This window comes from Prionailurus bengalensis, chromosome B4 (assembly GCF_016509475.1).
Source record: "Prionailurus bengalensis isolate Pbe53 chromosome B4, Fcat_Pben_1.1_paternal_pri, whole genome shotgun sequence".
NCBI classification, from domain to species: Eukaryota; Metazoa; Chordata; class Mammalia; order Carnivora; family Felidae; genus Prionailurus; species Prionailurus bengalensis.
Genome location: NC_057358.1, coordinates 42,974,212 through 43,096,104, shown reverse-complemented (window position 1 = coordinate 43,096,104; position 121,893 = coordinate 42,974,212). Strand labels below are relative to the sequence as shown.

Genomic DNA, 121,893 nt, shown 5'->3' with positions numbered 1-121,893 from the left:
AAAGGAGGGAGGGAGGGAAGGAAGGAAGGAAGGGAAGGGAAGGGAAGGGAAGGGAAGGGAAGGGAAAGGAAGAAAGAAAGAAAGAAAGAAAGAAAGAAAGAAAGAAAGAAAGAGAAAGAAAAGAAAAGAAAAGAAAGAAGTAAAAGAAATCTTTACACACTGTTAATCAGAATGTCAATTGGTAGAGCCACAGTGGAAAACAATATGGAAGTTCCTCAAAAAGTTAAAAATGGAAGTACCATATGATCCAATAATTCCACTACTGGGTATTTTACCCAAAGAAGACAAAACCACTAATTCAAGAAAATATACGCACCCCTATGTTTATTGCAGCACTACTTAACAATAGTTAACATACAGAAGCAATCTAAGAATCCATTGATAGACGAATGAATGGATAAGGAAGATGTGATGTATGTACACACACACACACACACACACAAACACACACACACATATACATACACTTGAACATTATACAGCCATAAAAAAGGATGAGATCTTGCCATTTGCAACAACATGGATGGACCTAGAGGGTATTATGTTAAGTAAGATAAGTCAGACTGAGAAAGAAAAATACCATATGATTTCACTCATATAGGAGTCTAAAAAACAAAACAAATGCATAGACAACACAAAGCAGAATCAGACCTGTAAATACAGAGAACAAACTGATGGTTGCCAGAGGAAAGGAGAGTAGGGGCATGGACAAAATGGGTAAAGGAGAGTGGGAGATACAGTCTTCCAGTTACGGAATGAATAAGTCATGGGAATAAAAGACACACCATGGGGGTGCTCCTGAGTGGCTCAGTGGGTTAAGCATTTGACTTTGGCTCAGGTCATGATCTCGCGGCTCGTGAGTTCGAACCCCGAGTCACGTTCTGTGCTGACAGCTCAGAGCCTGGAGCCTGCTTCGGATTCCGTGTCTCCCTCTCTCTGCCCCTCCCCTGCTCATGCTCTGTCTCTATCTCTGAAAAATGAATAAACGTTTAAATAAATAAATAAATAAATAAATAAATAAAAGACACACCATCGGGAATATATTCAATGATACTGTAACAGCACCTGAAACTAACATGACTCTGTATGTCAACTGTACTAAAAAACAAAAAACGAACCACAATGAGATATCACCTCACATCTGTTGGAATGGCTAGTATTTTTTCCTTTGCCCCCCCCCCCCATGTTAGAATGGCTATTATTAAAAAGAAAAAAGATGACAAAGATTAAACACAAAAAAGATAACAAAAAATAAACCAATTATATATTTTGAGGCGGATGTGGAGAAAAATGAGCTCTCGTGCACTACTGGTGGGAGGTCATTTGGCACAGCTGTCATAAAAAACAGTATAGAGTTCCTCAAAAATTAAAAATAGAACTACCATACATGATCCAGCAATTCCACTTCTGTATATATCCAAAGGAAATGAATTGAAGATATATCGAGGATATATAATTGAAGATATAACTGCCAAGACATGGAAGCAATCTAAGTGTTTGTCAATGAATAAAGAAAGAAAATGTGATATGTACACACACACACACACACACACACGCACACCGGAATACTATTCATCCGTAAAAAAGAAGAAAATCCTGCCATTTGCCACATTATGGATGAAAACTTGAGGGCATTATGCTAAGTGAAATCAGACAGACAGAGAGAGACAAATACTGTAGGATCTCACTTATATGCAGAATTTAAACAACTTGAACTCATAGAAACAGCGTTGAATGATGGTTGCCAGGGGCTGAGGGAGGAGGAAATGGGGAGATGCTGGCCAAAGTGTACAAACTTTCAGTTATAATAAGTTCAAGGATTCAAATGTATAGCATGGGGACTATAGTTCACAATATTGTATTGTATACTTGAAACTTGCAAAGACAGTAGAGCTTAAATGTTCTCACCACACACACACAAATTATAACTCTGTAGATGTGGTCACTAACCTTAATGTGGGAATGATTTCTCAACATATACATATATCAAATCATCATGTTGTACGCCTTAATATAATGCAATGTTATTTGTGGATTATATCTCAATAAAGCTGGAGGTAGAAAATGTTTCACTGGTTAAATATTACATTTATGCTAATTTAGTCCAAATACTTTCCTATCAATTATATTTACTGATCTAACTAATAGCTATATGAGTTAGAATCAGGAAACCTCTCCATGTCTGCTCTCAATGTGAATCAGACTGCTTTTGAAATAAATTCTAGAGCATGAACATCCTGAGGTCCCCAGGATGTGGTTTGCCCATCACACTGGCATGTGATCAGAACATGATATAAGCATGGTTTGGGTCAGTCTTGTCTCTCCTTTTGTTCCATTATCTGTTTCTGCTTCCTATATTAGAAGAATCACCCAATTGCCATAATACACACCCCTCTACGGGAGGCTAGCTGACCTTCGGTTGGGAGTTGTTTACTGCTCTTTACTATGCTTTCAGTCAAATATTTTTATCTCTTCTAATCCATTTCAAAATCTATTGAATATAGTTGTCAGCCTGATAATCGGCCTAGAATTTCTTAGGGGAAAATATCCTGGGTTTAATAATTTCCAAAATTTAGACTGCATAAAATCCTATTGCTGGCACATCACATAGCCTATACAGAGGGAACAGCCACGTTCATAGTTATTCTGTAAAGAGTTACCCTACTTAGTTTTGTTCTAGGTATCAGAATCCTGACATGAGGGTTTGAGCCTAAATAGATATCATAATATATTACCTGAAAGGGTTCTTGCATATGGCCCTTTACTGTAAATAATAAAAGTATTTCTGGAATAAGAATTATATAAATTATATATAAATTATATAAATTATAAACTATATAAATAATATATAATATTATATTATTGTTATTATTTTATCCTAATAGGTTATTATCTTATACTATTTATTATCTTAGGCATAACTAAGTTAACTATATTTATAGTTATATAATATATGTAATAGTTATTCAGGGGTACTCATAAATTTCCAATTCATCCACACCAAAAAATTAGTGGTGATAAGCACTCATCAGTACATCTAAGAAAAAAAAAAATTGCTCTGGTGTGCTTGGAATTCTTCTTTATTTATATTATTCCAACTTTCTTGATCCTTTCATTTTTTAAAAAAAAATTTTTTTAAAGCCTATTCTTTTATCTTGAGAGACAGAGACAGCACAAGCAGGGGAGAGGCAGAGAGAGAGGGAGAAAAAGAGAATCCCAATCTGTCAGCATGGAGCCTGATGTGGGTCTCAAATTCACAAAACCGTGAGATCATGACCTGAGCCCCAGCCAAGAGTTGGACGCTTAACCGGCTGAGCCACCCAGGCGCCCGTTAAAAATACTTTTTATATTTATATTTTATATAACTCAATGATGTTATTTTCTCAAGTCCAGTCTGCTTTTTCACAAACAGTCTTAGGTCTTCCACCTGCTAATGTTTTCTTCGAATATTTTGTTCTCCGAAAAGCTACTAGCTCACCATATTTGGTTATCTCTAAAAAAAAAAAAAAAAAAACCTTAATACTATCCTTGGTATTCTCAGCAGGCCAGCTTTCTGTTCTCCTCATACCAGAGGAGAGGGGCCTGTTTCCCACCCACTCAAGGACTGCTGACTTGAGACTCTACTACTAGAGAGCAAAAGTCAAACAAATCAAGCTATAGTTTGGGGATGGAAGGGATTAGATGGGCTGAAGTTAGGGCCACTCCTTGCTTGCCTCCGTGTCTCCTCCACTCTTCTCTACTAAATTATAGGCTTCACTATTTCTTCCTCAAATCCATTTGAGTGAACCATACAATGTGTCAAAGGTCAAATATGAATGCATCAGAGCAAAAGGTTGCCACTCAACCAGACCGAAACTCAGATAGCAACTGAACCATCATGTTGGATCCCTAGCCCACTTGGAACAGTGTCTGTCTGTGGTAGGCATTTAATAAGTATGAATGAATTTTTAAAATGAGAGCAAAAAAGGTCTAATTGGGGTGATTTCAGCAAAAATCCTGTAGTAAGGATCTCTAAAACTTTGTCCCTCCTTAAAAGCAACAACAACAACAAAATCCTGGCAAAATAGAACCGGCATTAAACCCTGGAAATCAACCAAAGGTTTGCAGCCATCCAGAGAACACTTCTTTAAGAAAAGCAGCTGAATCCCGGTAAAAGCAGCAAGCTTTGTGGCTTTTCCTTACCTTAGTCCCGTCTCCCACGCCCCAGTTCCGTAGTAACCCTAAAAAATAATAGCCTGCATTTCTAGTCATGGAAGAGGGAAGGGTGGAAAGAATCTCATTCCCAAAGCAATGTTATTATTTGACCTGTCTGCTAATGGTTCCCTTGAAGACTACTGGAAAGTCTTTTCTTTATGCAACCACATACAAACTTGCCCACTGCTACATACCTCAGGGATATGGAGGAAGTGCTTTCGTTGAATGTTTCATAGCCACCTAAGATGATGGCATAAATAATAGACTAACCAAAATGCTTAAAAAGAAAAGGTGAGGAATGAGATATCCACAGGGACTTTGAAAAACTCCACTGTTGAAAACTTGTATGGAATTAGTTCAGAAGTTACTGGACAAACAAAAACAACTATAAAAACAGCAACAATAATAAATCCTGAGGAGGCATTAGAATCTGATTTCTAGAGATGTCACATGATATTATTTGAAATGTTCAGTTTTCAACAGAAAATTATTAGGCAAGAAAGTCTGACCTATACACAGGGGGTGGAAATCAATAGAGATAGCCCCCAAAGTTCCTGGATTTACTAGATAAAGACTTCAAACCAATTATTTTAATTAGGTTCAAGTAACTAGAAGAAAAAAAATGTCTAAAGAAGTAAGAAAGTATGAGAATAATATTTCACTAAATAGAGACTATCAATAAAGAGATAGCAGTTTTCAAACGAATCTGGGGTTGAAAAATAAAACAACTGAAATGAAAAATTCACTAGAGGGACTCAACACCAAATTTGAGTAGGCAGTACAAAGAAATCAGTGAATTTAAAGCTAGGTCAATTGAGATTATCCAGTCTGAGGAACAGAAAAAATAGAGAATGAATGAAAATAAACAGAGGCTCAGAGACCCATGAGACCATCAAGCATGCCTACCTACTCATAATGGAAGTTGCAAAACTGGTGGTGAGAGGAAAAAGAACAGAAAACAATATTTGAAGAAACATTTGTCAAAAATTCCCCCATTCTGATAAAAATCATTAATCTACACTCCCAAGCTCAATGATTCCAATGTAACAAATTCAAAGAGATCTGCCTGTTTTGGATTCTGTGTCTCCCTCTCTCTCTGCCCCTCCCCCACTTGTGCTCTGTCTCTCTTGCTGTCAAAAATAATATATATATATATATATACATATATATATATATATTCAAAGAGATCCAACACTCAGATGCATTAGAATCAAACTATGAAAGGACAAAGAGAGAAACTTGAAAGTAGCAAGAGAGAACAATTCCTCATGAACAAGAGAGCTTCAGTAAGATTAACAGCTGATTTCTCAGAAACCATGGAGATCAGAGGCACCTGGCTAGTCAGTCCTTAGAGTTGCTTTGATCTCTGGGTTGTTGATTCAAGCTCCACATTAGGTATAGAAATTACTTAAGAAAATAAAATCTTAAAAAGAAAGAAAGAGAAAGAAAGAAAGAAAGAAAGAAAGAAAGAAAGAAAGAAAGATGGAGATCGAAAGGGATAATATATTTGAAGTACTGAAAGAAAAAAAAACTGTAACCCAAGACTTCTATACCCAGCAAAAATATCTTCCAAATAGAGAAATTAAGACACTCCCAGATAAACAAAAACTTCGAGGTTTCCTTAGTAACAAACCTGCCTTACAAGAAATACTATAGGGAATCCTTCAGGCTGAAATAAAAGGACTTTCAACAACAACCTGAACCTCATGTATTTTTTTTAAGTGAGTTCTATACCCAACAAGAGGCTTGAACACTCAACCCCAAGATCAAGAGCCTCATGCTCTATCTACTGAGCCTGTTGGGCACCGTTTGAATCCTCATAAATAAAATAAAGAGCACCAATAAAGGTAACTACATAGAGAATATAAAAATAGAGTATAAATGTACTACTTGTTTCTCATGCTTTTTTTTTTTTTCCTATCTGATTTAAAAGACAACTGCAGGGGGCACCTGGATGGCCCAGTCTGTTAAACTTCTGGCTCTTGATTTCAGCTCAGGTCATGATCTCACAGTTTTGTAAATTGAAGCCTTGTGTTGGGAACTGCTCTGATCTCGAGGAGCCTGCTTGGGACTGTCCCTTTATCTCTGCCCCTTCACTGCTTGTACTCTGTCTCTCTCAAAATAAATAAACTTAAACAAAATTTTTTTTTTTTTTTTTTAATTTGGGCACCTGGGTGGCTCAGCCGATTGAATGGTCGCCTCTTGGTTTCAGCTCGGTCATGACTTCACGGCTTGTAAATTCAAGCCCCACGTCCGGCTCTGCACTCACTTTTCGGAGCCTGCTTCAGATCCTCTGTCTCCCTCTTTCTGCTCCTCCCCAGCTCACTCCCAAAAATAAATAAACGTTAAAATTTTTTTTAATTAAAAAAAATAAAAGACAACTGCATGATGCAATAATTACAAATGCAAGTTGTTGGGCATATATGTATAAAGTTGCAATTTCTGACAACAGCAGCATGGTAAGGGACAAAGCTGCATAAGAACAAAAGTTTTATATACTCTTGAAATTAAGGTGGCATTAATGTAAACTAGATTATTATAAATTAAGTTATTAATGGTAATCCCTAGGGCAATCGCTAAGGAAAAAAAGATCTAATTATAAATTTATCATTAAGCTATTGTCACATATCAATTAGACATTTGCATGGAACTTATCTGGAATTTATTCTATTTCTCCAATAACTGAAAAGTTAACAGTAGAGACTGATCTTCAGAAATTTGTCTAACAACTAGCCATCATAGGATTCTATAAAAATTCCAAGAGCATCCTTCTAAAAGTGCCTTGCTATCCTGTCTGGCATTATTAAGGTCTTTGGACATATCGTGTGGGAATTTTAAGGAGTAAGATTAAAGATTAAGATTAAGATGTTTAAAATCCAAACAGTGTCACCAAGTTCCTATAGGAGATGCCGATTTCCATCAATAACAAATTCCATATTCACAGCCGTAAAGGAGGACTGATGGAAAAATCCATTGTTATTCCAGGCACCAACCAGTAGGTGGAATCAGAGTACAAGGGTCCCATCCAAGGGACGAAGGGCGTTAGAATAGATCAAAGCAATTGTTTTAAAAAGGCATGAGCAGAAATGGACAGTCACATGAGCAAAGACATTAGGAAGCATCCTTTCAGATAGATTGTTATCTTCGGGCTAGAAGGCTAAAGGGAGGTAAACAGAATCTTTGTGAAACAAGTTTTAAGAAACTAAGCTAAAATGTCATTTGCCCAGGTTGTTCAAACATGAACTTAACTGATAGAAGAAGAATGACCCTTGAGTGACTTATTCAGATTCTTTTCATTTCACTGACTTTTTAAAATTTTTATTTTATTTTTTACTTTTTTTAATGTTTATTTTTGAGAGAGAGAGAGAGAGAGAGAGAGAAAGAGGTGCAAGCAGGGGAGGGGCAGGGAGAGGGAGACAGAATCTGAAGCAGGCTCCAGGCTCTGAGTGTCAGCACAGAGCCCAACACGGGGCTCGAACTCACAAACCGCGAGATCATGATCTGAGCTGAAGTCATGATAAAGAGTGGCTCCCTTGACTGAACCAGCCAGGCACCCCTCACTGCACTGATTTTATTCAGTCTTTTCATATATCTCCTGCCTCTCTCATATCCTCAATGATGGGCCAGTCTTTCAAATGCATGGAGTCTCCTAAGGAGTAATTGAAGGAAACTTAAGAATTTTTAAATGTCTTTAGAGAAAACTTTCTAGGTAGAGACTTTGGTTAAGTATGCTAGCTTCCCTGGCAGCTGGGGAGACTTAAGATTGGGCCAAGTTAACAAATAAGGCAAGTACAAAGCACTAAGAACATCCTAGTGACATCAAAAAGATACTGAGGAGATATTATAAACAACTTTATGACAACACATTTGACAACTCAGCTAAATGGAGAAATGTTTTGACTACAAAAAACTACAAAGCTCTCTCAAGAAAAAAATCATTTCACTAGTCCTATATCCATTAAAGACATCACATTTACATTTAAAAATCCTCCCACAGGGGTGCCTGGGTGGCTCAGTTGGTAAAGCATCCGACTTCAGCCTAGGTCATGATTTTGCCGTTCCCAAGTTCCAGCCCTGTGCTGACAGCTCGGAGCCTGGAGTCTGTTTCAGATTCTGTGTCTCCCTCTCTCTCTCTGCCCCTCCCCTGCTTGTGCTCTGTCTCTCTCAAAAATAAATAAACATTACAAAAAATAAAAATAAATACAAAGAATGGGGGTTGGATTTTGTCAAATGCCGTTTCTGCTTCTGTCGATATCATATTTTGATATGATGGATGTGATGAATTACGCTAACTGGTTTTTCTTTTAAGTTTATTCATTTATTTTGAGAGAAAGTGAGAGAGTGAGAGAGAGCATGAGAGGAGGACGGGCAGATAGAGAGAGAGAATCCCAAGCAGGCTCTGTGATGACAGTTCCATAGGGGACCCAAACCCATGAACTGTGAGATCATGACCTGAGTCAAAATCAAGAGTCAGACCCTTAACGGACTGAGCCACCCAGGCGCCCCAATTGATTTTTTTTTTTAAAGTAGGCTGTATACCCAACGTGGGGCTTGAGCTCACAACTCTGGGAACAAGAGTCACATGCTCTACTGACTAAGCCAGCCAGGCATAACTATATTAATTGATTTTTTTAAATGTTTACTTATTTATTTTGAGAGAGAGAAAGAACACACAAATGGGAGCATGGGAGGGGCAGAGAGAGGGGGAGAGAATCCTGAACAGTCTCCTCCCACACAGGGCTCGATCTCACGACTGTGAGATTATGACCTGAGCAGAAATCAAGAGTCTGCACTTAACTGAGTCACCCAGGTGCCCCTACTACTCGATTTCTCAATGTTGAGTCAGCCTTTAGAGATGTCCTTTATCCAATCAAAGGCGTTTCCTTCTATTCCTAATTTATTTATCAGGTAAGGGTATAGAATTTTGTCAAATACTTTTTCTGCAACCACTGAGATACTCGTGTGGTTTTGCCCTTTATTCTACTGATGTGGTGCATTACATGACTGCGTTGGTTTCTGGATGTTAAACTAATTTTGCATTCCTCAGATAAATCTCACTTGGCCGTGGCATATGATCCTTTTTATATACAACTGTTCAGTTTGCTAGTATTTTTTGAGGACTTTTTCCTCTATATTCAGAAGAGATATTGATCTGTATTTTTCCTTGTGATGTTTCTGTCAAGTTTTGGTATCATCGTAATATGGGCTTCACAGACTGAGTGGAGTAGTGTTCCCTACTGTTCTTTTTTTTGGGGGGGGGAAGAGTTCATGAAGAATTGGTATTCATTCTTTAAACATTTGGTAGGGTTTATCCGCAAAGCCACCTCAACAGGGATTTCCTTTGTCAGAAATTTTTATTAGTAACTTGACGTCTTTATTTTTCATGTATCTATTTCAGTATATTATCTTGAGTCAGTTTTTGTAGCTTGTGGTTTTTCAGAAATTTGTCTGTTTCTTGCAGATTATCTAGTTTGTTGACATACAATTGTTCATTGTATTCTCTTATAATCTTTTTTTTAGCTCAGTAGAGTCCACAGTAAGGTCCCTTATTTCATTCATAGTTTCAGTAATTTGAGTCTTCCCACCACCACCACCCCAACCAGCCTTGCTCAGTTTAGCTAATGGTCTCTCCATTCTGTTGATCATTTCAAAGTACCAACATTGTTTCGTTTTGTTTTGAATTTTCTGGATTGTTTTTGTATTCCCAATTTCATTCATTTCTACTCTTAATATTTAGTCTTTCCTTCCTTCTGCTCGCTTTGGATTTACTTGGTTCTTCTTTTCTTCCTTCCTAAGGTAGAAATTCGGGTAAATGATTTGAGTTCTTTCTTCTTTTTTAATGTAGGTGGTTTACAGTATAACCCTTGCTTTAATTGTATCCCATAAGTTTCTGTATATTGTGTCTTTATTTTCATCCATCCCAAATTATTTTCTTATTTCCTTGTGATTTCTTCTTTGGCCCATTGAGTACTTAGATATTGTTTTATTTCCAAATACCTGTGAATTTCCCTAATGTCTTTCTGTTACTGGTTTCTAAGTTCTTCCATTGTGGTTAAAGAACATAAGTTGTATAATTTCAATTCTTTTTAAACTTATTGAGGCTTGTTTTATGGCATAGCATATGTTCTATTCTGGAAAATGTTTTGTACATGCTGGACAAAAATATGTCTTTTGCTGTTGTTGGGTATTGAAGTATTCCATAGACGTCTATTAGGTGTAATTGGTTTACACTGTTCTTCAAGTCTCCTATTTACTCGCTGGTCTTCTGCTTGGTTCTATCCATTATGAAAATGGTGTATTTTTTTCTCCCTTTAGTTTTGTTCTTTTTTGTTGTTGTTGTTTCTTCATGACTTTTGGGCTTTTGTTATTAGGTACATGTTTAATTGTTATTTCTTCTTGATAGACTAACTTTTGTCATTATGTCCTTTTGTGTCTCCCATAACAATTTTTGTCTTAAAACCATATTGTCTGATATCAGCATAGTACTCTAGTTTTCATTTGGTTAGTATTCCATGCCATATCTTTTACCATCCTTTTACGGTGAACCTATTTTTCCTTTGAATCTAAAATGACAACATATAATTGGATCATATTTTCCCCCCTTCTGCATAGCCATATGCCAATTTCTGCCATTTGAGAATTTAATCTACTTACATTTAATGTAATAAGGGTAAAGGAGGATTTATATCTGCCATTTTGCCACTTACTATGTCTTTTCATTCTTCAATTCTTCCATTATTGCATTCTCTTCTGTTAAATAGATTTTCCAAGGGTATCATTTTAATTTCCTTCTATTTATATATTTTAATTATTTTTTTAGTGGTTGCTCTGTGGTTTATTATTAACATCTTTTTTTAATTGGTAACATCTTAATTGATAGCAATCTAACTTGGATTAATGGAAATTTAAATTGTTTACAAAAACTGTACTCTCTCTCTCTCTCTCTCTCTCTCTCTGTCTCTCTCTCTATATATGGCTCCACACCTCCCCCCATTTTATGTTGTATAATTTCAATTGAACTATCTTCAAGTTTGCTGCTTCTTTATTATTCCTGCTTAAAATTCTTTAGTGCTTATTTCATTTCGGATATTGTATATTTCAACTTCAGAAATTTTATCTGGATCTTGTTAATATTTTTTATCTTTATTGATATTCTCTATTTGATGAGACATTTTTCTCAAACATTATTTTAGTTCCATAGATATAGTGTTCTCTTAGTTATTTTATTTTATTTTTTTAATTTTTTAATGTTTATTTTTGAGAGAGAGAGAGAGAGACAGAGCACGAGCAGGGGAGGGGCAGAGAGAGAAGGAGACACAGAATTCAAAGCACCTTCAGGCTCTGAGCTGTCAGCATGGAGCCAGATGCGGGACTCGAACCCACAGACTGGGAGATCATGACCTGAGCCAAAGTTGGACGCCCAACTGACTGAGCCACCCAGGTGCCCCTCTTTGAACATATTTTAAATAACTGATTTTAAAGTCTTTTTCTAGTAAATCATTTGCTCTTCCTCAGGTACACTTTCTATTGAATGCTTTCTTTCCCCCCTATGTATGGACCACACTTTCTTATTTCTTTGCATACATCCTAATTTTTTGTTGGGAATGGGGCATTTCAAATAATATAATTAAGCAACTCTGGAAGTCAGAGTCTCTCCCCTTCCCAGGGTTTGTTGTCGTTGCTATTTGTTGTAGTTGTTGTTTGTTCAGTGACGCTTCCAGACCGATTCTGCAAATTCTGTATTGTTTTTTGTGTAGAGACACTGAAGCCCCTCCATTAGCTCAGGGGTCAGCTAATAATTGGAGAGAAATTTCCTTTAAGGCCTAAAACTGGGAAATCTCTCAGTCTTTGCTGAGGGATTCTTTGTGCATATTGGATGGAGCACATCTTCTCTATTTCCCCAGGCAGTTTACAACTTTATCTCAGCCTTCATTTCCTGCTTGTGTATAGTCTCAACGCCAGTCAGAAGTCACAGCCTAGGACCTTCTCAGGTCTCTTCTGAGCAGGTGCACAGCCCTACTCCTGCATGTGGCCTCCTAGATCCCAGGAATAGGTTGGAGTTTTCAAAACCCATCTGGTCCTCACATTCCTCACCTTTTTCCCTTTTAAGACCTTGGCTAATCTATTGTTTGCCCCAGCGGCGATCGAGGCTTTCTTTTAAGCTTGTTAGGTATGATGGAGCAGCCTTCAGTCTAGGGCAATTTTTCCCCCACAAGTCCTGAAGCAACACCCTTCTGAGTTCTCTACTTTTTGTCCCATGATCTACTTAGTTTTTCCACTCTGGCTGTGGGGAATACAAACGATTCCAAACCTCTTGGGAGCCCCAGGGACGGTTCCCACTCATGATTTCAGATGGTTCTTTTCGCGTCCTTGGGGAGTTTCTTCCTATGCACGTGCTGCTCAGAACTCATCCAGACACTCAGGGTGACCCTCTGCAGCCTCTGTACTCTCTCTGTGTGCAGCTCTTTCCTCTCTGGCACTCTGCCCTGAGAATTCTAGCTGCGTTGGTTCTCTAATTCCCAGCTCCATTTCTTAAACCCGGTAGGAAGGCTCGGCCACTGTTAGATTGCCTTCCCCTGCACTGTGACGCAGAAACCCCCCCGGGTAGTATGCTGGGGGCAATCACAGGGCTCACCTTAGGTGTTTTCCCTCTCTAAGGAATCATTCTCTTCTCCCTGATGTCCACTACTTGTTTTATATATTATTTCCTGGTTTTTTAGTTATTTCAGATAGCTAGGTAGATTTAGTCACTCTTACTCCATCTTGCCCAAAAACAGAAGTCCTCTTGCCTGTATTATCGGTGTAGTTTCCCTGTTTCTACTCGTTTCTACTTAAAATATAAGTGAGATCATATTACTTTTCTTTTTTTCTTAATTTTTTTAATGTGTATTTATTTTTGAGAGAGAGAGACAGAGCACGAGCAGGTGAGGGGCAGAGAGAGAGAGAGAGAGGGAGACACAGAATCGGAAGCAGGCTCCAGGCTTCGAGCTGTCAGCACAGAGCCCGACGCCGGGCTGGAACTCACTAACCGTTGAGATCATGACCTGAGCTGAAGTCGGACGCTTAACCAACGGAGCCATCCAAGTGCCCCTTTTTTCTTTTCTTTAATTTTTTTAATGTTTATTTACTTTTGAAAGAGAGAGGGAGAGAGACAGAGCGTGAGCAGGGGAGGGGCAGAGAGAGAGGGAAGATCGTATTACTTTTCTAAAAAAGTGTGCAATGCCTTTTAATTTCTCTCAAATTAAAACCATGCCTCTACAGTTCTAAGGCCCTGTTTAACCTGGCCCTTCATTACCTCTCTGACCCACTACTGCCCTCTCTGTCCATCCATACTCATTGCAGTCCTTCAAGCATTCCAGGAACATTTCCAGCTAGCTTAATTACATTTATGATTTACTGTTTCCCGTACTGTACCAGAAAGACTTTTTTTGTTTTTCCCGATTTTAACCTAAGCAGCTAAAGTAGTGCACCGCACACAGTAGACCCTTTAAATATTTGCTAAATGAAAGTCTGAGCCCAATCATAGAGCATTTAGGATATTAGGAAGTTTATAAAAATAGGCCTTCAGCCATAGGAGACAAGACAGAAATCCAATTACCAAAAATGTCGCATAATAGCAGAGTGAGTCTTGCCTGTAACAAAGGTTATCTGATGCCAAGTGTTATTGTTGAACAAAAGATATTTAATGTGTTTTACCGATCACCAGAATTTAACCTAGAGATTTGGCTGAGATGAGAATAAAGCGACTCAAACTGTGGGGAAGGATCTGATATTAAGCTCAGCTTGAAAGGCCCCAACAACATAACTAAAAAGGGCAAAAATGTCTAATATTCCCACTAGAAGCCATTGAAGACTTGCTATATAATATCCTCATTCTTTTTAAAACACAATTTGCCAGGGTGCCTGGGTGGCTCAGTTGGTTAAGCGTCCGACTTCAGCCCGGGTCACGATCCCGCAGTCCGTGAGTTCGAGCCCCGCGTTGGGCTCTGGGCTGATGGCTCAGAGCCTAGAGCCTGCTTCCGATTCTGTGTCTCCCTCTCTCTCTGCCCCTCCCCCATTCATGCTCTGTCTCTCTCTGTCTCAAAAATAAACGTTAAAAAAAAAAAATAACACAATTTGCCATGATTTTTAATACTGATACACATGTGGTAAAATGAACACCTTACAAACTAATGGCAGAATTGTGTTGCAAACATTTGTTTAATTTTTAAAAATTGTGGCAATAGCCAAATTATGGAAAGAGCCTAAATGTCCATCAAGTGATGAATGGATAAAGAAATTGTGGTTTATATACACAATGGAGTACTACGTGGCAATGAGAAAAAATGAAATATGGCCTTTTGTAGCAACGTGGATGGAACTAGAGAGTGTGATGCTAAGTGAAATAAGCCATACAGAGAAAGACAGATACCATATGTGTTCACTCTTATGTGGATCCTGAGAAACTCAACAGAAACCCACGGAGGAGGGGAAGGAAAAAAAAAAAAAAAAGAGGTTAGAGTGGGAGAGAGCCAAAGCATAAGAGACTCTTAAAAACTGAGAACAAACTGAGGGTTGATGGGGGGTGGGAGGGAGGGGAGGGTGGGTGATGGGTATTGAGGAGGGCACCTTTTGGGATGAGCACTGGGTGTTGTATGGAAACCAATTTGTCAATAAATTTCATATAAAAATAAAAAAAATATATGTATGTAAAAAATAAATAAATAAAAAATAAATAATTAAAAAAAATAATAATAATAAAATAAAAATTGTGGCAAAAATATAGATAACATAAAATTTACCCTAAAAGGTACATTAAAAAAATTCTTTTTAATGTTTTTATTTATTTTTGAGACAGAGAGAGACAGAGCACGAGCAGGGGAGGGGGAAAGAGAGAGGGAGACACAGAATCTGAAGCAGGCTCCAGGCTCTGAGCCATCAGCACAGAGCCCGACACGGGGCTTGAACCCACGAAATAAGAGATCATAACCTGAGCCAAAGTCAGACACTTAACAGATCGAGCCACCCAGGTGTCTCCCAATACCATCATTCTTAAGTTAAAAAGTGAAGCCATCATTTTTTCTAAAACTATTTGTGTCTACCTAACTAATATAGTTGGGGAAGTAAAAAGAATTTTTTCCTTTGATATCCGGGAGAGATTAGTTACGCAGTATAGGAAAAAGTAGGAGAAAGCACAGATGAATTCCGGAGGCCCTTTTAATTCCTCGTGTGTACATTTGACTACATATTGTGCTGTTCCCTCGAATTGAAGAGACTTACAGCTGTCTTTAAGAAAAACATTATGTCTTTGACTCAACCCTCTTTGATGTTTGATCTCCTCTTTCAAATATACATCTTGCTGGAAAGACTACCTGGCCGTTCTTCCTCCATTCTTTTATTCTGTGATAGGTGTGCCAATACCGAGTCTCCTGGCACTGAAGGGTGGAATTCTATGCATCCAGCCATCTCATTTTGAACCTGGCAGCGGTTTGTGGCCTGAGGTCTCCATCTGCACAAGATAGAGCAGCATATACAGCACCCATAGAGGCTCTAAAACATATTCTTACTTACCATGTGCTTCGTTAGTAGTTACCCTGATGTTCTCATTTAGGCCACAAAATTATAAAGATACAGGATATTTCTTGCCTGTGAGCCTCTGAGTGGCCATGAATTGGCAAGTTCAATTTCTCACAATTCACATCCCAGGTGCATTTACAAACCCTCTTCTTCTGGACTTTCAGACTCTGCTCCTATAGCTTCTTTCTCATATAGATATATTTAAGTTTATTTTGAGGAAGAGTGCATGCACACGTGGGGGAGGGGCAGAGAGAGAGAGGGAGGAGAGAGAATCCCAAGCAGGTTCCGAACTGCCAGTGTGAGCCCGATGCAGGGCTAGAACTCACGAACCATGAGATTATGACCTGAACGGAAATCAAGAGTCCCATGAGATCATGACCCAAACCAAAATCAAGAGTCTGACACTTAACCAACTGAGCCACCCAGGCACCCCTAGTTCCTGAATATTCATATGTCACCACTTTGAAAAACTTATCCTCCCTTTTGTATATACCTATATATACAAAATATATGTATATACCCTAGGTATGACTGACACATTTAATGTAGAAGGTTAGAGCTAGAAGGGAATCAGAATTAACTCAGTCGAATTCCTTCCTGTTCCAGATGAGGGAACTGAAGCTCCTCCAAATTAAGTGATTTATGTGACTTACGCAGTCAGTGGCTGAGCCAGCACAGAATACTCCTTCCTGTCTCTCAATACTGTGCACTTTCCGTTTTATAATGTTATTGTCCTAAGTCATGGAATATACTAGACTCCTATGCCTGTGAACCTATAAACCTATACCAGACTCCTATGCCTGTGAACTAGGTTACTCCACCATCAGACAAGGCAGCACAAATATGCCAGTCTATATACTATATGTTTATAGTGTAAAATATATTATACAATATATAATACATATAAAATATTAAATATATTCGACATTTTATATAATTTTTACTATAAAGATACTCGCATTAGGTTTCCATTGCTGTATAAAAAATCACCACAAGTTTTTGTGGTTTGAAAGAGCATATTTTATTACCTTACAGTTTTCATTGGTCAGGTATCTGGACACAAGTCTACTCAGTTCTCCATCTCATCTGAGGCGCGGGTTCCTTTTTCCTAGTTCACTAGTTGTTTGCAGAATTCAATTCCTTGTGATTTAGGACTGAAAGCTTTGACTCTTAGAGGTCACTGACTGTTCCTTGCCATATATATGAACCTCTCCAAATGGCAGTTTGTTTCTTCAAGGCCAACAAAGAGTCTCTGCTGCTACAAATCTGGTTTCTCCTGTCCCACTGGGCTCGAACCCACAAACTAGGGGATCATGACCTGAGCCGAAGTCAGGAGTCAGATGCTCAACCCACTGAGCCACCCAGGCACCCCAAGTCTAGTGTTTCTATATCTTGAGTTTGCTACTAGGTGATCAATAGAAGGTTACTTAATTCCTCTAAATCTGTGCCTTAATTTCTCAAATATTACTTGTATCCATTAAGACAATATTGTCTTTATGATACAGGGTCATGGATCGAGCCCTGCATGGGCTCCACGCTCAGCCTGAAGCCTGCTGAAGATTCCTCTCTGTCCCTTTCCCACTCGCACTCTCTCTACAAAAAGGACAACATTGTATTTATATTTATTCCTCGGTCATTTTCATTTCCTTCATCATCTCTTCTGTATCTTTTGAGGAAGAAAACTGCCCTTTCCTTTTATTGTTGTGGGAAATTCATTCTGTGTGTATCAGGAGGGGCTGACCCATCTTGCCAACACTGGTTATTACTTATCCTAACAAATGCTATCTTGCAGTTTTGATTTGCGCTGCATTAATGATTAGTGATGTTGAGCATCTTTTCATGTGCTTATTGGCTGTTTGTAGATCTTCTTTGGAGAAACATCTATTTAAATCCTTTGCCTGTTTTTAAATTTGGCTATTTGCTTTTGCTATTGTTGCATGTTAGGAGTTCTCTATATATTCCAGATACTGACCTCTTATCAGATACAGGATTTACAAATATTCTTTTTATTTTTTATTTTTTTAACATTTATTTTAGAGAGACCGAGAGAGACAGACCATGAGTAGGGGAGGGACAGAGAGAGCAAGACACAGAATTCAAAGCAGGGTCCAGACTCTGAGCTGTCAGCACAGAGCCCGACACAGGGCTCGAACCCACGAACAGTGAGATCATGACCTAAGCCAAAAAGTCAGACACTTAACCGACTGAGCCATCCAGACACCTCAGGATTTACAAATATTCTTGCATTTTGTGGGTTGCTGTTTCACTGTTCATATTATGCAAATTTGTTCACAAGTACAAAGTACTTGAAAAATGTTCACAAGAAAAATCTCCGTATCCCAGCAGACTTTGGCTAGTGGAAGTCACAGATTACCACTTACGGTTCCGTTATGATTATTTGGTGCAAAGGGAAGAAACTCTAGGGAAGCCATTTATTTAATATCAATTATGTACCAAATGCTACTAGGATTACCCCCACATATTTTTTTAAATGTTTATTTTTGACAGAGAGAGAGAGGGCATGGCGAGGGGGGCGGGGGGGGAGGGACAAAGAAAGAGGGAGACAGAGGATCCCAAGTAAGCTCTGCACTGACAGTAGAAAACCCTATGCGGGGCTCAAACTCATGAACCAGGAGATCATGACCTGAGCTGAAATCGGGTGCTTAACCGACTGAGCCACCCAGGCACCCCAGATTACTCCTAAAAAAAAAAACCAAAAAACAAAAAAAAAAAACTTATCACTGATGACCTTTGCAGATAAAAAAATTGGTGCATAGAAAGTTTAACTTGCAGGGGCACCTGGGTGGCTCAGTTGGTTAAGCATCCAACTTCAGCTCAGGTCATGATCTCACGGTTCACGAATTCCAGCCCGGCTTCAGATTCTGTCTCCGTCTGTCTCTGCCCCTCCCTGGCTCATGCTCTTTCTCTCTCAAAAACAAATTTAAAAAACATTAAAATATTTTTAAAAAGAAAGTTTAACTTGCCTACAATTGCAGAACTAGTATATGGCACAGCTGAAATTTAGACTCTAACTTCTTTACTCAATATGCTTAATGATATTTGTCAAATGATTAGGCTATGGTTATTAGACACTATTGGACAAATAATAGACTTGATTGGCCTTATTAATTGACTTCACTGCAAACTCCCTGAACTGGGAAATCGGTATAGATCTGCCTTAGAGATAACGTATGTTATCAAAAGTCTAGTCTGTTCAACCCAGACTAAGCCCAGTATATAATACTTCAGGCTCTTTGGCACAAGTGCCTTGCATAAAGTGGTCTAGAATTATGTGAATTCCTCTGCTTATAAACTGAATTTATAAAATGTTTATTACCTGCACCAACAAGCATATATTAAATGTTTCTGCCTGTCCAATGGCATGTTTTTGCTCAAATGGATTTTCCTGTAGATTTAGAGATGGAGTGTCTACAGAAATAAAATTGAAGACTATAAAAACTGTTTTTGGAAATATTGAATTGGTTGGCAGTCTTTCTTTTCTTTTTGTTTTCATTATGTTTTCATATACCCCAATGAGGCCAAATATGGATTTTGAAAATATTCCGTTTGTTTAAATACTCAATTGATTTTATTGAACTGGTAGAAATGACGTTACTATTCCTGCTGGTACTTTAGTCCCTTGATGTTAATTAGACTCGGCAATTCTTTAATCCTGCCACATCCCTATTATGGTCCAGCTCTCCTCCATTAGATCTAGTGCCACTCAGGTCAATATAAACCTTCTGGATTATGGAAGTAAGCTTTTTTTTCTTTTTTTTTTAATCAACTCATCTCTTTCTCATCCTTTGATAATTAATCAAGGACAGAATCTTGGGATTCACTCTGGATATAATTGTGTAAAGTTTCTTCGTGGTTTCCCAAAGTAGTTATGAATTTTTTTAGTACGCGTATGCAGATTTTTCTCCCCAAGAGTTACCTCTCCAGCAAAGCTCAATTTCTGTTCAAGTAATTTTCAGTTGGTTATCCTAAAAAAATCTGTCAAATAAAGTTTATTTCCTTGTCCTCATTCTCTTTTCTTGTGTTAGAAATCTTTGGTTACGTATAACAGAAATAAATTTAAATACAAAGGAAAAATTTAAAGACTAGAATATTTCATGTAACCAAGCCACGGAAATAAATTATGACAGAAGTAAGTAGAATTTTATGTAGCTGTTTAAGAAACTGAGGTAGCAGTATACCTATTTGTACGGCAAGATATTCAAGACACATTGGGAAGTTATGGGACACTCTTTATAGCATGAGCCCATGGGGCTTGAGAAGAAAAAAGACATGCGTATAAATGGATTCCGAAATTCTGGAAGGAGGGGCACCTGGGTGGCTCAGTCAGTTAAGCGTCCTACTCTTGATTTCAGCTCAGGTCAAGATCTCATCGTTCACTAAATCAAGCCCCACGTTGGGCTCCGCGCAGCCAGTGAGGAGCCTGCTTGGGATTCTCTCTCTCCCTCTATCTATGCCCATCCCCGCTCTCTCTCTCTCTCAAAATAAATAAACTTAAAAGAAATTCTGGAAGGATATGAAAGAAAATGTTAACAGTGATTCTCTCTAGGGAGTAAGGTCAGGAGGTGGGGGAGGGGTACTGGTGGGTCTTTCTTTCCAGTTGTTCTCTCCTTGAGACCCATTTGTCTACCATGAGCACTGTGACAGCCACAGAGGTTTGCCAATCAGGCCTCTCCCAAAACTTGTGGCGAAATGTAGTTGGCTGGCTAGTCTCCAGCTGCTCCTCTGTTGGGTCCACCTCAGTATTTACACCAAGGCCACTGTCTTCCTGGCTTACTCTTAGCCGGTGACTACATACAACAGGGGTATTAGATCTCAGGTACATAATATATAGCCATTGATCTGGCAATTCAAAAATCTTTTTCCTGGAGTGCCTGGGTGGCTCAGTCAGTTAAACGTCTGACTACAGCTCAGGTCACAATCTCGTGGTTCGCAAGTTCAAGCCCCACATCAGGCTGTGGGCCGTGGAGCGTACTTCAGATTCTGTGTCTCCATCTCTCTCTCTGCCCCTCCCCCACTTGCTCTCTCTCTCAGAAAATGAATAACACTTTAAAAAATAAAAATGTTTTCTTTTCTATCTTGATCAGATGAGGACCAGAAATCGTTTGCATCCACACGGAATGGAAAATATTCACTTAGTTCTGCTCCAGGGATAGGTTAACCACTGTACCTTTGATGACATAATCTAAATTTTAGGTCATATGGACATTCCATAGAATAGCACATCAATGACAACATGCCGATTGGACAAGATAAGCAAAAGTTAGCTTACCATACAGAAGGCCTTGTGTAGATACGTTTTAGAGAGTGGGAGATAAACTCTATAAAGATTTGAGGGTCTGCCATTCTTACAGTTTTTAGGAGACCAGGGGTAAAGGGCATGATGAACAACCCCTACAAAGTAAAAGCCTGCTACATTTGCATCACTTGCTACAAGGAAGCAAGCACAGTACCCGGTGGATCTCTCCAGATTCTGGAGGCAATACATTCCACCTAGAAACACTATTCCAGTCCGTCTACTGGATGATATAAAAGGCTAACAAGTTTGAATAGGGCCTGTATCAGGAAGGGGATCTGTAGAAGATTCAGGCCGTGATACAAGTAACCCTGCAACTTGGACCATATGATATGCCAGATCTATGGTATTATAGGTGTATTGGTCGAAAAAGACACAACAGAGCTTTTATGTAACAAACTCATAAAACTGTACAGGAGCTGCTCCCGAAATGTATATAGAGAAAATTTGTACTGGCGTAACAGGTAGAATGAATGTGGTTGCCATAGCAGTGTGCCACTCAGATCTCTTCAAGAAAACCTGATGCAAAGCTGGATGGGGCACCTGGGTGGGGCACCTGGGTGGCTAAGTTGGTTCAGCATCCGACTTCAGCTCAGGTCATGATCTCTTGGTCTGTGAGTTCCAGCCCTGTGTCAGGCTCTGTGCTGACAGCTCAGAGCCAGGAGCCTGCTTCAGATTCTATCTCCCTCTCTCTGTCCCTCCCCCACTCAGGCTCTGTCTTTCTCTCTCTCTCAAAAATAAACATTAAAAAAAATTAAAAAAAAAAAAAAAGAACAAAGCTGGAGACATCACACTTCCTGATTGCAAACTACAGTATATTGCTGAGCTATGGTAATCACAACAGTATGATATTGGCATAAAATCAGACACATATATCAATGGAACAGAATACAGAGCCCAGAAAAACTCACACATATATGGTCAATATGGTAAATTAATTTAAAATGGAGCCAACAATATATAATGGGAAAAGGATATTCTAAAAAATGGTGGCAAACTGGACAACCACATGCAAAAAGAATGAAACTGAACCCTTACCTTAAACCATATACAAGAATTAACTCAAAATCAATGAAAGAAAAAAAAATGAGACACGTGAACATAGAGTTGAAACCATAAAACACCTAGGAGAAAACAGAGGGTAAGGCCCTTGACAATGGTCTTGGCAATAATTTTTTTTGATTTCACACCAAAAGCAAAGGCAACAAAACCAAAGAGACTACATCAAACTAAAAAGCTTCTATACAGTAAAGGAAACCAACAACAAAATGAAGAGGCAACCTATGGAGCGATAGAAAATATTTGTAAATTATATATCTGACAAGGAGTTAATATAAAAAATACATAAAGAACTCATATAACTCAATAGCAAAGACAAACAAAAACAACACAACCCAATTCAAAAATGGACAGAGGAACTGAATATAAATTTTTCCAAACACAAGACAACAAATGGCCAAGAGGCACATGAAAAAGTGCAACATCACTATTCATCAGAGAAATGCGAATTAAAACCACAAGGAGCTATCGCTTCACACCTATTAGAATGGCCAATATCAAAGAGACAGAAACACTGGCAAGGATGTGGAGAAAAGGAAAACCTTGTGCCCTGCTGGTGGGAAAGTAAATTGGTACAGCCACTATGAAAAACCTTATGGAGGGCCCTCAAAAAATTAAAAATAGAACTGCCATGTGATCCAGCATGTGCAACCCCATGTTCACTGCAGCTTTACAATAGTCATGGTATGGAAACAAAGTGTCCATCAGTGAATGAATGGGTAAAAATAATGTGGTATATAGATGCAATGGAATGTTATTCATCCATAAAAAAAGAAACCTTGCCATCTGTCTCAACACGGATGGATGTTGGGAGCATTATGCTAAGCGAAATAAAGTCTGAGAGAAAAAGATATATACTGTAATGATCTCACTTATATGTGTAATCTAAAAAACAAAAAAATTCAGGAAAAAAGATGAGATTTGATGTTGGTCAGAGGGAGGTTTGCAGTGGGGGAGGGGGAGGATGGGTGAAGATAGTCAAAAGGTACAAACCTCCAGTTATAAGATAAAGGAGTTTGGGGGATGTAATGCACAGCATGTTGACAGTTAACAATGCTGTAAATTTCCGAGAGTAGATCTTTAAAAACCTCATCATAGGGGCGCCTGGGTGGCTCAGTCCAACTTCAGCTCAGGTCATGAACTCATGGTTTGTGGATTTAAGCCCCTTGTTGGGCTGTGCGGACAGCTCAGAGCCTGGAGCCTGCTTCAGTTTGTGTTTCCTTCTCTCTCTGCCCCTCCCCCACTCACGCTTTGTCTCTCAAAAACGAGTAAACATTAAAAAATTAAAAAAGAAAACCTCATCATAAAAAAAAAATAACTGTGGTGACAGATGTTAATCAAACTTACTGTACTAATTCTACAGTATATGTACATAACAAATCATTGTTATACACCTTAAACTAATACAATGTTACTGGCCAATTATATCTCAGGAAAGCTGGAAAAAAACTTGTTACAAGCAGCCTCCAGCAGCAACTCCTTCTGATCCGCCCCAGCATTCATATGGAGGCCATGGTTTCTCCTCAGGCTGCTCCCGGCTCAATGCAGAACTACCCTAATGGCTAATCTGCTCTAACATTCCTCCATCAGGCTGGCAGAGATTTTCTCAGAGAAAATCTGTTGCTTTTATTGTCTTTTTTTAGAGGAATGTGTGGGTTTTTTTTTTAAGTTTATTCATTTTGAGAGAGAGAGAATCCCAAGCAGTCTCCATGCTGTCAGCGCAGAGCCCGACGTGGGGCTCAAACCCACAAACCGTGAGATCACAACCTAAGCCCAAATCAAGAGTTGGACACTTCACCCACTGAGCCATGTAGGCACCCCCTGATGCTCTTTCTACTCCACTTCCTTCTGTCACAGGCGTCAGGCTCACATCACAGTCTGAAGGCTTTTCCTGTCTACTGTTCCCTCTCTCTTGCACGCTTCACTAGCATCTTCTTCAAAACACCCTAGCACATCTAACTCCATCTTGGTGTCTGCCTGCTGGAGGATGCAAAGTTGACACTAGCATGGATGCTTTCACTTTTAAAATTACGATAATCAGGAAGTTAAAAAAAAAAAGTGGGGAAGATCATCCCAAACCATCTGCATCTCTTGACTCTACACAACTTTCAGGAACACAGATCTCAACGGCCTAATCCGTGTTGTCTCTCAAATTTATACTACACAAATTTTAGATGTCATGAAGTATCAATAGCTGAATACTCTTGTGGCCCCTTGTAAAACCTGCTTCATGAAGCCCTGACTTTTAAAGGTTGGTGTTTTTTTTTTTTTTCCTGAGTAATTAGCAGCTGAGTACAGGGGAACTAAAAACAAATTAAACAACCCATCAAGGTCATCCATTTTAACTTTATTTACTGAACCTTCAAGTATTAAGAAATTTGAAGGACTCCGTGCTAAAGCACATTTTGGTCACATAAATCCCATCTTTCTGTTCAGGTATTTCTACTTAAGCTAACTTTCATGGTGATATCAACTCTTCCTTGACTACCAAAGCATCATTTTTGGTTCACTACACAGAATTTCAATACACCAGTTTTCCTACCACAGCAAATAACTCTACCGTTAACAAAGCCTCCAGTTTAGAGAATTGTTATTTCGTTGATTACTTACTGCCTAAGGTACATTCAATCCACCCATTCCTCTAGAGTAGGTGTCAGCCTGTTTTGTATCACCTATGAGCTAACATGTTTTTAAAGAGTTAAGAAAATATTTTTTAAAAAGCAACAGAGACCATATGCAGGTGGTAAAGCCTAATATTTACTCTTTGTCCTTTCACAGAACAGAGAGTTTAGGTATGTTTCTGATCTGTTTTTTGTTTTTTTAATGTTTTATTTTTGAGAGAGGAAGAGAGAGAGAAAGAGAGAGAGAGACAATCTGAAGCAGGCTCTAGGCTCCAAGCCGTCGGCACAGAGCCCGACGCAGGGCTCGAACCAACGAACTGGGTGGGAGATCATGACCTGAGCTGAAGTCAGAGGCTTAACCAACTGAACCACCCAGGTGCCCCCTAAGCTGTTTTCTTAAAGGCACCAGTGCTGACAAGATTTAGGGCAGTGGTTCTCAAACATTGGTGCGAGTAAGTCACTTGAGTTTGTCAAAAAGCAGATTTTTGGTCTAGGGCCCTAGAATCTATATTCTATTGTTTTTTTTTTTTTTTAATTTTTTTTTTTCAACGTTTATTTATTCTTGGGACAGAGAGAGACAGAGCATGAACGGGGGTGGAGCAGAGAGAGAGGGAGACACAGAATCGGAAACAGGCTCCAGGCTCTGAGCCATCAGCCCAGAGCCCGACGCGGGGCTGGAACTCACGGACCGCGAGATCATGACCTGGCTGAAGTCGGACGCTTAACCGACTGCGCCACCCAGGCGCCCCAGAATCTATATTCTAAATAAGTAATTCAAGTGATTATGATGTAGGTGGTTGTAGGTCATTTTGAGGAAATTTAAATTTTTATCATTGAATCAGCTCCAACCATCAAGAGGACTTCTTACTGTGCTGGCTTTAATGGATTGCATTTTAGTGTCACGATACTGATCTGCATTGTGAGCTATCTCAAAGATCAGAACATAATCCCTCTCCAGTGCAATAAATTTGCTTCTATCTTAAGGCTACTATGAATCTTCTAATTACCGTATTCTGCTCTTCTGCCAATTTTGCTCCACTTCCAAGCAAATGTATAGGACCTCATAGTATGCATTTGCATGATTTTAATCCCTGTTTCACCCAATTTTTGCCCTTTATTTTGGCTTTATCTCAATCTTCTCATTTTGTCTTAATATGTCTGTTAAGTCACTTCAAACCATTTCTGGGAGGGCAAGTCATACCGCCCTAAGTGATTCCTTACAGTGCATCATATGCCTATTCCTCACTTGTTTCATTCTCCTGAGTTAGAAGAAAAAGTATTTTTGTTATGAGCTGATAGGGAAAAACTGGAGCAAATATGAGATAAAAGGTATCTTCTATAAATCAGTCACTGAAGTGTGGAGACAAGGAATAAGCAGTGCAGATTAGGAAAAATACTACATGTGTGCACAATGTTCCAACCACAAAATCTTGCGAAGGGAGCTTCAATAGGAAAACTGGAAAATGATCAACAAAGAAAACTTTATGGACTCTAATTCTGAGATGAAAAGATTCAGCAGTTCTTGAATAAGATATCCAAAACCAAAATTTATATAATTAAAGGACAATTAGTATTTATTATTCAGCTATGTGCTAAGCACTATACATGTATTGTAGCAAAGCTATACTTACACGTTAATCTAGTAAAGTACAATTGTTTCTGTTTTTTTACAAATACCCCCCTATGGCTTGAAGGGGCTGACTTGTCCAAAGTCCAGGTAAACAGTAAATAATGGGATTAGAATTTGTATCGACACCTGACAACAAAGAATATCCATATGTTTGGTCTGAGGTACTAGGGCTGCCTCCGTATGCACATGTATGTATCAGATCTTATATAGTTCAAATATATTAGGTCAGACATGATCTCTAGTCACAAGAAGATTAAAACGTAGTGAGTGATGCTGCGATGAGTGTGTGCCAGAGCCTTGTCAGAATGAAACAGAAAAAAGGCTGCATTTCTTCAGAGATTAAAAAACAAACACAGAAACAATTATTTAGCATAGACAGATAAAGAGGGATGAAAGGGGCAGAGGTAAATCCACGTAATACATATTTATAAGTAAAATGATACATATTTTAATGCCTACGTACCAAGGGGAGTAATCATTTCAAAACATATCATAGAAAGATCAGTATGTCAAAAACAAAGGAGTTTCATCTTGCATACTGAAGAAAAGGATAAAAAGAATGACACATGTGGAGCTAGACTTCAAATCTAGCCATATGGACTGAAGTGAATTCATACAAGATGGAGTGGGCAGAAATGACTGCCAAAAGAACAAATCACACCCCATACTATTTCATTCCCAGTCTGGTGTTTTTATTTTAGAAAACACATTGAATCAAACAGGTTAGAGCTACTGCTTCCTTGTTCTGTGTATTTCTATCCTCCATTTCAAAAACCATACAGTCAAATCTATCTTCGTCCATTCTGTGAATGAAGTGATAAGCAAAAAGGATCACTGGTTACTTCAAAAGAACCTAGAGGGGGAAAAACACATATAGCTCACTTAAACCACAGATTTAAACAGTTTTTATAATTAATATGAGAAAAAGAAAATACTGAAAATTAACTAATGTGACAAAATATTACAAACTGTCTAGATTACAAAAAACAAAAACAAAACCAAAAAACAAACGCACAACTAGCTTTTTTGTGATTACCACACTTTACCTTTGTGATCTCAGTTGAAAAAGATATATACTAAGGTATAGTCTGTTATTCTGACATATAAAGATGTATCAGCAATATTACCCCTTAACAATCCTATTATATAGACACTGGGGTTTAGTGTCGCCAGGAAAATTGTACCAAGAAGAAAACCTTGAGACAAGAATAATCCTTGCACAAGATCACACAAAATAAAACAAAATTATTATACCAAAATTCCTGAACAAAATTAAATTTAAATGTTATATTCTTACTCTATTACCCTAGGTTACTTTTTTTAAAAAATTTTTATTTTAAGTAGGCTCCACACCCAGCATAATGCTTGAACTCATGACCCTGAGATCAAGAGTCATAGGCTCTACTGACTGAGCCAGCCAAGAGCTCCTAGGTTACATTTTCAACAAATTAGACAATGAACAATAAATTTTGATTCTAATTAAAATTCAAGTTGGCCATCTCTATAGGAACCAGAATTCAAGATGAAGACAAAAACTGTTTGAAAAGACATACAAATTCTAGCCCTATTAATTGAGGTGGTATATTCTTGTGTTCCATATGAGTATACACAATGTCATTCAGCATTAGAATAAATGATCTTTTTTAACAGAAGGTGACTTCTTTTTACACTGTTTCTTTAAAAAAAAGGAACAAAAGGATGCCACATATTTGGGGCGCCTGGGTGGTTCAGACGGTTAAGCGTCTGACTGTGGCTCAGGTCATGATCTAGTAGTTCATGAGTTCGAACATTACATCAGGCTCTATGCTGACAGCTCAGAGCCTGGAGCCTGCTTCGGATTCTGTGTCTCCATCTCTCTCTGCCCCTCCCCCACTCACGTTCTGTCTCTTTCTCTCTCTCCCCAAAATAAATAAAACATTAAAAAAAATTTTTTTTTAAGTTGCCATGTATTTAGTCAATGGTATCAGTTATTCTAGCTTCATGTTACCATTCGTCCAAGCATACACAATCATCCCATTTAACCATCCACTTGCCCCATTGCTAGTCTAATAATCTGCTAGAAAATAAGGAATTTCAGAACAATATAAAGTTTTTGTTGTAGACTGATTCATTTTCCAGAACAGGAATGCAAGGCAGGCAAGAAGACAGGTAGAAGATTAATGTTATACTAGGCCTAAGGAATCCATTCTGTTCTCCCTTAACCAGAAATTGCAAAGAATCTGAAGACCTCTTTGTGTCTTATCTTAATAAGGGACATCATCACCAAACCCTGTAAATGATGTAATCGTTAATTTTACATATAAGCCATTTAAAATAGCCACCCACAGCTAGCCTTCATATCCTTCATTTGAAGGGACTCCCCACAAGATAACCACAAGCACAGTGATAACTTTCCATTGGTGTATCACAGCTCTCACTGCAGAACATTTCATTTCTTCAGCGACTACAACAGACTTTCAAAGATCATGATAAAATGAGCACTTTATTAGCAGGTAGGAGATTTGGGTCCTTATTCCGGTTCTATAATCTTGGGAAATTTAATAACTTCTCTGAACCTTAGTTTCCTTACTAGCATATTCAAGATTACAATATATAGCCTCCAAGCTTGCCAGCTTAGAAATTCTAAACTTCTATGGCAGGCCCTTGTATGCTGGTAGTTCAATCTGTTATTACATATATTAATAGGAAGCAGGACTCCACCTATCCATCTATTCATTCATTCATTTACTTAGGACTCCTTTTCTTTAAATAATAATTTCTCCTCTGGATATCCTGTTTTCACTGTCTATAAAATTTGAAAACAGGTATTTGTGCACTACTTTAAGAAAGTTAATTAACACTTCTAAAATCTTCACATGTATATCTTAGAAAAGATTTAGCTCAATTGCTATTAACTTTTATCTTAAAGGCTAAAATTTTATTTTCTCTCCAGTTATAAAGTACTAAAATTGCATATTTAAAAGTTGCTGAGAGTAGATCTTAAGAGTCCTCATCCCAAGAAAAAAAATTCTGTAATTATGTACAGTGATGCATGTTACCTAGACTTACTGTGATGATCATTTACCAATGTATATAAATATCGAGTCACTGTATTGTACCTGTAACACTAGTATAATGTTATATGCCAATTACATCAATAAATTTTTTATTTTCTCTGGTAAATGTCTACAAAATAATGACTGCTTTGCTCATTTTCTAATTTCATTAGAAACTTTAAAAAATCAGGGACAATTTGAAGTTAAAAGTCTAGATGAAATTAAGAACCATAGGACTTTTCTTCTGTCCAAGTGCTCATAAAACAGCTTGGTTTCCAGCAACAATAAAGACATTATAGTTAAAATAAACATGTAGCTGAGTAAAGAGACCTGCATCTCATTATAAATTTCAATTCTTAACTCTTGGGACTTAAAACCTCAATTTCTTCTATTCAGCCTCACCAACTTCTAAAATAATCACACTGTTGATACTCTGATTAACATGTCTTAAGGCAGTTATTGATGCAAAGAAAATAAAGCTGTTTACCCGAGCAGATACAGACGCAATACAGAGAATGCAAATGAAAAGGGGGAGACACACATACAGAAAAGCAGGCAGGCAGAGATGAAAAATGGCAACAATGGAAAAGTGAAATTCTGAGGGAATGAATGAAAGAAAGGGAGAGGCATACAGGGAGACAAAGGGGAGGAAGAGTTACAAAGACAGGGAGGCAGAAGCACGACTAAAGAAATGGAAGAAAGTAAGAGCAGAGACAGTAAGGCCAGAAAGAAAAGTGAACAGAATGGAACTGACAGGCAGACACAGTAACAAGGAAATGGGACTAGATAGGGGATAGCTAGTTGAAAAAAAGATCATTTTTACCCCCTAAGTTTTTCAAATTACATTTTTAAAAAATTTTTTTTAGTTTTTAGAGACAGAGTGTGAACAGGAGAGGGGAGGGGGGGAGGGGGGGGAATCTGAAGCAGGCTCTAGGCTCTGAGCTGTCAACACAGATCCCGACGTGGGGCTCGAACTCACGGACCTTGAGATCATGACCTGAGCTAAAGCTGGACGCCTAACCGACTGAGCCACCCAGGTGCCCCACCAAATTACATATTTTTATTGGTATCCCCCCAATGTGCCACTAAAAAGAGGACAGACTTTTTTTTCTATAAAATGGCTAGCAATGTGTATTTCACTTATCTTAAAGATTTTCTAAAAATCTGACTCACTGTGAGACGCGTACTTTTTACCATCTTTAAGGTTCACATAGTGGATGTGTTGATAATTTGATGAGAGAGAATTTGACAATGTATATACCTATCAAATTATCACATTGTATGCTTTAAAAACATAATTTTGTCAATTATACCTCAATAAAGCTGGGGAAAAGGTCATATATATCAATATACTGGGGAGAGACCCCTAATTTTACACACTGCTATTTTTTTAATGTTTATTTATTTATTTTTAAGAGAGAGAGAGAGAGAGAGAGAGCGAGAGAGCATGAGCGAGCATGTGAGCAGGGGAGGTCAGAGAGAGAGGAGAGAGGACCAATCTCAAGCAGGCTCTGGGCTATCAGTGAGGAGGCCAGCGTGGTGATCAATCTCACAAATGGTGAGATCGTGACCTGAGCTGAAGTCAAGAGTCAGACACTCAACCGACTGAACCACCCAGGTGCCCTAATTTTTTTTCTCCCCGAAGTAAAAAGTGATAGGACCCTAGTTAGGCCAAATTTATCCTAAGGCAAAGGCCTACAGGGCCATTTATGATTACATACTACAATGGCATATAACACCACTATCCCACTATCAGACTAAAAACACATTCTTAGTTGAAAATAACTTACCATTCAGAGTGAAAATCCAAAAATTTTTGTCCTGTTTCCATTATTTGCCCCCTTTGCTTCAATTGATATGTTATGCTCTATCTCTTGTCCTATGGAGATTCTTTCAGTAGCCATCAATCTGAAGAATTCCTTCTTCTGCTGCCACCTACCAGTTTATTTCTCTGCTGCAGCAGAAGGGTATATAGAAAAAGTTCTTGCTTACTATTCAGATTAAACTGAAAACTTCCTTTAACATTTCATATTTTCACATGTGCACAAGCTTCCTCACTGTTCCCCCAAGTCCTCCCCACCAAAGTCAAAACAACAAAAGTCCCAATCACAGAAAATCAAACAAGTATGATCAATATTCATGCTAAGCTGGGAATTCTTTTTAAGTGGAAAGATTTAGATGCTCGGCAGCTGCCATCTCAAGAGCCATTTCTTTTGTTACACTTAACTTCTTCACCTATCTCTACAATCTTATGAATAAGTGTGCAACTTAAAATTTTAACTAGGTAGTTTACAGCTCCTACAAATTTTAAGTTCAGAAACTTTCAAAAGAACTGTGGAAGATGCAGCAATAAAGGCGTTTTTTAAAGTAATTCTAGAAACTAAAGGTGTTAGGTGCTTTACCTGCATGAGTTTTCAATGTTCTGGACTGCTTATTGCCCAATGGCTCTGAATACATTAAAACACGAACACATACGCCACCTACATTTAAAATAGGGTAGCATTTGTATGCCCATATAAGCACTGGGTATATCTTTTGCAAAAGAGTAATAAATTCATTAAGTCCTTTTAAAAGGACTAATCACAAATGCACATTTCCTCAAACTCTATACATACACAAAAAAATTAGGCCCAAAAAGGGAGACAGAGTGACAAATGTAATAGCAGTTGTAGAACTGGAAACTAACACAACATAGATGTTTTCTGTTTGTTAAATTCCTGAATATCATTTCTATTCCCGTTCTTTTTGTCACTGAGGGTCTAGGTTAAAAGTTTATTCTGCATTAGCTACTAAAGAACAGTATCCAATAATGAACAGTAATAACAGTAATTAATGGCTTGTTTTTGTTCCACCCTCCCACTACCTTTACCCCAAAATACAGTTTTGCCAACATAAAAAATAAAACAAACAGACATAAGCACCAAAGGCTAGTCAACAGTGGCACTGCAGCAACATTGTTTCTACTTTCTCATTCCTTCCCCCGATCTCAAACCCCACCCTTTGACCTCTGTATATGGGATGAGCCTGAGCAGGAGAGTTGGTGATGTCAGGACTGCGCCGTTCCCACGGATGCTCCTAGAGGCCTGCTGTGCTTCTGGGAACTGGGGCACAGTGATGTCTGTCTGACTGAAACCTAAAACAACAACAATTCACCCCACCCCTCATGTTCCCAAACCCCACAACAGCAGCCAGGTATATACGCTATATAAGGCCCAGCTAGTAAGTTTGTATATAGTGAAATCTGAAAGCAAGATCATTCTTAACAACTCAGTGATCTTCATGGGGATAACAGAATGGAGACTGTTAAATTCTCCACGTCCCATGCAATCACATAGTCCACACATTCTAATGCTGGCCATTCTTCTATCAAGAGAACAAAGTTCTCTGGTACAAGCCTTTTTAAGAATATATCACAAATTCCTGCAGGAGGCAGCTGGGATTCCATTGTTAGTAAATTTCAGTTCAACAGATAAATACTTTCCTCTTAAGATGTTTAGGGGAGAGACTGGTCCTATCTGGTTATGGGTGAACTGAAGCACAAAACAGGTTAATGATTTATTTTATGCCTTCAGCTGTAGAATGCATTACAAGCCAGGATTTTCCTATTAGCTAACTAGTGAACTTAAAGCCTCGTCGGACATACGTCTAAAGCCACAGAATAAAATTACGCAGAAGTATATCTTGAAAAGTTCCTGACCGCTGTCTAGTAGAAAGAGGATTTTTCTCCCCAATGAAAATAACTCATATTAGAACTAAAACTTTAGGAAAGACAGGAGAAAGGAGGAAAGGGTAGGTGGACTGGGGTAGACAGAGAAGAGGCTACTACATTAGCTAATGGGAAGGCTATTAAAATGGATAACTCCTATTCCTGCCACTAAGTTTGTTTTATAGCCTTGGTTAATGTGCTTAATGATTTGTGCTTCAGAAATGCCCTCCGATCTTTGCAAATCTGTAATTTTTTACTGTTTAAACCTTTATGATAACCTCAAGCTGCTCACATCTATCTTCTTTGTTAGAACTAGCATCTTAGAAATGCTAAAATGATTAGTTCTGAGTCACACTGTTCCTTAAATAACTGAAATGCTTTCTATTATCTTTGTCTCATCATTCCTTTTCACTTTTATAATGATGTCACAGAAAGAGAAGCACTAAGACCAACTCAAGACTATGATGAGTTTTTACCATATATATAACCTAGAACCTAATTTTACCTTTTCAAAACTCTAGTTTTCCATACCTGGCAACTCCTAATTGATGTCTTTATACTGTGAGCTCACTGTATTCGGAACACCAACCCCTGAAAAAGCTTAAGCCAGAGTAGCACAATGGAAGAAACAAACAAACCCAAAACAAAAACAAAGCCAAAAAAGTCACACTCTGAAATACTTAATTATAGACATATATGCAAGGAATGGAGTTAGCTAAATGGCTAAAGTAAATCCCCAAAGTCCTGAGTTCATCCCAACCAACTCAAACTTTACCCCCAAAAGTTCTTCTTTAATCAAATTATCTGTTAGATATGCGTTTTGTTTCTTTTTTTTAAACAAGAGTTTTTACAAACCCACAGTTGCCGTTAAAGTACATAAAGAAAGAAAATTTTTTAAAAAGAAAGTAAGGTTAGCCTTGCGATGGAAAGAAAGGAGAGTCAAATTACCTGCAAGCAGGCTGGGGCTGTGCCTGAATCCAAACCGCTGCATTTACCATTCATTATACAGCTGCATTATTGGGGGAAGGGGAGTTTAGAAGGGCACTGACCCCGAAAGTTCTCAATACTTCTCACTCATCATCAGGAAGGGGGAAGAAGGAAAGTTTTTTCTCTGGGTATTTTTTTGTTTGTTTGTTTTTGTTTTTTTGGCTCCTGAAAAGGCTGGCAAAGAACAGTAACAGTGCAAGCAGTTAGAATATTTCTTTAAAAACAATTTTTAAAAATGCAAAACATTAAGGAATTTAAAACACCAAACTTTCGTTAATATAGAAAGAATTTTCACTAGAGTTAGGCAGCCACCCCAAAACAGCATGGCAAAAGGGCACTGATAAAGGAAATAAAATACCACACAAAAATCCAAAACAAAACTAAAAACATTTCAAATTAAACCTGGAAGACTAGAAGATTCCAACAGCAGATTTCTGTCCACTACTGAAACATTCCAAAATCCAAGCTTCAAAGGCGCCTAAATGTATCTTAAATGAAACTTTGTTTTGTTTTTTTTTTAAGAAAAAAAAAAGAAAGAAAGCAGTGAACCTGGTTATAAATCCTGCAATATATTACATTTTAAGATATCCTAATACAACAAAAACAAATTTTAAATGAAATTAAACAAACAAACAAACAAATAAAAACAGTAGCAGCAGAGGTTACCTGTCTGAGCACCTACATTTTCTTAGGAGGGGATCGTGTCTCACCAGCCATATAGCCCATAAACCTTCTCAAAAAGAGTGAGCCAGGAGAAAAATGTAACACAAGATTGGATTTCACAACGTCTCTAAGCTCCCCAGACCCCAAACTGGGGATTCACTGAATGAAGAGATTTTGTTTTTCCATCGTTTTCCTCTTGAGAAAAAGAAGAGATGATTTTGAAAGTCAATTACTTCTTTCAATGCCTTCGATACCTTCTCAAAAGTCTGATAAAGTGCTTGATGAAAGCAAGTCTCTTGATGGATTTTTCTAATGTTCCAGCATATTTTCTTATTGATAGCATATACAGAAAGATTTCAAAGTTCAGTGGAGTAAAAGCCAGCAGAAATGACCAATCAATTATTAGGCACCAAAAAAAAAAAAAAAACTATTAAAAATTTTAAATGGAATCGTTCATATTTGTGTATGTGTGTGTATGTGTGTGCACAGTCCAGTTTTCATCACAGGTAACATAAAAACAATATCAGAATTACTTTTAAAATACAATTAAGAATTACAATTTTAACAATACACAATTTTACAATAATTCAGATTTGGGCATAATAAGACTTATACATATTTGATAAATATACATTTTTACCTCTCATAATAGCAATGATAATACAAAAGTTGTTAAACAATAAGAAAATATATTTAACTTTCACTTCAATATCTGGGATGTTTCATTTGGGTTCTTCCAGAATGATCTGTTCATATTCTTTACCTTAATTTTTGAGTGAGTTCAAGAAGATACCCATGTTTTAAAGTCTAAGATGACCATTCCTACCCTTTTCCTTTTAATATGTGAGTGTATGATCCAGAAATAGGTTGGTAAAGCTATGTTTTAATATACTGGGAATGCACAAAAGATCAATCAGTAGTGAATAAAACTAAAGGTGAAATAATCTCAGATAATTCTTATGATACAGTTGGTTAGTTTGGTAAAAAAAATTTTAAAGTCTATCTACATTTTTCCTAGTGCCTTATCCAACCCAACACAAACCCTGAGTTTTTCATCAAATAGAGAGGGTGTTCTATTTATGTTATAAAATTCATAAATCTATATACATGTTATATGTAACTATTTAATGTGTCATAATTTATGTGACAACCAGATGGTCTCTACACAAACATATGAATAATGACTTAATTAAGCAGTTCTTTCTCCCTCATTTATCTCTCTATCCCAAATATTATGCATCCTCCTATGGTCATTCAGTGAAAGAAGTACCATGTATTTCTTTTTGTTAATGAGACAGAGGTACTTATATATGTATGTAAGGCCCACAATAACTCTATGCAAGTCAAATTCTTTCATAGGAGATTAGAATATCCTAAAATAAATTAGAAAATCCTCTTATTATCTTTTTCTGAGGTGAAATGAGACACTGCACAGATTAGAGGTACTATTCTATTTGTCAACAATCAACCTTTCACTCAATTTTAATATTATTTAATTCTAAGGAAAAAAACAACTTTTATTACATTCCTTTTTAAAACGGGGAAAAACTGTACAAGCATGATCAAACCTCTGTTAGAGCTGGTTAATACTGATCTTTTATTATTGCCTCGAAGTCTCTCTAGTAGTGTCCAAGATATTATGTTTAAGGTCCATCTGAAGGAAAAAAGCACTGGAGAGGCAAGAAAGGACTCGGGTAAAAGCTTCAGAGGATTGTAGTGAGATGGAACTTGCTGTTTAAAAAAATTACGTTGCGCTCTGGAGCATCTCCATTTCTTAACACACCTTCCAAACCCATTATTCAAATAGATTTACCCCTGTTTCAAAGGCTCGTGTTATATGCCATTTTGGGGATCTTATAAATTCAGAAATTAAACGAATATAAAGAATGGACAGTATTGAAGGCTTCAGAGTTGGGCTATAAGAGACTTAATACTGCTAAGTAAGTCCCCAAACAAAAATGTCCAGTCCACCCCACCCTCAAACCTACATGTAATAGGAGAAAATGCACAGCCAGAAGCATAGAAAAGCATGTAGCCTTGAATAAATCATACACCGAACAGTCTAGAACCAAAGAAAAAACCAAACAACATACATATACATAAAAAGGCCTAAGAAGCATCTATTCTCTTTATGTCTTTAGTGAGTACCTCTACCCCAGTGGAGTATAGTTATTAAAACAACTTATCTGTTTTTTAAAGTAAAAACTGTTTCCCCATCATGCTCCATTTTCTAGAATCTATCTTTTTTGATTGTTCGGTGAAACAAAAAGCAAAACACATACACATGCATGCGTGCACACACACACATATATACTCCCTCCTAAAATGTGAAAAATGCAAATATATAACGCTGGTATTATAAGTCACTTCAGCTTTATACTAAAGAACTCATAGACCCTTGATTTGCCCCCCAAAAATATTTTTCCTTGTCCTTATACTTTAAATGCCCAACCACCAAAAGAAAAAAAGGAAAAAATAAAAGGCTTTAAATGCACATGTTTCAAGTCAGTGTCTTGTTAACAAAAAAGGTAGCACTTTCTTCACTTTGGCCATTGTTAAAGATGCAGGCATAGATCAGGGAATGTTAGACTAGCATGTATTAAAAAAAACTGCAACATTAACAGAGCATATATCTTTCAAAAAAGATTAAAACACTAACAAATACAAGTCAATGCACATATTTTAAACTAGTGTAATTTTATCTACATTGGAGTAAATGTCATCTTGTGTACCAGACATTGCAATACTGTTCATTTCCCTTTTATCATGCAAAAATGCCAATTTTGTCATTAGAAAAAACCTTTATTGGGTTATATTAATACTGCCCTCCCACCCAAATGAAGGGAAAAACCGAAGCACAAAAATTATAAATCCCAGCAAAATAGCTCTTCAAGATTTCATAAACTACGGACATAAAGTTGCTAGTTAATATGGTAAAGGCAGAATTTTCAGACTTGTATAAAAAAATTCCTATAATTTAGGTAGATTATTTTCCTCGCTCATCACAAATCTTTGCAACACAATGTGAAGTTATCCTACTCTCAATTTTGTAGCAACTATACAAAAGCAAAAGCAAGGGACCATAAAAAAACTGTGTGTTCTTGATGGTCTGAGAGCATACACATTTTTGAGTGATTAAAAGGTTAACTATAACTGATGTGTTTCTGTATCTCACCTCTTCTGCCTATCTGCACTATCCGTAAACAAAAGTCAGTAACATCTTAATAGCAGAGGTCTATCTCTCTCCCCTGTCTTCTCTCCTAACTAATCCTACTCAATTTTCTCATCTTCCTGAGTACCTTCCATGAACAGCATTGCAAGTTGGTTTAAAAAAAAAAAAAAAAAGGAAAGAAAGAAAGGGGAAAAAAGAAGAAAAAGAAAGTGAGTTTTACAAGGGTTTTGTTGGTTAATTATTTACCGGTGGAGTCACTCCACCAGGAGTTTGATTTCATTGGCTAGCAGCTGGTTCATGTTGAATAGGCCCCCTGGGAGCTTGGTGAGTAGCTCTCGCTCCGTGCTTTCAGGGTCGCTGTCAACAGAGCTGGAACTTGCGCTCATGTTGTCGACAGCAGTGCTGGCTGGGGGACCCAGCTCCGGCTCACTAGTCTCACTGGCCGTGGACACCACGGAGAGCAGGGACATACGCCGGGTGAGCCGGCCAGAGGGCAGGAGGGAGGCGGCATAGTCCGCTATGATACCAGCTACATCTAGATTACAAGCCTTATCAAAGGCGATGAAACCTACATTTGCATTGGCCTCGCAGACACAGAAGGAGCCGTCATCTTTCATCAATAGGTCAATGCCACACACATCCATCCCCAGGATATTAGACACCTGGATAGCTAGCTGCTTCCCTTGTTCACTCAAGGAGCACATCATCCCCACACCACCTGGCAAAAAAAGAAACAAAATAAGTTGCCAAAATGATACATTTTTGGAGTAAAAACACCGTTTTTAGGTTTTTTTTCTAATTTATTTTTGAGAGAGAGACAGAGCATGCGTGGAGGAGAGGCAGAGAGGGAAACACAGAATCAGAAGCAAGCTCCAGGCTCTGAGCTCTCAGCACAGAGCCCAACATGGGGCTTGAGCTCATGAAACTCGAGATCACGACCTGAACTGAAGGTGGATGCTTAACCGACTGAGCCCTCCAGGCACCCCAGAGACAGAGAATCTTAAACAGGCTCCACACTCAGCGCTCAGGGCTCAATCTCACAACACACTCTTTTAAATCAGTAGTGAAAGCAAAGGTGCCATATGCAATTTTTTTCTGAAGACGGCATTCAGCTTCCACAGAAACCTATCTTACTTGCAATAATACGGATAGAGGTGAAGGTACACCACAGACTTTATATTTTTATGAAGGCAGAGAAGAATAGAAAACAAAGTAGACAAAACTGTTATCTTCCAAATAGCAGAAAATGTATGTCTGATTTGAACACAGGGACACAGAAGTTAACCGTTAATGGAATGTAAAACCATGGATGAGCATCCACATTGACTGAGTTTGGGAACAAGGGTGGAAATGGAATTAATGGTACCTTACAAAACCACAGAAGTTGGAAAAGAAAAAAGAGGAAGAAGCAATTTAAATAACAAACACAAAATCAAACTGAAGGAATTAAATAAACTGTATGAGCAATAACATTAAAAACGAACTGAAATTTCCCATGGAAAAAGTGGAAACTAGTCAGACCGGAATGAAAGACAAAATTTAATTATAGGCTGTATTAAATGAAAACATTTTTTGAAAACTAAAGGAATGGACAAAGAGATAAGGGACAAAGGCAAAAACAAACTTGACTTCATAGCTTTATATCTCTTGAATATAGTATATACCGATATACACATTTTTTCCTTTATCAAATACTGACAAATAATCATGTGCTTGTCCCAGGAAACAAACAAAAAAACCTTAACAAATTTAAAAACACTTTTTACAGGCAACATTCTCTGACAATAACCCAAGAAAAACAGAAATTATAAATTAATGATTTAAGTAACCAAAAGATTTATTAAGGACTTAGAAATTGCAACACTGATCCCCTAAATTACAGGGAAATGAAAACATGTATAAAATCACTTCATACCAAAACTTTTATTTTGAATTAGCAAGAATTACTTATAAAGTAAGAAACTAAGAAGAGAGATTCAGTAAAGACAGAAAGTTGAATGAATAGAATAGAAAAATAGAAAGGACAAAAAAATCCAAATGTTACTTTGACAAGATTATGAATGATACCAAAGACAAAATTGCAGACAAAGGAGAGATTCAAATAAGCACAAGCAATCATCTAAAGAACCTGGCAAAAAAATCTGAAACCTAAAACAAATGGAAAATTTCTAGGCAAATGATAAATTACCAACACTGCTTCAAGCAGCAGCAAACTTAAACAGGCCAATTATTTATTATGGAAGAGATCGGAAAGGTGACAAAAGCGCTACTACTACGAAAAGAACTAGGACCAGATAGGTTCAAAGTGGAGTTTTCTTTAGCTATCCTTTATTCTGATGTTACTTTACCTATAGAGTGCCAGAAGATAAGACTGAAAATTCCCCAATACATCAAACAAAACCAAAATGTTATATAACCTTGATCAAAAATGAGTAAGAAGTTTTGTTTTGTTTTAACTTTTTTCATTTATTTTGGGACAGAGAGTGACAGCAAGTGCATGCAAGCAGGAGAGGAGCATAGAGAAGGGGAGAGAGGGAATCCCAAGCAGGCTCCACACTGTTAGTGCAGTGTGCGACTAGGGGCTCCGTCCCATGAACCATGAGATCATAACCTGAGCTGAAATCAAGAGTTAGACGCTTGGGGCCCCAGGGTAGATCAGTCAGTTAAGAGTCCGACTTAGGCTCAGGTCATGATCTTATGCCTCGTGAGTCTGAGCCCTGTGTGGGGCTCTGTGCTGACACCATGGAGCCTGTACCCTGCCTCAGGTTCCGTCTCTCTCTCTTTGCCCCTCCCCCATTCGCACTCTTATCTCTCTCAAAAATAAATAAATTTCTTAAAAAGAGAGAGAGAGACACTTAACGAACTGAGCCACTAAGGTAACCAAAAAAATGATCAAGAGACTTTAAAAAACGGGGGGTGCTTGGCTGGCTCAGTTGGCAGACCATGTGACTCTTGTCCTTGGGGTTGTGAATTCAAGCCTGACATTGGGTGCAGAGATTACTTAAAAAAAAAAAAAAATAAATAAAATCTAAATGTTTATTTCCTTTTTGAGAGATAGAGTATGAGCAGGTGAGGGGCAGAGAAAGGGAGACACAGAATCCCAAGCAGGCTCCAGGCTTCATGCTGTCAGCACAGAGTCCAACTTAGAGCTCGAACTCTCAAACTGTGAGATTACGACCTGAACCAAAGGTGCACGCTTAACCGACTGAGCCACCCAGGCGCCTTCCAAAAAATAAAATCTTTAAAAAAATCAATCAATCAATAAAATGTTTTACAGTCAACAAAAACTATTCATTACGGAAAAACCAAAACAGTCTTTGAAAAAAATAGCTTGAAAGCTTATTTCCAGGAATAACCATAATTATCTAAGATGTATGTATGTAACTTCACTTAACTGAGATATTGTGTAATGGTTTTTTAATTACTTTTTTGAGACAGAGTGTATGAGTGAACGCGAGTGGGGGGCGGGCAGAGAGAGAATCCCAAGTAGGCTCTGCTCTGTCAGCAGAAAAGTCCAACGTGGGGCTCAACCTCATGAACCCTGAGATCATGACCTGGGCTGAAATCAAGTCAGACACTTAAACCAACTGAACCACTTAGGTGCCCCTGAGATCATATTACAGTTAAAAAAACATTAAGAATATGAAGGGACAGAGCTTAACAGTTTTAAAAAATGATTAAATTCATGTCATGTACTTGAAAATCTAGATATCTGCATAGCTTCCATGTAATTTTCCAATTTTGGAAATCAACATATTCAAGAGTGGTTAAGAGGACAACTCTGGAGCCAAACAGTATATTTGCATCCTGGCGGCACCATTATTAGATCTGTTATCTTGAGCAAGTTACTTACTGTTCTGGGCCCTCCTCATCTGTAAAATGGGAATACTAACAATACCTAGCAATATCTAAAGAAGTTAATAGTCATAAAGCACTGACTACTGTACCAGCACTGAAGAGATGGTAGTTGGAATTACTGTTAAAACTGAATATAAGAGAATGCTCATATAAAAAAGGCCTCTAAACAATCTGGTTACCAGAGGGGAGAGGACGAAGGGGGATAAAACAGGTGAAGGGGATGAAGTGGTACAACTTCCAGTTACAAAATAAACAAGTCATGAAGATGAAAAGTATAGCAAAAGGAATATAGTCATAACATTATAGTAACATATGGGGACAAAGCACTGGGCTGTACACCTAAATCCCTGGGTTGTACACCTAAAACTAGTATGTCCATCATACCTTAACAATAAATATTTGACCAGTTTGGGTCAAGATTAAAATGTCTGTTGGACAACTACATGGAGATACTACTGAGTAGGCAGTTATTTATATGTACCTGGAGTTCAGGAAGAAAGCCTAAATTACAGATATAAATGTGAAAATCACAACACATACATGGTATTTAAAACCATGAGCCAGATTGGATGACTAAGAAAGTGAAGTATAAGAAAGTGAAATAAACATTAAAGAAAAAGCTCAGACTAAACTCTGAGGCACTTCAGCAGGAAGATCTCAAAATTTATGACTCGGACAAATCCAATTTTACTACTAGAAAAACAACTCAAAAGTATATTTACTATATTCAAGGTACGGCTACTGATCATAGTTATATGTGAAAGGTGAAAGATAATATTTTTCAACTTACTAAGTAAAAAGATCTGTAATTATATATGAACACTCGCTGGACAAGCTGTAATAATATTATATATACTAGAAAGACACATGCATTGTTTTTACCTAGTGAGCAGTTACTTTGCATCCTTCCATCCGTTGAACAACGTAACATGGTGCCAACCACACGGCCTCCCACAACAATGACACGCACATCCCGTCCATGAGACTCTTTTACGTACTTCTGGAACAGGTATGGAGCTTCATGGCGAATAAGATGGCTCAGATCAGCCAAATGGTGCTTATCTCGAGCCAAGAAAACAGCTTTGCCTATGATTGAAAAAGAATAAAAAACACATGTAAGTCATTAAACTGCGAACAGTTGATATGTATTACCTGCATCTTCTTGGGTCCCAACCTGCTCTTTCAGAATCTATTAATTTTTAACCAAAGTAACAGTTATGGTAGTTATTGAAACAATGCAAAAATGTATTTAAGATAAAGTTAATAATCTCCTACCACTCCCTTAATTCCTACAGTAACCTAGAATTTATTTCAGTAGATGTTGTGAAGTAGAGGTCCAAGGTTTATATTCCTCCATGTGAGCCAATAATGCCAGCCTCGTTCATTAGCAAAACATTTCCTTCTGAGAAAAACCATGTTTTATAGGGATATCTGGGTGGCTCAGTTGGTTAAGTGTCAACTCTGGTTTCAGTTCATGTCATGATCTCACAGTTCATGGGTTTGAGCCCCACATCGGGCTCTGTGCTGACAGTGCAGAGCCCTGCTTGGGATTCTCTCTCTCCCTGCCCCTCCCCTGCTCTGTCTCTCTCTCTCTGAAAATAAATAAACAAAAAAAAAATTTTAAAGACCATGTCTTATATATTATTACACAATATATACAAAATATGCATAGGGTAAAAGGGCAGTATGTTACTATATACCTAGTTTTATTTCCAAGTTCACTAGTCCATTCCACTGCTCTATTTGTCAATTTTTATGTCAAAGGAAGTGGCTATTTATTTAATTTTTTTAATGTTTATTTTTGAGAGAGAGACAGAGTGAGAACAGGGAAGGGGCAGTGAGAGAGAGGGAGAGAGACAGAATCCAAAGCAGGCTCCGAGATGTCAGCACACAGCCCAATACGGGGCTCAAACTCACAAACTGTGAGATCATGAGCTGAGTCAAAGTTGATCACATAACTGAGCCAGCGAGGCGCCCCAAAGAGCTATACATTTCAACTGATAAGGCTATTGTCTAGTCAATAACCGTGAGGAAATACAAAGAAAATAATAAGAGCATTGATCAGATTAAGAAAAAATCTATTTTGTATCATCACCCTTATTAATTCTCAAGAGTAATTTCAAAATGATGTGCCATAGTGACAACTCATACGCACCTCTATGACCCCGCGTATTCTTCACTACCATTGGAAACTCCAGTACTTCTGCTTCATCGATCATTTTAGCAAAATTTTCATGACCACCTGGTTTGAGTAAAAAAGAAATTTAAAAAGAATAGTAACAGAGGTGTTTTGTGGTGTTATCTATGCTAAAGTCAGCAACACAGGAGATAGAAGGTAAGAACCTGATGGCTACATTTTGTTTTTCTTAGAGAAAGTAAAAAATAAAAGTTGAAAATACAGTTAAACATCATTTTAAAACAACACCTTTTAAAATGGATGAAAATTATCTTAAATTATAAATATTCTAATATCTAACTCAAGGAAATTATCTTTCAGTTAAAACAAAATTTCCTAGTTCTATACAATTTTTCATATTTTTATCCTTTAATCTTCCACTACACAAATAACAAAACCACCAAGACCTACTTTAGTGTATTTAAATTCCAGTTTTAATCTAAAGATTAAAGAATCTCAATCTAAAGATTAAGAAACAGAAGAATGAGTCTGTTTAGAAGACTCACTCAAGGATGAAAAGATGCTACGTGTGTTCTATCCCTCTCAAACACACAAATTAATGTTTCATATCTCCATTATGAATCAGAGTTCTTTGTATACTACGGCAGACAGTACCCATGAGTTAAGTTTTCTTCTGTTTTTACTGCCCAGGAACAAATGATACAGTAGCAAAATCAGAGCAAAAATGAATTGTGGTATCAGAATGGTGATGTAAAAAAAATTAAACCAGGAAAAAGTTCATTAAGCAACTGCAGTAGCATACATGTGCAGCCTAGAGAAATTAAGATGATTCAGTCCCCAATTTTAAACTGTCAACATTAGAACATAGATAGTATTTGGTAACTGGGCTAACACTTTTCTCCTTTCCATTCTCTTAAAATCAGAAGTGTAGACCCATGATATAAGCTATAATATAATATTCCAAAAGCATCTGACAGAATTCTCAAACTATTCATATTGTCTCTTCTTTTTTTTTTTTTTTTTAATTTTTTTTTTTCAACGTTTATTTATTTTTGGGACAGAGAGAGACAGAGCATGAATGGGGGAGGGGCAGAGAGAGAGGGAGACACAGAATCGGAAACAGGCTCCAGGCTCTGAACCATTAGCCCAGAGCCCGACGCGGGGCTCGAACTCACGGACCGCGAGATCGTGACCTGGCTGAAGCCGGACGCTTAGCCGACTGCGCCACCCAGGCGCCCCCATATTGTCTCTTCTTATGCAATTGCTAAAAACAGCAACTGTATCAACACATGTCATACAGACTTGGGGAGTTCCCTTCTTTAAAATACTAATGGTAGGAATAGGATAGGGATTTCTTTTTAAAGCTTCATTAACTCTCTAAGCATACTACTGGACATTTATTTGAAAAAATGTCTTTATGGAAAATTGCAATGATTTATAGCAAATTTGATCCTTTCTAATCTAAAAGAACTGGACAAGCAGGAAATACATTAACATAATATTGTTTACGGCAGTGTTACTCAAAAGTGTTGTCCAAAAACCTGTGCCTGTTTATGACTTCTCTGCTACTAATATGTAACCAGGTAAATACAAAAAGAGTAAACACTGGAAGCTTTTATAACAATCTGGCATTTCTCAGATGTTTTTTTATCATATTTTGTAAGAGTATTGATACACAACATACTGGTCTTTAAAGAAAAAAAAAGATCCTTTACTTTTACCATGGTTTTGGAAGCACTGGTTTTAAAGTATACCTATTACAGTGTCATTTCCTTAAAAAATAAGAGAAAAAACTTCAAAAAAAATTATCATGAAAGTGCTAATAAGGATAAACAGATATTAAACAGAGATGTATCGAATATTACAGCCTATGAGATCTGGCCCACTGCCTTTTTTAAATAATAAAGTTTTATTGGAGGACAACAACAGTAATTTATTTAAGCATTATTAATAAAGCTCTCTGACTACAACAGCATTACTGAGAGCACAAGAGTGAACTTACAGCCTAGAAAGCCCAAAATAGCTAAATCCACTCTACCAATATCACAGAACTAAATCTTGACACATGATTCACAATGCTCCTGCCCAGTTTGTTAACACTGAAAATTACTTCTGTAAGAAGTTCTTCCATGTTCACAAATTTCCTTGTATCACATAACCCTCTTAATTTAGTATGCCTTTCAAAACCATCAGTGTTGTAAAACTTAGACTATAAATTCTTATTAGCGAACTTACCATAAGAGAAAGTATCTGGCAGAGGAACACCATGGCCCGCCAACTCTTGAAATGTCCAGAACTTATTAACACAGTTCAGGATGGCTTGAGGTCGGTTCATCAACCGGCATCCCATCTTCTCTAGATGGCGCAAAACAGTGATGTCACTATCACTCTGCACCCAAGGGGTTGGTACTCTCACTACCACCACCTGGGGGTAGGCAGTAATCAGTTCTCCATTGATCCGTAGACCTGAAATACACCCCAATGAAGCCAAAACCATTAAAGGGAATATACCAAAATATATTAGACCTGGGCTCACAAAACCAAATATACCATTTTCACCAGAACAGACAGACATTCTTCCTTAAATTATATTCCTTTATAAGAAAAAAGAAAATTTAATGAGAAGAATTTCTGCAGTGGTTAAATAAATTATGGTATGTGCCAATACAATGAAATACTACATAGCCTTTAAAAAAGAAATTCACAGAAGCACCTGGCTGGCTCAGTCAGTAGAACATACAACTCTTAATCTCAGGGTGGTAACTTCAAGCCCCATATTGGGTGTAGAGCTTACTTATTAATAAAAGTTAAGAAGAATGTCATAATCTCTATGTTCAAATGTAGAAAAAAATGTCCAGATACATAATGCTGAGTTTAAAAAAATCAAATCTGATGTATGGAATTGTTGAATCAATACACTGCACACCTGAAATTAATATAAAACTGTAACTAGAATAAATTACTGGAATTAGAATAAAATAAAAATAATTCTGTACCAATTATGTTCATTATGTGTTCATTTCAGATAAAGCAGGAAATAAGAAAGTTGCCTTCTTTTATGATTTTGCTTATATGTTTTTATGCCCAGGTGACGCATTTTATTAAACACCTGTTTACATTTATTTTTAAGAAAAACAAAAAACAAATCTGAAAAGTTTTGTATTTACATATGCATAGAAAATGTATGACCTGATAAATGATATAGGTAGCTTTCTCTAAGTGTGAGTGGGTGGCAGTGCAGGAAGACAAAGGTAGAATGGGAAACTTCACATTTTGCTCCATGCAATTCTCCATCTTCTTTAATTTTTTTTTAAGGGAGGACATTTATAATTAAAAAAAGATTTTAAAGAAAGTTTTGGGGCACCTGGCTAGCTCAGTTGGTACAGCATGTGACTCTCGATCTTGGGGTTGTGAGTTTAAGCTCCACATTGGGTATGGAATTTGCTTACATATAAGATCTGTAAAAAATAAATAAAATAAATAAAAGTTTTTTGGATGTTACCCAATACCATTCTATTTAAAGAGGTCCCAAATAATAAAGGAACAAAGTATCTATATGAGTTGTTCCTTAAAACCTATTTTCTTTGGGGTGCCTGGCTGGCTCAATCAGAAAAGCGTGTGACTCTTTTATCTAGTGGTTGTGAGTTTGAGCCCCACATTGGGTGTAGAGATTACTTAAATATAAAAAAAAAAAATCTTCAGGAAAAAAAAACCTGTTTTCATTTAAAAACAGCATATGCTCTTCAGGGGTGCCTGGGTAGTTCAGTTGGTTAAGTGTCCAACTTTAGCTCAGGTCATGATCTCGCAGTTTGTGAGTTCAAGCCCTGGACTGGGCTCTGTGCTGACAGCTCAGAGGCTGAACCCTGCTTTGAATTCTAAGTCTCTGTCTCTCTCTGCCATGCCCCAGCACATACATACTTTCTTTTTCTTTCTTTTCTTTTTCTTTTTCTTTTTCTTTTTCTTTTTCTTTTTCTTTCTTTCTTTCTCTTTCTTTCTTTCTTTCTCTCTCTTTCTTTCTTTCTTTCTTTCTTTCTTTCTTTCTTTCTTTCTTTCTTCTCTCTCTCCCTCCCTCCCTCCCTCCCTCCCTCCCTCCCTCTCTCTCTCTCTCTCAAAAATAAACATTGAGGTGCCTGGATGACTCAGTCGGTTAGTGTCCGACTTCAGCTCAGGTTATGATCTCACAGTTTGTGAGTTTGAGCCCCGCGTCAGACTCTGTGCTGACAGCTCAGAGCCTGGAGCCTGCCTCGGATGCTGTGTCTCCCCCTCCCTCACAAATGTCTGTCTCTCGATAATAAACACTAAAAATTTTTTAAATAAAAAAATGAAATAAAAAACATTAAAAAATTAAAAATAAAAATAGTATATGCTTCTTTACGACAAAGACAAAAATATGTGATATATTCTGCTCCCATCCAACGTCCTAAGTACTCAGTGTTAATCGTATATATTTCCCCCCCTGCTAAGTACGGAAAAATATTTATATAATTTTTAGAAAAATTCGATTTTTAAAAAAAACTTAACAATTATATCTTATAGATACACCATATGAGCAATACCTTACTCAGACATTCATTCACTTAATAAATATTAAGCAATTAGTATGTGTCAGATTATTTTATAAAGAGCAGACTTGGATTGGCAAATAAGGCAAATAAGGTCCTCACTCTTCAGAAGATTCCATTCTAGTAGGAGAGACACTTTCAAACATGGCGGAAGTTCTAATATAGGAGAGATCAGTGGGTAAGAGCTGAGTTAGGGCCTAAGACTTAGGAACGTGTGTGTTTCAAGAAAAGAATAATGACACTTCACATATAAGGGAGTGGGAGAAGTCACAGAGCAAAAGAGCAGTACAAACAATATGTGCTTCAACTGCAATTTGTATTGACAGAATGTAAAAGATAAGGTTGGTCATTTAAGGTGTCAAGCATGCAAAGCCACAAGTTTTTATTGATATATAACTGGCATATAACACTATTAGTTTTAGGTGTACAACATAATGATTTAATATATGAAAAATACTGAGAGATGATCACTGCAATAAAGTTAGTTAACATCACCTCACACTTATAAATTCTTTCTTGTGATGAGAACAGTTAAGATCTACTCTCTTAGCAAATTTCAAATATACAATACAGTATTGTTAGCCATAGTCACCATGATGTACATTACATCCCCAGGATTTATTTTTATAACTTGGAAGTCGGTACTTTTTGACCACCATCTCCCATTTCCCCAACAACCATCCCCCCAGATCTCTGGCACCCACCAAACTGTTCTGATTTGTAGCCAGGAGTTCAGACTTTTTTGATTCTACATGTAAGTAAGATCATACAGTATCTGTCTTTCTGACTTATTTCTGTTAGCAGAACAGCCATAATATCCATCCATAATGTCACAAACAGCAGGATTTTCTTTTTTAATGGCTAAATAATATTCAAATGTATGTAAATATATCACATTTTCTTTATTCATTCATCCATCAATGGACAATTAGGTTATTTCTGTGTCCTATCATAAATAACGCTGCAACGAAGCACTGAGATATATCTTTGAGCTGGTGATTTTTTCTTCAGGCAAATACTCAAAACTGGAACTGCTGGATCCACAAATTCTGAGCTAAAGAGTTTACATCTGTTCTGATTAAGGAAACTGAGGGTATGTGCTGCCTGTTGATACTTCACACCATCCCTATCTTTTAATCCGTCCTGTATGGCAGGATCTAGAAGCATTTCCTATACTCCCTTACCAGCAGGATTCCATTTTAAGAATCTACCACCAAGAGACAGTTATATACAATTTTAAAGGTGAAAGAGATATAGAAGTCATTATTCTCCAGGGGCAGCTGCACATAGGTATGTGGTCACCAGCACATGTGAGGATTTGCCAGTTGCTTCAGGCACTCTCACAGCCATTCACCGTGCTGCTACATCTTGAGATCAGCACTCAATTTTCTGCAATCCCGCACTTTCTCATTTCTTAGGGTTTTGCAATGACTTGCCTCTACAGGCAAATCTAAACACCATTTTTTCTTCTTTTTAGTTGGAAGAAACCTACTGACCAGATTGGGGGTTAAAAGTTTTTAGACTAGGATATGGAGAATGAGGAAGTTGAAAAGCAAAGCCATTTTAGGGCAGAAGATGCTGAATTTGGATCTAGACAGAAAAGAATCTGGTGATAATATGAGGACATCAAAGCAGAACTATTCTGTAATGGCTGAACTATGGATTGAAACTATACATATACATTATATATACACATAATTCATATTTGGAATATGGAGTGTGTGTACACATGTGCGTACTACTTATTTGTCTGTTTACTGGAATCTGCCCAAGACATAATAGCTAAAGAAACAGGGATATACAGACTGAAAAAATAAAAGGAAGAAACGGAGAAACCTAAGACCAAGATTTGATGGGTCCCAATAAGAGACAGAAAAGGAACTAAAAACCTAAGGAAAAAAATCAGCCAAAAACTAGAAGAATCTAGTTTTAAGTAGTATTGCAAAAGAGAAGAACGGACAGTATTATCAGGAATGATCAAATTCATTAAATAAAACAGAAGTAACAAGAAGACTGAGTTTTGAGAAGTTTATTCAAGAAAGAGATACTGTCAATTGTCAAGAGAAAATTCAACCATTATTACCTTTTCTTTTCACTTCCCTAAACTGGAGACAGTTTTTGTACCTTTTAAGAAAGGTGATAAAGAAAGTAATGGAAATGTACCAATCTTAGTCCACATTACCAGTAGAAACTACCTATCCGTTGCCACTGGAAATGGGGAGTATGGGAGTACTTTCACCCAAAATGCAGTCAGATCTGCATACCATACAATATGGGTATTACTGAGGATGGGAAGAAATTCAATACCTCCTGAATGGAAACAAACACTTTGTTATTTTATACAAGCAGAGATGAACCAAGGCTAGAAAGAGGAGTAGGTACAGATGAATTTAAGCCCAAAAAAACAAAGCAACATCTCTCACAACTCTGCCTTAGTGATCTTTTGGGCACTCTTACCAAATGCTATTATCTTTGATGTAGAGTTTATAAAACTGAAATAAGAAATGACTGCGCCTTCGATCCCTGTTATTCAGTACACACATGCAAATGAACGTGTACAGAATTTTCCCAATTCCACTACACTTGTAAAAACAGGTAGTCCAGTTGGATGTGCTACTACCACTCAGCTTTGTTTTCAACTCTACTTTCTCATATATATATTGTCTTTTTTACTTACCTTAAATCTAAACTTGTGAAACTGTTGATCTAATTATACTTTGTACTGGGATGAAGATTTCAAAACCAATATTATAGATATCACATTTCAGATTAAGGATATATATGATCAAGCATTAACAACCAAAGGTAAATTAACCTCAGTATAGCAATGGGGTGTGGGAACAATTTTTGTTCCTATATTTTCAAGATAAATGCATTATGTAGAAACAAGTGCTGGTGAATATGGGGAGAAAAAGGAACCCTCCTGCACTGTTGGTGGGAACGCAGACTGGTGTAGTCACTGTGGAAACAGTATGGAGGTTCATCAAAGAATTAAAAAAGAACTACCATAGGATCCAGTAATTGCACTACTCAGTACTTAACCCAAAACACACTAACTCAAAGGGATACATACATCCCTACATTTACTGCAGCATTATTTACAACAGCCAAACTATGTGGAAACGGCCAGTGTCCATCAACTGATGAGTAAACAGAAAAGACATGGTATATACGCACAACAGATTATTCAGTCATAAAATAAAGAATGAAATCTTGCTATGGACGGAACTATAGAATATTACAGTAAGTGAAATAAATCAGAGAAAGATAATACCACATGATCCCACTCACATGTGAAATTTAAGAAACAAAACAAAGGAACAAAGGAAAAAAAGAAAGAGACAAACCAAGAAACAGACTCTTAACTATGGAGAACAAACTGATGGTTACCAGAAGGGGGACAGGAGGGGAGGGAATGGGGAAAACAGGGCATGAGGATTAAAAAGTACACTTAACGTGATGAAAACTAAAATGATTTTAAAAATGTATTACATATTAAGAGTCTGCTGCTGGTTTAAATCAGAGTGAGAAGGTGCTACAGGCTGATTATTATTCAAGTTGAGAGATTCTTTTGGGATATTAACACTCTCCTTGCCAATAATTAGTTGGAGAATCTCTCATGTAGCTCTAATGTAAATCTGTGATTTTGAAAGTAGAGTTTGGCTACACCCTTATTTGGATAAGTACTAGGTGAGGCACCTGGGTGGCTCAGTCAGTTAAGCATCCGACTCTTGATTTCGGCTCAGGTTATGATCTCACAGTTTGTGAGACAGAGTCCCACATCAGGCTCTGTGCGGCCAGCATGAGGCCTGCTTGGGATTCTCTCTCTCCTCCTCTCTCTCTCTCGGCCCCTCCCCCACTCGTGTTCTCTCAAATGAGTAAATAAGCATTAAAAAAAAAAAGGAGGGGTGCACGGGTGGCTCAGTCAATTGAGCATCCAACTTCAGTTCAGGTCCTGAATTCGCTCGTGAGTTCAAGCCCCACATCAGGCTCTGTGCTGACAGCTCAGAGCCTGGAGCCTGCTTCAAATTTTTTATCTCCCTTTCTCTCTGCCCCTACCCTGCTCACTCTCTCTCACTCTCACTCTCTCTCTCTCTCTCTCTCTCTCAAAATAAACATTAAAATAAAAAAAATTTTTTTAATAAAAAAAATAAGTACTAGTATTTTGGGGGCAAGAAAAAAGAGTAAGTACTAGTGTTTTTGTACTCAGGAAATAAGAAACAGGCAACTGATAGGTTCCTTGCTAACTAGCATTAACTTTTTTCCATCTTTTAGTGTTCTAGAAGGATTCTTCAGGATTTCTGGGATTTTGAGCTTTAACCGAAAGTTTCAAGTAAGGGTACTTTTGTGCACTACTAAAAACGCACACAATCTCTGTGCCAGAAATCAAGGAAGCACTCAAAGACTAAGGGAGGTATGTCACTAAAAACACAGGAGAGAGTCTAGGAGGGGTCCTGTTAGCCAAATTTCAGATGACTTGACCATTAAAAACAATAATTAATTGGTAACACTGTGAATACAAAACAAGTTCATGAATTCGTGACAATTATAAGAATGGGCAAAAAAAAAGTCTCATTTGCTATCACTGAAGGGACTACTACCGAATTCCTTATTCTAAAAACTAATAAATAATGAGAAAAATTACATTTATCCCAACTTTTCAATAGGAAGTATAGTTTATCACTAGTAGGAAAAGCTTTTCTTTGAAGATGAATGTCAATTAACATAGAAGGAGTACAAAATTTGAAAAATAAACACTTTGTAAATCCCAATGAAATAAGTGAATGAGGCAAGAATCATTAAGATGCTAAAAGTATTAAGAAAAGATTGAAGGGATATTTGGGGGGGGGGGGTTGCTGGGTTTTTTTTTTGGGGGGGGGAGATTTATACAGTACCAAAATATGGATTTTAGAAAATTTAGATTTTCTAAACTGAGAGTAAAAATAGGTTTTTGTAACAGACCATATAGACACTACTTACCTAATGATCAAATTTAGCATCACTAATAGTGGCAAAGACTGTCATTTTGTGCCTCCTGGTTGAATGCACTATGAAGTGTCTACCTTCGCCTAGGCAGTATTTTTTATTCAAAATGCATAACCTGTAACTAATCATGCCAAGTCACAGGAAGCTTCAGAAGGCAGATAACACAAGGAAACTCTTAGACAAGCCCAGAATATGAGACATTAAAGATAACTGTCCTGATTACTTCAAAAAGTTGATGTCACTGAAGAAATATGGAAACACTGTTAGAGTTAGAAAGACTAGGTAGACATTACATCCAATACCCTTCCATAAACCCTTACAGAACCCGATGTGAAAAGAGTAACTGACAGATCTCTCTCCCTCGCTCTCTGCCCCCCCAACTCTCTCATTCTCTCAAAATACATGAACTTAAAAGAGAATAACTAAAGGATACTTTAGAATCCACTGTGAAAATCTGATTCTAGAGTGTTTACTAGATGAATATTACAGGCTTATTCATTTCTAAGGTGTGCTAGTGGTATTAAATTATATAGGACAGTGTCATTATTTTTTGGCTACAGATACTGAAGTATTTAGGGGTAACAGTGACATGAAGACAGCTACTTGTTGTGAAAGTCTAATAACTCCCTCAAAAAGCTATACGTAATGTATATGATATTTATACATATTAGGAGAAAGCAAGTGAAAGAAAAGGTTACTAGTGAACACTCCATCTAGGCAGCAAGAATATAGCTGTTCATGATTCTATTGTGTACTTTCAACTTACTATACACTGAAAATTTTAAATACAAAGCTTGGAGACACAGGCAGAAACCAAGAAATCTTATCAAATTCATCTGAAGAAAATTGGTGTTAGTCATTCCTATTTCAAAATCTCTGGGACTTGCTGCTTAGCTTTTCACTCTTATTTTTTTAACGGTCTCTCATCCATTCATTTCATCAATACCGAAAGCCCATTTACTGTTCAACTACCGTCCCACTTCCCTTGCCATTTATGTTCCAAATGTTATTACTGCAGTAAAATAATTTGTTAGTTCATCTTCAAAGGGGAGAAAAGGAAAGACTAAATAAAAGCTAGAATAACTTACTAAAGGTATTCAGAGCCATATCTAGGACCAGAAATCGAGCACATTTTTTCTCTATGAGTTCTAGCTAAAAAAAAAAAAAAAAAAAAAAAGCAAGGTGGCAGTGTAAGAGATGAACTGAGCTCCACACTCCCAGATGAATTCAAGTAACAAAATTTAGTTGTTTTAGGTCAATAGTCCACAAAACCGATTCATTACCTAACCAATAGAACTATTCTTCACCAAAAAATGGTATTTCCCACAGTGCAAAATCTCCAGAGTCGTATCACCAAAAACAGACCACATAATTCTGAACATTTTAAGATACTCATGTTATTATACACCTATTTCCCAATTAATCTATTCTAGAGCAATAACTAATAAAAGTTTCAGTAAGAGGGATCAGGTTACACAGAATTAATGTCTACCATAATAGGCATAAAACTTGCATAAATGCAAATTGCAAATCTGTCTTCACATATATCTAAAACAGCAGAAATGTCTTTTTTTTTTTTTTTTAATTACTGGTTTCTATCCCCCTTACATCCCTACCAGGTTCCAAACTAATCAAAATGAAGTAGGAAAAGTAACTACCTATTTTGAAGAGAACCACTGGACAATGGATATGAATAGTGCCAAAGGTCAGATAATTCCCAAAAAAAGTAATACAAAACACTGAAAAGTCTTTATTAAGGGTGGGTAAGAATTCAAACAGCTATTAACCAAACACCAAAAACAAGTATACTATTAAGAATCCATTCTTGAGCTGCCTGGGTGGCTCAGTCAGTTAAGTGGCTCTTGATTTCAGCTCAGGTCATGATCTCACAGCTGTGAGATGGAGGTCTGCACTGGGCGTGGAGGCTCCTTAAGATTCTCTCTCCCCCTTTCCCTCTGCCCCTCACCGGGAGCTCGCTCTCTCCTTTTCTCCCTCTTTCAAAAAAAGGAAGAATCCATTCTTATGCCATCTATAAGATGCCTTTCCTATCTGGTTAGTTGCTTCTTAAAGAGATCTGTTGTTTCCTATCAAAACATCCTTTGTTAACCCCCTCGGCTGTCCTTTTTCCCTCCAATTTGTTTCCAAGTCTTATCTAGCTAGTAATCCCAGGTAGAGACAAAATGTTTTTCTTCAAAGAAGGTAAGCCCTTTTGTGAATGAGGCACCAATAAAACTCCTTTCCAGATCCCTCATCAGTGGCACAAAAAGAAGCAACAGGAAGACTACTTAACAGTGCACTTCAATATCACTGAGTACTGCCGCACTGCAGCATTACAGTCATCCATTTAAAAAAAAAAAAAAAGTTGGGTCAACTGTTTGTTTGGTGGGGTTTTTTTGGTTTAAATAAACTCAGGAAAAGTTTTTTTTTTTTTTTTTTTTTTTTTTTTTTTATTTTTGGGACAGAGAGAGACAGAGAATGAACGGGGGAGGGGCAGAGAGAGAGGGAGACACAGAACCGGAAACAGGCTCCAGGCTCCGAGCCATCAGCCCAGAGCCTGACGCGGGGCTCGAACTCCCGGACCGCGAGATCGTGACCTGGCTGAAGTCGGACGCTTAACCGACTGCGCCACCCAGGCGCCCCAGGAAAAGTTTTAAAAAGGAGAAAAGAAAAAGGGAAACTGAAAGGCAAACAAGCAATCAGACGATCACTGTCCATTTTATTTATTTTTAAAGTTTATTTATTTTGAGAGAGAGAGTGAGTGCAGGGGAGGGGCAGAGAGAGAGGGAGAGAGAATCCCAAGCAGGCTATGTGCTGTCAGCATGGAGCCCAACTTGGGGCTCAATCCTAAGAACCACAAGATCATTACCTAAGCCAATCAAGAGTCAGACCCTTAACCAACCGAGCCACCCAGGAGCCCCTTTCCATTTTAAAAGCATCTTTATTGAAGGTAGTGACTCGCTAGGATCTTTTTCAAGTACCTTTAACAAATAAGGAATCTGAGGTCAAGATGACCAACTGTATCCCAAAAACTGGCAGAAAGAGGCAAGACACATCAACATCAAGAGGCAAGAAATGTGATGTCACTATCTAAAACAATTCATCACTTAAGGTGCCTGGGTGGCTCAGTCAGTTAAGTGTCTGATTTTGGTTCAGGTGATGATCTGATCACTGTAAGTCTGACCCTGCATCCAGCTCTGGGCTGACAGCTCAGAGATCAGAGCCTGCTTCAGATTCTGTGCCTCCCTCTCTCTTTGCCCCTCCCCTACTCACGGTCTGCCTCTCGCTCTCAAAAGTAAACATTAAAAAAATTTTTTTTTAATTACTCATCTCCTTAAATTTTATAAATGCTAACATTCAAGAATGTTTCAGTACATTCTTTATAGTGCTTCCACAGATAGTTTTTAAAAAATTATCTTAGGAGAAATATTTCCTGAAATTGATAAACAAAAAGACAAAAAATACCTTTAAGGGATCCATTCCTTCTTTTATTCATTCAAAAACATTTGCTGAGCACCCACTTTAAGATATTCTGAGCCTTGGGATAAAATCCTAGCCCCACTTGAGAGGTTTTAAGAAGAATGACAGGGAAGAAAATGCACGTACTTAATAAATTATTGGCATATACTAAGTGCTTAATTATTGTTAGTGACTATCAATTACTCTGAGTTTACAATGGTGAGGAGGGTAGGTTGATAGCACAAATGGTAACTTTTAATAGCAATAAAACTTAGGAACCTGTTTCTTTATCCCCTTTTGTCCTCAACTGCAATCAAACTGATCTGATTTATTTAATATTTGATGCATAAGAACTCACTATTAAAAACAAGAAGATATACTTAAATTTTGCTAATTTAGCACGAAACCTTCCTTTTATGAAGTTTTTTTCCTTACTGTTATCCTAATATGACTGAAAAATTAAAAACTAGGGGCGCCTGGGTGGCGCAGTCGGTTAAGCGTCCGACTTCAGCCAGGTCACGATCTCGCGGTCCGTGAGTTCGAGCCCCGCGTCGGGCTCTGGGCTGATGCCTCAGAGCCTGGAGCCTGTTTCCGATTCTGTGTCTCCCTCTCTCTCTGCCCATCCCCCGTTCATGCTCTGTCTCTCTCTGTCCCAAAAATAAATAAACGTTGGAAAAAAAAAAATTAAAAAAAAAAAATTAAAAACTAAAATACTATATGTAACCTAATTATTATATTTTGCTCTTCCACAAAATAGCAATCTTTCCTGAAATGGTAAAGAAAACCTATACAAAAGATAAGTGGGGAAATATATAATTGAAGTCGCTATTAGTGAAGCCAGCCACAAAAAATTTACTGGGGTCTTCCAGCAACAGACTGCTGTAGAAGAGAGGGGGAGAGGCAACAAAGCTTGTGATATACACAAAGCTTCTTTAAGTATCAAGCCCCCTCTGTCCACTCTAAAAGGGGCAAAATTTTTTTAACAGTGGCTCCAGGTTAAAGACATATACTTGTATCAATCTGTGCTACCAAGTTTTTGTAATCAACAGTAGCTTACACAACTAATGATAACTAGAACTTTCTGAATACAGCTAAAGTAAAAATGAAACATAAAAATATACTCACATATTTATATCATTTTAAATACATATAAATTAAAGGCTATGGAATAATTAGTAACAAACGGAAGAGATGTTCCAGTTGGACTGTTTTCGTTGGGATGTGTTATGTTGTATGTATACCTATACAGCCCAGAGTCTCTGACGAACTTACACAGTTTCGAAAAAATGTCTGATAAACTGTGATTTTTGTTGATTTAACTCAATAAAAGCCTACTGGAACTCCAAAAACAAACAAACAAACAAGAAAAACAAAAAACACAAAGGGAGGGGAACTATATCAAAATCTTTGAATACTGAATGTTCCAATAAACTATAGGGAATGTAAGAGATTAAGGTTTTTCCCTCAAATGTTTCATTTGGACCCCAAACAGCAAAGGATAATGGTGAGAGGATAGCAAAGGCAAAAAGTGAAAGTGAGATCTACTACAAGGTCTTCTCTAGCATGCATGTAACAAAACCCCACATCTGATTCAAACCTAGTTTTGCCACTTACCCACTGTGTAACCTCAGGCAAATTACTTCTCTGTGCCTCAGGTTCTTTATCTGTAAAACGGGGATAGTAAGGATAGTTCCTTTACAGAGCTGTGGTGAGGACTAACTTGGTTAACATTACTGAAAAAGTATCCGGCACATAATAGGCACTTAAAAACTCGTAATCACCACTGTCATTCATCATCCCCTCTTGCAGCTGGGAAACAGAGCTAGAGAAAGTAGAAAATAAATTTCATGAGAGTGGGATTCTGAGCATCTTCTTTACAGCTATATCCCGTAGCACTCTCTAGCATATAGTAAATGCTCAATTACTATTTACTGAAATTCAAACATCTCACAGTTTTTAAGGAGAAGTGGGGTTTAAGCCCAGGTCTGAGTCTGACTATACTGCCTAAAACAAAATTGTCCCAATAAAACCAGCAAACTCAAACCAAAAACACCAAAGATAAATTAAATCATATTAATATCCACAAACCCAAAGTACAGGAAAAATGGGGCATGTGGGTGGCTCAGTCGGTTAAGGGCCTGACTTCGGTTAAGGTCATGATCTCACAGTCTGTAAGTTAGAGCCCCGCACTGGGCTCCTTGCTGACAGCTGAGCGCCTGGAACCTCCTACAGATTCTGTGTCTCCCTCTCTCTCTGCCTCTCTCCTGCTCATGCTTGCTCTCTCGGTCTCTCTTGCTCTCTCTCTCTCAAAAATAAACATTAAAAAAAATTCAAAGAAGGAACAACTTTTAAGAGAGAAATGAAAGACAAGCCAAGCTAAAAGTTTGTCCCTAAAAAACTAATAAATTTGTTAAAACCCTGATGAGAATGATCTAGAGGAAAAAAAGAAATACAAATAAACAAAGGTGAGAATGAAAAGGGAGTTTCACCATATGTTACAGACACTGAAAAGATAATGAAAAAATTTTGTGAACAACACATCTGAAAAGTCAGATAAAATGTACAAAAATTTCTGGAAAAATACAATTTACCAAAACTGCCATAAGAAGAAATATAGAATCACTAAAAACAATAAACCTTTAAAACATTTCCACAAAGAAATCTTTAGGCATAAATAGCTTTCAAAGGTGAATTCCATAATTTCAGGAAAAAATAAAATATTACTACGCTTTTGTCTTCCAGAAAACAGTGAGGAACAGTAACAACCAAAAAACACTCCTCAGCCCTTTTTATGAGGCCAAACACAAGTTAGCAGAAACTAACAATGACAAATTCACAACAGGAAAAGTTACAAGCCAATCTCATTCAAGAAGATAAATGTAAAAATCTGCAACAAAATATTAACAAATTAACCCACCAATTATAATAATAATAATCATAAGCAAGTTGGGTTTATTCTAAAATTTAAGTTGGTTAACTTGTAAAAACTAGGGGCGCCTGGGTGGCGCAGTCGGTTAAGCGTCCGACTTCAGCCAGGTCACGATCTCGCGGTCCGTGAGTTCGAGCCCCGCGTCGGGCTCTGGGCTGATGGCTCGGAGCCTGGAGCCTGTTTCCGATTCTGTGTCTCCCTCTCTCTCTGCCCCTCCCCCGTTCATGCTCTGTCTCTCTCTGTCCCAAAAATAAATAAACGTTGAAAAAAAAATTAAAAAAAAAAAAAAAAACTAATCATGTAATCTGCTATTGGGTAAAAATAAGTATAACCACTAAATAGATGTATAAACACTAATAAAATTCAACAAGCATTCAGGATTTTAAAATATCTTTAGCATACTCGAAGAAGAAAATGTCCTTAATCTGATAAAGGCTATCTTAAAAATCCTATAGCCAACATCATTCTTAATGGCTTAATGAAAGCTTGAGATCAGGAATGAGACTAGAATGTTCACTATAACTATTTAATCCAACAATTGTCCAAAGGTCTTGTCCTGTGTTGTCAAGAAAAGTGAGATATTAAGGATTGGAAATGAAATATGAAATTGTTATTATTTGTAGATGATACAATTTTAGAAATAGGCAATCCAAAATAATCTATCTTAAATTGCTGAAAAAGTAAGTTATTTGACTGTCAGTATATTAAACTCAACCAGCAATGAGTCAGAAATTTAAAAAATTTAATTGTTATCATTTGCAATAGCAGCATAAACATAAAATTCATAAGAATAAAATACTAATAAAAGATGTGCGAGGCCTTGGGGTATAAAATTGCACAATATTGGGGCGCCTGGGTGGCGCAGTCGGTTAAGCGTCCGACTTCAGCCAGGTCACGATCTCGCGGTCCGTGAGTTCGAGCCCCGCGTCGGGCTCTGGGCTGATGGCTCAGAGCCTGGAGCCTGTTTCCGATTCTGTGACTCCCTCTCTCTCTGCCCCTCCCCCGTTCATGCTCTGTCTCTCTCTGTCCCAAAAATAAATAAACGTTGAAAAAAAAAATAAATAAATAAAAAATAAAATTGCACAATATCATTAGAGAAATTAAAGACAGAGTGAGAGAGAATGAGCACATGCCAATATTCACATATCAGAAGGTTTAATGGTATGAATGTGTCATTTCTTCCCAAATTGATCTATAAATTCAATATAAATTCTAATCAAAATGCCAAGTGGTATTTCTGTGGAACTTGCCAAGCTGATTATAAAATTTATGAATAAATGCAAAAGAACATGAATAACTAGACATTCTTGAAGAAGAAGAGAAGACTTGCTCTACTGGATATCATGACACTGTAGTGATTAAGCCACTGTCATGCTGGTGAAAAGAATCACAATTAAGCAAAGGAGCAGAATAAACCCACTTATGTACAAATACTTGATTTATTATAAAGGCAACACTGGAAGGCAGTAAGGAAAGATCAATCTTAATAAAAGGTGCTGTGACATGGGGCGCCTGGGTGGCGCAGTTGGTTAAGCGTCCGACTTCAGCCAGGTCACGATCTCACGGTCCGTGAGTTCGAGCCCCGCATCGGGCTCTGGGCTGATGGCTCAGAGCCTGGAGCCTGTTTCCAATTCTGTGTCTCCCTCTCTCTCTGCCCCTCCCCGTTCATGCTCTGTCTCTCTCTGTCCCAAAAATAAATAAACGTTGAAAAAAAAAAAAAAAAGGTGCTGGGACAACCAAACACTCAAATGGACAGAAAATGAACCTTTACTATTACCTATCACCATACACAAATCTCAATTCTAGGTGGATTATAAACCTAGATGTGAATGGGGGTGTCTGAGGGGCTCAGTCAGTTAAGCCTCCAACTTCAGCTCAGGTCATGATTGCACGGTTTGAGAGTTCAAGCCTCACATCAGGTTGTCAGCACAGAGCCTGCCTCAGACCTTCCGTCCCCTTCTCTCTCTGCCCCTCCCCTGCTCACTGTCGTGCTCTCTCTCTCTCTCTCAAAAATAATACATACATACATACATACATACATACATCTAGATGTGAATGACAAAACTCTTTGACGTTAAATCTCTAAAAGCTAATGTAAGAGGTTATCTTGAGGACGTCAAAGTAGGAAAAGATTTTTTCATGCAGGGCACAGAAAGAATCAGCCATAAACAATAAGACAAGTTACAGTACATTAAAAGTAAACTCTTCTTTTTATTAAGATACCATTAAGAAGTTAAAAGGCAAGCCACAAATGAGGCATTTACCAAAGTAAAATAATCAAACAACCAAAGCAAATGGACAAGAGACTTAAACAAGCACTTTACAAGTAAGGATACCCAAAAGAATATATAAAAAGATGTTCAACCTTATTAGTAACCTGGGATATAAAACCACAACTGGACACCATTTCAAACCCACTAGAATAGTTAAAACCAAACTGACCATAAATTAGTCTTGATGAGTATGTGGTTTAAAAAGAAACACCCCTTGTGGCACCTGGGTGGCTCAGTTGGTTAAGCGTCTGACTTCGGCTCAGGTCATGATCTCATGGCTAGTGGGTACGAGTCCCACATCAGGCTCTGTGCTGACAGCTCAGAGCCTGGAGCTGGCTTCAGATTCTGTGTCTCCCTATCTCGCTGCCCCTCTCCCACTCGTGCTGTTTCTCTCGGTCTCAAAAATAAATAAACATTAAAAAATATATATGTATACATGTAAAGAAAAACACCTCTTTCATCACTAGAAAAGGTAAGAGAAGGGAATTTCCTTAACCTGGCAAATAGTATTTGCCCCCCCCCCCAAAAAAAAATCTAGTAAGTATCAGGTTTATTTATTGGAACAAAATCACAGCACTCCTTTTAAGATAAAGCCTAAGACAAGTGTGCTCATTATCATCATTTTTATTCAACATTATGTTGAAGGTCCTACTTAATCCAGTACACTAGGAAGTAAAAGGCACAGAAACTAGGAAACTATCATCATTTGCAGACACTATTTGCATAAGGCATCCTGGAGAATCTAATGGAGGAAAGAAGCAGCAGACAGAAGAGTATTTATAGTATACCACTTTGTATGTAAGAAAAAGAAATACGAATATATTCTGAGCTCTGAAGACAGACTGCCTGATTCTAAATCTTGGCTCAATCACTTAATAGCTTTATCATGTGGAGTAAAACATTTAACCAATCAAGGATTCCATTTTCACATTTGTAAAATACAGAGAGTAACAGTACCAATCACATGGGATTATTGCCAGAATCAAATGAGCTAATATTTGTAATAAACTTTGAGTATTTTTATATAAGTGTCTGTAAAAAATATATATAATTTTAAAATTTGAATTCTAAGACCTCAGACTAAAGTATCATTCTTTGCCTAAGTCACTTTAGTAACTACACTCACTACTCTTCTAAGTTCTTTGGTGACTTGTCACTTGGCACCTCTCAGAAAATAGTCTTAGGATCATCCAATTTCACAACTATCAAAAGAACTGTGCATAAAGGGCACCTGCGTGGCTCAGTCCACACAGCATGCAAATCTTCATCTCAGTGTCATGAGTTCAGGTCCCAGATTTAGTGTAGAGTGTACTAACAAACCAAAATAAATAAGCAATTAACTTTTTGAAAAGCACTTTGCATAAACAGAATAACACTATGTTTTCCTGTCAACAATAACAACATCATTTATTAAATATTTACTGTGTGTCAGATATCATACCAGGGAATTTTATACACATCTCAAGTAATTCTGAGCACAACATTATAGAATAGGCTTTTTTTCCCCTTGAATAGACGTTTTCATTTTTATTCCTACTTGTTAGAAAACTACACATATTTAATTTCATAGCAAGTAAATAAAACCAGACAACCAGTCTGACCAACTGCAAAAGGTTTTGTTTAATAACTAGATCAGCCAGGACAATTAGGTCTAGCTAGTTCTAAAGCCCGATCTCTTTTTTTGTGTTACATGAGTTCCCTCCAAATCTCTAGCTGTGCTAATTTCCTAAGCAGCGTGATAGCTGGAAGACTCCTTTCAGCAGGAATATACTCTAATGGTTAGGTTAAACCTATATACCCAAATACTAGAAAGCCCCTGAATTCTATTATTTGCCTTGAAAAAAGAACTTAGAACGAACTCCTCATTCATTCCTTTTGAGTTCCTCCATTGCCTTCAAAAGGCCATTCTACCCTCCTACTTCCAAATTCCTCACACTTCCTTTTTTTTTTAACGTTTATTTATTTGAGAGAGAGAGAGAGAGAGAGAGAGAGAGAGAGAGAGAGAATGGGAGACAGAATCCCAAGCAGGCCCCATGCTGCCAGCACCGAGCACAATGTGGGGCTTGAATCCACAGACAGTGAGATCATAACCTAAGCCAAAAATCAAAAGTTGGAGGTTTAACCGACTGAGCTACCCAGCCGCCCCCTCCCCTCATACTTTCTAAAACAGGTTTTATCTGGCAACACCTACCATTCCTCTGAGTTTTACACTAAAGAAGACCATGGTTCCAAGTAAATAAAGGTAATTACTTAATCACCATTTTTAACATTGTGTACCATAGGTTATTAGATTACCTCTCTGGAATAGTTCTAATCTAATTGGACTTCTGTCTTACCTATGCCAAGTAATCAATCCACAATCTGCTCTCCAGAATTAATTTCTGTATTGGTTAAGGTTATTGGATTTGTAAGCAACTAAAATATCTCTAGGCAACTTTATTAAGAAAAAAATTAACGGATGGATGGATATAGGATTTTGCTTAGAACTTCAGAACTAAAAAGAATGATGACAAAAACGGGCTTGGGAAAAAAGACCATGGCCATTCTTCAAATCTGGGAACAAAGAAACAACCTAAAATTTTAAGATGCCATACGAAAATTATTAAATTCCAAACTTTCTCCTTCTATCCTTGAATCAAACTACTCAAAGGGACGAGAGAAATAAAGATAGACTCCCAACCTACGGCCCAGCTTGACTATCCAGGGGTAGGGAACCATAAGTAACAGCCCCAACAAGACTGCGCAATGTGGAAGAAGGAATTTCTCAAAAGGAAATCAATGTGCTGTTTAGTTAAGAAATGGGGTGCGGGAATAGATATTGAAGGCAAAGAAACAAGAATGAACCACAGGCCAAGAACTGAACTAGAAACTTTATCTACATTATATTTACTCCTTGCAATTTATTAGTATTTGGTAGGGCAGTTTTCATTATCTTTAATAACTATATTTCGGGGACAGAGACCAGGGATACTCAAGGTCTTTTAACACTTCATCACTCTCATCCTATAACATAACCAAGGGAATTATTTTGAAATGGTATTTATAATTAAGAACCTGCTTATTTAGGGGCACCTGGGTGGCTCCTGATTTCCACTCAGGTCATGATCTCACTGTTTTAGAGTTCAAGCCTGGCTTCTGCACTGACAGTGCAGAGCCTGCTTAGGATTCTCTCTCTCCCTCTCTCTCTCTCTGCCCCTCCACTCCTCATGTGCTTGCTCACTCTCTCTCCTCCACTCCCCCAAGAATAATTAAAAATAAATGAATAAATAAAAAATAAATAAATAGGGTTGCTTGGTGGCTCAATCAGTTAAGCATCCAACTTAAGCTCAGGTCATGATCTCATGGTCCATGAGCTCGAGCCCCATGTCAGGCTCTGTGTTGACAGCTCAGAGCCTGGAGCTTGCTTCAGATTCTGTGTCTCCCTCTCTCTCTGCACCTTCCCTGCTCACACTCTGTGTCTCTCTCTCTGTCTCAAAAATAAACATTAAAAAAAATTAAAAATAAGTAAATGAAAAGAACCTACTTATTTTTTTGCAAGAATATCACATTTCTTAATTTATGTCACTTGTCTATAAATTATCACTATAACTTTTATTCATATGAATATTCACATACATATTTATATTCATATCTTAATTTATAACACTCAACATCACATATAAAAACTGCAGCCATTTCCATGAGCAATTTGATCCCTAAATCCAAGAGTTTAAATAAAGCATTAGAGGGGCAACTAATCCAATTGCTTCACTTTTCTGAATTATTTCTGGAAAGGGATAGGCAGCTGCTAAGACTGGTACTTGGTGCTGGTAGAAAAGATAAAAATTCCTTCAGTTATATCACTGAGAAGGTGCCTGGCTGGCTCAGTAGGAAGAGCCTGTGACTCTTGATCTCAGGGTACTGAGTTCCAGCCCAACACTGGGTTTAGCACACAGACTAAATATAACCAAAGCTCCCTACTATTTTGATAAGGTCGGAGGCAGGGGACAGAAGGCCTGAGTTCATAAAAAAAATTTCTTCCTGATGACTGAAGACATTAAAGCTTTTTCCGTTGAATATTCAACAACTGATTTTTTTTTTTTAAGTTTATTTATTTGACAGAGAGAGAGCACATGGATGAGGGGCAGAAAGAGAGGGAGAGAGAGAAATCCCAAGGAGGCTCTGTCAGCACAGAGCCCGATGCAGGGCTTGATCTAATGACCTAAGCTGAAATCAAGAGTGAAGACACTCAAACAACTAAGCCACCCAGGCGCCCCTCTTTTTTTTTTTTTTTTTTAAATCTTAGAAAGAGACAGAGAGTATCTTAAGCAGGCCCCACACTCAGCACAGTGCCCAACACAGGGCTCAATCCCATGACCCTGGGATCATGACCTGAACTGAAATCAAGAGTCAGATGCTCCAACTGACTGAGTTACACCCCAGGCTCCCCCAACTTATTTTTTGACTGTAAATCTCACTGTCCAGCCGGGTTTGGAATCATAGATCAAGTTTCTAAAAGATTAAGCAGAAAAGTGACTCAAACTGCACCATTCCTTGTCTAATTAATATTAAAATGAAAACAATCGCACTGGAGAGAATACTGGAAAAGGACAACCTTTCTGTAGGACACTCTGGCAATGAACAGTGATTCCTCTTGAAGAATTTATGGCAAAGGAGTACTACCTAACAGCAATGCATATACTCTTCCTCTCACTGTATTCCTGGATGACACCTATCTATCCTTCAGGCTTTAGTATCACTTTGTTAAAGAGGCCTTATCTAACTCAATCTAAATTGGATTCCAGTTAGGGGCACCAGGATGGCTCAGTAGGTATAGTGTGTGACTCTTGATCTCAGAGTTGTGGGTTCAAGCCCCACACTGGGTGTAGAGATTACTTTAAAAAAAAAAAAATCTTAAAATAAATTAGATTCCATTAGTGTATTCTCTCATATCACACTACATATACTTTTCCTTTATACCGCTTAGTGTGTAACTATTTCTTTGACTTTTATATAATGTTCATGTTTCCCAATTAGTTTAAAGAAGCCATGGACCAGATGGAATATGTCTATTTTGCTATAAACTCTATATCTCCAGTACCTAGTATCTTGACAAGTAGATGACACTCACTGATAAGTGAAAACAAAGTTAAAGGACAATATGAAGTAATTCATTTATGTTTGTGTGTTTAGCAGTGATAAACCTATGGATAGTAAAATTTCAACTGACATTTGCTTTAATCTTTATATTTTGGTGCTGTTTGTGTCGCTTTATAATTAGGAAACATATAAAGCTATTATGATTTTATAAAATAAAAAAAAAAGATACATGTGCCTAGCACTATGCTTTATATACAGTAGTGCTCTCAAAATGTTTCTTTCTCTTTCCTTTGAAATTAACTGAGAGGAAACTTCCAGGGGAACATTTAAGGAAAATGTTCAGAATAAATTAAAATGTTTTAATTATATGAAATAACTAAGTGTTATTTGGGGATAGGTTTGTCTACTAATGCAACATGGGGGGACAGGGGGCAGAGTGCCAAATAGTGAGGATTAAATGAATTAGGACCAGCTGAGCTGTCATTAACACTAACTGTTTCAAATGACTGAATCAACCTCATGATGGCACTATTAACATTAATGGGGTGAGTGGGGGGACAAAGTATATGCGTATATTAAAAGTAGGTAATTGGTAAATCTAGAAATTAAAACCAAAATACCAAAGTAACTCAGTATATGTAAAAGCAAACTGATTTCTTCTTACAAAACCATTTTTTAAGAAGAAAAAAAGGGGTGCCTGGGTGGCTCAGTTAAGTGTCTGACTCTTGATCTCAGCTCAGATCATCATCCCAGGGTTGTGGGATCCAGCCCTGCATTGGGCTCTGTGCTGGCAGCATGGACCCTGCCTGGGATTCTCTCTTTTCCCCTCTCTCTCTCTCTCTCTGCCCCCCCGCCACTCATGCTCTCTCTCTTCCTCCCTCCCAAAACTAAATAAAAATTAAAAAGGAAATAAAACGAAAAAAAAATATTTCCAGACACAACAGCTTTTCAGAGACATAAAAATATGTGAAAAGAAGATTACAAATTGTTTCAGGTATGAAATAAGTTTTGGAGAATATGAATCTGAGTTGTTGCCATCTCTCCCTAAAGAAAACAAAAGTCTTCATTGGTAAGGTATAAAAAAAAAAAATCACAGGGCCCTTCTAAAATGCTAACAAGTACATGCCACAAAACTTCTGTTTTATGAAAGACACAAATTACATAAATATGTATTACACACGCATAGAACCTAAACAGTAAGACAGGCCTATTATAAATCAAGTGTAGTGTCATGACCTTTTGTGACCTTTTCAAAGCAATGTGTATTTTCCGGTGAATTTGCTAGAGTAAAACAAAAAGCTTTAGTTTAACTCAAGAAGTGATTTTGGGAATAACAAATTTTCATCAGGGCAAACTTTCTCTACATTTATTTTACATTAAAAAAAATTTTTTTTAATGTTTATTTATTTTTGAGAGAGAGAGAGCAAGCCGGGGAGGGGCAGAGACACGAGGTGACAGAATCTGAAGCAGGCTTCAGGCTCTCGGTTGTCAGCACAGAGCCCGACTGGGGGCTCGAACACAAACAGTGAGATCACGACCTGAGCTAAAGTCAGACTGAGTCACCCAGGCACCCCTAGTTTACATTTTTTATTATAGAAACTTCTAAAAAGGAAAGTAGTGAGAACATTACAATGAATTCATCTACTATTCATCTACTTTCAATAATTATCAATTATGCTCTATTATTCTCTACATCCCCATTTTCCCCAACCACAGATTATTTTGAGTCAGAGAAGTCTAGCTCATGCTTGCTCTTCAACCTTTTCTCTCTTCCCTAAAGGTAACCATATTTTTAAAAATTATGATTTATCCTTCCATTAGCTCCCTTTTCTTATTTTTAAAAGTTTTATTTTCTTAAGTTATCTCTACACCGAACGTGGGGCTCAAACTCACAACCGGAAGATCAACAGTCACACGTTCCTCTGACATAGCCAGCCAGGTGCCGCTCCATTATCCATTTTTTAAACCAGCAAAGGTTATAATCACATATCACTCTCCCTTTAGAAAAGATACCATATCATATGTCCCTTTCCCCAACTTCATAATTTCATTTAACAATTTCTTATTTTATCAAGTAGGTATTTCAGTATGTGTCTCAAAGGAATTCTTTTATTTATTTTTTATTTGAGAGAGAGACAGAGGCAGAGGAAGAGAGAGAGATTTTTTTTTTTTTTTTTTTTTTTATTTTTTTTTTCAACATTTATTTATTTTTGGGACAGAGAGAGACAGAGCATGAACGGGGGAGGGGCAGAGAGAGAGGGAGACACAGAATCTGAAACAGGCTCCAGGCTCTGAGCCATCAGGCCAGAGCCCGACGCGGGGCTCGAACTCCCAGACCGCGAGATCGTGACCTGGCTGAAGTCGGACGCCCAACCGACTGCGCCACCCAGGCGCCCCGAGAGAGAGATTTTTAAATGGGCTCCAAGCTCAACTGACTGAGCGACCCAGGCAGCCCTCAAAGGAATTCTTGGCTCCATAAATATTTTTTAACAAGGACACAAAAGCACTAGCCAAAAAAAAATAAATATAAATTATACCTAATTAAAACTGGCAACTTCCATCCACCAAAATATTCCATTAACTCCATTAACAGAGCAAAAAGGCAAACCGCAGAGTGAAAGAACATATTCACAATGCATATATCCATTAAGATACAAAATACAAAACATCAGAACAAAAAGAAAAAGGGATTCTGGAAAGGTAGTGGAGTAGGGTGCACCAGGAATCTGTCTCCCTGCCATTATACAATAATTGCACTGGCACAATCAGATATAACTACTTTAGAACTCTCAAGTTTGTGGAAGGACTGAAACTTTCGGGAAATGACAAGAATGGTAAAATACAGTGAATTCTGCTCAATTTCAGCTCTTAACACAGGAGCACTAGCCATCCCCCACCCCTCAGGCATACTATGCATCTGTTCCTGGGGCAGCTGACACACCTTGCAGGAGCCAAGGCTGGCTAAAAGGATCCTGTCCTCTGAATATTGAGTATCTCTCTTCTGATGGCTGGTTGCAGCTTCTGATCATACAATTTAAGGCAAACAGGTCAGTAGCCATTATTGTTATACTACCCCCATCCACTGTTATAAGCCCCTACCAATCCAGGTTAAGTGTTTTCCAAGGTATTTATTTATTTCTTCAAATATCCTCTCTGCCCCCCTCCTCTGTCTGTCTTGCCCTTTTTCGCCCTTCAGGAGCCAGACATTAAAGACCAGGACATTAAAAAACAACTGCATATATGGGAAAACTACAAAGTGCCTGTGCATGACTCGGAAATGGTTTAGAAAAGTCCTGAGAAGACATTAAATTTACATCCCCAGCTAATCCTCAGCAAGGAGACAGCCTACAACAATCAAAGAAATAAAAATGAAAACAGCAAACAAAAAACACAAATCCTAGGGAAGGAAGAGAATCTGATTTCCAGAGTTACCACACTACTAGGGGTTCAAATATGCAGTACTCAGCAAAAACTCACAAAGAATACAAAGAAACAGGAACGTATAGATGTTCAAAGGAATAAATCAACAGAAACTGTTCTTGAAAAAGATCTAACAGCAGAGACATTAGACTAAGATGTTAAAACAACTGTCTCTAAGATGCTAAAAGAACTAAAGAAACATGAGAAGAAAATCTAGAAAACCATGGTGAGCAAAATAGAAATATCAATAGATAAAAACAATACAGAAAGAAGCCAAGGAGTAATTCTGAAGCTGAAAATAAAAAGCACAAAAATGGAAATAAAAAATTCATTGGAGGGATTCAAAAGTAAATGTGAACAGGCAGAAAAAAGAATCACTAAACTTGAGGAGACATACATATTACAGAAGTCCCAGAAATGAGGGAGAGAAACAGAGTACATGGGATGACGAAAGGGAGGGGAAGAAAGGGACAGAGAGAATATTTGAAGAAATAATGACTGAATACTTCACGAATCTGATGACAGACATGAATATCAACATCCAAGTAGCTCAACAATCTCCAAGTAAGATGAACTCAGACTCATGCCGAGACATAACTATAATCAAACTTTCAAAATCCAAGACAAAGAGAGAATCTTAAAAGAAGCAAGAGAAGCAAATCATCATATAATAAGGATCCTCAAATGGCAGATTTCTCAGTAGAAACTTTGGAGGCAAGAAGATGGGAGGCCGACATATTCAAGGTGCTAAAAAAGAAAAGAAAAGAAAAGAAAAGAAAAGAAAAGAAAAGAAAAGAAAAGAAAAGAAAAGAAAAGAAAAGAAAAGAAAAAAGAAACTATCAACCAGCAAAAGCATCCTTTAAAAATGAGGGAGAAATCAAGAAAGACATTCCCAGAAAAACAGAAGTTGAAGGAGTGCATGACCACTAGACCTGTCCTGCAAGAAACATTCAAAGGAGTCCTGCAAGAAGAAATGAAAGGACACTACACAGTGACTAAAAACCATACAGAAAAATAAAAATGTCAATAAAGGCAAATACAGGAGGAATTAGAAAAGCTAGTATTATTGGAACAAAAGTTTCTAACTGTACTTATTGTTTTCTATATGACAATGGAGACTAATACGTTTAAAGGAAAAAGTCATTAATATAAAAGCAAGTATTACTGTAAGACACCAGTATAGGAAATAAGGGACAATAAAAGCTATAGGGTATAAACAAAACAGAGCAATGACAGAAGTCAGTCAGTCCTTAACAGTGATTGCTTTCAATGTAAATGAATTAAACTCTCCAATTAAAAGATTGATGAGGCTCCTGCTCAGGGGGTTAAGAGTCCAACTCTTGATCTCCGTTCAGGTCATGATCTCACAATTTGTGAGATAGAGTCCCATGTCGGGCTCTGCACTGACAGTGCGGAGCATAGGATTCTCTCTCTCTCTCTCTCTCCCTCTCTGTCTCTGCCCCTCTCCCGCTGATATGCTCGCTGTCTCTCAAAATAAATAAAATTTTTAAAAAATGTTTTGAAAATAAAAGAGAGGTTGGTAGAAGTCTTCCATATAAAAGCAGTCCATAAAAACTGAGAGTGGTGGCTGTTTTTTCAAATGTCAAAAACCAACAAAAAATAACAAAGGCTAGAGAGAAACAAGGCAACATGGTTCAAAGGATACAAATAAATCTCCAGACATGACCTTAAGTAAACAAAGATCTAATGTTGCTAATGTAACATTGTGTGGTAATGAGAATATCAATGAAAAACTATTAAAAAAGAATCAAACAAATTTTAGAGCTAAAGAGCACAAAAACTCAACTGAAAATACACACAGTAGTTTACTAGCAGAACTGTTCAAACAGAAGAATCAGCAAACTCAAAAAAGACATCTGAATTACTGAGACAGGAAACTTTAAAAAAAGAATGAGAGGGGCGCCAGGGTGGCTCAGTCGGTTAAGCATCTGACTTCGGCTCAGGTCATGATCTAATGGTCTGTGAGTTCGAGCCCCACATTGGGCTCTGTGCTGACAGCTCAGAGCCTGGAGACTGCTTCGGATTCTGTGTCTCCCTCTCTCTCCCTGCCCCTTCCCCACTCATGCTCTGTCTCTCTCTGTCTCAAAAATAAATAAACGTCAGAAAAAAAAAATTAAAAATAAAAGTGCTGAAATAAAAAAACTGACAATGAAGAATAATAACATATCCAGCAAGACTATCCCTCAAAAATGAAGGAGACATAAAGATTTTTCCCAGATAAAGAAAAGCTGAGATGTTCATCACCAATAGTCTGGCCTTATAAGAACAGCTAAAGACAGTCCAAGTTGAAAGAATACTAGAAGGCAGTGGAGGCAGGGGTACTCCTGACTGGCCCCATCAATGGAGTGTCTGACTCTTGATCCTGGGGTTGTGAGTTCGAGCCCCACACTGGGTGCACAGATTACTTAAACATGAAATCTTTAAAAAAAATGTTTTAAATACGAAAAACAAAGAATACTAGAAAGCAACACAAAAGCATAAAAAAAATAAAACTCTTGGATAAAGGTAAATATATAAATACAGAATCCTAAAATATTCCAATGGTAGTACATAAATCAGTGTTATTGCTGGTATAGCCTTTAAAATTAAAGGCATACAGGGTCACCTGGCTGGCTCACTTGGTCCAGCATGCAACTCTGGATTTCAGGGTCGTTAAGTTCAAGACTCATGTTGGGCCTAGAGTTTATATATAAAAAAAAAAGTTGGGGTGCCTGGGTGGCTCAGTCAACTAAGCATCCAACTGTGGATTTCAGCTCAGGTCATGATCTCACAGTGTGTAGGTTCTGGCCCCACGTAGGGCTCTGTACTGGCAGTACAGAGCCTGCATGGGATTCTCTCTCTGCCCCCACCTTTCTGAAAATAAATGGATAAAATAAACTTAAAAAAAAAGTCAAAAGCAGGGGCCCCTGGGTGGCTCAGTCAGTTGAACATCCCAACTTCAGCTCAGGTCATGACCTCAACAGTTTTTGTGGGTTGGAGGCCCACGTCTGGCTTTGCAATGACAGCTCAGAGCCTGGAGCCTACTTTGGATTCTGTGTCTTCCTCTCTCTCTCTCTGCCCCTTCCCATGCTTGTGCGCCTGCTCTCTCTCTCTCTCTCTCTCTCTCTCTCTTGCTCTCTCTCTCTCAAAAATAAACATTAAAAAAAAAAATTTAATGCATAAAAATAATGATGCCCACAAAACTATTTCAATGGATACAAAATATAAGATGTAATTTGTGACATTGTTAACATAAGATAAGGGAAGATTTGTAAGGGCAGAGTTTGCATATGAATAAATTTATCATCTAAAATAAACTATATAGCATATTACGTAATCTCCACAGTAACGATGAATAAAATACACACCTATAGAAAATACATAAAACTAAATAAGGAACTAAAGCATACCACTATAATAAATTAACAAAATACAAAGGAAGTCTATAAGAAAGGAAAAGAGAAACAAAATAGGTACAAGACATACAGAAAACAGTAAGTCTTACTCTTTCAGTAATCACATTAAAACTAAACAGAAGAGGGGTGTCTCGGTGGCTCATTCAGTTAAGCGTCCGACTTTTGGCTCAGGTCATGATTGTGCAGTTTGTGGGTTCAAGCTCCCCATTAGGCTCTGTGCTGAAAGCTCAGAGCCTGGAGCCTCCTTTGGATTCTGTGTTGCCCTCTCTCTCTCTCTGCCCCTTCCCCACTTGTGCTCTCTCAAAAATAAATAGCAAACATTAAAAAATTGTAAAAAATAAAGGTTAATGAAAGAAACCCCCACAATGAAAAGATACAGAGGGATAGAATGGATAGAAAAAGAAGAGCCAACTATATGCTACTAACAAGAAATTCATTTTAGATGTAAAGACACCCAAAAGCTGAAAGTAAAAGACTGACAAAAGATACTCCATGCAAATGGTTACCAAAAGAGAATACAGGTGGCCATACTTATGAGATAAAAATACCCTTTAAGAGAAAACCTGTCACAAGAGATAATCATCATTATAATGATGAGAGTCAATTCACCAGGAAACTATTAACAATTGTAAATATGCAGACACCTAATAGAGTACCCACTTGCATGAAGCAAATAGTAAAAGACCAAGGAGAGAAATGGACACTAACACAATAATGAAAAATCCAAATACCGTATGTTATGGTATGAAGCAAACAGACAAAACCTCATAAGGACAAACTTCAAGGTGTATTACAGAGCTGTAATCATCAAGACAGTATGGTACTGGCACAAGAACAGACACTCAGATCAATGGAACAGAATAGAGAACCCACAAATGGACCCACAAACATATGGCCAACTACTCTCTGACAAAGCAGGATAGAATAGCCAATGGAATAAAGACAGTCTCTTCAGCAAGTGGTGCTGGGAAAACTGAACAGCAACATGCAGAAAAATGAACCTGGACGACTTTATTACACCACACACAAAAATAAACTCAAAATGAATGAAAAGACCTCAGTGTAAGACAGGAAGCCATCAAAATCCTCAAGCAGGCAAAAACCTCTTTGACCTTGGCCACAGCAACTTCCTACTCAACATGCCTCCAGAGGCAAGGGAAACAAAAGCAAAAATGAACTACTAGGACCTCATCAAGATAAAAAGCTTCTGCACAGCGAAAGGAACAATCAGCAAAAGTCAAAGGCAACCAACGGAATGGGAGAAGATATCGGCAAATGACATATCAGATAAAGGGTTAGTATCCAAAATATATAAAGAACTTATCAAACGCAACACCCAAAAAACAAATAATCCAGTGAAGAAATGGGCAAAAGACATGAATAGACACTTCTCCAAAGAAGACTTCCAAATGGTGAACAGACACATGAAAAAATGCTCAACATCACTCATCATCAGGGAAATACAAATCAAAACCACAATGAGATACCACCTGACACCTGTCCAAATGGCTAACATTAACAACTCAGGCAACAAGAGATGTTGGCGAGGATGTGGAGAAAGAGGATCTCTTTTGCATTGTTGGTGGGAATGCAAGCTGGTGCAGCACTCTGGAAAACAGTATTGAGTTTCCTCAAAAAATTAAAAATAGAACTACCCTATGACCCCGCAATTACACTATCTATTTATCTAAGGTGTGCTGTTTCAAAGGGGCACATGCACCCCCATGTTTATAGCAGCACTATCAACAACAGCCAAAGTATGGAAAGAACCCAAGTGTCCATCGATGGATGAATGGATAAAGAAGATGTGATATATACAATGGATTATTACTCGGCAATCAAAAAGAATGAAATCTTGCCATTTGCAAATACGTGGATGGAACTAGAGAGTATTATGCTAAGTGAAATTAGTCAGAGAAAGACAAATATCATAGGACTTCACTCATATGAGGACTTTAAGAGACAAAACAGATGAATATAAGGGAAGGGAAGCAAAAATAATATAAAAACAGGGAGGGGGACAAAACATAACAGACTCTTACATATGGAGAACAAACAGAGGGTTACTGGAGGGGTTGTGGGAGGGGGGATGGGCTAAATGGGCAAAGGGCATTGAGGAATCTACTCCTGAAATCATTGTTGCACTGTATGCTAACTTGGATGTAAATTAAAAAAATAAATAAAAACAATGACCATTCCCCCCCCCCCAAAGAGAAAAAGAAAATTTCATAAGGAAACAAAACTGAAACACACCACAGACCAACTAGACCTAACAAATATATCAAAACACATACCCCCACCCCAAACAACAACACAATCCAAGTTCTGCAAGGGCAAATGAAATTTTCTCCAGGATAGATCACATGTTAAGCCACAAAACAAATCTTACATTTAAGAATACTGAGGGGCGCCTGGGTGGCACAGTCGGTTAAGCGTCTGACTTCAGCCAGGTCACGATCTCACGGTCCGGGAGTTCGAGCCCCGCATCAGGCTCTGGGCTGATGGCTCAGAGCCTGGAGCCTGTTTCCGATTCTGTGTCTCCCTCTCTCTCTGCCCTTCCCCTGTTCATGCTTTGTCTCTCTCTGTCCCCCCAAAAAATAAATAAACGTTGAAAAAAAAATTAAAAAAAAAAAAAAAAAAGAATACCGATATCATACCAAGTATCTTTTCCAGTTTCTATGGACTGAAACTAGAAATGAATACCAAAGGGAAAATGAAAAACTCATAAATACCTGGGAATTAAATAACACACTCAAACAATAAATAAAACAAAAGGGGTAACAAGGGAAATCAGAAAATATCATAAGAACAGGCGCCTGGGTGGCTCATTCATTTGGTTAAGAAGCATCTGACTCTAGATTTTGGCTCAGGTCATAATCTCACTGTTTTGTGAGTTCAATCCCCATGTCAAGCTCTGCACTGACCCTGCGGAGCCTGCTTGGGATTCTCTCTCTCTCTCTCTCTCTCTCTCTCTCTTCCCTTCCCTGGCTCACTGTCTCTCTTAAAATAAATAAATAAATAAAGTTAAAAAAATTATTAAAGTTTAGAAAAAAAGAGAAAAAAAATATTAAGACAAAAGCAAAACAGAATACCAGAACTTATGGGATGTGGTGAAAGCAGTGTTAAGAGCGAAGTGTACAGGTATAAACATGCACATTAAGAAAGAAGGAAAATCTCTGGGGTGCCTGGGGGCTCAATCAGCTAAGCATCTGACACTTGATTTCAGCTCAGATCATAATCTCACAGTTGTGAGATCGAACCCCACATCAGGCTTTGCGCTGTGAGCGCTTGGGATTTTCTCTCTCTCTCTCTCCCTCCCCTGTTTGTATTCTCTTTCAAGAAAAAATTAACTAAAAAAAGAAATTAGAACACAAATAACCAAAATAAAAAAGAGAAAAATAAAATAAAAATCAACAAAACTAACTTGGATTTTTGGAAAGATTAATAAATTAACAAACCTTTGCTAGACTAAAAAGGGAAAGAAAGAGACTTAAATAAGAAATCAGAAATGAAAGAAAATGTTACAATGGGCACCAAAGAAATAAAAGTAATCATGAGACAACTATGAACAATTACACACCAACAAATTGGATAACCTGGAAAAAATGAATAAATTCCTAGAAACCTACAACCTACTAAAATTGAATCATTGAGAAATAAGTCTCCGAACAAGGAAAAGCTCAGAACCAGATGTTTTCACTGGTGAATTCTTCCAAACATACGTTGTCATTCCATGCAGGAGTGGGATGGATCCTATGGTAGCTGTATGTTTAACCTTTAGAGGAACTGCCAAACTGTTTTCCAAAGGGACTGCACCATTTTACATTCCCATTAGCAATGCAGGAGAATTCCAATGTCTCTATATTCTTGCCAACACATGTTGTCTCTTTTTCATTAGAGCATCCTACCGGCTGTGAAGCTGGGTCTTATTGTTGCGCATGTGGTAACATTTATGCTATAAACAGTGGACATGGAAAAGTATGCTTAGTAAACTGGCTCAAGTCATGATCTCACATTCATGAGTTTGAGCCCCACATTGGGCTCTCTGCTGTCAGTTAGGAGCCCTCTCCGGATCCTCTGTCTCCCTCACTCTGCCCCTCCTGCTCCCTCTCGCGCACTCTCTCTCCCTCCCCCCCCAAAATAAATACATTAATTTTAAAAATAAATAAATAATACAAATAAAAAATAAAAAGCCCTGGAGCGCCTGGATAGTTCAGTTGCTTAAGCGTCTGACCTCAGCTCAGGTCATGATCTCATGGTTCGTGGGTTCGAGCTCCACGTCAGGCTCTATACTGACAGCTCAGAGCCTGGAGCCTGCTTGGGATTCTGTGTGTGTCTCTCTCTGTGCCCCTCCCCCCACTCATTTATTTTTTTAAATAAGCCTTAAAAATAAAATAGATTGAACAGTGCTTGGAAATAGGGTTTCTGAAGGTTTTTAGAAAGATGATAAAACTGGTGTTTAATGAATGAGAAAGAGCTAGAGAGGAAACACTGTAGTGAAAGATAACGAGCTATAGGCTATAGGAATGTTGCAGTCGTTTAAACTTGGGGCCATTAACAGCTTGACTTAGGATACTGAAAAGCAGAACAATTGTCATTTAGAAGGAAAAAGCAAGAAAATTTTGTGGCAGAAATGGCTCTTAAGAATAAAACAGAAAAGCACACATGTGGCTGAGTCAGTTAAGTGTCCTACTCTTGGTTTGTGGGATAGAGCCCTGCATTAAACTCTGCACTGACAGGGCAGAGTCTGCTTGGGATTCTCTCCCCTATCTCTGCTCCTCTCTTGTTCTCACTTACGCCCTTCTCACAGACCTCTTACTACAAGATGTGGCAAATGCAATGGACATCTCTATTCAAATACCTACTCTAAATATAAGTAAATAAACTTAAAAACTACATGTTTAAAACAAAAGATATGTTAACGGTAATACCAGGGCAAAGGACAAAATACAAACCGAAAAGCTGAAATAAGATAGCTTCATGGGGAAGAAGTGAGTTCAATCTTGTCCCACGGGCCTGAAGTGACAGTTGAGAACAAAGAGTGTCCAGTAGGAAACAAAAAACCAAGAACAATGGTTTTCAATCTTAGATTTTTTTTTAATTTCTAATGTTTATTTTTGAGATAGAGAGAGACAAAGAGAGACAGAGTGTGAGCAGGGGAGGGGCAGACAACGAGGGAGACACAGAATCTGATGCAGGCTCCAGGCTCTGAGCTGTCAAACCAGAGCCTGACGAAGGGCTTGAACTCATGAACCATGAGATCATGACCTGAGCCAAAGTCGGACGCTCAACGGACCAAGCCACCCAGGTACCCCAATCTTAGATATTTTTCAACCTATGAAAGGTATTAGAACAGAGATGTCCATTTGCATTTCCCACATCTTGTAGTAATAGGTCTATGTGACAGAAGCTTGGTCTAATAAGAAACCCTGACTTCAGAGGACTGTTGGAAAGGCAGCCTTTGGTTTTCCAACCTTTAAAACAGAGACATACACCATAAGCCTGCGGTTTATGTGTTTAGTGACCTATGTACACTGGCCTTCTCACACATACTTCAAGAGCATGGCTCCTAACACAGTACTCTGTCCAGATTTCTGACTCCAATTTCAACAACTGTATATGCAATTTTGTTGAAAAACCTGTAAGTTATAAAAGCATGTGATAGATTCTGAATTTTAAAGAAAAGATTTGCCCGGATTTGTTCAGGATGTATCTGTCATAGCTAGCTAGAGGGCAGGGGGGTGCAAAGTGATATCCATTCCTTTTATAATTTACCAAAGTTATAATGATTTTACACTAATATGTGTGATCACTTGATTGATGTTAATGTTAATCTTGGCCTTTAGAATATAGGGACTATGTCTCATTTTGCATACCATACCAATTAATTAGCACATAGTAAGTGCTCAAATTATATTTATGAAAGAATGAAACAGGCTCTATCCCAAATCCAGAATCTGAGTAAGTGTTGGACCTATGTATATACATTTAAAGAAAATTGACCAAAAATAAAATAATGTGCATCTTTCTTATAAAGGTAGTAACTAAAACACTCCAGTGAAACAATCTGGAAACAGTTCAGTTCTAAAGAAGTTATTTCCAAAGCAACAATAACTGTAAAAAGGTAAAGTGAATGGAATAAATGTTAAAGGACAGAGAGTAAAGAGCAACTGTTTGCTAAGAGATTTTACCTACTTAATTCTACAGTATCATGTTATTCATCAGGCAAGACTCTGGGATCTATTAACTAGCCTACAAATGAAATTACCCTAATAGCAGATTTATATTCTGTATATTATTAGTTCTCATAATAACCATCTCCCTCCATTTTTTTGATGAAAACACATGTTCTCATTATGATTATAGTCTCGAAGCAAGTTAAGTAACATAGAATCTGTTTTAAGTGTTTGTCTCATATCTTTACTGAATACTATCACTAAACTATGTCTAGTCTTCTAAAAGTTAATCCAAAATGGCACATATATGCCACCATATAATGCTCCCTAACAGAAATGACCTACAAGTCATAACTTTCCAGAGTAAAGACGTAAAGATTCCTAAGTCAGTCCTAAATAATTCTGTTCCTAAGATATCCTCTTGTAACCCTAAAACAAATATGAAATACAGAATTATAAATACTAGACTTATCACCAATTGAGTCAAATTATTCAGACACTTTTATCCAGTGAAGAGAAACAAACGGTGTATTATATACTATATGTATAAAATATTTTATAAAGAAAGAAAAGGAATGCCTGGGTGACTCAATCGGTTGGGCATCCAAGTCTTGATTTCAGCTCAGGTCATAATTTCACGGTTTGTGAGACACTGAGCCTAGCATTGGTCTCTGCGGTGGCAACATGGAGCCTGCTTGGGATGCTCTCCTCTCTGCCCCTCCCCTACTCACATTCTCCTTCTCTCTCTCTTTCAAAATAAATAAATAAACATTTTTTAAAAAGTAGTCAATATTCTGAAGTTTTTAGAAAAAAAGAAAATAAGAATCACATGTGGAATTTGATGAATTTACTAAATTCATTACTGAATTATCCCATGAAGTACAAGTTCTCTCAGGAGCACCTTATAAACAACGTATTTTAAAATTAGAAGACAGTAATAATGGGGAAAAACAAGTAGATTTTCTTTAATTTCTCTCCCAACTATTTCCTAAATAATATCTTAAGAGGTTCAGGTCACCTGAGTGGCTCAGTCGGTTTTGTGTCCGTCTTCAGCTCAGGTCATGGACTTTGGCTCCAGTCATGATCTCACGGTTCCTGAGTTCGAGCCCTGCGTCGGCCTCTGTGCTGACAGCTCAGAGCCTAGAGCCTGCTTCGGATTCTGTGTTTCCCTCGCTCTCTGCCCCTCCCTCACGCACGCTCTATGCATGTGTGTCTCTCTCTCAAAAATAAACATTAAAATAAAAATAACATAAGGGGTTCAATTAATTCCGGGGTTTCCATTTCTTCCATAAAATATGCTACATTTTAAGATCAGATGATTGTAATGTAAAGCTATTAACAATTCCTTCATCCAAATTATTCCTAGAAAATGTGGATTCAACATATTCTAAGAAAAAAAATCCATAAAATTATTTAGTATAGACTTACCCAAGTTTCCTTGCTCGATTGTCAGTACTACTTCATCCATCACCACAGCCCTGAAGTCCAGTTCCTCCTCACAACATTTGGCCTTTAATGCTCGTAAAATCTCTTTTTGGGGATAGTCTTCCCTGATTCGACGATCGGTCAAAAACCACAACTTGGCCGCCACAGAGCTACACATCTTGATCTGCTTGTTCTTCCTTTTCCTGGATTATTTCCTCCTGAATGACGATTCTTTCTAGACAAAGACCAAATACACACACAGGGTAAATAAAGAATTCTACCTAAGGAATTTCATGTCTTTATGCATCTCCCATACATATGAAATTAAATTTTATTTCTTCCTGTTTTAAAAAAAATAGAAAGAAAGAAAGAAAGAAAGAAAGAAAGAAAGAAAGAAGAAAGAAAGAAAGAAAGAAAGAAAGAAAATATACTTGGGGCACCTGGCTGGCTCAGTCACTAGTGTGTGACTCTTGATCTTGAAGTTATGAGTTTGAGCCCCATATCAGGCATGGAGATTACTTTAAAAAATATAGTAAAAAAGAGTGCCTGGATGGCCCAGTCAGGCATCCAACTCCTGATCTTGGCTCAGGTCATGATCCCAGGGTCATGGGATCAAGCCCCATGTCAGACTCCAAGCTAGGCAAGAATTTTCTGTCTCTGTCTCTGTCTCTGCCTCTGTCTTTTTCTCTTTCTCTCTCTCTCTCTCTCTCTCTCTCTCTCTCTCTCCCCTTCTCTGTCCCCTTCCCACTCATGCACTCTATCTAAAATTAAAAAAAAAAAAAAAAAATCAAAACTTTTACAACACTAGAAATGTAGAAACTCACCACCTCCCAAAACAAAATTTCTCCCCATTCCACTGGGGAAGCACTGCAGTTTAATAATTACAGCAGGTCACTTAATAAAAGTGCCATTTTTTAGGGGCGCCCGGGTGGCTCCATTGGTTAAGCATCCGACTTCAGCTCAGGTCATGATCTAACGGTCCATGAGTTCGAACCCTGCAACAGGCTCTGCGCTAACAGTTCAGAGCCTGTAGCCTACTTTGGATTCTGTGTCTCCCTCTCTGTCCCTCCCTCATTCATGCTCTCTCTCCCTCTCTCATAAATAAACATAAAAAAAAAAAATTAAAAAAAATAAAAGTGCCATTTTCAATATTATATACTCAGTGCCATTCCCTGTATTATATATAATCTAGCATTATACTTTTATCTGATCATCTACTTTTGACTGATTTACCCCACCCAAAATGCAAATACCTTGATATAAAATAGACAAGGTTGTAATCATTAGTATATCATATCCCCATATCTCCCATCACGATAAACTCCATTATATATGTTCACGTAACTGTAGTTTTTTTTATTCAATTTTCTTCCCTTGTTTTCTCATATGTATGTATATTTTATCACTAACATATTTATAGGAATGTTTTTTAAATGAGATAGTAACACCTATGTTATTAGATGAGTATCAACACTGAAGTCACTCATGTAACAACTTTAATCAGAGTAATTTGAGACTGTGGAAAAAAAACTTTAGCTGAAATAAATGCTGGGGTCCATTCGCTCAAATTTATTTCAGTCAGAGGACAGCATGCTCTTACTCAATGTTTTTATGCTTACTTTAAATAGAATTTTTTTTTAAACAAATACAGATTGTTTACTGTAATACAAAAAAGGACTTTCTTCCACAAATACAGTGCTGCTTCTCAGAGTTTGCATCATGGGCAAGAGCTTGCATCATGAGCAAGACAAAAGCTGAAAATTATTTTCCTGAGAAGAAGCAAAAAGTTAGCTTTACTAACTTTAAAGCTTTACTAACAAACATTAACAGGTTATTTCAACAAAAAGCCTTTCTTTTTAAGCGTTATTTTAATTTTTTTTTTATTTTAGAGACAGAATGTATGCAAGGGAGAGAGGCAGAGGAGGAGAAAAACAATCTGAAGCAGGCTCCATGCCCAAGACAGAGTGTGACATGGGGCTCAGCTCAATCCCATGACCCTGGGATGGTGACCTGAGCTGAAATCAAGAGTTGGACGCTCAACCAACTGAGCCTCCCAGGCACCCCAACAACAACAAAAAACTTTTTTCAAAAATAAAATTACTGGGGCATCTGGCTAGCTCAGTCAGTAAAGCATGCAACTCTTGGTCTCAGGGTCGTTAGTTCAAGCCTCATGTTGGGCATGGAGCTTACTAAAAATTTAAAAAATCCTAATACCACCCCAGATGACACAGCAAATCTAACAGAAAAAAAGACAAGGATAAGAACTAGAGGAAGCAAAAGCCATACATATAGACAGCTTCCAGCGTCACAGCAACTGAAAGTAGCCCCTCATGCACCATTCACACACTCTCCAGGGTCTCCGCCTGAATGCACACAATAAGACTAGAATATCACGAGCCAGAAGCACCATCACACACACACACACACGCCAGCACGCCAAACCTTGGCCTGCCATACCTGCGCTGCACTCACCCATGTGCCCCACAACATGGGGTCTCAAAGGCATCAATCACAGGAAAGCAGGGAAAGAATAAAATAAAATGAGAAGCACAATAGTTGTGACTTGTAGCTGAGGAAAAGAAAGGTTAAGAGCTCTCAGTTATGGTGATGCATCAGGCCAAGACCCAACTAACCAGCAAAGGGGATGCCCGATGCCCACAACCTCCTAGCCCCTGTGCACCTGTTCCACAGCTGTGGTCAAGAACATACCCTTTCAAGCCTTAGGCTAGATGTAGTAATAATTCAACTTACACAATAGGAAGATGTGGTCACTAGGAAGTCTCAATCAGAGGAAAAGCTCCACCAAAAAAAATTTGCACTAGGGTACCTAATGTAGAGATCCCCAGTTTTCCTTGAGATAGGCACTATAAAAATGATCCTAAGACTGGATAGTTTTTGAAACACCCTGTCAATGACCTCCATTATTCCAAAGCCCATCTTGGTTCCATCCCTTACACTTAGTTCTTGAACATCATCTGTTTGCCAATATGACTAAATTTCACCACATGAAATTGTACTGAATGAGTACAGCAGTTGTGGCCCCAACAGAAATCAGGATAAGATGGTATAGCCACTGGCAACTGGGAAGCAGGACTGTTCTCCCAATATTGATATGTCAACTTGTGGAAACTTCCCAGGCCAATAGTAAGACAATATGGTGTTTTCAAGGATTGTATCATCAGATAATAAAAGCACTCCAGGCCTGCAATCTCACATAGTTATGCAGCAACTCCTGACAGATGATGCACATGAGCATCTCCATGTCTGGCTTCATGGCTGCAGCTCTGATATCCTTGCGTAATCTTTGAGTGTTTCTACACTGGTATGCAACCAACACATGAAAGTTCAGATTAGCCTCCCCATCTCCTTTCATTTTTTTCCTTTTTTTTTAATGAACCCTAAATCCTCTCGATCCTGGGTTTCTAACAAAGGAAATGGTGTTCCCTCTCTGCCTTCATGATTTGGAAGCAAGCCTAGAGATCTCATCATTTGCCACAACTGGGACTATATCCTTTCACAGAGAATACTTGCACCCCCATATCTGGAACTAGAAGAATGTTCTCACCCTGCAGAAGACTCTGTGAAAGAGGTAGACACTATCTTGAAAAGGTCCAACATCAATGTCAATGGTTGTGGTTCCTCAAAGCCCACCTAGAGGCAGTTAATATGGCAAGATCTGGGGATCATCACCTTGCCCTGCACCAAAGTATCTTTGTTCATATGGAATATATTTTCTTTATCAGCTTCAAAAGATTCTCATGTCATGTCTTGCTTTTCATGTAAAGAATCACAGAGGTATGACACACTGTGTTCCAAAATATTCTTTCTGTATACCAAGTACATGACATTCCCAGTTTGAAAAGGGCAAGTAAGCTTAAACTCTAGCTTGTCACTTACTGTTCCACTGGTACTGGTATTTTCAAGGGACACCTGTCCAATTTTTTATCCAGTATAATTTCATAGTAATCTCCAAAGTCTAGTTCACTGACAGAGAAAGAAAGAACACAACCTCTCCTCCACCGAATGGTCCACTTTTATTTCGACAGGTTAAGGGGCCACTGGTGGTCCCCAGGTACCCAGGGTCGCTTGCCTTTATCAGGCTGCTCCACTGAGATTCACATCTAACAATAACCAGGAAACAATCAGGAAAAGATTCTCCAACCACCAAGGCAAAAGCTTTGCATTCATTCTCTCCCCTTCCCAACCCTCACACTGGCCCTCCTGCTCTGGGAGACCTCCAAAACATTCCTGTGGGCCAGGCAGAGACCAGTAGGCCAGGGTCTCTTCCAACATATCTATTTCTCCCATCCATAAACATGAGGGGAAAAAGAAAAACAAAACTGCTGATAAATCAAAAGCGTTATGATAAATCTATAGACGTCAGAAGACCAAAAGTACACAAATAAAATGATAGTCTTGAGTCCTTAAAAAACAATTTTTTTTCTGATTACATTCACTATTTTAAATGTCAGAAAAGAGTCCCTTGTAAAATAAAATGGTTCCTTTATTCCCCCTGACATTTAAAGGAGTTAAGTTTGGTTACTTACTATTAGAAAAGAGTTTAAGGGCACTTGGGTGGCTCAGTCAGTTAAGTGTCCCAACTCTTGGTTTCAGCTCAGGTCATGATATCACAGTTCATGAGTTAGAGTCCAGCACTGGGCTCTGCACTGACAGTGTGCAGCCTGCTTAGGACTCTCTGTCTCCCTCCCTCTCCTCCCCAGCTCACTCTCTATTTCTCTTTAAAAAAATACTTTAAAAAAGAGTTTATTCTCCAACAGTGTTAAGATAAACACAGCATTTGTAAATGTCCACATATACAAAAGAATATAGTATTTCTGCTCTTAGAATGTAAATTCAGATCAACTAATTCCTGTCCTTGATTTATTTCTCCCACAGTATCAAGGAAAATGATATACAAATATCAGATATAGAATAAATGCTACTGAGTAACTACAAAAACAGTTGTTGTTTTTTTTTCAATAAAGAGATATTCAACAGTGAAATTTTAGTTTTATATTAGAGATAGTTTTCCCATGCAAACTTCTGGATATACAAACCAATAAAAAAATATACTGCCATCTGTCAATTGTACAGGCAAGGCTAATTACATGGGAATCATAAATAAAGTGCATCATTCATTTTTCTCATGAAGCCACTTCCCAATGTTAATTATTTTGCTAGGAAAAAAGCAAAAATATCAATCTACCATTTGAAGACCTTAAGGCACCTCTTACTACAAGGAAAATCATTTATTCCAGATAAGACACAGCATATGAACTTAGAATCTAAAGATTGAAAAAGAATAAAGGTTAGAGGAAGGGAAGCAAAAATCATATAAAAACAAGGAGGGGGACAAAACATAAAGAGACTCTTTAACATAGAGAACAAACAGAGGGTTGCTGGAGGGGTTGTGGGAGGGGGGATGCTTTCTCTGTACATAATCCCCAGGGCTTCCTTCTTAAACCCTTCACTCCTTTCTCTAGAAATTTCATCCTCAGCCAGGCTTCAACTATTATCATTAAAATCTGAATGTATCATTGACCCACTAAATATCTTTCCAACCTGGAGTTCTCAACTGTATTTGAGATCCTATTTCAATCTGCTTAGTAGGCATCCCTAACTAAATGCCACAAACATTGCCTCAGTTGAGCAAGTAAAATTCTGAAGTTTTTTTATTCACATACCTAAACACCTTGAATTCCCATTTTAATAGTTCAATATTATGCGTCAGCCTGGCTAGACAATGGTGCCCCGTTTGGTCTAATTCTAGTCTACATGTAGCTATGTAGGTACTTTGGAAATATGATTAAAGTTTATATAATCAGTCGACTCTGAGTGAAGGAGATTACCCTCTATGACATGGGTGGACCCCATCCAATCAGTGGAAGGTGTGAACAACAAAAAAGGGTTTCCAAGAGACGGAACTCTGCATCAACACATTAACACAGAGGTTCCTGCCTGAGTTTCTAACCCATTGGTCTGCCCTACAAATTTCAGACGTGCCACAATCACACTAACCAATCCCTTAAAGTTAATTTCTATTTCCTTCTTTCTCTCTTTCCCCCCTTCCTCCTTCCCTCCCTCCGTACATCCCTCTCCCTCCACATATATACAATTTCTTACCGGTTCTGTTTCTCAGAAGAATACTGCCGGATATACTCATCCTAATTTAAGCATTTAATTCAGAAACTCTGGCATCATTTTCTTCTATTTTTCTTCACTACGTAAACATACAATTACAACAGTAATTCTATTTTCTAAATACCACTTGAATTTCCTATTCATCCCCAGTACATGCAACATTTTGCACCTAAAAACACCTCCAAACTAATCTTCTACCCTCTCTTCTCTCTCATTTACCAATTTCCTGAACACATTGTATTCTCTCATGCTTCCTTTTGCTTAGAATATACATCCTAAGCCTACCTTAGTAAATACTGGCTCACTAGTTAATACATCTGTTAAATTTTTCTGACTCATAAAAATCATCCTAACTCCATGAATCTACATTATCTTATTATACACATATTCTGGCAATTATCACAGTATGTTGTAATTAATTTTTTTTTATACTGTCAGTGCTATAAGATGAATTTTTAAAAGGGTATGCATGGGTGGCTCAGTCGGTTGAGCATCTGGACTTCAGCTCAGGTCATGATCTCCCAGTTTGAGTTCGAGTCCTGCATCGGGCTCAGAACCTGGAGCCTGCTTTGGATTCTGTGTCTCCCTCTCTCTCTGTCCCTCCCCCACCTCACTCTCTCTCTCTCTCTCTCTCTCTCTCTCTCTCTCAAAAATAAATAAACATTAAAAAGAAACCTTGTTAATAAAAAAAAATTATAAATAAAACCTTTAAAAAAAAGGAAGGGTGAAAAGGAAGAACCATACCATTTGGGGATAGGAGGTGATTTTTGTAGCTCTTACTAAGGTACAGAAAACAACTGAATGGTAACTTGAAAACCTCAGAAGAGTCTCAGAAATAACCAAATAATAGTCTTAGTCCAATTACCCCATTACTCACTAACAATGTTCATCAATAAATAATCTCTTAAAAAATGTCCCTCTGAAATCTGGATAGTGCCTATAAAATTTCATCCTTTACCTAAGATGCCACATAAAATAAGATCACTGTTTAGGTGTTCTGAGTTTATAGAAAATGCCATGTTCTTTGCCACATTAACTTTAAGGCAGACCGGAATGCTTTGAAAGTAGGAGCAAAAGGCTAGATATTAATCAAAGTTGTCTTTAGCTATGACAGAAAAGAAATGTATGATAGCCCTCACAACCCCCTCCTTATATTGAAAAGGATATACCTCAAAAATAGAGCAAACCAATAAGTTCCTAAAGGTTACATGACACACTCATTCACATTCTCTCCTTTTTATAGCGCTTGTAATTACCTATGATACTGTTTTTTTTTAAGCTACATATGTGATTATGGGGGGAAAGAGAGGGCAATGATTTTCCTACCCAATCTCAAGAAGATCCCTTTATCAAAAGACTGAAAAAAAATGAGTGATGAAACAGAAAAACCAATGAAGGTAAGAAAAGGCAACACTCTGAAATATATAGACAAGTGCCTACAAATTCCCTTTCCTCATACAAAGAAACATATGCAGGACAAAGGCAAAATAATGCACACAGATAAGGTTAAAACTATTCTCCATTTACAGCTCATGAAACACATTCCACATATATTTTCTAATCTAATCTGCATGTAATTACGTGAGGAATACACACATATATCTTCCCATTTTAAAGAAACAGCCTGACCGTTTAAGTTATCATGAGCTTATCACAATAACGGAGCCAGGACTAAGATTCAGGTTTTCTGATTTCTTTCTACTTTTTTCTACCATACCTAAAGACAATGAAAGGAATTTGGATAAATATTTTTAAAAACCCACATTATACCATGGTAGGCGATTCATTTGTATCTTCTCATTCAATCCTCACAACCATCCCTTTGGTGCATTACTGTCTTCATTTGTTAGCTGAATACGTTCTAGCCAAGAAGTTAAGTGGTAAAGCCGAGTGAATTCAAATTCCACACACTCCATGGCACAGACTGCCACTTCCTTCCCAATATCCATTTTCTAATGACTCCTTAGTAATAAGATATCCAATATCTAGCTAAGCACAATGCCATGTAACGAACAGACTATATTCTCTAGGCTTTCTTGCAACTAGATGTGATAAGTAAATTTTACTCAATAAGAGCTGAGTGAAAGTACTGCACTGAAATTTTCAGAACACATACTTAAGAGGTATACTACACTATTCCTTGGCCCTTCCTCCACCCTACCTGGAATGTAAGTGTTATGGCTACAGCTCTAACAACCACCTGGACTATGAAGACAGGAGTAAAAAGTGAACCCTAGGAAAAACACAGCGACATGTTAAAACTTGAATGCCTGACAACTGTGTAGTGCTGTGACCCTGGACTACCTACTACCTTTTTTGCTTATGTAAATGATATCTGGGAATTCTTTATTATAGGCCATAAAACCTTACCTTAACAAGTATAGTCTATCATACCTTGGTCAAATCTTACAGGAAAATTTTCCCTTGACATTAAAATTTTTGTACGAAAATATTCCCTTGACATTGAAATATTCCCTTGACATTAAAATACCAGTAAGTATTGGTATCGATGATAAGAGGCAGTTTCTTTTTACACTAACAAGATCATCATCTTACATTTCATCATTTCACTTTTACATTTATTTTTACAACATCCCTGGAGAAGTATTTCTATATCCCTCTCTCAAAAAAAAAAGAAAACTGTTCAAAGTCAAACACCGGTCATAATCTCAGATCAATTAAGAATCTAAATGCTAAAAACACTAAGTATTCGATTAAATACATTTAATTTAAAAATTAGTATTTCAGTGCCTACTATGCACTCTAAAATATCATGGTAAACGAAATAGACATACTCCCAGCCCTCACAGAGCTTTTTAAAAAGGATGTGATAATAAAACATCACAAAAAAAGATGCTCAACATCACTAATCATTAGGAAAACACAAATCAAAACCATGTAATTAACTCGCACACACTGGAGGTCTACTGTCAAAAAACAAAAAATCACAAATGTTGGGGAGAATGTGGAGAAACCTGAAGCCTTGAAAACTGTTGGCTGGAATGTGAAATGGTGCAGCTGCTATTAAAAATAGTATGGCAGGCGCACCTGAGTGGCTCAGTCGGTTAAGCATCCAACTTCGGCTCAGGTCATGATCTCACCTTTCATCAGTTCAAGCCCGCATCGGGCTCTGGGCTGACAGCTCAGAACCTGGAGCCCGCTTCAGATTCTGTGTCTCCCTCTCTCTCTGCCCCTCCCCTGCTCATGCTCTGTCCCTCACATTTTCTCAAAAATAAATAAATATTAAAAAAAATATTTTTAATAGTATGGCAGTTCCTCAAAAAAATAAAAATAGAAATATTGTATGATCCAGTAATTCTAGTTGTAGGTATATAACCAAAAGAACTGAAAACAGAGTCTTCAAAGAAGAATCTTCATACACATGTTCATAGCAGCGTTACAACAGCTAAAAGGTGGAAGCAACCCAAGCCTTCGGTTGACAGATGAATATATAAGATACAGTGTGTACATACAATGCCTTAAAAAGGAGTTAAATTCCAATACATGCTGCTACATGGATAAACCTGGAGGACATTATGCACCAGTATATAAAATATATAATGTGTCAATCCACAGAAAGTAGAATGGTGGTTGCCACAGGCTGGGGTGTTGGGAGAATGAGGAGTTAGTTATATGGGTATACAGGTTCAGTTCTGCAATATATAGAGTTCTGGAAATGAATACGGTAGATAGTTGCATAAGAATATGAATATAATTAATATCACTAACCTGTGTACCTAAAAAAATGATTAAGGAGGTAAATTTTATGCTGTATATTTTACCACAATAAAAAGAAAACTGGAGAAAAACAAACATCATGAGCAAATTAACAAGCATATTTACATATATTCAACTAAAAGATCAGAAAATTATGTTACCTTTACTTAAATTACCTGTAGCTTTGTTATTCAAAGCTTTGTTATTCAAAGCTACAGGTAATTTAACAGTCTGTTATATAAAAATGGTGTGGTGTACAAAACTAAACTTTAAAAAAAAAGTTTTCTCTGAATGGTACCCCTGGCTGGCTCAGTTGGTAGAGCATATGACTCTTGATCTCTGGGTTCCTAGGTTCGAGCTCCACATTTGGGTATAGGGAATACTTAAAAAATCTTTTTTTAAAAAGCACGTCAAGGGGTGCTTGGATGGCTCCGCCAGTTACGCGTCTGTATCTTGATTTCATCTTAGGTCATGATCTCACGGTTTGCGAGATGGATCATCGGGCTCTGTGCTGACAGCACAGAGTCTACATGGGATTCTCTCTCCCTCTCTTTCTGCCCTTCCCACACTCCCACTCTCTCTCTTTCAAAATGAGTAAACTTTAAATAAAGTTTTCTCACAAATAAAGTTCTCAGTAACCCAAATAAAATTTCTAGTGATTTCACTTAACACAGGAATGTTAAATCAATGTATCTCTTTCTGGAACATGGCACAAAATTTTCAAAGTCTTCCTGAGACTCAAAGGGTAGTATGGCTTACTCAGAGCTCATGTTTAGAGGCACCTGGCTGGTTCAGTCAGTAGAGCATTTGACTCTTGATTTTGGGGTTGTGAGTTCAAGACCCACACTGGGTACAAAAATTACTTTGAAAATATAAATAAAATCTAGGGGCACCTGGATGGTTCAGTGAGTTAAGCATCTGACTTTGGCTCAGGTCATGATTTCACATGGTTTGTGAATTTGAGCCCAGCATTGAGCACTGTGCTAACAGCTCAGAGCCTGGAGCCTGCTTCAGCTTCTCTGTCTCTGTCTCTCTCTCCCTCTCCTGGTTGTGCTCTCTCTCAAAAATAAACATTGGGACACCTGGGTGGGTCAGTGGGTTGAGTGTCCGACTTCGGCTCAGGTCACGATCTCACGGTTCATGAGTTTGAGCCCTGCATCAAGGCTCAACGGTGTCAGCATGAGGCCTGCTTTGGATCCTCTGTCTCCTCCTCTCTCTTTGCTCATGTGCTATCTCTCTATCTCTCTCTCTCTCTCTCTCTCTCTCAAAATAAATAAATAAATAAATAAGATCTTTATTTTTAAAAAAAGTTCATCATGTTTAACATGTTAAATGTTGGGCCTTCCTTCTAAATTTTCTTTCTGGACATTACCTTGAAAAATGAGTTGGGAAGATATTACTATATTCAAGTTGAAGGTTTTACAAACATGGCTAACTAATTCACATGTCAAAGGAATAAGCTAACAATTAAAAACCACAATGAGGGGCGCCTGGGTGGCGCAGTCGGTCAAGCGTCCGACTTCAGCCAGGTCACGATCTCGCGGTCCGTGAGTTCGAGCCCCGCGTCGGGCTCTGGGCTGATGGCTCAGAGCCTGGAGCCTGTTTCCGATTCTGTGTCTCCCTCTCTCTCTGCCCCTCCCCCGTTCAGGCTCTGTCTCTCTCTGTCCCAAAAATAAATAAACGTTGAAAAAAAAAAAATTAAAAAAAAAAAAAACCACAATGAATCAGGAAAAATTTCAAAGTTCCTGTTTGGACAAACCTGCAAGATATTTCCAAAATGTAGTTTTCTGATAAACTATCAAAGTCTAAAATGCTGCCAAATATGGGAAAGTGGAGCAGTAAGAGAGAACTAGTGTGACCTAATATCGCAAATCCATATTCTATTTGGAGACCTTATTTCTATATTGCTAAGAACATGAAGTCAAGAGCTAGTAACAGGAAAGGTTAGGGGGAGGGAGGAGGTGGGAGGGGAGGGAGGGGGGGAGGGAGAGGGGAGAGAGAAAGAAATGAAAAGGAGCTGAACAGAGCAAAAACATTTAAGTAAGGGGTAGGTTTGAAATTTTGTTTTTATTTTAATTCCAGTTAACATATGGTGTTGTATTAGTTTCAGGTGTACAGTATAGTGGTACAACAACTGTAAATTTTTTTTTTCTTGGTCACAACTTGGTGATATGCTGCCACTTTTGAAAGAAAGGAAGTAAAAATTAATTTGGCATATCGATGTTTACACAAATTTGTTACTTTATCAATTCATAAATCGATACACATTTTACAATAATCTAGCAGACTCCTCCGGACACTGATGGGCGAACAGACTGCCACATGAAAAAATCAAGGATCAATGAAATTAGACTGTGAACTCCATGAAGACAGAATCCTTATTTTATTCTCTATTATCTCCAGCAAGCAACATAAAACCTCATCTATGACAGGTAAATGTTAAGCATTAGGGGTTAGGAGTTATTTTAAAGGGGTCTGTTATATTGAATCGTAAGGCAGGATCAAAAAACACAGCTATTTTCAATATTTAATAGCAGGCAAATGCATACCCCGTAAGATCTAAACATAACTGTCAAAAATTCATAATTTATCTTTTCAATTTCTCATATAAATAAACAACCCAATGGGGCGCTTGGGTTACTCAGTTGGGTGAACGTCTGACTTTGGCTCAGGACATGATCTCACAGTTCATGAGTTCAAGCCCCACATCCGGCTGTTAGCGCAGAGCCTGCTTCAGATCCTCCGTCCCCTTCTTATTCTGCCCCCACCCCGTGCACCATCTCCCTCTCAAAAATAAACAAACATTTGGGGGGGAAAAAAACACAAAAAACCCAAGCCTAATGCTACTTTCCATCACCATTATACATCTCATCCTGAAATAATTACCTTTGCTAACAATAAAAGTCAGAAGGAAAAAAAAACCTGTAATTTCAGTAAAAGCAGTTAAAAAATATAAATAAATAAGCAGATGGGTTCCATGCAGACCAAGCTCTAAGGGAGTAGAGCTGGCTAGCTCTGTAGCTTTTGTCCTCCAAGCCAATTTTGAAAGGAAAAACACACTGGAAAAGAAAACATTGAAAAAACAGCATGGCATGATTTATCATGAAGTCAGAAAGTCAGTCCTTTTCTGCAAATCTAATATGTACATAGGCACATATTGTGCACAAATCTAAAACACATTATGTACAGATATTTTGGGGGGTAGTATGTTATTATTTCTTAACAGCCCCTAATACGACGAAAAGGAAGACTCCCAAATAATGAAAGACAGTTTCCCCAATATCTGTACCTAATCTCTCCTACTCGACCTCTCTTGAAACAACTGTGTATGCCAGTACAGTTAACATTAACATATTTTTATTCTTCCTATCACAATCTATGCCCAGACATTAAAATAACATTAGATTATAATTTCAAAGCTCTTTCCCCATATGCCTATGACTTAATCCCACTTGCAGAGATTACTCTGTAACCTAACCTGCCATAAACTCTCTACAAATCCACAGCACTAAGTAACCCCCAAAACGGTGTAAGCAACATACAAACTCCCCCTTCCTTACTTGTGTTTGGTTTTCTGTCACTCTTGTCGTGTTGTTCCTACGTTCCTCCACCCACTTTCATGCAGTTTAAGTCTCTATGCCCGCTCCCCAGAGGAAGATGATAAAAGCTACTTCTCAAACTGTGCATCAACTGGCCCTGTTCTTTCCCCTTCCCCCAAATCCTTCCAGTGTTATGTTCTTTCAGGTCATAGACAGGGGAGAAGTTTTGAGAAATCAATCTAGTGATTTACCCCAGTAATCCCAGGTGGATACAAACTGAGGAAAACAAGAATTGGGAGGTATTTTTTTTTAGCCATGGTTCATCCTGTACCCCAACACACTAATGCCTGAAGTCTGGCTGGCATTCATTGGTCCTATGTAAAAACATGTTCTCTTTAGTGTATGCCTTCATAATACAGCTAAGAAGGGGTAGGGGATTTATAAAACATTGCTTGTGATTTCCTTGTGGAGAGGGAAAAGGAACTGAATGAGAAGGAAAAGAAAAAAAAAGGGAAATTTCTGGTTGCCACTCAATGAATCTAAGAAAATGAAAAAAAATTAAAAGCTATCCACCAGCAACTAAGTGGAATTTTAGCTGGTAGCCCAAAGTCTAAAGGTTAGTCATACAACTCCTTCCCCCCTGCAGGGGGAAAGGAGGGAACAGAAAAATGGACCTTTAATGAGTGGGGGATTCTAGTGACTGGATTTGATGTTCTTGGCTCCCCGTTGTCAGCATCAGAGTGCCCCCCCTCCCCAACAAGCAGACTCTGGCACCTGGTGGGGGCAAGAGAAAACAAGAGGAAAAAAAAGGAGACAGAGAAAGATGAAAACATCAACAGCCATCTTGCCAAACTAACAACCAAATCTTTGACATGAAAGAAGGAAAGTCATTGCACTAACCAAGATAGAAAGGAATAAACAAAAGATCACCTCCAAAGAAAAATAGGCCTCCTCCCCTTTGACATACTGACCAAATAACACACAGCAACCATTAGAAGAGAAATTTAACTATGACTGTCATTTTTGAAAATTAGAGGTGGTCATTCTAGAAGTTCGAAAATAAATGTTCAATCTCCATGACTGGAATTTCAGAGTGTTTCATTCCAAATGAATATCTTATAGTATTCTGACAGTGAATTCTTTGTAAGAAACAGGAAAAAAAAAAAATGACCTTTCAACTGCCCAATGGTGTTAAAGACCTAACGAAATTTACATAGCATTTAAATTTTAAAAGGTTACATTTGGGGCGCCTGGGTGGCGCAGTCGGTTAAGCGTCCGACTTCAGCCAGGTCACCATCTCGCGGTCCGTGAGTTCGAGCCCCGCGTGGGGCTCTGGGCTGATGGCTCGGAGCCTGGAGCCTGTTTCAGATTCTGTGTCTCCCTCTCTCTCTCTCTGCCCCTCCCCCGTTCATGCTCTGTCTCTCTCTGTCCCAAAAATAAATAAAAAACGTTGAAAAAAAAATTTTTTTAAAAAGGTTACATTTAATAATTAAGAACTTCGGTACATACAATAAACACCAGGCCCACAAAAAAAGAGTGTCTTCCATATTAGGCTGCCTCACGTACTTTCCGTTCAGGTTTAGAATTTAATCCAACTCCCCAAAGATGTGAGAACAATTTATGTAATTAATGGGAAAATAACAGCACGCCAAAAGAATGCACATCGGAAGTTACAGTCAACACGGGTAGCCTAACAACCTCACTCATAGAATGCAATTACCGCCCCCTCTCTATTCACACCTACAAGTGGGGTAAAATACTGGGATTACAAATCTGCCATCTGAGATAAGGACACATTAGTAAGGCAAATGTGAAGTTATTATCTAACTAGTTTGGGTTTGTTTTTTTTTAAAGGGAGGGGGGCAAGATTCGCATCATGGTCAAATGCCTTAAAAAAAAGAAAAATCGAACGAGCCAAGCAGTTATTTGTCACCCCATTCTTACTCAGAGCTCTGCCAAAGGCAAAGGAGGTAGGACTGTCACACTCTCTAAAATTTCACACGTAAGGAGGAAACCATGGGATTTAAACCATACTAAGTGCAGGACGAACACCACATCCTCCTCCCTCGGCCACACCACAGGAATGTGTCTGATGGAAGCGGGGGCAGGAGCGATCACCACACGCTGGAGGACAGGTTGGCACAACGCGTGTTCTACTCCAACGAGCACTCCCAGGGTTACCACACCCCCCTCACAAACAGGGGGAAGCACACTTCACGCCCGAGGACGCCGCCTGCCCCCGGCAGTTCTCACCCGTCACACGCACCCGGCGACCTCGGCCCCCTCCCAGCACGCCGACCGGGCCGGGGCTCCCCACCGCCCCCCCGCGGCGGGGCGACCCCCCCCCCGGGCTTCACTAGCCCCCCGGCCCCCGGCGCGCCCCGCCCGGCCGAGCCCCTGCTCGTCGCCGAGTCCCTAAGGCCGCAGTCGCCCATTTGGGGGAGGGGCTGGGGGGGGGCGGCGGCGGCGGGCGCGCCGCCGCCTCACGCCACTACACCGGGGGAGGGAAGCGATCGCACCGCTCACCTGGCTCCGGCGGCTCCTCCCTCGCTCTCGGCCAGCGGAGCCGGGCTGGGGCCTCCGAGGGAACCGCGGGCTGCCGGGCAGGCTGGCTGGAAGTCCGAGAAGGAGAGGAGGGGGAGGGGGTCGGGATGCCGGGAGCCGCCTCCTTTCTCCTCCGCCACCGCGGCTCCCGCAGCCAGGCCGGGCACCCTCGCACACTCGCCCACTTTCTCACAGCCTCGCGGTCGGTCTGGCTGTCCCTCACCCCCACTCCCACTCCCACGCACTCCCACACGCACTCCCACACACACTCCCACACACACACACACACACTCGCCCCCACCCCCAAACACACTCTCACACCCGGCCGCTCCTCGCTCCCTCACTCGCCTGTAGTGCGCGCGCGCGCGCGCGCAACCCCGCTCACACACAGCGCGCGCGACGCCGGCGGAGACCGCCCCGCGCTCCCCCAGACCGAGGCGCCGCGCGCCGCCCGCCCGCGTGCAGACGACCCTCGCGCGCCCCGGCCCCGCCCCCCAGGCGCGGCGGCGCGGCGGGCGGGGGGCGAGGGGCCGGGCCAGCCAGCCAGCCAGCCAGCCAGCCAGCCGAGCCCGGCCTAGCGGATCAATCCAACACCTGCGTCGAGACCCGCCCTCCAGGCTCCGCGTCCCCACTCGCAGCCATCGTCAGCCTCTCGGGTGGTAGAGGGGCGATGGAGCGCGAGTGCCGAGAGGGAAATGGGAGCGCGAGAGCGCTTCGAGGACGCGCTTTCCCCACCCGCCCCCAAACCGTCCTTACTAAGGAAGGGAAACGCGGGGGGGGGGGGGGGGGGGGGAGAGACGAGGTTTGTTCCCACCTCGAAACCGCGAGATTGATTCCTTCCGTTGTACACCCTCCCTGCCCTCACATTCCCTCCTCTGGCCCCATTCATGCACACTTTGAACCCTGACGCCAGCCCACCAACCACCAAGCCTCTTGGGGGACTGTGTGGTTGTGCGTGTCCACGCCTCTGTCTCCTGCCCTGCCCAGCCCAGCCCACCTCCCGCGCAGCCTTTCCGGCGCCCTCCGCCTGGTGTCCCCGCAAGCCGTGGTCTCTCCCCTCCCACAGGCAAAGATTGGGAACAAAGATCAATACCTATAAGGTCCTTATGCGTGTACGGAATGAAGACGTTGCCTCTGTACGTTGTAAGGCAAATTTGTAAACTACAGTACATCATACATGCTCAGGGCTTTATGCAGGTTTAAACATATAGGCGGGGCAGTGTGGTACAGCCCGCTCTGCTACTTGGAAACCAGTATGAACCTTGGGGCAAATGAGTTTCATAACTTCCCCCCAAGCCTTTGTTATGAAAAGCTAAGAATATATTCCAAGGTTGCTGTGAGAATGAATCTGAATATGTTCAGCTACGTTTACTCCTGTGTTAATTTTTCTAGATCATAAAGAATGAAACGAAAGGTAACAGATCACCGTGCGACTGTACCTGGCAGATTCATTTCCAAAATAACCATAGTCATTTGTTACCCCTAGAGATCCCACATGAGGGATACAATGATGTCCTAACTAACCAGTTTGCCTTCTTACGAATCACATTCCATTCTGAGTCGCCTAAGTCAACAAATTCTTTTCAGCAATCCTTTCCCAACCATTTTGGTCTGCCTTTTTTGCTGATTTCATTCACTTAGTCCTTTAAGAGATATAGCAAAACATAGGGTGGTAACTTCCGGACTCGCTCAGAGTTCTAGTTCCCCTTACTTAAATCTTCTGAAGTACCCTAACTTCCCTATCTTAATCTGCCCGACTGCAAAAGTTAACTATAAAAGTATTTTGTAGAATATACAAAAATAGTTACTTCATTGAGTTGGTATAAGGAGTGAATTAGCTGATAAGACTTAACGCCTGGCACAAAGCAAGTGCTATTGTGTTTGCTGCTGTTTTGCCACTGAGAGTAACCTAGGAGGGAACAGTTCTCACGGAGGACACGTTTACAGGAATAAATGTGCTATTACTACCTTCAAAAAAAGGGGAGGGGGGAGTAAGATGTTGCTCTTTATTTCCACCCTGATATTCAGTCTCCTGAAGCGAAGTATATTCAACCTAAAGACAAAGAAGAGAAGCATTAAGAGAACCTTGATCACAGAGATGCTAACACAATGAGAATCTGGCAAAGGATACACAGGGTGATTGACAGAGGGAAAAGATTGCACGACTGGCCCCACCGATTATCAGTACTACCTATCCTAGTCTTCCGTCCTACTGTTAAGAAACCTAATTCAAGGTAACCATGCAGCACGCAGGGAAAGGATGTATTGCTGAAACTGTGGGTAGGGAATATTAGACTAGTAATTCACTGGCCACTTAAAAAAACAAAACAAAACAATGCTATGTATTTCATGCACTGTCATTATACGCCAGACACATCCAAAGAAATTCATAATGTATACAACATTTTGGTTTCCACTTAAGGTAGTCAGAAACAAACAAAAGACAGAAGTATATTCTTAAATGCAAAGCCAAGGATATGGCTTAAATTGTCAGTATATAATATTTACATAAATGATCAAATTCACTTTATTTAAATTATTTTTAGCATTTCCATAATGGAAAGCAAGGTCCAGAAAGGTTCAGATTCTTGGACTCAGTCATAATCTTTGTGCTTTTATGGTTGTTATTTAGACAGGTATGGACTCACATCTCCTTTGGGTAACAATATATTCTTGAAAGTATTTGGGGGCACCTGGCTGGCTCAGTCAATAGAGCATGTGATCTTGGGGACCTAAGCTTGACCCTTACGTTGTGGGTAGTGTTTACCTTACAAAACAAAGTATTTTGGAGCACCTGGGTGGCTGGGCCAGTTAAATATCTGAGTCTTGGTTTCGGCTCAGGTCATGATCTCACAGTTTGTGAGTTCGAGCCCCATGTCAGTTTCAATGCTGTCTGTGTAGAGTCTGCTTGGGATTGTCTCTCTCTCTCCATCTCTCTCTGCCCCTCCCACTCTCACTCTCAAAATAAACTTTAAAAAAAAGTACTTTAAGTACTACTTAAAGCTTATCTAGGTTTAATCATGCACCACTCATTTTTAACCATTAAATTAATATTCTTCAGTATGCTCTGGGTTCAGTTGAATCCCTTGAGAAGACATAATAAGCAACCTAGCATCTCTGGAGTCAGGTAAATCTGATTTAAAATCTTAGCTGTATTTCCTAGTGGCATGTGATTGGTGCTTAACCTCTGTAAGCCTCAGCTATCTCATCCACAAAATAGAGATTGAGGTAACTCAAATATGATCTACTACATAGTAAGTCCTCAGAAAATATTGGTTATTGGGGCAGCTGGCTGGCTGGCTCAGTGAGTAGACCAAGTGACTCTGAATCTCAGGGTTGTTAGTTTGAGCCCCATGTTGGGTGTAGAGTGTATTTAAAAATAAAATGTTTATATACGTGTGTGTGTGTGTGTGTGTGTGTGTGTGTGTGTGTGTGTGTAGGCTATACCAAAATAGTCAAATATCAAAGAGAAGTTATGCAATGTTTAGCTATGTGACCTAGTACAAACTGTTACTGGGATCCAGGCACCAATATTTTTTAAGGCTCTCCGGGGAATTCTAACACACGGCTAAGCTGAACCAAGGTTTAGACAACAGAGATATTAGAATTAACTATATATGACAGTACACATTATCTAGACACATTTCAATGAATCAATGGATTAGCTGGTTAGAATGTGATAGCGAGATTTGCAGCAAGAAGCACTTTTTTAAAATATTTATTTTTATTTTTGAGAAAGAGAGCATGAGCGGGGGGAGGGGCAGAAAGAGAGGGGGACAGAGGATCAGAAGTGGGTTCCGAGCTGACAACAGACAGCCTCGTGCTGGGCTCGAACTCAATGTCAAACTTGCAGACCAAAGTTGTGACCTGAGCCAAAGCGGGATGCTCAACTGACCGAGCCACCCAGGTACCCAGCAAGAAGCACTTATAAAAGTTCTTGGTGGACAATATGAAGATACTAGGGGGAAGGCACATAAAATGCGAGGAGGTGATGAAAACAAAATCTCCCCTAACAAAGTTGTCCAGGTGCCACTAATTCCCTGTCTCTGATGCCACTTGTGTTGCTTTGGTGTCTATCTCCACCATCCAGAAAAACATTACTTACATATTCTCTAGAATGCACATCAAGCAAAAATCTCTAAGTCCCGCATAGACGCCATCTGGCGCAAATCTTTCCTTCCTGGGTCGAGACAAGAAAACAAGCTGGGATTGGATTGAAATTAAAGTCCTCCGAGTAGCAAACAGGAGAATTGTAAACAGGAATGAATCCAGGACTGTTATCAGTACTTAAAATAGTAGTCCTCACAGCATATCTGATGGGATTCCTGTAAAATTCATGTGGGTGGAGAAAAGGGTAGTCTGTGTCACATCAGGAGCTACACTAGCAAATACGGAACTGCAGGGGCAGCTGCCCAGGCTCTAGCTGTCCCCACGGCTTCCTCTCCCTGAACCAGCCGGCTAGAACCAGCCCGACAACAACAGTCTCCACAGTTAGAATAGCTAAATACTGATCTAGCCTTTCCCCACCCACATCCCTCCTCCCTTTCCGCCACTCCATTTCTACACATTAAACTGAGCGCCTCTCCAACTACGCGAAGAAAATGTCAATGCCAGACACAAAGGAGGATGGGAGGTGGGGGGAAAGGAGTGAAGACCGTACCTTGGCTCAATCAGGAGGAAAGGGTGTAAAGAAAAATAAGACTTCGAGAAGTAATGGAGGGTTCCCCCTCCTTAAATGTATCTGGCTGTTTGGAATATTTCATTTTCTCTACCACTCAGGAATAACTTGGAATGCATGTTCACATTGCAGACTCCTTGGCCCTCACGTCTGACCTTCTGAATCAGCCTGGATATCTGTATTTTTGAGCCAAACTCAAAGCGTAGACAATCACCCCTGAGTCTGCATTTTGAATTCACATCCCAAATAATTCTTAGACCCATGAGACTTTGAGAATAATGTCTTAGAGAAAAATCATTTGTAAAATATCCTTTATTTAAAAGGGCGCCTTTTAAAGGGTGGCTCAGTTGGTTGGATGTCCACTTCGGCTCAAGTCATGATCTCCCTGTCTGCGAGTTTGAGCCCCGCGAGGGGCTCTGTGCTGACAGCTCAGAGCCTGGAGCCTGCTTCGGAGTCTGTGTCTCCCTTTCTCTCTGCCCTCCCCGCTGGCACTCTGTGTCTCTCTCTCAGAAAAAAAATAAACATTAAACGATTTTTTAAAAATAAAACCTTCCACATTTTTAACCTCCACATCCAACGTTGGGTTCAACCTCACAACCCCGAGATCAAGGGTCACACCCTCCACCCACTGAGTCAGCCAGATGCCATAAAGCCTTAAGGCCTCTGAAAGCCTCTGAAACAGGCTCCGGGCTCCGAGCTGTCAGCACAGAGCCCGACGTGGGGCTCGAACTCACAGACCATGAGATCATGACCTGAGCTGAAGTCAGACGCTCAACTGACTGAGCCACCCAGGCGCCCCTGGAATATCTTTAAAAAAATTTTTTTAATGTTTATTTATTTTTGAGAGAGACAGAGCATAAGCGGAGGAGGGTAGAGAGAGAGAGGGAAGGAGGGAGACAAAGAATCCGATGCAGGCTCCAGGCTCTGAGCTGTCAGCACAGAGCCCGGGGCAATGCTCGAACTCACTAGCTGTGAGATCATGACCTGAGCTGAAGTCAGACACCCAACCGACTCCACCCAGGTACCCCATGTTCACTGGAATATCTTAAAAGTATATCAATCTGAGGGCACCAGGATGGCTCAGTCGGTTAAGAATCCAAATTCAGCTCAGGTCATGATCTCACATTTCATGAGTTCAAGCCAGGCATCGAGCCCGGCATGGTGCAGAGCCTGCTTGAAATTCTCGCTCTCCCTGGCTTTCTGTCCCTCCCCCACTCACACTTTCTCTCAAATAAATACCTAACTTAAAAAAAAAAAAGTATGTTAATGTGGGTGGTGCCTGGCTGGCTCTCAGGGCTGTGAGTTCGAGCCCCGCATTAGATGTAGAGATTACTTAAAACTAAAAAAAAAAGGAAATTTTGAGGGCACCTGCGTGGCTCAGTCCAGTAACGGTCCAACTTCAGCTCAGGTCATTATCTCATGGTTTATGGGTTCGAGCCCCACGTCGGGCTCTGTGCTGACAGCTCAGAGCCTGGAGCCTGCTTCAGATTCTGTGTCTCCTTCTCTCTCTTTGCCCCTCCCCTGCTCTCACTCTCTGTCCTAAAAATCATAAACTTAAAACTAACAAAAACAAGAATTTTTTTTTAAAAAAGCGTATCAATCTGGTAAGAATAAAGGGAAAAGTAAATGTGAAAGGCAGTGTGTTCTTTTCTACAAAATCGAGGAAACATCAGGTAATAAGGGAAAAAGTAAAACAAGAACCACCCTCCCTTGGTTCAGGGAAACATGATGAATTAGTAAACATTTCAACCAGACCAATGCCACACAAGAGCTCTGTGGATCTGTCACAATTTATGTCACCAGCAGCACCTTGAATTATTATTAAACATTTACATATTGAGTAAAAAGTCTAAAAGCATCCTAACAACCTAGTATTGAAAAAGTTATACTGGGGCACCTGGGTGGCTCAGTTAATTAATTGAGCGTCTGGCTCTTGGTTTCAGCTCAGGTCATGATGTCAGGGTCGTGGGGTCAAGCACCATGTCAGGCTCTGCACTGAACATGGAACCTGCTTAAGACTCTCTCGCCATCTGCCGCTCTCCCCCTCTTGCAATCTCTCTCAAATAAATAACATTTTTAAAAACTTTAATAAAAAGACAAAGTTAGACTCTGGAGCCCTGTTCATGAGTCTAAGTTCTTGTAGTTATCCTCAGTGCAAAGCAGAGCAATTTCTATCTATTCTGTCCCAATGGTTACCTGCCATATTCATTTCTTTTTCTTTCTTCTTTTCCTTTTTTTAATTTTTTTTAACGTTTATTTACTTTTGAGACAGAGAGAGACAGAGCATGAACGGGGGAGGGTCAGAGAGAGGGAGATGCACAATCTGAAACAGGCTCCGAGCTATCAGCACAGAGCACATTGCGGGGTTCGAACTCACGGACCGTGAGATCATGACCTGAGCCGAAGTCGGCCGCTTAACCGACTGAGCCACCCAGGTGCCCCTCTTTCTTCTTTTTCTTTCATATTTTTAGAGTTTACTTTTGAGAGAGACCAAGCCCTTGCGGAAGTGTGCATGGGCAGGGCAGAGAGACAGGGAGAGGGAGAATCCCAAGCAGGCTCCATGCTGTTAGCACAGAGCCCAAAGCAGGGCTTGAACCCACAAACCGTGAGATCAACACCTGACTCAAAATCAAGAATTGGACACTTAACCGACTAAGCCACCCGGGTGCTCCTCATTTCCTTTTTAAATCACTTTTGCTCTCCTGGCTTTTCAAACCTGCATTGATCACTGAGTTATTTTTTTTTTTAATTTTTTTAAAATGTTTATTTTTGTTTTTTTTTTTTTACATGTATTTATTTTTGAGACAGAGAGAGACAGAGCATGAACAAGGGAGGGGCAGAGAGAGAGGGGGACACAGAATGGGAAGCAGGCTCCAGGCTCTGAGCCATCAGCCCAGAGCCTGACGCGGGGCTCAAACTCACGGACCGCGAGATCGTGACCTGAGCTGAAGTTGGACGTTTAACCGACTGAGCCACCCAGGCGCCCCTTAATTTTTTTTTTTAATGTTTATTTATTTTTGAGACAGAGAGAGACAGAGCATGAATGGGGGAGGGTCAGAGAGAGGGAGACACAGAATCTGAAACAGGCTCCAGGCTCTGAGCTGTCAGCAGAGAGCCCGACGCGGGGCTCGAATTCACGGACCGTGAGATCATGACCTGAGCCGAAGTTGGACGCTTAACCGACTGAGCCACCCAGGCGCCCCGAGTTATTTTTTTTTTTAACTCATCTTTGCTTTTACGTAACCTTGCTTCCATCAACTCCACCTGAATTCCCAAACTCCTTGCTTTTTTCCCTAAGTGCTTTTCAATTTAAGTTTTCTCATAACAGCATAATAAAGTCAGAAAAGAAAGTAAGCGAAAGAAAAAAGGAAAAGGAGAAATCTATACTGAGTGACACAATGGAATCACCAGACAAATCTCTAATACACAGGTTTCGATCCCTCTTGCTCGGGTCCCAGAACTTCTGTGGACAGCCGGAGTAGACAACTTAGACTAAGATAGAAGATCTATAATACTGACTTGCTGAGTACAGAAATGGTGAATGAAAATGTACGCAAGAGAAAATTACCACAAAAATACTTGAAACATACATAGTTATATATCTGTCCCTAGTCTCATAATAAACCTAAAATAGCTTAGAACATGCAATGTTCTCAGAACCTTTATATGTATATTAAACAGTGTAATCCTCATAATAACCCTACTGGACCTCAGGATCTTTTTTTTTTTACAAATGAGCAAACTGAGGCACAGAGAGGCTGAGTAACTTGTCCAAACTCACACAGCTAGCAAGTGGCAGAACCAGAATTTCAATCCAAGCATCATCAAAGTACATGTTCCTGATCATTTACTCTAGCCCCTCCAAAAGCTATAAAAATGTGTTTTTTCTGCAGTTTCTCCCTACTTCTTAATACAGTATGAGTGGGGGAGGGGCACAGAGAGAAGGAGATACAGAATCCAAAGCAGACCCCAGGCTCTGAGCGGTCAGCACAGAGCCCTGTGCGGGGCTTGAACCCACAGACTGCAAGATCATGACCCGAGCCAAAGTCGGACGCTCAACCAACTGAGCCAGAGAGACCATATTCATATAATTTTTACTACAGTATATTGTTGTAATTGGCATATTTTATTATTAGTTGTCTCTCTCTTACTGTGCATAGTTTGCAAATTAAATGCTATCATGGGTGTGTATGTATAGGAAAAAACACAATTTATATATAGGCCTCAATATTATCTGTGGTTTCAGGCATCCACTGGGAGTCTTGGAATGTATCCCCTGTGGATATGCAGGGACAACCGTATTAAAGGTTTATTTATAGATCAATGTCTGCTACTTTTGCTTATGTCTCCAATGTCATATGCAAAACATTTGTAAATACATATATTAGAATTTGTCACAGGGCACCTGCTGTGTGGCTCAGTAACATTGGACTTTGGCTCAGATCATGATCTCACAGGTTGTGAGTTCAAGTCCCACTTCGGGTGAGCCCCACTAGAAAAGAGAAACACTCTCTCTCTCTCTCTCTCTCTCTCTCTCCTCCAACCCCTCATAGGTTTCTCTCTCTCTCTGCCCTTCACTCACTTGCCCCCTCATCTCCCTCTTAAAAAAAAACAACAACAAAGAATTTGGCACAAAAGAATCCATTAGCCAAGCATACCTATAAAGATTCTTCAAAAATGACTAATACATGTCATTCTTCAACCATGGAGAGATTACGTTTCGATTAACAAAGCACTCATCCATATAAATCATAAGCGAATTTCCTGAAGTCATAGAAGCTTTTTCATAATTATGCTTTTCTCAAAGTTTAAATACTAAAAACTACAGCCTCATAGGAGACCATGAAATGTTTTGAGGTTTAAAAAAAGGATCAAGTGACACACAGGGGCAAAAAGTGGTTAGCAGAAATCCAGAGTTTAGCAGAGAAACCAGGGTTTAGGGCCTAACAGAGAGGGCAAAAGTAGGTCAGTGTCCCTGGCAGTCACAGCTGGCAGAAAGTGATGTCACCCGAGAAATGTGGTGGGGAGAAAGGGAGGTGGAATTTAAGGTGGGAAAGTAGAGAGACTCTTTGAAGGGGAAGGCTGTGGGGTGGGAGGCGAGGAATTTACAGAGGCGAGCTTAAATCGGCCTTTCATAGGCTGATGGCAGAAACAGCTGAAACACCACTTCCTCCTCCCCCTCCCAGCCTGCCTTCTCCCAGGCCTCATCCCTACCTCCCATCACCATCAGACCCCCTCTGCTGGAGACAAAGACACCAGAGAAAGGAATGAGGAGAAAGACGAGCCTGAAAAATAATTATTTTGACAAAGGAGAGACAGGTGAGGAAAGAAGTGAAGGAGAATTTTAATCGAATCCAGGGAAACATGATGGAGAGGAGGAAATAACGAAGGAGAGAGGCAGATTGGAAAAAACAACTAGTAGAAAGAAAAGGAGGATAAGATGGCTGAAGGAAACAAAAGACATTAATGAACAGAGCAAAAGTAGCATTGGAAATGTAATTATAATAATTTCCAACTACTTAGGTTTAAAGAATGACGAGAGTAAAGAGCTGAGAAAGACATTACAGTGGCTGCAGTCTGAAATCATCAAAAATATGTAGTGTTTTGGCAACAAAGCAAAACTGGGATGCTCCCAACTGAAACTTCCCTCCCAGTCCACATCCAAGTTCAAAGTTAGGATGCATCTGTGTTTATCTGCCTAGATCTAGAAGTTCTTAAGCCTAACTTAAATATTTCATTCCAGGTGTACGCCCTGATTAAATTTTGTTAACAACTGTATTAATAACAATAACCGTCTTTGGAATGAGGCAATAGAGTGTTTCAACACCCCTGCTTTTGGAATGTGTCATGCACTTCACATTATTATTCTAATGACCACAACGGTAATTCTCTAATCCTGTTCAATTAATCTCTGATCAAGACTGAATGTCCTTCCATTACGTCCAATAGCTTTCCTATCTAACAGCAAGAACAAAACAAACCCTCTTTTTTCTCTTTTAAGAACTGTTAATGCTCCCGTTTGCTTAACTGTTAAGTTTTAAAATAGCCCCTGGTATAGCCAAAATATACCTGTAACATACATGTCATGATACACCGCGTCTAGAAAGAAACAAGAGAAAAACTAGGAACTATCTCACCAAGGTACAGGAAGAATTAGGGATACATAATGCCTATACCTGGAAGAATGTTACTTTTCTTTCCTCCCTCCTATCAAAGTTCTGTCTTTTCTAAGGAGGGAATTTCTATTGTTCAATCTTCTGCTTTGTCATTCTGCCTTTTCTTCAAATCTCCTTTTTTCTTTTCTCTTGCTGCTCTCTTCATGTCCATCTCCTGTTGCCCCCAAATTTCCTTCTAACTTTGTTGTGTCTTTGGCTTAGTAAGCCAGACTTCCACTAAACTTCCAGAGCTGGAATCAGAACGGTGCGTTTGGCAAAAAGTCAGCCACACATACCACAGAACCACAAACAAGCACTCCGACTGCAAAATCCTTTCAACAACACATCCCCGTTTCTTGCAGTCAGCAGTTCACACAGACCCATGATCTGAAATCAGCAACACATACATTCACATACATTCGGCATGCACATGGCCTCTGCAGTCAGCTCACAAAGACACAATATCTGCAGAAAGGTCTTTTGCACGCGGCATACGCAGCCAGTACATTCTCCTCCCCTTTCATAAGCTCTTCCTGACTGGCTCTTTCTCCCCAGCCACCCCCTCCCCTCACGCTGCCGGGCAGTGGTTCCCCTCCTTTTCCTGCAGTTCTCCAAGTCGTAACTGCAGTGCTATCCATCACCCTCCCATCAGATCCTCAGGCAAAGCAATTGTTTCTTGAAGCCCTCCTTTCTCCTGACTGAGAACTTGCTCCAGCAAAGGGACTGGCAGAACAGAATCTCCTTCTGGAACGACACTGCAGACTGGTTTCCTAGTGCCCTGACTTGTTTCTACTAAGCTTAATTTTTTTTTTTTTTTTTTTTTTTTTTTTACACCCTACTGAGCTTCACTTTGACATGGCAGCCTTGGGGAGAGGGCAGGAAGGAAAGAAAAAGAGGACAAGTAAAACAGAAAAGAGGGAACAAAGTGGAAAAGGGAAAGCCCTGGTAGAAATTTCAAGAAAGACAACTGGGACAAAAGCAGAGAAACAGACTTAAGAAGGAAACGGGAGAGCAGAGGAGGAGAGAGAAAATGGAGCAGGTGGGAAAGTAAAAGGAGAAAGAAAGAAACAAGATAAAAAGTACGGCAGATTAGGGGCGCCTGGGTGGCGCAGTCGGTTAAGCGTCCGACTTCAGCCAGGTCACGATCTCGCGGTCCGTGAGTTCGAGCCCCGCGTCAGGCTCTGGGCTGATGGCTCAGAGCCTGGAGCCTGTTTCCAATTCTGTGTCTCCCTCTCTCTCTGCCCCTCCCCCATTCATGCTCTGTCTCTCTCTGTCCCAAAAATAAATAAACGTTAAAAGTTGGCTGACAGCTTGCAAGACCTCTAGTTTTAAAAAAAATAAAAAATAAAAAAAATAAAAAAAAAAAAAAGTACGGCAGATTAGTTCTAAGTTTCTCAAGCTTCTTGTTACCCAGTAAATTACAGAGGTAACCCTAGAGGTAGGAGAGATTAGGAAAGGTTAAAAAGGGAATCAGTGATAAAGAGAATCTCCTCATGAGATTATATATTTTGAAATTTCCTAAAAAGACAAAAGAGACAGCCATCACATGTATCTGACTCAAGGAAGATTCAAACAACCAATGTGAAAGTGTTCAGTGATGGAAATGCCTGGGTGGCTCAGTCCATTGAGCACCTGACTCTTGATTTTGGCTCAGGTCACGATCCCAAGGTCGTGGGATGGAGACCTGTGCTGGGCTCCATGCTGAGCCTGGAATCTGCTTGAGATTCTCCCCACCCCCCTATCACTCTCCCCTCTACCTCACTCGTGTGCTCTCTCTCAAATTAAAAAGAAATAAAAAAAAAAAAAAAGGAAGAAAATATTCGGTGATGGTTGGAGAAAAAGGACATTTGCATTTCAGTTAAAACAATTGATGAGATTTGTCACAAATAGGGGTACCTGGGTGGCTCAGTCGGTTGGGCTTCTGACTTTGGTTTAGGTCATGATCTCACAGCTCGTGAGTTGGAGCCCCGCTTTGGGTGGGCACTGTGCTGACAGCTCAGAGCCCAGATCCTTCTTGGGATTCTGTGTCTCCATTTCTCCCTGTCCCTCCCCTCGCTCATACTCTCTCTCTCTCTCTCAATTAAACACTAAAAAAAATTTTTTAAGATGTCACAAATATTGCCTTATTTGAGATGCACTAAAGATTTATCTGCTACCTATCTGAAATTCAAATTAACTTGACCATCCTATGTCTTATCTAGCAGTCATATCCTCAGAGGATTCCGGAAAACACTGGAGTCTGAGAAATATTTGGATAAAGTAAGAAGGACTGCATTTATTTATTTACTTGCTTACTTACTTATTTAAGTACGCTTCACACCCAGTGTGGAGCCCAACGTGGGACTTGAGCTCACGACCCTGAGATCAAGACCTGGGCTGAGATCTAGAATCAGATGCTTAACAGACTGAGCCACCCAGGCGCCCCAAGAGACCCTGTGTTTAGTAAGTAAGACCTCCATGAGTTGCTAAGTGAAGATTCTTACCCCCACCACATATATACCAAATTGAAATCCCCAAAGAAGGAACACAAGCATCTTTCATGAGCACTGAATACTTTTGATGCGCTAAAGTTTGATAACCACCCATTTTCTCACAATGCTTCCCTGGAGCCCTTCCTAAATCTGTATAAAATGTGTCAAATTCACTAAACAAGGGAGTCATTGAACTGAGGCTCTCCATAAGCAAACCAAAATCAGCCTGCAAAATGTCTTAAGATCACAAAATTGAAAGCTAAGGACAGCCGATCCGAAACAAATAAACTTTAAGTGATTAAGCAATTAATTTCCTTGCTTTTTGCCTTTTCTCTAGAAAATTCTCTCCCAGAGTTTCTTTCTTTCTTTTTTTAGTATTTATTTATTTTTGAGAGAGAGAGTGTGAGTGGGAGAGGGTCAGACAGAGAGAAAAGAGAGATGCAGAAGCTGACGCGGGCTCCAGGTTCTGACCTACCAGCAGCACAGAGTCCGATGCGGGTCTCGAACTCACAAACGGCGAGATCAGACCTGGGCGGAAGTTGGAGGCTTAAACCGACTGAGCCACCCAGGTGCGCCCCTCCTAGGGGTTCTGTGGGTAGAGTACTCCTAACCACTTCCGGTTTGGTGCTGTCCCAATTCGAATCAACTTTTGTTCAAATAAACTCTTGGGGCACCTGGCTGGCTCTGTCAGTTAAGCATCAGGCTTCGGCTCAGGTTCTCACGGTTCTCATGGTTCGTGAGTTTGAGCCTCGCTTTGGGTGAGCTTGAGCTCCCCTTCTCTGTCTCTCTCTCTCCCCCCACCCTCTCTGCCCCTTGCTCACTCGCGCCCTCTCCCTCACAAAAATAAAACAAAATAAACTCTTAAAAATTTTAATAGGCTTCACCTTATCTGTTAATAGTTACAGTGTTAGAAGAGGAAACCAAAGGAGGCACCTGATAACCCCTAGGATCAATGAGCTACCAGCTGTAGGTACCCAATGAGCTCACTTCTGGCAACCTGGACCTGGACAGTTGGAGGGCCCTCTTCCTCACCTTGTCCTTGTAATGTGCACTCTGCTTGCCTTCTCTTGTTCCCAGAAGCTGCCCCAAGAACACAGCCTTGAGATCCAAATGTGTTAAGACCATCTGGACAGTAGATGTGACTAAACCCAGTTAAGGCCTCTATACAAACATCTAAGATTTGGCAAATGGGTGCACAGATCTACTCCTCCTGAGGCCACCCCAGACAAGCCTTAGAAGTATGTTCTCTCGGGGCGCCTGGGTGGCGCAGTCGGTTAAGCGTCCGACTTCAGCCAGGTCACAATCTCGCGGTCCGTGAGTTCGAGCCCCGCGTCGGGCTCTGGGCTGATGGCTCAGAGCCTGGAGCCTGCTTCCAATTCTGTGTCCCCCTCTCTCTCTGCCCCTCCCCCGCTCATGCTCTGTCTCTCTCTGTCCCAAAAATAAATAAACGTTGAAAAAAAAAATTAAAAAAAAAAAAAAAAAGAAGTATGTTCTCTTGCTTACAAAACCTGCCACTTACTGATCTGGAAAGGACTACCTCTTCGGCTTCTCCCTGCCTACTACCTACAGGACCAATTTTTAAACCAACAATTGGTGCACCAGCCAGGAGACCAAAACAAATGCGCCTTGGGAAAGACGCATCTGGGTAGGAAATCCCACACCGGCCATTGACTTCCGCGTCATTGGGAGAGGTGCTTCTATGTTAGATGTTTGTAGATCGCCACATGAGTGCGAGGACACCCTGAAAACAATGGCTGGTTTGATGTGCTTATTTAAGGAACCGCCTCGTAGGCTGTAACAAAGAGGGGGAATATAGTCTGCTGCGATGGACTGGCCCCTCCTGGAGGCCGTTTAGCTGTCCCCCCCCCCCCCCCCCCCAGTACCCAACTAGAGGCTGCCGCTCGAGTTAGAGTTGGAAGACGGGTTCTGGTGAGAGAAAGGCACGAAGCTGTCCACTGCTCTGCTAGCTTCGGGCATGGCTGACAAGGTGGGAGGGCAGCGTAATAATTTGGTAACCTTAGTGCCATTTACAAAGGCCAGGAGGGCACAGAATAAGGTCTGAGCGCCCTTTGACAAGGCCTGGTTGGGTTGCTAAGAGGTGGAATCCCTGGGAAAGTGATGACAGCTGCAGAAGATGCTGTGGCAGTGAGGGGGTGGGGGTGGGGAAGGGATGAAATGCCCCAGGCTGTCAACCCTTAAAACAAAAAGAATTTAAGTAGCAATTATTCGAAAATGCCTAGGGCAGAAACTTACATTCTTTCTCTGTCTCTTGAAATTGTAAATCTTATCATGTCTTTGAAATGTAAACACCCAGGAGATAACCAAAACACAGAGACTGAAGACAAAACAGGAGGGGGGAAGAAGCTTTGTAAAATACAGCGCTATAAAAATAAATTATTAAATAAAATGAGATACAGTGCTGTATAAGTTCCCTGGCCCCAAATCTAGCCTGTGGCCTCCGGAAGATCGCAGCAAATAGCATTAAGAAGCTTTAGCCATGTGAGTGAAGTAAAAGCCATCTGCGTTGGGGCGCCTGAGTGGCTCAGCCAGACTTCGGCTCAGGTCATGATCTCACAGTGTGGGTTTGAGCCCCACCGTCCTTCTTACTAGGTCTTCACATGGGCGTTCCTCAGAGTACTAAATTCGTGGTATGTCTAGGGGCGCGTGGGTGGCTCATTCGGTTGAGCGTCTGACTTTGGCTCAGGTCACGATCTCACCATTTTTGAGTTCAAGCCCCCCCTCGGTGCTGACAGCTCAGAGCCTGGAGCCTGCTTCTTATTCTGTGTCTCCCTCTGTCTCTCTACCCCTCCCCCTCTCGTGCTCTCTGTCTCAAAAATAAATAAACATTTTAAAAAATTAACAATTTATCTGTGTTGATGTATGTTGTGTCTATGTGATTTTTTTTTTTTTTTTTTTTTTTTTGGAACTCTGGAGGGTATTTGCCAAAATGGATTTATGAAAGAGGCAAGGCTTGGGACATCTGGATGGCTCGGTCAGTTAAGCTTATGACTTCAGCTCAGGTCATGATCTCATGGCTGGAGAGTTGGAGCCCGGCGTCCTGGAGTCTGCTACAGATTCTGTCTCCCTCTCTGACCCTCCCTTGCTCCCCGCTCTGTGTGTGTGTGTGTGTGTGTGTGTGTGTGTCTCACTCAAAAATAAATACATATTTAAAAAAAAACTTTTTTAATTTGAAAAGGGATATTAAAAGTACACTGGTACAAAATTAGAATTTGATTTCCTCTCTGTTAAAAGGACTTTTAAAGTAATGTCTACACCCAACATCAGGCTTGAACTCCTGCCCCTGAGATCAAGAGTGTCATGGTCCACGAACTGAGCCAGCCAAGCGTCCTAAAAGGACATTTTCTTAGATTTTTGATCTAATAAACCCTAAACAAAGCTTCTTCTTTATATAATACATAAAACTTTAATGTAATCTGCCAAGAAAACAAAGATTCTGTGTTTGTATTTAGCAGCTCTTTGATTTCCTAAGAAAATGGAGTCTTCTCTATTAAAAGAACTAGGGTTTTTACAACTGTGCAATTTTTATTTTAAGCAATCTCTACACCAAATGTGGGGCTTTGAATTCACAACCCTGAGATAAAGAGTCATAGGCTCTACCAACTGAACCAACTTGGCGCCCCAACTATGTAAGTTTTTTGGGTACATTATACTTGAAGCATGGGAAAAAAATGCTAAACTTTAAGGTATTTTTATATAAAATTCCTAAAAATCTGATGTGTTGGCATGTTATCAGTCACAATTAAAAAAATTTTTTTTTGTTTTATTTTAGAGAGAGAGAGAGAAAGTGGGGGAGGAGCAGAGAGAGGGAAAGACTGCCCAAGCAGGCCCCAACCTATCAACACAGAGCCTGATGTGGGACTCAAACTCACAAACTGTGAGATCATGACCTGAGCTGACACCAAGAGCTGGACACTTAACCGACTGAGCCACACAGGCGATCCAATCAGTTGATAGGGAAAAATCTCCCAAAAGAAGGCCGATAGGACTGGTAGGGGAACTCCAGTCCTTGCCCAATGACTCCCCCCGCTCTTCTGGGTTTTTCTTCCCACCCTCTTGTCCCGCCTGCCAAATTACTGTTAATGTGGAATGCAGAAGTAACATACTATAAATTGTCCCCTCTGCTTATGCTTGGGACTCAGACCTCCGGAGAATGACCTCCTCTGAGCCCACCAGTGTGAAATAAACCTCCTGCCTTCCAAGATCTCCGACTGCCACTTGGTTCTTCTGCCGGGTGATCCAGACCAGGTCCCGTAACAAGTCATAATTTTTAAATGCATGTCACAGAAATAACCAAATTCTCTTGTTAATTGCATGATAATGAACTCTTATCAAATCTTTAACCATGGCTATTTTATTTGTTTATTATTTTTGAAAACATTTCTTTTTCTTTTTCTTTTCAATTTTTCTTAACATTTATTCATTTTTTGAGAGACAGAGAAAGAGCACAAGCAGGGGAGGGGCAGAGAGAGGGAGAACCCAGAATCCGAGGCAGGCTCCAGGCTCTGAGCTGTCAGCACAGAGCCTGATGCGGGGCTGGAACTCATGAAACGTGAGATCATGACCTGAGCAGAAGTCGGACGCTTAACCGACTGAGCCACCCAGGTGCCCCGAAAACATTTCTTTTTCTACCATGCCATTTTAAAATCTTTTGTGATTTGTAGATAGTTATGGTTTTACTCCAATGCTTTGGAGTAAAAGTGTTCTTTTACACAAAAGTGTTCTTGCAAATGTGCTTCATCTTCAAGGAGATTCATGGAAGAGACTTTGACAAGTACAGGTTTCTGATAACTAGTATCAATTTGCCTTCATTTGGGAAGGACATAATGAACCTTTTTTTTTTTCTTGTTTGTTTATTTTAATTCCAGTATAGTTAATAGTGTTATATCAATTTCAGGCATACAATATAGTGATTCAACAACTGCATGCGTTATTCAGTGCCATAATACACCTTAAAAAAAAAAAGTTTATTTATTTATTTAGACAGAGACAGAGACAGCAGGAGTGAGGGAAGGGCACAGACACAGGGAGAGAGACAGAGAATCCCATGCTGCCAGCACAGAGCCCGACGCAGGGCTCAAACCCACAAAGCCTGAAGATCACGACCTAAGCCAAAACCAAAAGTTGGACACCTAACCGACTGAGACACCCAGTGGCCCCCATAATGTACCTTTTAAATGCTTCCCAAAGCTACCTGCAGAGTCCCACTATATGTTGTAGGATGGTACCCCAAAAATTGTTCCTGTACTCCTTCCTGACATTAGCAAAATGGACCATGACGTTGAGGATACACTGTTAACACGTGAAGACTTTGCCGCTGCTGGAGGACATTCCTCAAGCTTTGCTGTACCATCTGCTAGGGCAAAGATGAGCGGTGAATCCACAGAAAATTCAAGGCCCAGGCTCTACCATAAAGTTTTGGGTGTCATTTAGTTAGGTGAATGCATGTTGTCATAGAAACTGTGTTTTTTTTTTTTTATTATTTTTTTTAATTTTATTAAAAAAAAAATTTTTTTTTTCAACGTTTATTTATTTTTTGGGACAGAGAGAGACAGAGCATGAACGGGCGAGGGGCAGAGAGAGAGGGAGACACAGAATCAGAAACAGGCTCCAGGCTCTGAGCCATCAGCCCAGAGCCCGACGCGGGGCTCGAACTCACGGACCGCGAGATCGTGACCTGGCTGATGTCGGACGCTTAACCGACTGCGCCACCCAGGTGCCCCAGAAACTGTGTTTTACAAGATGCATGCCTCCGAAAGTAAAGGCGGTGCAAGCCTTTGTAGGAATGGGCGGTCGGTCAGAGGATTTCACTCCCCACCTGGTATGTCCGTCCCTTATGCCACCTGGTAAAGAAAGGGCATAGGTGGGATTGGGACCCAGAGCAGCAAGCTGCATTGACAAGGCGAAAATAGTGGGGAAGCAGATTACATCTCGAGGCATCCCCCGAGCAGGGCTACCCTTTGAATATGATGTACCTGCGACTTTTGGAAGGTCTGGGTCAGATACTGTGGCAGAGTCAGCAGAAGGGCAGAGTGCCCCTAGGATGTCGATCCAAGCTCTCGAAGGGGGCAAACATTTGATATGCCCCTAAAGGGAAAGAGGTCCTAGCAGTGTTCACGTCACTCTTCCAGGTGGAGCCTCTCAGGAAGGAATGAACCCCAGCAGCCACGGAGTAAAATGATTCATGAGTGAGGCTTGGTGGGGTCAAGTGCGGAGGGCTATCCTTATTTGCCTGCACAAGCCTGAGGCAGTCTTTACTGCCTTCCGTGTCCTGGCTCATAAGGCGTTGATCCCCCTGGCCATCAGGAAGGAAGCAGATGTCCTGGCTTGGGTATGAGCCCTAGCACCTGACCCTTTAGGAGATACGGTATATTGATTGATTGGTTAATGCAGTAACAGCATGTCACCTGTGTTGTATATACGGCTCAAGACAACCACCCAAAGGTCGGAGGCCACCCACTGGTGTTCCCAAATGGTGAGGGATTGACAAATTGATTATATGGGCCCCCTCACTCTGATTGAGGGTTTTAAATATGCCCTAGTTTGTGTGGACACTGCATCAGAACTAACCCATGCTTCCCCTTGTCGCTTACACACACCAGGCTGCCCCCATTAGGGGAATTACGGAAGCGGAGGGCCGTGTAGGGACACTCTTCTCAGACAGTGATCGAGAGTCACATTGTAAAGGGTATGACACGTTACGACGGGGCAAAAGATCATGACATTTGAATGGAGGTTCCATCGATACTGTATCCTACAAGCAGCAAGGTTCATACAGCAGGGTTCATACAAATGAAAGATGGAGTATGAAAATATCAGATTAAATTGCAAACAGGTGGGGCAGGGGGGTGGCTCCATCGGTTGAGCATCTGACTTCAGGTCAGGTCATGATCTCGCGGTTCGTGAGTTCGAGCCCCGCATCAGGCTCTCTGCTGACGGCTCGGAGCCTGGAGCCTGCTTCCAATTCTGTGTCTCCCTCTCTCTCTGCCCCCGCCCCCCCCCACTCACACTCTCTCTCTCTCTCTCTCTCTCTCTAACTGTCTCTCTCAGAAATAAATAAACATTAAAAAAATGAACATGGTATGACAGTTACAGTTAAATAAAAAATTAAAAGATATTTAAGAAAATAAATAAATTGGAACAGGTTGTAACCTTGGCTGGGAGGACTAAAGTACTGTCCTATTCTTTTTTTTTTTTTTTTCCAAGTGATCTCGACACTCAACCTGGGGTTTGAACTCACAATACCAAGATCAAGAATGGCATGCTCTACTAACTGAACCAGTCAGGCATCTCTGTCCTAAGCTTTAACACATTTGGATTATCAATCAGTAAGCCTTGTGGACCCATATGCCAGACTAGAGACCTCTGCCAAGGCACCCAATGCTGTGAAGGTATGGAAGGTGCCCCAAAAAAGGCCATCATTGTGACTCTTACCATGGATCAAGTGCTACACTACTGAGAACACCAAGCCTCATCGTGCCCGAGAAAGGAATTATCTACTGCAATTTGCAATGGGACATCCCACTGGATGAGTGACTTCCTTGGCATCCCTGGGTGAGGGGACACTACTCCATCCCCACTGGGGTCCCACTGACCTGCTGCAAGCCAGACATGTTGAAATCTATCACTAACATCATACTTAATAGTGATATACTGGACAGTTTCTCACTATGATCATGAACAAGGCAAGGATATTTCATCTCGTCCCTGCTTTTCAACATCACAATGGAAGTCTAGCTAATGCAATTTAAAAAAAAAAAAAGGAGGGGTGCCTGGGTGGCGCAGTCGGTTAAGCGTCCGACTTCAGCCAGGTCACGATCTCGCGGTCCGTGAGTTCGAGCCCCGCGTCGGGCTCTGGGCTGATGGCTCAGAGCCTGGAGCCTGTTTCCGATTCTGTGTCTCCCTCTCTCTCTGCCCCTTCCCCGTTCATGCTCTGTCTCTCTCTGTCCCAAAAATAAATAAACGTTGAAAAAAAAAATTTTTTTTAAAAAAAAGGAAAGACGAGGTGAACAGATTGAGAAGGAAGAAATAAAGCTGTCTTTATTTGTAGATGATGTGGTCATCTACGTAGAAAATCGTAAAGAAATGGCCAGGGGAAAAAAAAAAAAAAACAACCCTCCTGAAACTGACGGGGGACTACAGCAAGTTTGCAGAATACAAAAATGCAATCGTTTTTAATTTATTCATTAAAAAGTCTTTTGTGGCTTATTTATTTTGAGAGAGAGAGAGAGAGAGAGCACAAGCAGGGGAGGAACAGAGAGAGGGAGAGAGACAGAGAGAATCCCAGGCAGGCTCTGCACTGTCAGCATGGATCCCGACGCAGGGCTCGAACTCATGAACCGTGAGATCATGACCTGAGCTGAAATCGAGAATCGCCTGCTTAACAGACTGTGCCACCCAGGTACCCTGAACAAGTGGGATTTGAAATTGAAACCAGAATACCATTTACATTAGCACCTGAACGGAAAAGCTTCTGTTTCTTCTCTCCTCCCAACACTTCTTTTTTTTTCAACATTTTTTTATTTATTTTTGGGACAGAGAGAGACAGAGCATGAACGGGGGAGGGGCAGAGAGAGAGGGAGACACAGAATCGGAAACAGGCTCCAGGCTCTGAGCCATCAGCCCAGAGCCCGACGCGGGGCTCGAACTCACGGACCGCGAGATCGTGACCTGGCTGAAGTCGGACGCTTAACCGACTGCGCCGCCCAGGCGCCCCTCTCCTCCCAACACTTCTGATACCAACTGGGTGGGGTGATTTCCCTCCTTCGTGAATTCTCATACACCAGCTGGGCCCCCTACAGTTCAATTCAATTCTGACCCGATCTCCCTGGAGGTCGTGTCAGATCCTACAAGTCAGGGGCTCAGTTCCATCCATAAGACCACTCCCATCTCAGACATCAATCGAAACTCCTGCCTCTCGTACTCCTGTCTAACAGGTAAATCACAGGTCCCTCGTTGCCTTCAATAACTTGGCTAGAATGGCTCACAGAACTCAAGCAAGGGCTTTACTCACTATTAGCCATTTATTATAAAGGCCACAGCTCCGGAGCAGCCAAATGGTAGGATGCACAGGGCAAGGTATGAGGTGGGTGCACATGGCTTCCGTGTCGCCTCAGGCCACACTGCCCGCTCAGCACTTGACTGTGCTTGCTAACACAGAAGCTCTTCAAATGGCTTTGCTTAGGTTTTGTATGGAGGTTTCATTACCTGGGAGTAGCTGCTTAGTTCCAGCACTCCGATCTCCGATCGATCGCCTGGTTACTTCCCCTGGCAACCAGCACCCGATCCGAGGCTATCCTGGCAGTCCCCTACCACCAGGCATCTCATGAGCATACAAAAAGACGCTGATCGGGGCGCCTGGGTGGCTCAGTCGGTTAAGCGGACGACTTCGGCTCAGGTCATGATCTCGCGGTCCGTGAGTTCAAGCCCCGGGTCGGGCTCTGTGCTGACAGCTCAGAGCCCGGAGCCTGTTTCAGATTCTGTGTCTCCCTCTCTCTGACCCTCCCCCGTTCATGCTCTGTCTCTCCCTGTGTCAAAAATAAATAAACGTTAAAAAAAATTTTAATAAAAAACAAAAAGACGCTGATCGATTCCAAGGGTTTTAGGAACCATAGGTGAGGCGGGGAGACTAAATACATATATTACATTGTATGGAAATTAATTTGACAATAAATTTCATATAATAAAAAAATAAAAATAAATAAAATAAATAAATACATATAGTACTTAGACTGTCACAACACCCCAAAAGGTGAAATACGTATATAAAAAAAAACTTTTAATGTTTATTTTTGAGACAGAGACAGAGCGTGAGCAGGGGAGGGGCAGAGAGATGAAATACTTCTTTTTTTTTTTTTTAAATGTTTATTTATTTTCAAGACAGAGAGAGACAGAGCATGAACGGGGGAGGAGCAGAGAGAGAGAGGGAGACACAGAATCCGAAGCAGGCTCCGGGCTCTGAGCTGTCAGCACAGAGCCCGACGAGGGGCTCGAACTCACGGACCATGAGATCTTGACCTGAGCTGAAGTCAGATGATTAACCGACTGAGCCACCCAGGGGCCCCGAGATGAAATACTTCTATATAAATCTGACAAAATATCAGGGGAAAAATTACAAAAGTCTGAAAAAAAAATCAAAGAACTAAATGGATGTGATATTCTATGTTTGTGGGCAGGAAGACTCAATATTATCAAGATGTCAGTTCTTTCCAACTTGGTATATAGACTCAATGCATTCTCTCCCAGCAAGTTTTTTTTTTGTTTTTTTTTTTTTTAATTTTTTTTTTTTTTCAACGTTTATTTATTTTTGGGACAGAGAGAGACAGAGCATGAACGGGGGAGGGGCAGAGAGAGAGGGAGACACAGAATCGGAAACAGGCTCCAGGCTCTGAGCCATCAGCCCAGAGCCCGACGCAGGGCTTGAACTCACGGACCGCGAGATCGTGACCTGGCTGAAGTCGGACGCTTAACCGACTGCGCCACCCAGGCGCCCCTCCCGGCAAGTTTTTATGTGGGTATCGACAAACTGAGTCTAAAGTTTATAGGCAGAGACAAGAGACCCAAAACAGCCCATACACTATCCAAAGAGAAACACAAAGTTGGAAGACCGACACCACTTGACTTTAAAATGAACTATAAAGCTACAGTAATCAAGACAGTGCAGCACTGGCAAAAGAATAGACAAATACATCAAAGAAACAGAAGGGAGAGCTCAGAAATAGACCCACATAGATATGGTCAGCTGATCTTTGGCAAAGGAGCAAAGGGTATACAATGGATCAAAGACAGTCTTTTCAACAAATCATGTGGAACAGTAGGACCTCCACATTAAATAAAAAAATGTGTATATATATATATATATATATGAGCTCACAGCCTTCTCAAAAATAAACTCAAATGTATCATAGATCTAAAACCCAAAACTGTGAAACCCCTAGAAGATAACAGATGACTATGGGCATGTAGATGACTTTTTT

General features: G+C 39.5%; 1 protein-coding gene across 4 annotated transcripts; it reads right to left on the bottom strand.

Moving 5' to 3' along the window:
* Positions 1–27,049: 27,049 nt before the first annotated feature.
* On the bottom strand, positions 27,050–97,874 carry RIMKLB (ribosomal modification protein rimK like family member B). Of its 4 annotated transcripts, none has more exons than XM_043564504.1 (10): positions 97,578–97,874; positions 81,658–81,889; positions 46,168–46,398; positions 43,951–44,037; positions 42,678–42,881; positions 34,769–38,655; positions 34,064–34,276; positions 31,812–31,889; positions 31,200–31,363; positions 27,050–27,227 (listed from the first exon to the last, which is right to left on the bottom strand). In XM_043564504.1, exons 2-6 carry the CDS (start codon positions 81,830–81,832, stop codon positions 38,192–38,194), a joined length of 1,161 nt encoding a protein of 386 aa, XP_043420439.1. In that variant the 5' UTR covers positions 81,833–81,889; positions 97,578–97,874; the 3' UTR covers positions 27,050–27,227; positions 31,200–31,363; positions 31,812–31,889; positions 34,064–34,276; positions 34,769–38,191. The 4 variants fall into 4 exon arrangements, with proteins under 4 accessions (XP_043420439.1, XP_043420441.1, XP_043420442.1 ...); XM_043564506.1 differs by having other exon boundaries at positions 34,785–38,655; XM_043564507.1 differs by having other exon boundaries at positions 81,658–81,885.
* Positions 97,875–121,893: the final 24,019 nt, after the last annotated feature.

Bases quoted from the DNA above. Each gene is read 5' to 3' on its own strand.
- RIMKLB (XM_043564504.1), bottom strand. From the start codon at position 81,832: ATGTGTAGCTCTGTGGCGGCCAAGTTGTGGTTTTTGACCGATCGTCGA. The intron at 44,038-46,167 runs GTAAGTTCGCTA...TACTCAAACCAG, and splicing joins GCCAGATACTTTCTCTTATG to GTGGTCATGAAAATTTTGCT. The intron at 42,882-43,950 runs GTGCGTATGAGT...TTTCAATCATAG, and splicing joins GAATACGCGGGGTCATAGAG to GCAAAGCTGTTTTCTTGGCT.